The 114,541-nt window shown below is 36.1% G+C and overlaps 3 protein-coding genes across 16 annotated transcripts; 2 read left to right on the top strand and 1 right to left on the bottom strand.

Moving 5' to 3' along the window:
• The first annotated feature begins 30,470 nt into the window (after positions 1–30,470).
• LOC618565 (natural killer cells antigen CD94) lies at positions 30,471–44,461 on the top strand. Of its 5 annotated transcripts, none has more exons than XM_024992645.2 (6): positions 30,475–30,728; positions 32,142–32,206; positions 32,590–32,640; positions 35,574–35,725; positions 37,761–37,864; positions 37,963–44,461. In XM_024992645.2, the coding sequence occupies exons 2-6, from the start codon at positions 32,158–32,160 to the stop codon at positions 38,081–38,083; spliced, it is 477 nt and encodes a 158-aa protein (XP_024848413.1). In that variant the 5' UTR covers positions 30,475–30,728; positions 32,142–32,157; the 3' UTR covers positions 38,084–44,461. The 5 variants fall into 5 exon arrangements, with proteins under 5 accessions (XP_010803847.1, XP_024848413.1, XP_005207144.1 ...); XM_005207087.5 differs by having other exon boundaries at positions 32,142–32,234; XM_059887068.1 differs by having other exon boundaries at positions 30,475–32,206.
• A 5,351-nt stretch (positions 44,462–49,812) lies between these two features.
• On the top strand, positions 49,813–86,799 carry KLRD1 (killer cell lectin-like receptor subfamily D, member 1). 8 transcript variants are annotated; one of them, XR_009494389.1, is made up of 13 exons: positions 49,813–50,012; positions 50,891–50,983; positions 51,118–51,168; positions 52,670–52,714; positions 52,871–53,022; positions 53,777–53,880; positions 54,663–59,585; positions 72,444–72,539; positions 75,114–75,212; positions 75,996–76,067; positions 76,666–76,817; positions 77,720–77,847; positions 86,510–86,799. XR_009494389.1 is itself a non-coding variant. In XM_015471264.3 (8 exons), exons 1-7 carry the CDS (start codon positions 50,006–50,008, stop codon positions 54,152–54,154), a joined length of 555 nt encoding a protein of 184 aa, XP_015326750.1. In that variant the 5' UTR covers positions 49,813–50,005; the 3' UTR covers positions 54,155–54,173; positions 54,663–54,737.
• Positions 86,800–96,604: 9,805 nt separating this feature from the next.
• Positions 96,605–107,254, bottom strand: KLRK1 (killer cell lectin like receptor K1). 3 transcript variants are annotated; one of them, NM_001075139.1, is given in 8 exon segments: positions 96,605–96,766; positions 98,290–98,393; positions 98,692–98,843; positions 99,443–99,478; positions 99,674–99,766; positions 103,540–103,647; positions 107,064–107,104; positions 107,214–107,254. In NM_001075139.1, coding segments are annotated over 6 exon segments (609 nt in total). In that variant the 5' UTR covers positions 103,646–103,647; positions 107,064–107,104; positions 107,214–107,254; the 3' UTR covers positions 96,605–96,648.
• Between the last annotated feature and the right edge of the window lie 7,287 nt (positions 107,255–114,541).

Below are 114,541 nucleotides of genomic sequence, written 5' to 3'. Positions count from 1 at the left end.
AGCGTCTTTTAATTTCATGGCTGTAGTCACCATCTGCAGTGATTTTGGAGCCCAGAAAAATAAAACAATAGACAGGACAAATAGAAAGCACAAAATTATGATATTGATTAAAAAGATAAAATGCTTCTAAAGTAAATGTGGATGCTCTAAATGTCCTGATTAAAAGATAAAAACTATTGTGTAAATTAAAAAAAATTTAAGTGTTATGTGTTATTTACAGAAATCATACCTAGTAGATAAGGATGCACGATGGTTGAAAATAAAAATAAATAATGCAAACACTGATCAAATAAAAGCTCTTGATACCTGACAAAATACACTCTAATGCAAAATATAGTATTTAAGGTGGGTTTTTAATAACAATTAAAAGTTTCAATTCAATAGTAATATAATTTTAATATAATTTTTAAATATAACTTCAAAATGTAGCCAGGATAAATGACATGCATATTCAGAAGGGGAATAAACAACGCATTCAAGATGACTTCCTAGTGCTGCTTTTGGAAATGTATCATTGTTCTTGATCTTCTTCAGTTTTTATTATAATGTGATTTTTATGAACTATTTAACAAAATAGTTTTTATGAACTAATCAAACAAAAGAGAGAACTATTTCTCTCTTTTGTTTGATTAAAGTTAAGTAGGCTTCATAAATCTATGGGTTGGTCTCTCATTATTACTGGGTTGAAAAAGTCTTTGCTATTAATTTTACAGAAGGCACATCTGCCTCTTTCTTCACTCTTTCTAAAATGCTGCTTGCTACATCTTTAATTTATTTTTTCATAATTTCTATCTTTTTGTCTTATGTACTGTATTTTTTTATTTTATTTTTAATCTTTACAATATTGTATTGGTTTTGCCATATATCAACATGAATCTGCCACAGGTATACACGTGTTCCCCATCGTGAACCCTCCTCCCTCCTCCCTCCCTGTACCATCCCTCTGGGTCATCCCAGTGCACCAGCCCCAAGCATCCAGTAGCATGCATCGAACCTGGACTGGCGATTCGTTTCATATATTATGTTACACATGTTTCAATGCCATTCTCCCAAATCATTCCACCCTCTCCCTCTCCCACAGAGTCCAAAAGACTGTTCTATACATCAGTGTCTCTTTTGCTGTCTCGTATACAGGGTTATTGTTGCCATCTTTCTAAATTCCATATATATGTGTTAGTATACTGTATTGGTGTTTTTCTTTCTGGCTTACTTAACTCTGTATAATAGGTTCCAGTTTCATTCACCTCAGTAGAACTGATTCAAATGTATTCTTTTTAATGGCTGAGTAATACTCCATTGTGTATATGTACCACGGCTTTCTTATCCATTCATCTGCTGATGGACATCTAGGTTGCTTCCATGTCCTGGCTATTATAAATAGTGCTGTGATGAACATTGAGGTACACGTGTCTCTTTCAATTCTGGTTTCCTCAGTGTGTATGCCCAGCAGTGGGATTGCTGGGTCGTATGGCAGTTCTATTTCTAGTTTTTTAAGGACTCTCCACACTGTTCTCCATAGTGGCTGTACTAGTTTGTGTTCCCACCAACCGTGTAAGAGGGTTGCCTTTTCTCCACACCCTCTCCAGCATTTTAAACAGTGGCTTCAGAAACATTTTTCAGTTTACTAATTTTCTCCTCATCTGTGTCAAATTAGAGGTAAACTTATCCAATATTCTGTTTTATTAGTAATTCTATTTAGTGTTTTTTCAAATCTTCTTGATCATTTTAAGTTTCTTGTTCTCTAAACACATTGCCCATTTTGTCTTATATTTCTTTGAACACAGTAAATACAATTAATTTATATGTCCCTGATTATTACAGTAATAATTCTGTAAATATTTTCTGCTATTATTTTTATTCCTGCTGCTTCCGTCTAAGGTCCCTTGCTTACTTGTGTGCATAGTTTTTAGTTTGTTTGCTTTTGACTCTGAGATTTTCATTTTTTTCACTAATTTATTTATGAGAGCTTATTAAACTTGATATGAAAGAGTTGTGCTAGAGAATCTTTGCATTTTCTTTTGCTAGGTGACATATTAAGAGAAACATCATTAATTTTGAACACCTTTAAAAGAAAAATCTTGGAGGAGTGATACCACCAAAAGGGAAACATAGATCTTTTCTGATTCCAGTCACCCTCAAAGAAGACAACTAGCAACTATCCACAGATAAGACATGTTGTGAAAATCCTAGAATATGCGGGTGAGGGTGAAATTCTCCCTTGGACTACAGAGACCAAGAAGGACTATGTTTGAAGGGTAAAAGGAATGGCTACATTCTGACCACAGTAGATGTGATAAACCCCATTAATACAATGACAAAAATATTATGATAATCTCAAAAAACACAAGAAAAGATCTGACAAAATTCTTTATCAATTTATGATAAAACTCTAAACAATTTATGTATAGAAAGAACATGTGTATGTGTGCTTAGTCACTTAGTTGTGTCTGACTTTTGGGGACCCCACGGACTGTAGCCCATCAGGCTCCTCTGTTCATGGGATTTTCCAGGCTAGAATACTGGGGCAGGTAGCCATTTCCTTCTGCAGGGTATCTTCCAGACCCAGGGATCAAACATGGGTCTCGTGAATTGCAGGCGCTTCCATGTGAGCCACCAGGGAAGCCCTACCTCAGTATATAAAGGCTTTATATGACAAGCTCACATCATACTCAATGGTGAAAGGCTGAAAAATGTTCTTCTAACCTGAGTAACAAAACAACGATGCTCACTCTTACTACTTATATTCAACATAGTACTGAAAGTCCTAGTTAGGGTGATAAGGCCAGAAAAGGATATAAAAGGCATTGAGCAGCTCATGCAGCTCAATACTAGAAAAATAAATGACACAATAAAAAATGGGCCAAAGAACTAAACAGACATTTCTCCAAAGAAGACATACAGATGGCTAATAAACACATGACAAAATGCTCAACATCTCTCATTATCAGAGAAATGCAAATCAAAATCACAATGAAGTACCATCTCACGCCAGTCAGAATGGCTGCTATCAAAAAGTCTACAAACAATAAATATTGGACAGGGTGTGGAGAAAAGGGAACCCTCTTACGCTGTTGGTGGGAATGCAAACTAGTACAGCCACTGTGGAGAACAATATGGAAATTCTTTAAACTGGAAATAGAACTGTCATATGACCCAGCAATCCCACTGTTGGGCATATACAGTGAGGAAACCAGAATTGAAAGAGACACATGTACCCCAATCTTAATTGCAGCACTATTTACAATAGCTAGGACATAGAAGCAACCAAGACGTCCATCGGCAGGTGAATGGATAAAGAAATAGTGGTACGTATACACAATGGAATGGTACATATATACTCAGCTACAAAAAAGAACACCTTTGAATCAGTTCTAGTGAGATGGATGAAACTAGAGCCTATTATACAGAGTGAAGTAAGCCAGAAAGAGAAACACCAATACAGTATATGAATGCATATATATGGAATTTAGAAAGATGGTAACAATGACCCTATATGCAAGACAGCCAAAGAGACACAGATTTAAAGAACAGACTTTTGGACTATGGGGGAGAAGGCGAGGGTGGGACGATATGAGAGAATGGCATTGAAACATGTATATTCAGTTCAGTTCAGTTCAGTCACTCAGTTGTGTCCAACTCTTTGCAACCCCATGAATCGTAGCACGCCAGGCCTCCCTGTCCATCACCAACCCCCTGAGTTTACTCAAACTCACGTCCATCCAGTTGGTGATGCCATCCAGCCATCTCATCCTCTGTCATCCCCTTCTCCTCCTGCCCCCAATCTCTCCCAGCACCAGGGTCTTTTCCAATGAGTCAACTCTTCATATGAGGTGGCCAAGTGGAGATTCAGCTTTAGCATCAGCCCTTCCAAAGAACACCCAGGACGATTACCATATGTAAAATAGATGACTAGTGCAAGTTCAATGCATGAAGCACAGCACTCAAAGCTGGTGCTCTGGGACAACCCAGAGGGATGGGGTGGGGAAGGAGGTGGGAGGAGGTTCAGGATGGTGGGACACATGTACACCCATGGCTGCTTCATGTTGATGTATGGCAAAACCCACCACAATATTGTATAGTAGCCTCCAATTAAAACAAATTAATTTATTTTTAAAAAGATGTCAGAATTGGAAAGCGAAAGTAAAATGACATAATTTTACAAAAAGAAAATCCTTAAGACTCAACCAAAAACCTACTAGGCCTAATTAATGAATTTAGTAAAGCTGCAGAATACAAAATTAGCATATAAAAATCAATAGCATATAATAGTCCTATTTTTATTTTGAGGAATCTCCATACTGTTTTCCACAGTGGTTGCATCAATTTATTTTCCCAGCACCAATGTACAAGTGTTCCCTTTTCTCCACATCCTCTCCAATATTTGTGACTTGTAGACTTGCTCTTGATGGCCATTCTGACCAGGTGTGAGGTGATATCTTTGTTGTTTTAATTTGCATTTCTCTAATAATTACTGATATTGAGCACCTTTTCATGTACCTGTTAGACATCTGTATGTCTTCTTTGGAAAAGTTTCCATTCAGGTCTTCTGCTTATTTATTGATTGGATTTTTGAGGATATTGAGTTGTATAAAATAATGAAATTCTGCCATTTGCAGCAACATGGATGGATGTAGAGAATATTATGCTTACTAAAGTAAATCAGAGCACTATAATGTATTATATTAATTATATGTAGAATCTAAAATTAATACAACTGAAAGTATATGCAATACAGAAACACTCATAGATATAAAAAACAAACTGTGGTTACCAAAGGGGAGAGGGAAGGGGGAGGGTCAAATTCAGTGTATGGGATTAAGAGTTACAAGCTATTCTATAAAATAGATAAGGAGTAAGGATATATTGTATAAAACAGTGAATTGTAGCCATTATCTTTAATAACTCTCAATGGAATATAATCTGCAAAAATACTGAATCACTATATTGTACACCTGAAATTAATATTACATTGTAAATCAAGTATAATTTAAAAATACAAAGAATAAGTAATATAAATTTATTAAAAGACACTAAGAATTGAAGTGAGATTAGAGATCCTGATGCAAATTAGCATCAGATAGTTTGACTCCCTACATGAGATATATGCAACTCAATGCAGAAAGAAAGAAGATGAAATTTAATCAGTTGAATGGAACAGTTAATTAGGTATATGCTCTGGAAAAATAAGAAGTTAGTGGCAATGAAATCATTCACCATAAGGTGTGATTAAATCATGGCAGAAGTGATGACTAAGGAAAAAAGTAAAGGTCCAGAGATAAGTGCCTTAATGATATTCCAGAAGAAATTCAGTGGGATGAATAAAGTTAATAGAACAGATAATGTTATCCTCACAGATTTTTTTGATATTTAACGTTCCAAAAATGGAGTTGCTTCTGATTTTCTGTCTCAAATTTATAGACCCCTTGAGACTGAGATCATGAAAGTGCTGGACTGGATGAAGCACAAGCTGGAATCAAGATTGCTGGGAGAAATATCAATAACCTCAGATAGGCAGATAACACCCCCCTTATGGCAGAAAGTGAAGAACTAAACAGCCTCTTGATGAAAGTGAAAGAGAAGAGTGAAAAGATTGGCTTAAAGCTCAACATGCAGAAAACTAAGATCATGGCATCTGGTCCCTTCACTTCATGGGAAATAGATGGGGAAATGACGGAAACAATGACAGACTTTATTTTCTTGGGCTCCAAAATCACTGCAGATGTTGACTGCAGTCATAAAATTAAAAGATGCTTGCTTGCTCCTTGGAAAAAAAGTTATGACCAACCTAGACAGAGTGTTAAAAAGCAGAAACATTACTTTGCCAAAAAAGGCCCGTCTAGTCAAAGCTATGGTTTTTCCAATAGTCATGTATGGATGCCAGAGTTGGACTATAAAGAAAGCTGAGGGCTGAAGAATTGATGCTTTTGAACTGTGGTGTTGGAGAAGGCTCTTGAGAGTCCCTTGGACTTCACGGAGATCCAACCAGTCCATCCTAAAGGAAATCAGTCCTGAATATTCATTGGAAGGACTGATGCTGAAGCTGAAACTCCAATACTTTGGCCACCTGATGTGAGAACTGATTCGTTTGTAAAGACCCTGATGTTGAGAAAGATTGAAGGTGGGAGGAGAAGGGGATGACAGAGGATGAGAAGGTTGGATGGTATCACTGACTCAATGAACATGAGTTTGACTAAGCTCCAGGAGTTGGTGATGGACAGGAAGACCTGGTGTGCTGCAGTACATGGGGATGCAAAGAGTCAGACATGACTGAGTGACTGAACTGAACTGAACTGAGGCTGAGATACATTTTTCTGTACTTTTACTCTTAATTCTCATCCTTGTATGGCACATTGAGAACTCTAAAATATGTTCATTGAGTTAGGTTAGGGAAGGGAGGGAAGAAGGAGAGAAAAATAAGCAGAAGTCTTTATATATCCTAATTAATATATTCACTGTTATTTTTATTGCAGGGAAGAGTTCATTATATCAATTGCTATTTTGACTTAGTGCAGTTTAAAAATTAATTTTTAACTCATCTCATTATTATCTTTCAACTTTATGAAATGAAAAGACAGTAAGAAAAGACTGAAAGACAGGAAGAATTGGAAGCTGAATTTTAATTCATAAATTATGAACACAATTTGCCATTAATTTATTATTTGATATTCACCAACAATCTATATAGAAATAATATTTTTTTCACATTTAATTATTGTCTAAAATTAGATTAAAATATTTTATGGGCTGTCTGTGAGAATTAAAAAGTATTTGAGGGACTTTCCTGGTAGTCCAGTGATTAAGAATCCACCTTGCAGTGCAGGGGACATGGGTTTGATTCTGGTCAGGGAACTAAGATCCCACATGCCACAGAGCAACTAAGCCTCTTTGCCACAACTACTGAGCCTGTGGGCTGCAACAGAAGATCTCTTGTGCCAAAACTAAGACCCAACACAGCCAAATAAATATTTTAAAATTATTTGAATATAATTTAACTGTAGAATGTTCTATAAATGTTGTATTAATTACTTGTCCTATGATCTTGCTCTATTTCTTCTGCTTTTTTTTTAATTCATATACTTTGTCTTTTTAGAGTAGCTTTAAGTGATAGAAAAATTGAACAGAAAGTGCAGATAGTTCCCATATATCTCATCTAGACTTCTGAGTTTCAGGAATTATGAATAAAGCTGCTATAAACGTTTATTAGTGGGTTTTTTATGGACATAAGTTATCAAGTCATTTAGATGAGTGAATCAAGGGGTGTAATCATTGTATTATATGCTGAGGTTGCTTAAATTTTAAAAAGCTGTTTAACTGTCTTCTAAAGTACCTTTTTGCATTCCTACCATCTATGAACCAGAGTGCCTGTATTTCCACACCCTCATCAGCACTGGATGCTGTCAGTAATTTGGATTTGAGTCATTCTAATAATCGTGTAATGACTGTTCATTGTTGCTGTTATTTGGAATTTCCAACCCAGAATATTCATTGGAAGAACTGAGGCTAAGGCTGAATCTGTGGTACTTTGGCCACCTGATGTGAAGAGCGGACCCATTGGAAAAGACTCTGATGCTGGAAAAGATTAAGGGCGGGAGGATAAGGGGATGACAGAGGATGAGATGGTTGGATGGCATCACAGACTCAGTGGAGATGAATTTGAGCAAGCTCCAGGAGATAGTGAAGGACAGGGAAGTCTGGCGTGCTGTAGTCCATGGGGTCAAAAGAGTTGGACACGACTGAGGGACTAAACAACAACAAAGACATCTGATGTTGAACACTTTTTATATATATATTTGCCATGTTGTATATCTTTACTCGAGAGGTCAGTTCAGATATTTTGCTCATTTAAAAATTGGATTACGTATTTTCTTATCTTGGGTTTTAAGAGTTCTTTGTATATTTTGAACACAGCTCCTTTACTAAATATGTGCTTTGAAAAATTTTTCTTCCATTCTGTACTTTATCTTTCTCATTCTCTTACATCTTTCACAGTCTAGTTTTTAATAAAGTCCAGCTCATTGATTTTTTTTTGGTGTGTGTGTGTATGTGTGTATTGTGCTTTTGGTGGTGTACCTAAAAATTATTGCCAAATCTGTTATACATTTAGGTCTAGGATTCATTTTGAGGCAATTTTTTGGAAAGGTTTAAAGTCTGTGTTTAGATTTATGTATTTTCATTTGGATGTCCAGTTGTTTCAGCTCCATTTGTTGAAAAGCCTCTTTCCCCTTTGAATGGCCTTTGTTGTTTGGTCAAAGAGCAGCTGTCTCTGTTTGTAGGGGTGCCTCTCTTATGATTCTACCTATGCTTTTGGTTCCCTCTCAGGAGAGTTCTCACCTCTTCTGTGGAGACTTATTTCTGGGGTACTGAGCATCCGGTGCCTTTTTCTGATGTCCATAGCCATTTGGAGTAACATGAATTATCTTCCCCTTCAGACCATTATTTAATTAACAGAATGTGGTAACTAGATACCTTATCAAAAATGTTGTCTTTTGGATAAAGAAGATGTAGTACATATATACAATGAAATATTATTCAGCCAAAAAAGGAAAGAAACTGGATCATTTATAGTGATGTGGATGAACCTAGAATCTGTCATACAGAGTGAAGTAAGTCAAAAAGAGAAAAGCAAACATTGTATTTTAATGCATATATATGGAAAGAATTTGCCTGCAATGCAGGAGACACAGTCAATGCAAGATCCATCCCTGGGTGGGGAAGATTCCTTGGAAAAGGAAATGGCAGCCCTCTCCAGTAATCTTGACTGAGAAACTCATGGACAGATGAGTCTAGTGGGTTAAATTCCATGGGGTCTCAAAGAGTTGGACAGGAGTGAGTGACTAAGTGTGCGTGCATAGAATCTAGAAAAATGGTGCTGATGAATCTATTGACAGGGCAGGAATAGAGGCAAAGAAGTAGAGAATAAACTTGTGGACATGGAGGTGGGGGGAAGGAGGGAGCTCTATGTCAGTGCTCTGTGATGACCAAGAGGAGTGGTATGGGGAGGGGTGGGACAGGGGCTCAAGAGGGAGGGGATGTGCTTATACATATAGCTGATTCATGTTGTACAGCAGAAACTAGCAACATTATAAAGAAATTATACTCCAATTAAAAAAATTTTTTTAAATTTCTCTTCTTTACTTTTTTGATTATTTACTCCCATACAACATAGTATTTTATTCTGCTATTTAGCTTAAAGTACCCTGAGTCAGGTCAATAGACTTCCCTGGTGGCTCAGATGGTAAAGCATCTACCTACAATGCGGGAGACCCAGGTTCAATCCCTGGGTTGGGAAGATCTCCAGGAGAAGGAAATGGCAACCCACTCCGGTATTCTTGCCTGGAAAATCCCATGGATGGAGGAACCTGGTAGGCTATAGTCCATGGGGTTGCAGAGAGTCAGACATGACTGAGCGACTTCACTTTCACCCTGAGTCAGGGCTTCCCAGGTGACACTAGTAGTAAAGAACACACCTGCCAATGCAGGAGACATAACAGACCTGGGCTTGATCCATGGGTCGGGAAGATCCCCTGGAGGAGGGTATGGGAACCCACTCCAGTATTCTTGCCTGGAGAATCCCATGGACAGAGGAGCTTGGGGAGCTACAGTCCATAGGGTCACATAGAGTTGAATGAGACTGAAGCAACTTAGCAGGCAAGCATGCACCCTGGGTGGGGAAAATCCCCTGGAGAAGGGAATGGAAAACTACTCCAGAGTTCTTGCCTGGAGAATCCCATGGACAGAGGAGCGTGATGGCTCCATGGGGTCACACAGAGTCAGACACGATTGAGCGACTAACACTTTCACATGATCTAATTATGATATCTATTTTTGTAGCATAGTCTAAATAAACTTCTCTCACAATTTTGCAAAAAGCAAGCAATGGTTTTATACCTTGATACCTAAAATACAAAGACCTTCATTATTTATATCAACTCTACAAATATAAAGTCTTCCATGGGAAAGGTACTCTAGCATATGTTGTTAAGTCCAACTCTGTGACTCTATGGACTGTAGATATCAGGCTTCTCTGTCTTCCACTATCTTCTGAGTTTGCTCAAATTCATGTCCATTGAATCAGTGATGCCATCCAACCATCTCATCCTCTGTCGTCCCCTTTTCTTCCTGCCTTCAATCTTTCCCAGAATCATGGTCTTTTTAATGAGTCAGTGGCCAAAATATTAGAACTTCAGCTTCTTCAATAGAGCTTCCAATGAATATTAAGGACTAACTTCCTTTAGGATCGATTGGTTTGATCTCCATGCAGTCCAAGGAACTCTCAAGAGTCTTCTCCAGCGCCATAATTTAAAAGTATCTATTCTTCAGCACTTGGCCTTCTTTGTGGTCCAGCTCTCACATCTGTACATGATTACTAGAAAAGCCATAGCTTTGACTATATAGACCTTTGTCAGCAAAGTGATGTATCTGCTTTTTAATATGATGTCTAGCTTTGTCATGGCTTTCCTTCTAAGGAGCAAGTTTGGAGCCCAAGAAAATAAAATCTGTTACTGCTCTCACTTTTTGCCCTCTATTTGCCATGAAATGATGGAACTGGATTCCATGATCTTAGTTTTTTTAGTGTTAAGTTTTAAGCTAGCTTTTTCACTCTCATCAAGTGGCTCTTTAGGTCCTCTTTACTTTCTGCCATTAGGTTGCTCAGTGGTAAAGAATCTGCCTGCCAATGCAGGAGATGCAGGAGACATGAGTTTGATCCCTGGGTCAGGAAGATCCCCTGGAGAAGGAAATGGCAACCTATTCCAGTATTCTTGCCGAGGAAATTATATGGACAGAGGAGCTGGAGGGCTACTGTCTATGGGGTCTCAAAAGAGGTGGACAAGTCTTAGTGACTAAACAACAACAAAAACAGCAACTACCCTATACAATCTTCATTTCCCCTTCATGGATCACAGACTTATTGTGGTGAAGGGGCTTGCATCACTCAATGAAACTCTGATCCATGCCATTCAGGACCATCCTAGATAGACGGGTTATAGTGAAGAGTTTTGACAAAACATGGTCCACGGGAGAAGTAAATGGCAACCCACTCCAGTATTCTTGCCTGAAAACTCCATGGACAGTATGAAAAGGCCAAAAATTTATGTTATAGAAGATATAAATATGAATAAGACATGGTCTTTCCATGAAGTATCTTATGTTCTAATTTAATAGATACTTTAGTGTAACTAACCTAACTATAAATTAACAACATAGAAGTAGATTTCTATTAAAGATGCCTATATAATTCCACAGTTTTTAAGAGACTAAAATAAATGATCCCTACAGAAATCTGTGATTTAAGGGGAAATATAAATAAATGTTTTAATTTCTAATTCATAATGTAATCATAACTTGCCTTTTTAAATGTAATGTTACTAAAATGATTTTAAAAAAGCATTTCTGTTTCTAGAATTGGGTTCCCCTGTTGGCTCAGTCGCTTGGGAATCTTTTTAAGGCAGTGATGAAAAATTTTGTCCAGAACCTCACTGTCATTCTTGTAAAAGGTATTGATTTTGGTCAGTGTTTTGTTTCTGGTTACTTAGGACCTCCTCTGGCAGCTCTGTTTCCAGGGCCATATTTCTAGCTGTGATGACTTCATCTCTGCCATCTTTATGGATTTCAATTGATTTTTCCACTGCAGTGGCATTTGCCCTGGTTTGGTACAGGAGGAAATCTTAACATTCTGGATCTCTTTACAAGTTAAAGAGTCATAGAAAACCAGATCTTATCAGCAGAATTTGACAGTGAGACTCTGGAAATAGAGCAGAAAGGTGGAGGAAGGTAAGAGAATTAAAGCAATAAACTGAATATGTGAAGGACTATGTGAATGGTCCTCAGTCAATAAGGTGTTCCACAGAAAGAGAACTAGAGATACAAGTAGAGTGGCAAAGGCAAGATGTTTACATGGCTATTTTGTTGATTCTTTTGCAACTGACTTTGTACTTCTCTGGTAAACCTGAATGGGCTTATGTTAGAAAATTTAAATTTAAATTAAAGGAGCTCAGGTAGAAGTTTATGGAGGCAGAGAGTGCTTTTCAGTATTAATTATTCTTAAGAATTTCCAAAATTCAGATTCTCATGTTCTACTAGAGAAACTGTGAATCAACGTCTGGGCTGAAACTAAGGAATCTGGAGTAGAAGCAAGTATAGTAGGTGATATTGAGGTGGGCGTTTGCTGATTACTCTTTAAGAAAGACTGGAAAACTGGTCATCCAAAGTTGAATACAAAATTGTTAACTTGCTCTTTTGGTGACTCTGTGATACACAGTTCTTTGGTTTACATATATTGAGAAAATGTTGTATAATCCTAGTCTAATTACATAGTTCACACTAATTGGATATTTTTGTACTCAAGACCATATTTCTCTAACCACCTCCTTTGCTCTGTCAATGGTAATTTGAATCCAGATCACAAGAAATCGTGCCAAGCACTTCTTAGCCACCATACAGTCTTTTAGCTTTAATAGAAATGTAATTCGACTATCAAAATATGCTTTACAAAACTATTCAGTTCTATGCCTTTAGGCTCCCATTTCTGTGCCTATTGTTGTTTGTTGTTGTTGTTTAGCCTCTAAGTTGTGCCTGCTCTTTTGCAACACCATGTACCATAGCCTGCCCGGCTCCTCTGTCTGTGGGATTCTCCAAGCAAGCATAGTGGAGTGGGTTGCCATACTTTTTCAGGAGATCTTCCTGACCCAGGGATCAAACCGGCATCTCCTACATTGGCAGGCAGATTCTTTATTACTGAGTCACCTGGGAAGGGCAGGCCTACTCTTACATAACTTCTTTTTTTATATAATTAATGCAAATCTAAACATTTTCTGCCCAATTTATAATACTAATTAAGTAAATTTGTATTCATGCTAAAACCAAAATCAAATAAAAATAAAAACTAGAAAAAAATAAGTAAATGAAATATTACAAAACTCACATGTCTATGTATAGCAAATACTGTAGCAAATACCTACTTGCTGTGGATTCCTGCATGTATTAAAAATCTTAATATTCAAATATTTGTAGTCCCTTTAAAATCATTGGCTTTAGTTTGGTAGATACAACAGCAAGTATCTCTAAGTACACCAATTGTCTCCACAAGCATAACCTGTCAAATTTTCAGCTTTCCAGAACATTTGCAATCTGATGCTGGTGCACATTATATTGAATGAAAAACCATTCAAAGTGGCTAATATTTAAAGAATATGATGGATCTCCACGCGTCCAACCACACCTAGGTGCCTGGTATTGTTGGCCTTTGGTATGACCGCCTCAAAAATACACAAAAGAAATGTTTGACCCTACCTTTCTCACTTCCTCTTGTTCCATTCAACATGTACTTAAGAATAATTCCTGAACTGGTGCTGTCTTGATTCCTTTTTATTTTCTTGTAGTTACTCTCTTGTGTATCCCATATAGGCTATTCCATGAATTTAAACCCCACCTAGTAATATTTACAAAATAATTCCTTAGCTTTAAACTATATTCTTCCTGAAACTGCCACTTAAGGGTACAGTTTCTGCCACTGATTGCCAAAAGTAAATTACTTTTTCCAATACATTCTGTAAATCATGGCTGTTTAATTTACTTATAATTTCAGGAATTATTTTATCATGGTTTAGCTCTCTGTTTCTATAATATGAATGCCTGAATATGTTTTCTTAAAATGTTCTTTCACCTCATCCCATTTTATTTTTTTCAGAAGTTCAAAATTGCAAAATATTTAGTTTTGCATAAACAGTATGACAGGTTTTTATATATGCATTTAGTTGCCCAATATTTCTCTTTACAAACTATGTTACCTTAATATACCTAATTGAGAAGAAATCTCCAAGAAGTACACATTTAGAACATGACTGTAACATTTACATAGTCATACTTGCATTTGTGTTACTTCATTTCTCCCTGCTTCCTCTTCAAAAGAAAATTTAGTCTTAATTCTAAAGCCATTGTTGCTAACTGTGATGATGCATGTCCAATGAATAACAGTACTAATGTGACAGTTAAAGTGACAGTTATCCCCATGTCCAAGTTTGTAAATTTCCATTCTGATTTGCTTCTCTACCTTTAAGCTAAATACACTGCTTCTTGGCCAATTTCATAGATCCTTACAGCTTTTCCTTTCAATATCTTCTGCAGTAGAATCTTACTTTTTTCCAGAAATTTCTTTCTCCTTTCCCTAAAGCCCTTTTAGACTACCCAAGAAGCAATACAGTAACATCAAGAGTGGTTGAGGTGTTAAAAGCCCTGGCAAGTGCTGGTCACGCTGTGGTTGGAAAATTCTGTTCAGAGGAGTGTACAGTGAGTGAACATGTTAGCGACACCTTTATATATTTAGAGTGTGTTGACCAGATGTGTGACACTTAAATTAAAAATAACCACAGAAAAAAATCCAGTAATCTTTCAGAAAAAAAAAAATACATGTGTCATATCAGAATGCAGATGGTTTATTTATTTAATAATTACATAGCAAATTTTTTTAGCAGTCAATAGAAAAAAAGACTTCCAGAGAGCACTTTATCAGAACTCAGTTTTTATGTCTTAAAAATTTATATTTAAAATGTTTATTTGTTTATTTTTGGCGGCGCTGAGCGTTTGTTGCTCTGCGGGCTTTTCTCTAATGGCGGCGAGCGGGGACTACTCTTCGTTGCAGCGTTCAGGCTTCTCATCGCGGTGGCTTCTCTTGTTGCGGAGCACAGGCTCTAGGGCAGGCGGGCTTCAGAAGTTGTGGCTCTGGGTTCTAGAGCACAGGCTCAGCAGTTCTGGCGCATGGCCTTTGTCGTTTCTAGGCATGTAGGATCTTCCTGGATTAGGGTTTTACTTGTGTCTCCTGCGTTGGCCGGCAGATTCTTTCCTACTGAGCCACCAGGGAAGTCCCTTTATGTCTTAATGAATAAATTTTTTAAGCTATCTATATCCTAGGTAACACTGTGTAGAGTAGCAGGATATGATCCACATTGTGTTCCACTGTTAATGGTCAGAAAATACCAAGCATTTAAAGGGACAGATTGTACGCATTGCTGGGACTTATCCATCAAGAAGGAAAATATTAAATAATTTGTCTGTTTTTTTCCCTCTCACCTTCTGATTTCTTGGTAATATCTTCCAAGAGCTTAAACCAGCCAGAAACCAGAAGGCAAGAAAGCCTGAATGATGTAATTTTTAGACTTTAGCTTCCAGGGGCACAGAGTCCAGCAAAGATGCTTGGAAATGGATGTGGAAGGGGTGTTCTGAAAAAAGATGTTAGAACCGTAGCTTCTGGTGGCAGAATACTAGAAGTTTCATGGGGAAGATTTTGTGTGCCTTGCAATACTGGTCAGGGTCTAGGCAGATAAACAAAGCCCAGGCCAGATCATTCAATAGAGTGAACTTAATGCAGAGAAATAGTTACAAAGCAGTTGCAGGGTTGAAAGACAAACAGGAGAAAGACAGTCCAGAGATGAGTAAAACAGAAAGATGGGACCATTCCCAGGGCTGAAGGAGCCAAGGGAGCACGTGGGCCCCCAGAGCCACTTGAGGAGACCTGAGACCACAGTGGACACTATCTGGTGGGAAGCTGTTGCTGTTTGCAGGAGTTAAAGCCACATGACAGGTGTAGCCACTGCAGGAGATGTAGCCTGAAGCAAAGAGAGAAAAGCAAAAACACCAGGCTTCTCCCCCACTTCTCACCTTCCAAATATCAAGCCAATTCCTCCCATTGATTGAACTGGAAGCTGGTTCACATGGAAACCGTGAAATGTATGTTGCAAGAATCAGCACCTGAGTTAGGAGCAAAGCATGGGGAAGGCTAAGGAGGATGAAAGGGATAGTGACTGATGCAGGATAAAAGAAACCAGGTCTTCCGAGGACATAGGACCAGAGTGTTTTGCAAGAGATGCTTCTTATACCCAAATGGAAGTATGACTTAACAGAGATTCACTGAACCTGTCTTGTCTAATCTATATGTCAGCTTCTTTACTGTAAATGTGGGTAAGGTCACTCGGATTAATTATCAATACGGAACCATGTGTAGAAGGGTTCAATAATTAGGAGGTGGGTTTGCAAACATGTCTTGTAAAGAAAGAATTGGGAATAATTTATTCAGTATACTGACATGAGAGATACAAGTCTCTAATCACTTATCTACAATGTGTGCATGTTAAGTTGCTTCAGTCATGTCTGACTCTGTGTGACCCTATGGACTGTAACCCACCAGGCTCCTCTGTCCATGGGATTCTCCAGGCAAGAATACTGGAGTGGGCTGCCATGCCCTCCTCCAGAGGATCTTCCTGACTCAGGGATCAAACCTGTGTCTCCTGCTTTGCAGGCAGATTCTTTACCACTGAGCCACCAGGGAAGCCCTCTGCAATGCTTAAAACCAACATATTTATAAAGCAAAATATTTTTATAAGTTTGGTGCCAAAATATGAACTAAATATGTTTTTTGTTTGATGCATTTTTCTGAGGAAATATTGATGTGCTTGGTTATAAGGTGAACCACCAAATTCCATTGGCACTGTTAATTTGTATATGTATATGTACATACTATATTTTAAAGTGCAAAACTGTGAATCTTAAATTATACTTCTCCCCAAGGATTTTGGATACAAAATTAGAGACTATATTTATATCTTAAACAGCATTTAATTTTCCATTTTAACTCTTTAAAGAAATGGCAAGAAAACACCATATAAAAGAACAATCTCTCATGTGTTCTGCTTGATTTTCCTGTCTCTGTCTATCTTTTTCTCTCTTTGGTTTCTATTGGTGTCACCTGCTTAACCATACTGGTGATATTTAATGTTAACCTGGATTAGAATAACATTTCTTTATTTTTAAAAGCACCTTACTGTTATTTGTAAAATAAGTTTTCACTTCAGATTGTGTTCCTGCTAAAACTGACATTTAAGTACAGTATAGTCTTGCTAAGAATAGGTGGCTTTTAAATCATGACTGTTTGATTCACATTTTCTTCTGGAATTATTTTTGCCACATCCCTGCTTTTTTTTCCTCTCATGTGAATTGGCTGTCTTGAAGACTTTCTGTTCTCCTCACTGTTCTGTCATAATACTAGTTCAGGAGGAAGTTCATTTTAGTTCAGTCACTTAGTCGGGTCTGATTGTTTGTGACCCCATGGACCGCAGCATGCCAGGCCTCTTTGTCCATCACCAACTCCTGGAACTTACTCAAACTCATGGCCATCGAGTTGGTGATGGCATCCAACCATCTCATCCTCTGTCACCCCTTCTCCTCCTGCCTTCAATCTTTCCCAGCATCAGGGTCTTTTCAAATGAGTCAGTTCTTCTCATCAGATGGCCAAAATATTGGAGTTTCAGCTTCAGCATCCAGTCCTTCCAATGAATATTCAGGACTGATTTCCTTTAGGATTGACTGGTTGGATCTCCTTGCAGTCCAAGGGACTCTCAGGAGTCTTCTCCAATACCACAGTTCAAAAGCATCAATTCTTCAGCACTCAGCTTTCTTTATAGTCCAACTCACATCCATACATGACTACTGGAAAAACTATAGCCTTGACTAGACGGACCTTTGTTGACAAAGTAATGTCTCTGCTTTTTAATATGCTGTCTAGGTTGGGCATAACTTTCCTTCCAAGGAGTAAGTGTCTTTTAATTTCATGGCTGCAATCACCATCTGCAGTGATTTTGGAGCCCCTAAAAATAAAGTCTGACACTGTTTCCACTGTTTTCCCATCTATTTGCCATGAAGTGACGGGACTGGATGCCATGATGTTAGTTTTCTGAATGTTGAGCTTTAAGCCAACTTTTTCACTCTCCTCTTTCACATTCATCATAAGGCTCTTTAGTTCTTCATCACTTGGAGGAAGTTAGGGAGAAACAATTCCTTTTACAAAGTTGTGTATAAACAGGACCCCCAATTATGTCTGTACGGTATTAACACCTTTGCCCATAAGCAGCTTCAGAGTTATTCTTTTGTGTCTTCACTTGTTCATTATTTCCATCTACAAAATACTTTTATACACTCTATCAGAAGAAAATTCAGGTTAAAAGTTTTTATGTAAAATGCAAGTCTAGTATTTACACTCTAATCAATTGATGCTTTATGATCCTCATGTTTGTGTGTGTGTGTGTGTGTGTGTGTGTTTGGCTCTTACCTCCTCCTCTCTTAGTGGGTAAATGCTGTTATGATTCTGAACTCAGTGCTATTTCCTGTGGTCATATTTGTCCGAATGATAGTGACGCAGTTCAAGTGATAACGATCACCACATCTAGGCTTGTAAACCTCACTTTTGTTCTCTTCTCCTCCTTATGCCTTATAGTCTGTTCCTTGACCAGATGAACTGCTTCAATTCCCACTATTTTTAATAGTAGCTTCTTATTTTTTTCTTAACAGATAAGCTCCACATCCACTCGTCTCATCACCAGGACTGTATGATCATATCATGCCTACTGTAGGTGTTAATTGCAATGTCGAGCATCGGCAAGTCTGAGCTTGGAAATATTCTGTACTGTCCAGGACACCTGTATACACATGGAGCACACTGAGCTGATGACTGAGGTCTGACCAAGAGGGCAGGGTCATGTCAGAATCCAGACAGCATTTCTAAAAAACTACTTATAATTATGTTTCACCTTTTCAGATGATGGAAATGAATATTAAAGGGGTTTTGTAACCTACTCAAGTTTACAAATCTAACAAGAAACAGAATCAGACACTTGAGGCTACTGACTTAAAAAAAAATTCTTCTCAAAAAATTCACATTTTAATGAGATTATTTTGATTCATTGGTTTATTTATGGCCGTCCTGGGCTTTCATTGCTGTGTGCAGGCTTTTCTCAAGTTGCAGCAAGTGTGGGCTTCTCTCCAGTTGCAGTTCATAGACTTTTCACTGTGGTGGCTTCTGATGTTTCAGGGTATGGGCTCTGGGATGGGCAGGCTTAGTAGTCGTGGCTCAAGGGTTAGTTGTCCTGAGGCATGTGGACTCTTCCCAACCCAGGGATCAAACCCTTGTTGCCTTCACTGGCAGGTGGAATCTTCACCATTGGCCCACCAGAGAATTCCAAAGCTACTGACTTTTGACACCTCATATTTAGCACCTTGAAGAAGGGCAGAGAAGAATCATCTGATGAGTATCAGTTAGAAATTAGTTTTGAAGGCAAAACAATCTACATTTGTATTATCCTCTAATTTAACTCTGTGCTGCTATTTTTCTATATTCTGTATGTCTTGTTCTCATTAGATATTCTCACTGATCCAGTTTCCATGCTACTAAGACAGGTGTGTCGATTCTGACCTGTTAGTTAAGAGACGTTCAATTTTTTATAAATCTAATTATTGCCTGATTCTATGTATATATTTAGACAACATATAAATGTAAAAACTGAAGATGAACATCTGCTGTTGCTCTTCAACGAGGGAGGTGCAGAGCTAATAAAACATAGCCCAACCGTGATGTCCATAATGTTATGAATTCTGATTCTCTGTAAGATTTAATTCAACTGAAAATGATTTTTTTCCCACTAGATTGGTTTGATTCAGGAAAAAAAGCAAAATCTTGGAATAAGAAGATAGTTCAAATATATCTGCTAAATTGTAAATATTGAAAGTCATAAATTTTGAGTGTTAGAACAGTCTTGGTTGCTGAAGGTTGGAGTGACTGTGGCTATTCCTTAAAATAAGACAGCAGTGAAATTTGCCACATCAATTGACTCTTCCTTTCACAAACAATTTCTCTGTAGCATGCAATGGTATTTGATAGCCTCTTACCCATAGTGGGACTCCTTTCAAAATTGGAGTCAATCTCCCCTAAACCTTCAGCTGCTTTATAAACGAAGCTTATATAGCGTTCTAAATCCTTTGTTGTCATCTCAACAATCTTCACTGCACCTTAACCAGGAGTAGCTGTGATCTCAAGAAAATATTTTCTTTGCTCATCCATAAGAAGCAACTAATCATCCACTCAAGTTTTATTCTGAGATTGCAGCCATTCAGTTACATCCCCATGTTCTACTTCTAATTCTAGGTCTCTTGATATTTTCACCACATCTGCCATTACTTCCTCCACTGAAGTCTTGAACCAAAGTCATCCATGAATATTGGAACCAGTTTCTTTTAAGTTCCTATTAATGTTGATATTTTTATCTCTTTTGGCTAATCATGAATGTTCTTAATGGCATCTAAAATAGTGAATCCTTTCCAGAAGGTTTTTAATTTACCTTGCTCAGCTCTATCAAGAGGAGTCACTATTTATGGCAGCCATAGCCTTATGAAATATATTTCTTAAATACTGACTTGAAAGTCAAAATTATTTCTTGAACTCTGGGCTGCAGAATGGATGTTGTGTATGTTTTCAGGCATGAAAACATTAATCTCATTGTACATCTTCATCAGACTCTTGCACAACTCAGGTGACTTGACAATGAGCAGTAGTATTTTGAAAGGATTCTTGTTTTTTGAGCAGTAGTCTCAAAAGTGGGCTTAAAATAAACCATGTTGTAAACAGATATGCTGTCATCCAGGCTTTGCTGTCCCACTTATAAAGCACAGGCAGAGTAGAATCAGCATAATTCTAAAGGGCCCTAGAATTTTCAGAATGATAGATTAGCACTGGCTTCTACTTCAAGTCATCAGCTGCATTAGCCCCTAACAAGAGAGTGAGCCTATCCTTTGAAACTTTGAAACCAGGCATTGACTTCTCTCCAGCTATAAATGGCACCTTTTCTAATATAAGTTTGCTTCATCTACTTTGAAAATCTGTTTTTTAATGTAGTCACCTTATTAATCATCTTAGCTAGATCTTCTGAAAAACTTGCCTCGTTTCTACATCAGCACTTGTTGCTTCACTTGGCTGTGAAGAAAGGGAAAGTGAAAGTTGCTCGGTCTTTGCAACCCCATGGTCTGTAGCCTGCCAGACTCTTCTGTCCATGGAAATCTCCAGGCAAGAATCCTGGAGAGAGTTGCCATTCTCTTCTCCAGGGGATCTTCCCAACCTAGGGATTGAACCAGGTCTCCCTCATTGCAGACGGATTTTTTACTGTCTGAGCCACTAGGGAAGCCCTCCTTCACTTGGTACTCATGTGTTATAGAGAGAGCTTCTTTCCTTAAACCTCAATTAATCCTCTATAAGTGGGACAACAAAGCCTGGATGACAGCGTATCTGTTTACAACATGGTTTATTTTAAGCCCACTTTTGAGACTACTGCTCAAACCTCAACCTAAATTAATCTCTACTAGTTTAAAATTTTTTTCTGCAACTTCCTCATCCTTTTCAGTGTTCTTGGAATTGAAAGATTTAGAGCCTTACTCTGGACTAGGCTTTGACTTAAGGGAATATTGTGGTTGGTCTGTAACAAAACAAAACAAAGCAAAAAACCCAAAATCTCACAATATCTGTGAAGTGCAATGAAGCAAAATGAAACTATAGGAGGTACATGTGTAAATAAAATACAGGCCATTTCTGTTCTTTTTTTTTTAGTTTTCAATTCTCTGAAGGAGTCTATAACCAAGAAAAAATAATATTAAATAAGTACATTATAGAACTTTATATATTTGATATAAATTTTTTGACTATCCTAAGGGAACAGGATACAAATTCCTTAATATAATAAAGTTTTGCTCAACGAAGTCATAAGTCATATTTTCTACTTTATGTCATGAAGCAGACTTATAGTACCTAATTCTTATATTTACCTTTCTGATGTTGTTGATAAAATGTGCTATAAGTCTCTAACCTTTCTAGTAAACAAAGATCTTAAAATATATATTCACATCATTCTACCCCTAATGCCTGTTGAAATGCTGTAGACATCCACATGTAGTGAACAGGAAATATTCTATAACTGCTACAGTCAAATTATAAAGCTTACTTCTATCTTTGCATTTACACCATTTTGGTCAAAGATTTTTCACCTCTCTTACAACATATACACCCACACCCATGCTCACATATAAACACACAAACACACAAATAGTAGAAGGAGGGAACAAGGTAAAATCTCTTTTCCCCCCATGGAATCTAACTTCAGAGAAATACAGATAAATTCTAAAAAGGACCATCCATCTTGGTGCAAATATCCTCTTCAAGTGAATTTATTTTATGTATGAAATTATCATGAAATTCACATATATAGACAGATATTTCTAAAAATTGAATTGTGTTTCCTAGGCAGAAGGCATGAAAATAGAGAAACCAGGAGACAAAGCATATAACTAAAAGCTTCCTGAGACTTTAAAAACTACTCTTAGGTTGTACAAAAATTATCATAATAGCCTGGTTTAATTATTTGTCCAAATCTGGGTTTTACCTCCATGAGAACAATCAGATATTTCATAGTCAAGGATGCATGTAGTGTATATACTGTATAAGTATGCAAATATAGAATTACAATGTAATTACTATGTAATATTAATTACTATGTATTTACATACTTGCATATGTAGTAGTATCCAAAACATCTGTGGTTATTTATGTATCTAAAATCAAATAAAGGCTCAAAATTACCAGGGTAACTGAAGCAAAATAGCATATATTCTCCTATTAGTATGCAAAGTGACTCTCCACGTTTTATCTATTACAGATCGACAGAACTTACTGAGACTCGGCTCAGCCATTGCTAGTTAGTTGACTTGGAGCTTATTTCTTTGATAATACTATGTCTTCAGCTATGAAATTTAAGAAATAATACTAATAATAACAGGGTAAATGAAGATTATAAAGGTAAATTATGCAAAATATCTCACATGAAGCTGGCATAAACACCAAAATAGCTTACTATCTTACAGATAATTATTAAGTATGTTAACTATAATAAATTATAGACCACCTGTCAACTAAAGAATTAAGGAATAAATTATAAAATTTTAACAATAATCTTTTATGTGAATCCTTTTTTCCCAAGATTCATTGCAGGCTAGTGGCGCTTGGTAATGTATAAATTGATCATCACTGCTGGTTGAGTGCTTTGCATAAAAGTTAAAAGTTGAATTCTTGAAACTGACAGATTTTTATTGATGAATCATCTCATGTTTGGGTACTGATACATCTTATTATTCTTAGAAAATCCTTTTATTTCCCCTTTCTTTTTCTTTATGCCCATTTCATCAACAGATTCTGACTGTAGAGCTTTTCAGTGTAGAAAAGCTTGGCCTAAAGGCTGAGAAAGAGGTTCAGTGCCATTTTCATGATACTTAGTAAAAAATACTTGAGCTTTCCATCTCAAAAAGTGACCAGTTTGTTTAGTGAGAACCCAAAGGCTCTCCAACAGCTCACCACAGAGGCACTGTTTTCAGCTGCGTGGGGGGCAACAAGCCACAGCTGCAGCCAAAAAGCAAGCTCTCTGCAGCTCTTTTGTGAAGCTTTTACACTTTGCTTAAGTCTCAGGTGATGGAATTTATCAATTAGAAGAGACAAACATCAAGACAGAGGTCCCCAATCTTGTTGGCACCAGTTACTGGTTTCATGGAAGACAGCTTTTCCACAGACTGAGTTGGGGGAGATGGTTTGGGGATGATTCCAGCTCATTGCATTCATTGTGCATTTTATTTAAATCAGCTATACCAGGCATTAGATCCCAGAGGCTGGGGATCCCTGCTTTAAGGGCTGATGTTAAGAAATTTTGAAACAAATTGTATGTTCTCATCATTCTGGTTTTATAAACCTCTCTTAACTCCACACAATCAGAGAGTGCCAATGTTTTATCCAAAATATATGTTAGCTGTTAGATCATTATTATTTGAATGCTTTTTTTCTCTGTCGACATCTCACTTTATAAAATGGCTATCAGGCAGAGTCAAGTGCTGAGAAAGATCTAGATATGTCCAAAATTTTCACATTGTTTTATTTCTTTTTTGAGTCTAAGTTATACCTGAACCAGATGCAGAATTGGTTGCTGCTGTGGTTTTCTTGTTCGTTTGTCCTTTTTATGTCTTTTGATGGGAAGCAGTACTCTTGCTAGGGCTTCCCTGGTGGGTGCAGTGGTAAAGAAGCCACCCGTCAATGCAGAAGATGCAAGGGACGTGAGTTCAATCCCTGGGTTGCAAAGGTCACCTGGAGGAGGAAACGGCAGCTCACTGCAGTATTCTTCACGGAAAATTCCATGGACAGAGGAGTGTGGCGGGACACAGTCTATGGAGTCTCAAAGAACTGAACAGGGCTGAGCACCACCAGTACCCCTGCTACTTTTAACTTCATGCAAAAAGGGACATTTACTTGTGTAATATGTCTGGTCAATATTTATGATTATATTTGTAACTGTCAGGTAAAATTGCAAATGTAAAATGATACCATACTTGTAAAAATAACTATGCGGTATCCAAAACCAATAATATAAAGATAGTGGGTAACATGTCAGAGATCAAATTAAAATAATATGTTGAATAAAATCTGAAAATCATATTCTCACCAATATCAAATATTTCTCACTTGATTGAAGCCCCGAGGTGATCATCTCTACTTCTTAGAGAAAGCCAGAGTAAGACCTGTTAAAAAACAACCCCAATTAATTCTTACAAAACTTTCTTCAGTGGAACTGAATGACCAGTAAGAGGCCAGCTACTCAATTTTAAATGATGTCAGGATCTTTAACTGTAATGAAGTCACTCAGTCATGTCTGAGTCTTTGCGAACCCCTGGACTGTAGCCTATCAGCCTCCTCCCTCCATGGGATTCTCCACGCAAGAGTACTGGAGTGGGTTGCCATTTCCTTCTCCAGGGGATCTTCCTGACCCAGGGATTGAACCCGGGTCTCCTGCGTTGCAGGCAGATGCTTTACCCTCTGAGCCACCAGGGAAGCCCTATTCAGAGGTGCTGCTGCTAAGTCGCTTCAGTCGTGTCCAACTCTGTGCGACCCCATAGATGGCAGCCCACCAGGCTCCCCCATCCCTGGGATTCTCCAGGCAAGAACACTGGAGTGGGTTGCCATTTCCTTCTCCAATGCATGAAAGTGAAAAGTGAAAGTGAAGTCGCTCAGTTGTATCCAACTCCTAGCGACTCCATGGACTGCAGCCCACCAGGCTCCAATGCCCATGGGATTTTCCAGGCAAGAGTACTGGAGTGGGGTGCCATTGCCTTCTCCGATACAGAGGTGGGAGAAGTTTAAATGATTTCCTATTTCTAGGTATACTTGTGTGATCTTCACCCTAAAGAAGGTATTTCATACAGAATTTCTAGTGTATTAATAAATTTCTTCATCAGTAAACTTGTGAAATACCAAAATACTTCCCTAGGATTAAATATAATCTATCTACTTAAGCTATATAAAACATACATACTCAACACTACAGTAAGTATGTTATGTGTGCTCAGTAAGTGTTAACATTCTCCCATACTAAACCAGTTCATTAAAATGAAAATTGATAAACAAGGTTTCAGTTATTTATCTTGCCTTTAATAATATCACTTCAGAGTAATAAAATAATTGGTGATAATTATTTTATAGAATACAAAAACAGATTATGTGATGGTGCTTACATGAATTTACATATGTGATAAAATCATATAAAACTAAATGCACATATGGGGCTTCCCAGGTGGCTCAGTGGTAAAGAATCTGCCTACTGGAGATGCAGGAGATGTGTGTTTAATCCCTGGATGGGAAGATCCCCTGGAGAAGGAAATGGCAACCCACCTCAGTATTCTTGCCAGAAAAATCCCGTGGACAGAGGATCCTGGTGGGCTACAATCCATAGGGTTACAAAGAGTTGGACATGACTTAGTGACTGAGCACACACATATATTTGTATATATATGGATATATATATATATATATATATATACACACACACACACACATATGCATGTGAAACCTAAATAAGAGCTATCGATTGAACTAATGTTAGTATCTTGGTTTTGATGTTGTGCTCTAGTTATGTAAATTATTACAAGGGAGATCCCAGTACTGTGTATTTTTCCTGTCAATTTATGTTAATTTCAAAATAAAAAGTGAAAAAAAAGAGAGTTAACAGAAGTCAGTATGCTTATTCTCTTTGTGTTAACACTAACTATTCTCACTTTCCTGTCCTCCTTATATCTCAGCTACACTACTATTAATAACTCTTTCACTAAAGCAAATTCTGCTATATTCTTAACAAGAGGTTCATTCCGCATCAGAAACAGTAAATTCAGAGATGGTGGATGCACTCAATGTTTACAGATCAAAGCTCAGGCAACTCACTGTGCCTCTATTATAAACATTCTTTCTTGCTGAATTTAGACTTGAAGATTTCTAAACACAACCCCCCTAAATATGTACTTTAGTTGACTACAATAGGTACACAAAAAGATTATTCTCATCTTTTCATTGTGCTTCAAAGTAAACTTGTACATGTAGATCAGTGGAAGATTCATTCAGAAAGAGTAAACTTGAGAAAATAGCAAAACAAAGCAAAGACAAACATGAAACATTATTGATAGGCATCACTACTTTCCTAAAGGTCATTCTAGAGGTTCAGCATTTTAAAATTTCCTATAGATCATCATTGCTAGCCATTTTGTTTTGGGTAGAGTTGACTCCACCTCAGCATCCAAGTGGATACAGTATCACAACTGGGCCCCCATGGATTTCAGTCAATCCATGTGTCTTATCTGTGGGCCACAGTAGTAATTTGCATCTAGCTTGCAAGCATGAATGCTTAGTAACTTCAGCTGTTAACTGAACTTCAGCTGACTCTTAGCGACCCTATGGACTGTAGCTGGCCAGGCTCCTCTGTCCATGGGATTCTCCAGGCAAGAATACTGGAGTGTGTTACCATTCTCTTTTCCAGGGGATCTTCCCTACCCAGGGAGCAAATCTGTGTCTCTTAAGTCTCCTGCATTGGCACACAGGTTCTTTACCATAAGCACCACTTGGGAAGCCCTCACTGACATTGAAGGTGGGAGGAGAAGGGGATGACAGAGGATGAGATAGTTGGAGGGCATCACTGACTCAATGGACATGAGTTTGAGTAAACTCTGGGAGTTGGTGGTGGACAGGAAGGCCTGGCATGCTACAGTCCATGGGATTGCAAAGAGTCGGACACAACTGAGTGGCTGAACTGAACTGAACTGAAACATCTAGCTTGTGCTGTGCTATGTTTAATCACTCAGTCATGTCTAACTCTTTGTGACCCCAAGGGCTGTAGCCCACCAGGCTCCTCTGTCCATGGGGATTCTCTAGGCAAGCATGCTGGAGTGGGTTGCCATGCCCTCCTCCAGGGGATCTTCCTAACCCAGGAATCAAAACCAGGTCTCCTGCATGCAAGCAGATTCTTTACCCTCTGAGCCACCAGGGAAGTCCGAGAATACTGAAGTGAGTAGCCTATCCCTTCTCCAGAGGATCTTCCCAACCCAGGAATAAAATTGGGGTCTCCTGCATTGCAGGCAGATTCTTTACCAGCATAGCTACCAGAGAAGCCCTCCTGCTGCTGCTGCTAAGTCGCTTCAGTCGTGTCCGACTCTGTGCGACCCCGTAGACGGCAGCCTACCAGGCTCCCCCATCCTTGGGATTCTCCAGGCAAGAATACTGGAGTGGGTTGCCATTTCTTCCTCCAATCCAAAGAAGCCCAAGCATCTAGTTTAGTTAGGGCCAATAAGACGGAGAGGAATTCTTGGATCACTCTCACAAGGATGTGACCAAAATAAACTAGACACCAAAATTTTTATATTATTCTGGTTATACACATTTTAAAAACAAGAAAAACTAAATTACAGTGTTAGAGGTCAAGGTGGTAGAGATATTTGGAAGGAGAAAGGGGGTAGGAATTAGAAAGCTAAATGAGCAAAACATCCTGGAAATGTTCTATTTCTTGACTGATGTGGTAGTTACAAGGGTATTACCTCTAATATGTAATAAACATGATTTTATTACTTTTCAGTATGAATATTATCTTTTATTTTAAAAAGATGAGAAAATATGTTGAAATCTTTTCTGTCTTATTGATATGAAGCAGTTCTATTAACTATTTCTCACTTTATAGTAACCACACTTCCACATTTCCAAGTCTATTCTATTTATCCTACAAGACTACTCAAATTTTAATCTTATTATGATTTCTTTCTTCATTTCCTTCTGACGTTGTCAATTCCTCCTCTGTGAAATAGTTCTGTTCCAGAGTGGGTTGGGAAGATTCAGGTGTTATCTTATCTGCAGATCGTCAGAATTCCCATGTATTTCAGTTAGAAAGTAGATATGAATCAATATTTTCTCAAGGCAGGTATCACATCACTTTCTTTGATAGACATTGAGATATTCTACACAATTAAGTTGAACACTTAATCTGATTGTTAGACATTGAATGGAATTTTAAGCGAATTATCTGGTTATTGCTTATACTCTCAAATATTCATTATAGGAATTTCCCTGGTGGTCCAGTGAGTAAGACTCCAAGTTCCAATGCAGAGTGCCCAGGTTCAGTACTTAATCAGGGAACTAGATCACATATGCACCAATGAAGATGGAAGACCCCACATACTACAATCTCACAAACTACAAGTAAGATCAGTTGCAGCCAAATTAATAGATAAATATTTAAATAACTAAAATGCTCATCATAAAACTGAAATAAGGTGACTTAAAAAACTATACAAATAACATAAAAGCTAAGTTTTCAGAAAAAGTGTATAAAACTCTTAGGACAACATTGTAAAACAATTATTCTGCAAACAAAAATTAAAGAAAAAAGCTCTTAGGAAAATTTACAATGAATAAAACTATCTCACTATGAAACATTAAAATAAAGACACCCATATATCTGTGAAAATGAAATGATCATAATCATGACTAAAATGCATGTATTTAATATTTTTACCTGGTGATATGTCAAAAACAGATTGGGTTCATGTTTTGCACTTTAGGTGATTAAAGATAAAAGAGGCAATCATACAGATAAAAAAAGGCAATCATAATTCTAATGTCTATACAGTCCATGGAATTCTCTAGGCCAGAATACTGGAGTGGGTATCCTTTCTCTTCCCCGGGGGATCTTCCCAACCCCGGGATTGAACTCAGGTCTCCTACATTGCAGGCAGATTCTTTATCAGTTGAGCCACAAGGGAAGCCCATATCTAGCTTTAATATAGGGTAAAATTTCAATCTTGTCCATTGCTGATTTAACAACTTAAGCTGAATTGTAATAATTTTAACTCTTTTCTATTGTCCATTTAAAAATGATATAGTTATTTTCACATCTCTGAAATAACATATAGAATTATCTTAGAGTCAATAATTTTAAGAGTAAAGATCTTTCTATGGGTACATTCAAAACCTGTACTGACTCTACACTATTGGACTCAGTGCTTTATCCACAAAGTTTCATTGAATTCAGACATCTTGAGATGATACTGCTAGTAATTTGAGAAGGAAGCGTTGCCTTAAGCATTTATGTTCTGACAGCTCAAGCTCTATGATGAATGCAGTTTGATGGTAATTCAAACTCTATAAATGAATAGGCAAAAAAACAGAGGAGTCATGTGATTATTCTCTTACCATAAAATAAAATTGTTTTGGAGCCTGAGGTTGAATGCTGACTCTGACATCATGTATTCAAAATGCAAGGTGCCCAAAGTTGCATAAACAAAAATAAATATATGAATTTTTGTGTCATGGGGCTGCAGGGACTGGGATTCATTTTATGTAATATACTAATATTACAATGCTTAAAAATAAACTACATAAATAACAAAAAAAATTTGAGAATTTATTTTCTATGTGGATGAATGGTTGATTATATTTCCAGACACTTAACTGTAGATCAAGGTCTCTGTTATTGGCTCTTAATCTTCCTATCTGCCCCCATCTGAAATTCCTACTATTAAGGTTATGCTTCTGAGCACAAAAATATGGGACTTGAATTATCAGTCTCTTATCTGAATTAGATACACAATAAATGGTTATAATAATTAATATATTAGTAAAAATAAAGAGTCTGTTATTAAAAGAAATTTTCAATGCTAGTATCAAGGGAAGTCTTCTGATTCTATCTTTTATATCTTTGCCTTCCATACTTGGGTTAAAGTGGCAGAGATCAAAAGCACAAAATGAGAGATGAAAAGTTCTAATCACTCTGTATTAAAAATAATAAATGAAAATCAACACAACTTATAGACCCAGAGAGATAGGCTTGATTTAAAATACAGGTCATGCGTGCTATAGAGAAAGACTACCAGGGTTTCAAACATAAGCAAACTTGGTTTAGTACTTTAGCTTTACTGTACCTTACTTTTCTCATTGGTAAAACAAGCATATTTATTTATCTTTATTATTAAGTCATATCCAGGGATAAAAATAAGCTAATATATCCCTCTTGATTTAATCTATATTTGACACAAAGCAAATAATAAATATTTCTCCTTATTAAAAAAGGAAAATTCAGTGTCAGCTTTTTTACACTAAGTAAATTTACCTTTGGTTTGTCCATATATTCCATTTTCCAAGTAATTTTTTAGATCACTTTGATGTTCAAACATTAGACAAATTTTTTTCCTCTCACTTTATTTTGTGATAGTCAAAGGGTCTGCATTATGCAAGTTCAGTGAGAATTTCCTGTATTGTGGTTCCTGAAGCATTTTAGAAGACAATGATTTTACTGCCTCTTTTCATACTACACATCCATGTCTCATCGGCAGAAGATTTAAACACACTTTGATACACAGTTGTTGTTATTTTTTTTATTTTTTTTTTATTTTAAAGGATTTCTTTATAACTTTCGGGTTCCTTAGCTTCCAGCTTAGCTTCTAGATCTAATCTCATTTCTCGGAATCAGCATCCATCGTGTCTTACCTTCATTGACATTGGACAGCATCTCACATGGCAGGTATGTGCATCCCAAGTCATAACATGAAAAAAATGAAAACAGCCAGGAAAGATATCTCATGAGCATGGCTGATTTCAGGGAAGGCTTTAATAAAAAGGATGCAGTTTTCGGCTTCCCATGTTTCAGCACTTTTTACTTCAATTTCACTTTTGTGATTCTTCATTCTGTAACTTAGCAATGACTTTGTGAAGTTTTGTCAACAGATTTAAGGAGTCGATTCTGACAAGGATAGCTCTAAATTCTGATTGCGATCCGAATTTACAAGGAAAAAATGTAAACAGTATAATTCTAGCTTGAACTTAAACAGAAAATGCTAAATGTTAACAACTCAATGCTTGAAAGTGCTTTTTAAAATTTACCATTTGTGTTATGGCACCCCAGAATCATCCAGATTAACATTTTGACACATTGCACTGTTATTCAAGACACCGCACTTTGGGGTGCACTCATGTTAATGCAGAATCTCCTGATGCTAGATTATTTTAGGGGGAAGGTCTTGTAAGCAAGCATTTTTTGGCATGAGAAAATGTAGTATATATGAAAAATGGTTCCCGTAAAAATGAATGCTATGTGTCATAAATTAACGTATTGTGGAAATAAAGTCAAGTGCTCAAGGTATTTATTACCTGTACGTTGATTGTGGAGCCTCTCACTACACCAGGTCCAGAGTACTCCCATGTCTTCTCTTCCTAGTACAGCCTCTACAAAGCTATCAGCAGCTTGACATTTCTTAGAGCAGTGAATATGTTGAGATTAGCAGAAGGGCATGCTCCCAAGGGAAGCCTGGCATGCTGCAATCTATGGGGTCTCAAAGACTCAGACAACCGAGCGACTGAACTGAACTGAACTGAACACTCCCAAGTATTGTAATAGTTTTGTGACAATGATAGAATATATTAAATGAAAGACTCTGGGTTGAGAAAAGCTTTCATCTGAATTCTGACTTGGGTACTTAATAGCTTTGAACCTTGAGAAAAATAACCTTATTAATGGACAGTAAGTTTTCTGATCTACTTAATGGGAGTCATACATTCTATCTTGTGATTTTGTTGCTGTTGTTTCTGTGAAAATAAATTCGTTATATCAGCCCATTAACCAGAACTTGGTGCCTGTTGATCTCTTGTTACTACAGATCTTTAAGCTTCTTTGCCAAATTAAAAAATTAAAGGTAAATACTGAAATAGGATAAAGAGGAAATGTATGGATAATCTCACTGAAGAATAAAGTACATTATATAAAAATGTTGGTAACAAGTGGAGTTCTGAATGGAATATCTTCATTTTCCAGCATTTTTCTGGCAAAATGATTGGATTATCAAGCCAAAGCACTTTTTGGATCCTCTCACTGTTTTCTGCTTTTAAGAATTCCCGTGTTTGTTCTTTAAATCATTACCCTATCTTTCTTTCTTTACAGGTTTTCAGACCACTCCATGGAGGTTGATTTCTGGGGTTTTAGGAGTAATATGCCTTTTGTTGATGGTAACTTTGGGAGTTTTGTTGAAAAATTGTAAGTTTTTATAGTCAAGGCTATATAAAAAAAATCAAAATTGTGATGAAGCTATCTTATAAGAAAAGTTTCATTTTGATAACATGTAAACGATTCTGATGCTGGAAAAGACTGAAGGCAAAAGGAGAAGGGGGTGGCAGAGGATGAGACGGTTAGAGAGCATCACTGAATCAGTGGACATGAATTTGAGCAGAGTCCCAGAGAGAGTGGAGGACAGAGGAGCCTGGTGTGCTGTAGTCCATGGGGTCGCAAAGAATCAGACAGGGACAATGTGCTGATTTGGTACTGAACAAAAATATTTTGTTATTTCATAAATGTTTATCTGACAAAGTAAATTTCTTATCATTTCTTACAGCACTTACTATACAAAGTGTTCAGCTTGGACCCTCCACAGACCTCAGTGAAGGTTGGTTTCACACTTTGGAAAATTTTTGTGTTGGTAGAGAAGGAAATGGAGAAGGCAATGGCACCCCACTCCAGTACTCTTGCCTGGAAAATCCCATGGACGGAGGAGCCTGGTTGGCTGCAGTCCATGGGGTCGCTAAGAGTCGGACACGACTGAGCGGCTTCACTTTCACTTTTCACTTTCATGCATTGGAGAAGGAAATGGCAACCCACTCCAGTGTTCTTGCCTGGAGAATCCCAGGGACCGGGGAGCCTGGTGGGCTGCCATCTATGGGATTGCACCGAGTCGGACACGACTGAAGTGACTTGGCAGCAGAGAAGGAAATAAATGGTTTCTTGGTTTTCTCACACATAAGCTTGATGGAATATTACACAGTCATATCGATTGATATAGTAATTGTAGGATAGTCCCATTTCATTGTTCATTTAAGAATGTATTAAATACATGTATTAAATGTATTTAATAAGAATGTATTAAATACATTATATACTATTTATGTAATTAAATAATTACATATTTATGTAATTAAATAATTATATAAGAAAATTATTATATTGAAATGACATATTTTTCAATGTGAGTGATCATGTAAAAATAAACACAAAAATTACAGTAAATACTATAACAAAAATAAATTGCAAATAAAAAATGGCAAAAAATAAGTTGCAGTAAATATTCTAGCTAATTCTAATTACCTGCTTGTGTTTGTTGATAGCCTATACTTCTGTATCTCTTTACCTTTACCTCTGCTTCTTCCATAATTTAGAAAGTAACATGGAGATTAATGCAATTCTAAACCCTACTTAATCAGTGAAAGTCAGCTCAAAGTCCTAGTTTTTTTTTGTTTTTGGAACTAGAAGATCTTTTATTTACTCTTCAACCCATTGTACTCTTGTTTCTCACTCTATCACCCAACAAAAGTCCTAGTTTCTAAATGTAATTTTATACTCAAATGCTCTCCAAGTTGTCTTCTGTGTTCATATATCTCTTCACTTGTATCATTTTTTCCCCTGAGCATTTTTCCAACTTTATTGAGATACAATTGATAAAGGATGCTGCATAAATTTAATGTGTGGGGATTCCCCGATGGCTCAGCAGTAAAGAATTCCCCCTACAATGTTGGAGACATGGGTTCAATTCCTGGGTGGGGAAGATGTCCTGGAGAAGGAAATGGCAACCCACTCCAGTATTCTTGCCTGGGAAATCCAGTGGTCAGAGGAACCTGGCCACTACACTCCATGGGGTCACAAAAGAGTCAGACACAACTTAGCAACAAGTTTTGTGTACAATGTGCTGATTTGGTACGCTTATTATTACAATATTATTATCCCAAAGCATTCACTAACAGCACCATTATGTCACACAACTATCATTGCTATTCATGGTGAGAACATTCAAGAACTACTCCTGTGGCAACTCACAAGTAAGTAATACGGTATTGTTAACCTTAGTTACAATGGTGCATAGTAGATTCCCAGAACTTATTCATTTTCTAACTGGAGAAGTATATACCTTTTTTTTTTTTTTTGCATTGGCCACAAAAGGTGGCTTGTGGGATCATAGTTTCTTGACCAGGAATTGAACCAGAGTCCAGACAGAGAAAGTTTGGAATCTTAACCACTGGATCACCAAGGAATTCCCATGAACCTTTCAACAAATCCATTTATCCCACATCCCATCCCCTGGTAATCACCATTCTACTCTAAAATTTCAGCACCATTCATTTGACAAAGATTTGAGTGTTGTTGAAGACATTATCACTAGTAAACTGAATGGTCCAATATCAAGCTAATTATTCTTTTATTTTCATTTTGAAAATAAAGTATCCAGAATTATTTTTTTAAAATCTTCTGACTGCATCATGCGGCATATGGCATCGTAGTTTCCCATCCAGCGATCAGAAACGTTGCATTTAAAGCACAAAGTCTTAAACACTATACCACCAAGGAAGTCCTCAGAATTCTTTTGTGACTCAGGAAATGTGCTAAAATTGTTTCCTTCTTTACATATCTTTTTCATCTAATTTACTTTCTCTCTCTCTTTTTTTTTATACCAAAAATTTGCTTTCATTTTGCTGTGATTTATATAAATGTTGCCTTTGATCATAAGCAATACTCACCCTGAGGCATAAGAGCAGTCACAATTTTAGCATAGATGCAAAAGACAAATGGACAAAGAAAATGACAAAACAGAATGCCAGCATAGTCTACTTTTAATTACACAGCAGAGATCAACTTTGGGTAGCTTTCGCAAAAAAGGTTCTTATCACTGCCCCCCATCCTACCACCTGCTACACTGTATTTGAACATACTGAATTTCTTTGTATACTTACCCAAATTATCACTAAATATAGTTCATAAATGAAGGCAATTTATATAATTCTACCCCTATCTCTAGAATATAATTTCTATGAGGAAAAAGGGTCATGTCTGAGTTGTTCAAATTAATATTCCTTGAACTGTGGTGTATGCAGTAAATTCTCAAAGAATATTTATGGAAAAGATTAATAAGTAACAAATGATTTTTTTTGGTTGCTGATTTATTTTAAAATTTTTATTTATTTATATTTTTTGGCCACACCATAAGAGACATGTAGGAATCATTTTTTTTTTAATTTATTTATTTTAATTGGAGGCTAATTACTTTACAATATTGTAGTGTTTTTTTGCCATACATTCACACGAATCAGTCATGAGTGTACATGTGTTCCCCATCCTGAACCCCCCCCACCTCCCTCCCCATCCCATCCTTCAGGGTCCTCCCAGTGCACTGGCCCTGAGGGCCCTGTCTCATGCATCGAACCTGGACTGGTGATCTATTTTACATATGGTAATATACATGAATAACAAATGATTTTTGAAAAAGTAAATAACACTGAAAAAAAAAAATTGAACCTCCAATGTCATCCAGTCATGTTTTATCATTTCTTCTAGAATCTTGCTGCTATTCTTGCCAAGAAAAATGGATTGGCTACCAATGCAACTGTTATTTCATCTCTAATGAAGTAAAAGCATGGGAAGACAGTAGGGATTTTTGTGTTTCTCATAATTCCAGTCTACTTCAGATACAAAACAGAAATGAACTGGCAAGTATTTAATTTTGATTTTCTACATTTTTTTCGACTTAGGAAATATATTATCTAAGTAAGCTCAATACTTTGATTCAAGTCTTTAATCAGATAACAAGTAGATGATTATATTTGAACTAATATCCTATACTTTGAAACCATTACAAAATCAACCCAAAATTTCTCAAAGATTTACATTATAGGAGTGTTGACAGATAAAGTACAGATAAAGTTTTAAAGATAATTCAAAGTAGAAATAAAAATAACCTAATTTAGCTAAAAATAACCTATTTTTAGATCTTTAATTGAATTTCTAATTTATTTTGTAATTATATAGTTTTTGTTATCACTCTTGGGTGTAATATGAAATTTATATGTAAAATATTATAAAACAATTAGTTCTTTAGTAAAAGTTCTCTAGCTCCCTGTAGAACCTGTGCTAAGATCTATCCCTCAATGTGCTATTGGGATCAGATTTGACTGATGGTCCCCTATGAAGGAAGTGTTCCATAAAAACTCTAACACCCATTATGACATTTTTCATTCCTTTAAGAAGTGAGACTCTGTGGTATTTTTTCCTCCAGAAAAGGACTTGATGAATGAGAAACAAGAGGCAAGTGACTGACTACACCTCCTAAATTAGAAGTTAAAAATGATTTTAGTTTGTATTAGTTTGGTGCAAAAGTAATTGTGGTTTTGCTTGGTTGAAAATTGCTGTTGGATATTGGAAAACATTCTTAAATAAATGTGATTATGTTATATACCGTTTATTATGCATTTCTCACTTTATGTTTTTTTGCTAATGACATCACTTGCTGTTTATTTTATATTTATTTTAGGCTATAGAAACTATGTTAGACAAAAAGCAAATTTAAGCAATTTTTAAATTCAAGTTCAAAATGGGTTATAAAGCAGTGGAGACAACTTGCAACGTCAATAATGCATTTGGCCCCGGAACTGTTAACAAAAGTACAGTGCAGTGGTGATTCAAGAAGTTTTGTAAAGGAGACAAGCACCTTGAAGATGAAGAGTGCCGTGGCCGACCATCAGAAGTTGACAACGGCCAATTGAGCGGGTCATCAAAGCTGATCCTCTTACAACCACACAAGGAGTTTTCCAAGAACTCAGCATTAACCATTCTGTGATCATTTGGCATTTGAAGCAAATTAGAAATGTGTAAAAGTTCTAAAAGTGGGTGTCTCAGGAACTGACAGCAAATTTAAAAAAATCATTAGTTTGAAGTGTCTTCTTCTCTTATTCTATTCAACAGCAAACCATTTCTCAAGTGGATAGTGATGTGTGACGAAAAGTGGATTTTATACAACTGGTGATGACTAGCTCAGTGGCTGGACAGAGAAGAAGCTCCAAAGCATTTCCCAAAGCCAAACTTGGACCAAAAAAAGGTCATGGTCACTGTTTGGTGGTTTGCTGCTGGTCGGATCCACTACAGCTTTCTGAATCCCAGTGAAACCATTACATCTGAGAAGTCTGCACAGCAAATTAATAAGATGTGCCAAAAACTGTAATGCCTGCAGCTGGCATAGATCAACAGATAGGACCCAATTCTTTTCCATGAAAATGCCTGGCTGCAGGTTGCAAAACAAACACTTCAAAAGTTGAAAAAATTGGGCTACAAAGTTTTGCCTCATCTGCCATATTCACTTGATTTCTTGCCAATCAACTACCACTTCTTCAAGCATCTCCATGAATTTTTGCAGGGAAAATGCTTCCACAAACAACAGGAGGCAGAAAATGCTTTCCAAGAGTTTGTCAAATCCCTAAGTATGGACTTTTACACTACAGGAATAAAAAGTTGATTATCGATGGCAAAAACGTGTTAATTGTCATGGTTCCTATTTTGGTTAAGAAAGATGTGTTTGAGCTTAGTTATAACGATTTAACATTTATGGTCTGAAACCACAATTACTTTTTTGTAACAATCTGATAGAATTGAAAAACTGAATCTGATACTGGAAACTGGGCTTCTTAAAAGTACATGTTTCCTAGAGAAGATTTGAAATAGGTTAATACGTTGGTCTCTGTTTCCAAGCAGGATTTTATGAAGTTCAGTTCCAGTTTTTACTGGATTGGACTCTCTTACAGTGAAGAACATCATGCCTGGTTGTGGGAGGACAATTCTACTCTCTCCCAAGATCTGTAAGTTTCTGGCATCAAAACTTTTTCTGTTCTTTTTGTTTATCCTTGGATTTGATCATTCCTTTTCCCATATACTAATAATTTCTTCTTCATTACAGACTTCCTTTATTTCACACTGTAAATCCAAAGAACTGCATAATATATAACCCAAGCAGAGGTGCATTGAATGAAGACTGTGAAAGAACAAATACTTACATCTGTAAGCAACAGTTTATTTAGATGTTTCTTGGGGCAGAAGTATTCTGCAATGAAGATTTAGACTTACTTAGAATGCCAATGTATTATTACTATTTCTGGGATCTGTAAAATGTTTCAAATTGTGTCTTATCAACCATATAATTTTCATATATTTGAAAACATATGCTTAAATTTTTTATCAATACATAATTGATATATAAATTATATTGGTTTTAGATATACAACATAGCAATAACTAGACAGTAAGTCTAATTAACATTCATCATTGTTATAGTTATATTTTTTTACATGTTACATAATTTTTAAATTTTGTGATATTTAAAATTGATGAAACTTGTATACCTACACTGAAATTATAGAGTCAAGATAAATAATTTAATGTATACAGTCAATAGTGAATTTCATAATTTATACATCTATTCTTAGAAATTCTCTCTGCTGAAATTTAAATAAAACCTAGTTCCTACCAAATAATATATATCAAAATCATATCTGTCCTTTGAATGGCATCAGTTCAATTCAGCTCTGTCGCTTAGTCATGTTTGACTCTTTGTGACACCATGAATTGCAGCATGCCAGGCCTCCCTGTCCATCACCAACTCCTGGAGTTCACTCAAACTCATGTCCATCGAGCCAGTGATGCCATCCAGCCATCTCATCCTCTGTCATCCCCTTCTCCTCCTGCCCCCAATCCCTCCTAGCATCAGAGTCTTTTCCAATGAGTCAACTCTTCGCATGAGGTGGCCAAAGTATTGGAGTTTTAGCTTTAGCATTAGTCCTTCCAATGAACACCCAGGACTGATCTACTTTAGGATGGACTGGTTGGTTCTCCTTGCAGTCTAAGGAGTCTTCAAGTCTCAAGAGTCTTCTCCAACACCACAGTTCAAAAGCATCAATTCTTTGGCACTCAGCTTTCTTCACAGTCCAACTCTCACATCCATACATGACCACTGGAAAAACCATAGCCTTGACTAGACATACCTTTGTTGGCAAAGTAAAGTCTCTGCTTTTGAATATGCTATCTAGGTTGGTCATAATTTTCCTTCCAAGGAGTAAGCGTCTTTTAATTTCATGGCTGCAGTCACCATCTGCAGTGATTTTGGAGCCCAGAAAAATAAAGTCTGACACTCCAGATGCCATGATCTTCGTTTTCTGAATGTTGAGCTTTAAGCCAACTTTTTCACTCTCTACTTTCACTTTCATCAAGAGGCTTTTGAGTTCCTCTTCACTTTCTGCCATAAGGGTGGTGTCATCTGCATATCTGAGGTTATTGATATTTCTCCTGGCAATCTTGATTCCAGCTTGTGCTTCTTCCAGCCCTGCATTTCTCATGATGTACTCTGCATGTAAGTTAAATAAGCAGGGTGACAATATACAGCCTTGAGGTACTCCTTTTCCTATTTGGAACCAGTCTGTTGTTCCATGTCCAGTTCTAACTGTTGCTTCCTGACCTGCATACAGATTTCTCAAGAGGCAGGTCAGCTGGTCTGGTATTCCCATCTCTTTCAGAATTTTCCACAGTTTATGGTGATACACACAGTCAAAGGCTTTGGCATAGTCAATAAAGCAGAAATAGATGTTTTTCTGGAACTCTCTTGCTTTTTCGATGATTCAGCGGATATTGGCCATTTGCTCTCTGGTTCCTCTGCCTTTTCTAAAACCAGCGTGGGTATACCTGTGGCGGATTCATTTCGATATTTGGCAAAACTAATACAATATTGTAAAGTTTAAAAATAAAATAAAATCTAAAAAAGTAAAATAAATAAATAAATAAATAAAACCAGCTTGAACATGTGGAAGTTCACGGTTCATGTATGCTGAAGCCTGGCTTGGAGAATTTTGAGCATTACTTTACTGTATGTGAGATGAGTGCAATTGTGCAGTAGTTTGAGCATTCTTTGGCATTGCCATTCTTTGGAATTGGAATGAAAACTGACCTTTTCCAGTCCTGTGGCCACTGCTGAGTTTTCCAAATGTGCTGGCATATTGAGTGCAGCACTCTCACAGCATCATCTTTCAGGATTTGAAATAGCTCAACCGGACTAGGTTGAAAATTCCCATCCTGTTCTCTTTTTTCTGGAAGCAAAAATAGCTTTATTGCTATTTTTAAATTCTTTCTGGATACCTATGCATCTATATCTTCTAATTTAGACCTGCAGGTGCCATATAATACTTTCTTCATGTTCATCACAGAGTTCAGAGGGTTTCACATTTGTGTGTCTTCCCTTGATGCTACAGAGTTCCGCATAAGAATTGCAAGTCCTTGCCCAAGTATGTAGTCTCACAGATTACTTTCATATTTTGGAAAAGGAAAGGTAATCTAAGCCCTGATCGCATAAATATACAGTCTTATTTTATTTTACTCCATAGATCTTTCTCGCCTCATGCTTATCTATCAGTTAAAAAAAAACCAAAAAAGCCATTCTTACATGTGCTTTGAAGATTTTAATCTCTCATCAATCCCCAAAATCCTTTCCTAAAAATTATGTAATAAATACTGAACAATTACACTTTTGAGGGGTACAGGGAGCAGTTCGTTTTATTGAGGGGTTTTTGAATAGGTCAAAGAAGGATTGAGATCATAATGAGTTCTGATGCCTGTGACCTGAATGGGATTTTCCTAAACTCAGAGATATCAAAACCCAAGTCTCCCCCTTTTTTATAACTGTTCCATATAATTGACCCAGTTTCAAACCCTGGGTTGGGAAGACCCCTTGGAAAAGGGAATGGCTACCTGCTGCAGTACTCTTGCTTGGAGAATTCCATGGACATCAGGCTCTTGCCTGATGGACTATAGTCCATGGAGGGTCACAAAGAGTCAGACAGGACTGAGCAACTAACACTTTCACTTTTATACATCTTAAGAAATTTGTTTTGACATCTCTATTTGCTTTGTGATTTTATATTTTAATTAAGTGGTAATGATTAAGAACACAAAGTTGATTTTAAAATTACTGAGTCAAGATGAGGAAAGAACCTCTTATGTTTTATTTCTCAAAATATAATAGTACTACAACTTGAACTCTGCACATTTTTGTATGAAGGTTGACTTAGGAAAACTGCACTTGTTATATTATGAAAGATACAAGATAGACTATAGCATTCTTCAAATGCTTAACATGGACTAAGCAAACATGCCTTGCACTTTATAGATACTTGAAATGTTTTGCCTTTGCTGCCCATGTGATTTTCATAACAATAATTTAGTTTTAATTGAATATAAAATGAAAATTATAAACAAATTTACACACACACACACATGCACCATCTTTTTTTTTTTTTATCACTTCCAGAATGCAGGAAAAAGGAAATTTTAAAAAATCAAAACTATCATATTTGTAACAGCTTATTTAGCTGTTTTCTTAGAAAAAATTCAAATCTCATCTGACTAAATATGGAACCTCCTTCATTTTAATAAATCATGCTCATTTCTCTATCTCTAGACTACTAAATGTATCCATGTCTATTTTATCTCTTTTAATAAATATTCACTAATTGTGTCAAACTCTTGTGTCCCCATGACTGTAGCCCACCAACCCAGGCTGCTCTGTCTATGGGATTTCCTATGCAAAAATACTGGAGTGGTAGCCATTTCTTTCTGCAGGGGATCTTCCTGACCCAGGGATACAACCTGGGTCTCTTGCATTGCAGGCAGATCTGAATGTGCATCTGAGCCATCAGGGAAGCTTCAATATGTACTACACAAAAACATTTGAAACCACTTATATTGTTGTTGATAAAATGTATGTGTTTCTACTTAAAATATAAAGATTAAGAAAATTATTTTTAAATTTCCTAATTTTATTGTGTTTTGTTAAACTTAATTTGAGTCTTCTGCTTTGAAGCCCTGGTTCATGTGATTGCCTCCCAATTTTTCTCGAAATAAAAATAATTTATGTTCTGCTCTCTTAAAATTCAGCAATTTTTGTTTTTCTTGGGTGTTTTTGTTCATCCTTCTCAAAAGAGGAGTCATTCACATCTCTTTCTTCCCATGATCATTCTGTTAAACCATTTCCCTAAGTATCAAATATCATATACTGTAAAACTCACTTTTGTGATAATGTTACACATATATCTTTCGAAACCTGCATTGATATTCTTCAGTTCAGTTCAGTCGCACAGTTGTGTCTGACTCTTTGCGACCTGATGAACTGCAGAACGCCAGGCCTCCCTGTCCATCAAAAACTCCCGGAGTTTACCCAAACTCACGTGCATTGAGTCAGTGATGCGATCCAACCATCTTATCCTCTGTCGTCCCCTTCTCCTCCTGCCCCCAATCCTTCCCAGCATTAGGGTCTTTTCCAATGAGTCAGCTCTTTGCATCAGGTGGCCAAAGTATTGGAGTTTCATTTTCAACATCAGTCCTTCCAATGAACACCCAGGACTGATTTCCTTTAGAATGGACTGGTTGAATCTTGCTGTCCAAGGGACTCTCAAGAGTCTTCTCCAACACCACAGTTCAAAAGCATCAATTCTTTGGCTCTCAGCTTTCTTTATAGTCCAACTCTCACATCCATACATGACTACTGGAAAAACCATAGCCTTGACTAGACGGACCTTTGTTGACAAAGTAATGTCTCTGTTTTCTAATATGCTGTCTAGGTTGGTCATAACTTTCCTTCCAAGGAGTAAGTGTCTTTTAATTTCATGGCTTCAGTCACCATCTGCAGTGATTTTGGAGCCCAAAAAATAAAGTCAGCCAGTTTCCACTGTTTCCCCATCTATTTGCCAGGAAGTGATGGGACTGGATGCCATGATCTTAGTTTTTTGAATGCTGAGCTTGAAGCCAACTTTTTCACTCTCCTCTTTCACTTTTACCAAGAGGCTCTTTAGTTCTTCACTTTCTGCCATAACGGTGGTGTCATTTGCCTATGTGAGGTTATTGATGTTTCTCCTGGCAATCTTGATTCCAGCTTGTGCTTCTTCCAGCCCAGTGTTTTTCATGATGTACACTGCATATAAGTTAAATAAACAGGGTGACAATAAACAGTCTTGACGTACTCCTTTTCCTGTTTGGAACCCGTCTGTTGTTTCATGTCCCATTCTAACTGTTGCTTCCTGACCTCCATACAGATTTCTCAAGAGGCAAATTAGGTGGTCTAGTATTCCCATCTCTTTCAGAATTTTCCACACTTTATGGTGATCCACACAGTCAAAGGCTTTGGCATAGTCAATAAAGCAGAAATCGATGTTTTTCTGGAACTCTCTTACCTTTTCTATGATCCAGAAGATGTTGGCAATTTGATCTCTGGTTCCTCTGCCTTTTCTAAAACCAGCTTGAACATCAGGAAGTTCACGGTTCATGTATTGCTGAAGCCTGGCTTGGAGAATTTTGAGCATTACTTTACTAGTGTGTGAGATGATTGCAATTGTGCGGTAGTTTGAGCATTCTTTGGCATTGCCTTTCTTTGGGATTGGAATGAAAACTGGCCTTTTCCAGTCCTGTGGCCACTGCTGAGTTTTCCAGATTTGCTGGCATATTGAGTGCAGCACTTTCACAGCATCATCTCTTAGGATTTGAAATTGCTCAACTGGAATTCCATCACCTCCACTAGCTTTGTTTATAGTGATGCTTCCCAAGGCCCACTTGTCCTCACATTCCAGGATGTCTGGCTCTGGGTGAGTAGTCACACCATCGTGATTATCTGGGTCATGAACATCTTTTTTGTACACTTCTTCTGTGTATTCCCGCCACCTCTTTTTATTTTTTTATTTTTTAAATATAAATTTATTTATTTTAACCACCACCTCTTTTAAATATCTTCTGCTTCTGTTAGGTCCATACCATTTCTTTCCTTTATTGAGCCCATCTTTGCATGAAATGTTCCCTTGGTATCTCTAATTTTCTTGAAGAGATCTCTAGTCTTTCCCTTTCTATTGATATTCTTAGGTTGTATCTAATTGTATATTTCAAGCACTAATAACACAGTTGAGAGTATATGATTTAATTCCACCATTTCATCATACAGTATGCCTATGTAAAGAAACCTTTTCATTTATTTTTTGTTGACAATGTGACTGTCACACCAAAGCCATTTTTACTCTTGAATAAAGTGAGAATTAGAAGAAATAAACTTAAGTCATACTATGATAGATGCAGGCTTCCCCAGTGGCTCATACAGTAAAGAATCTGCCTGCAATGAGGGAGACCTTGGTTCGATCCCTGGGTTGGGAAGATGCTCTGGAGGAGGGCATGACATTGCACTCCAGAATTCTTGCCTGGAGAATCCCTGTGGAAGGAGGAGCTTGGCTGGCTACAGTCCATGGGGTCACAAGAGTCAGACATGACTGAGTAACTAAGCACACATGATAGATATATATTAATAAGTGCCATCTTTCAAAACTTTTGAAACTTAAAGTTAGGAATCGTTTCTTGGAGACTTAAATTTTTTCTTTTGTGTATTATTTTGCAGAAGCAGAGCGTGGACATGCTTTAAAATTCCACAGTACAGAAGAGTGTATTAGGAAAGTCAGTAATTCTTTTCCCTATTTGTCATTACACTGATCCTGCTCCAGGGGCAAACTAATTATTATTCTGTTTTTTCTACTTTTATTAGCTCTCTGTATAAAAGTAGGGAGAAGTATTTTTTACATTTATAGCCCAGGATGAATCTTGGAATCTAGCAAAATCAGGGTTTGAAATATTTTTTAATTTACCATTAGGAGAGTCCATTCTGTTTTATTATTGTTGTTGTTTTTGTTGAGGGCTTATGAGGCTTATTGGATGTTACAAGAAATAAGGGTGTTAAATAGGATGGATCCTATCTCTTTCAAAGGCAAATTATCTCCAAATAATAATAAGATGAATAGTTAGAATATGGCTTAGGAGGAGGAAATGCACAATACCCTCCCATACAGAGAGTGAGTCATCGTCAGGAGTTTCCCCATTTTCTATAATGATTCAAGAAACTGATGAAAAGTGCTGACTCAGGTGGCAAATGAGTATCATGACCAGTGCATCCTCTCTACTCCCAGCACACTGTTTCCCACAAATAGTACTTAGTCTTGCCCCTTCGACCTTTTTTTATCTGCCTCCAATCCCCACTGTATCATTAGCTTATTCTCCTTTTCCTCTGGTCAGGAGAAAGTGGAGTCATTGGATTATTTTCTTATTATAAGAAAAAATAACTTTGGACCATGAGATTGAATGACTGATTGTGACATCACTTTATTAAAATGTAGGGTGCCCAGAATTGCAGAAGTAAATATACAATTTTTTTTGGTCCCTGGAGGCACAGGGACTGGGCATCATATTATGTGCTTGACTGTTTCCAACTGCAGCTTTTCTGAACTCCATACCTTTTTCCTGGCTCAGATGCTCAACTAGCTCCTGCTTGTGGGAAGGCGGCTCTTCTCTTTGCTACAGTTTGTTAAGTGTCTGGTATTTCTGGTGCTATTCTGCTTCTTTTGGTAAGTCTGCCTTAAGATCTGACCAAGATAATTCATATTTCATAAAACTGCACTGAAGGCAACGTCTCAAGGTGTGAAATTTGAGACAAGAAAAGAAGAAAAACAGGATAGTAATCCATCTCTACCTAGTTTATCCAGAAAGTTCAAACAATGTTGCTGTGCCCATACATATTTTAGATTTATATTCATTTTTTGTATGCTAGTATGTGCATTCATACAAACACACACATACCATCTCTTTTTAATCATCCTCTAGAGTGTACGGAGAAGGAAATTTTTAAAAAAATGAAACTACTGTATTTGTAATAAACAGCTTGTGTAACTGTTTTCATAGCAAGAATTTGAATCTCATATGATTAAAAATGGAACTTCTTATATTTTAATAAATCATGGACATTTCTCTGCCTCTAGAAGACAGTGAAGTGTATTCATCTCTATTTTATCTTCTTGTAATAAAGATTATATAAATACATTTGAAACTACTTATACTGTTGATAAAAATTTGTGTCTCTACTTAATAAAGATAAAGAAAAATTATTTTTTACATGTCCCAATCCTATTGCGTTTTGTTTATTTGAGCCTCCTGTTTTGAAGACATGGTTCACACAGTGATTGCCTCTCAATTTTTCTCAAAATAAAATTAATTTACCTTCTGGTCACTTTAATTCAGCACTTTTTACATTTCTTTGCTGTTTTTATGTTTATCCTTCTTCAGTAAAGGAGTTCTTCACTTCTCCTTTTCTTCCCTGGTCAATCCAGTAAAAACTTTCCCAAAGTATCATGTCATACACTATAAAACTCACTTTTATAATAATGTTACATATATATCTTCAGAAACCTGGATCACTATTCTTATTTTGCTCTAAGTGTTTATTTCAAGCACTGATAACACAATTGGGGAGTATATGATTTGATTTCACCATTTCACCATACAGTGTGCTAATGCAAAGATTTTATTAGTTCAGAATCTTTCTTTTTTTCTTTTCCCAGGGAATTCTTCCTCTCTCTGAAAAAGAAAATAATTTGCAACTTGATGCTAGCAAATTTCTTTCCACCCAGAGAATGCACCCATTTTCCAAGTGGTGAGGTCAAAACAAATTTCTCATTTGGGACCCTTGAAATATATCAGATCAGATCAGATCAGATCAGTCTCTCAGTCATGTCCAACTCTTTGCAACCCCATGAATCGAAGCACGCCAGGCCTCCCTGTCCATCACCAACTCCCAGAGTTCATTCAAACTCACTTCCATCGAGTCAGTGATGCCATCCAGCCATCTCATCCTCTGTCATCCCCTTCTCCTCTTGCCCCCAATCCCTCCCAGCATCAGAGTCTTTTCCAATGAATCAACTCTTCACATGAAGTAGCCAAAGTACTGGAGTTTCAGCTTTAGCATCATTCCTTCCAAAGAAATCCCAGGGCTGATCTCCTTCAGAGTGGACTGGTTGGATCTCCTTGCAGTCTAAGGGACTCTCAAGAGTCTTCTCCAACACCACAGTTCAAAAGCATCAATTCTTCGGCGTTCAGCCTTCTTCACAGTCCAACTTTCACATCCATACATGACCAGAGGAAAAACCATAGCCTTGACTAGACGAACCTTTGTTGGCAAAGTAATGTCTGCTTTTGAATATGCTATCTAGGTTGGTCATAATTTTCCTTCCAAGGAGTAAGTGTCTTTTAATTTCATGGCTGCAGTCACCATCTGCAGTGATTTTGGAGCCCAGAAAAATAAAGTCTGACACTGTTTCCACTGTTTCCCCATCTATTTCCCATGAAGTGATGGGACCGGATGCCATGATCTTCGTTTTCTGAATGTTGAGCTTTAAGCCAACTTTTTCACTCTCTACTTTCACTTTCATCAAGAGGCTTTTTAATTCCTCTTCACTTTCTGCCATAAGGGTGGTGTCATCTGCATATCTGAGGTTATTGATATTTCTCCCGGCAATCTTGATTCCAGCTTGTGTTTCTTCCAGTCCAGCGTTTCTCATGATGTACTCTGCATATAGGTTAAATAAACAGGGTGACAATATACAGCCTTGATGTACTCCTTTTCCTATTTGGAATCAGTCTGTTGTTCCATGTCCAGTTCTAACTGTTACTTCCTATATTCTGGAACATTGATAAGCAAGGAAGAGACTTCATAATTACATGGACATTCATTTATTTTCTCCAACTCTTGGTTCAGGTTTGAATGGTCTTTTAGTTACTGAAGTCAACATGGGCACTGATCAAGGGCATGAGTAAACTACAGGGAAGAAAATTTGTAGTTCTGTAAGTGAAGAATCTCCTCCCCTACTTGGGGAGAGGAGATTCTGCTGAGAGACCTGCATTTTCTGCAAGGAGAAACAAACACTTAAGTGAAGCTGACATTTCAGTGGAGCTTCAGTTTGGGTTCTTTCTGGATCAGACCCCTCCTGATAAAGGTTTGAGTGAAAAGCATATTTGGAATGTGTGTGGATAAAGGAGGAAGTGTTAATTCAGGAAAGAGAATGTAGAACACAATAAAGGTCACTCTCTTAATCCAGATACTAGAGGAGGAGACTGGAGGCTAACACTGTTGAGTGAATCTGGTGAATGGGGAAAAATATAATGTTCAAAAACTGCCTCACATTCAAGTCACAGTTGCTGAATTAGAGCAAATACTGAGACTCATTGGTTAGGGCCATCCCGGTGAGAATTCCTCAGCACTTCTGGACTGCCAGGCGGGAGCAGCAAAACTTTCAGCAGTTCTAAGAGGGAAAATTTGCACTTGCTGATTTACCATAGTTTACAAATATTCCAAGGGATATGGGAAGGGGGAAGTGATAACATTTGCTTCAAGTGGAGATGAATGGTAGGGAAATTGGTACAAAAACAATTCAACTGCCCTTGTGCAAAAAGGGATCAATCAACCAGTGCTGACAGCACAGAGAAAATTAGAGGATTTTATACTTATATATAATGTACACATATATGCATATAAAGTCCTCTTTAATCACCTGACTTCCCTGGTGGCTCAGCAGTAAAGAATCCATGTACAGTGTAGCAGATGCTGGAGACATGAGTTCAATCCCTGGGTCAGGAAGATACCCTGGAGGAGGAAGTGGCAACCCACTCCAGTATTCTTGCCTAGAGAATTTCAGGGCAGAGGAGTCTGGCGGGCTACAGTCCATGGAGTCACACAGGGTTAGATACGAATGAGCAACTGAGCACACATACGTATATAAAATATACACATATATGAATGCTGCTACTGCTAAGTCACTTCAGTCGTGTCTGACTCTGTGTGACCCCATAGACGTCAGCCCATCAGGCTCTCCTGCCCTGGGATTCTCCAGGCAAGAACACTGGAGTGGGTTGGCATTTCCTTCTCCAATGCATGAAAGTGAAAGTGAAGTCGATCAGTCGTGTCCGACTCTTAGCGACCCCATGGACTGCAGCCCACCAGGCTCCCCTATCCATGGGATTTTCCAGGCAAGAGGGCTGGAGTGGGGTGCCATTGCCTTCTCCAACATATATGTATACACATGTAGATATGTCTACCTATCTGTATCCATCTTCTACGCTATCCATCTATCTGTTTATCTATCTATATCTTTTGTGTGTATATGCATGAGTGCATTCAGTTATCTTATTTGTGTCTTGACATTTACATTGTTGGACTGGACCAATCTTTGATGGATTTTTACCACGGAGTTAGAGAATTAAATGAGGGAGAGAGAAAGAGTGAGAGAAGAAGAAGGAGACGAGGGGAGACGTCCCTCTGATTCCACCGTTTTTATTTTGCCTTCCATACTTGGGTTAATAAGGCAAGAATGAGAAGTACAGCATGAGAGCTGAAAAGTTCCAACCACTCTGTACTAAAGGAAATAAATGAAAATTAAGAAAACATAGATGGAGAGAGAGGCTTAATTTGAAATTCATCTCATGTGTGCTCTAGAGAAAGACTACCAGCGTTTCAGACATGTGACCTAGCTTTACTATACCTTACCTTACTTTTCTCATTGGTAAAATAAGCATATTTATCTATCTTTATTGTTAAGTCACATTCAGGGGAAAAATAAGCTAACATATTTCATGTGCTTCATGTTTGACACGAGGTAAATAATAAACATTTTTTACGAATAAAAATGGAAAATTCTGTGCAAATTTTTTTGTACTAAGTAAATTTTCCTTTGGTTTGCCCATATATTCCATTTTCCAAGTAACTCTTTAGATGACTTTGATGTTTGAACATTAAAAAAAAACTTTCCTCTGACCTTATTTTGTGATAGTCAAATGGTCTGCATTATGAGGTTCAGTGAGAATTTCCTGTATTGCGGTTCCAGAAGCATTTTAGAAGATAGCGATTTTACTGCTTCTTGTTCATACTACACATCCTTGTCTCGTCAGCAGAAGATACAAGCACATGTTGATTCACAGTTCTTCTTTTTTAAAATTTCTTCACAACTTTTGGGGTTTTGGTAGCCTCCAGCTTAGCTCCATGGACTAACCTCACTATCCTTGAACAAGCATCCACAGTGCCTTATCTGCGTCGACATTAGACAACATCTCACATGGCAGGTATGTGCAGCCCAAGTCATAAAGTGAAAAAATAAAAATAACCAAAAATATATCTCATGGGTATGGCTAATTTTGGGCAACATGTTAAGAAAAAATGTGTACAGTTTTAAGTTTCTCATATATTAGCACTTTTTAATTTCATTTTTCTGATTCTTCACTCTGTCACTTAGAGATGATTTTGTGAAGTATTCTCAAAACAGATTTAAAGAGTGGATTTTGACCAGGATAGCTCTAAATTCTGATTGAGATATAAATTTACCAGGAAAATTATCCTAGGTTTTCCTACCTACCTAATGGGAATCATGTGCTCCACCTTGTGATGCTTATGTTGTTGTTACTAATATAAGTTTGTTATCAATATATCAGGGTTATCCTGGTGGCTCAGACAGTAAAGAGTCTGCCTACAATGAGGGAAACCCATGTTCAATCCCTGGGTTGGGAAGATCCCCTGGAAAAGGGAATGGCACCCACTCCAGTGTTCTTACCTGGATAATTCCATGGACTGAGAAAACAAGTGAGCCACAGTCCGTGGAGTCGCAAAGAGTTGAGTCCATAAAATGGAACTTAGTGCCTGTTTGTCTCTTTTTACTACAGATCTCTAAGCTTCTTTTCAAATTAAAAAGTAAATGGTAAATACATTGTACTGAGACAGAACTGATAAAGAAGAAAAGGTACTGAAAATCTCAATGAAGAACAAAGTACATCATATTGAAATATTGGTATTGGATAGACTTCTCAATGGACTGTCTTCATTTTCAAACATTTTACTGGCAAAATGGGTTATCAAACCAAAGAACCTTTTGGATTCTCTCACTGGTTTCTGCCTTTAAGAACTCCTGTATTTGATCTTTAAATTATTATCCCATCTTTCTTTATAGCTTTTCGGACCACTGCATGGAGGTTGATCTCTGGGGTCTTAGGAGTAATATGCCTTGTGTTGATGGCTGCTTTGGGAGTTCTGTTAAAAAATTGTAAGTTTTCCTAGTCAAGATCAAAATTGTCATGAAACTATCTTATAATAAAAGTTTGATTTTTCTAATGTGGAGTATTTTGTTATTTCATAAAACAGTGTCTGATAAAGTAAATTTCTAATAATTTCTTCCAGCACTTACTAAACGAAGTGTTCAGCCTGGACCCTCTGCAGATCTTCAGGAAGGTAGAGCTCCTACTTTGGAAATCTTTCTTGTTGATAAAGAATAAAATAAGAAGTTTCCTGTTTTTCTCATACAGAAGCTTGATGGAATATTATAGTCATCAAAACTTGCCTGCTTGTTGTAGGATAGTCTTCTTTCATTGTTCACATAAGAATTTATTAGATTTCATCAAATAAGTATTATTTGTATATTTAAATAATAAGGAAAATATTACCCTGAAAAAAATTTTTTCAATGTGAAGTGTTCATGTTTAAGTAGCAAATAAAAAATACATTATATTTTTATATTTATATTATATATATACAGGATACTTACATTAAAGTAAATATTATAGCCAATCCTAATTACCTTATTGTGTTTGTTTATAACCCATACATTTATATCTCTTTACCTTTACCTCTGCTTCTTCCATAACTCAGAAAGCAGCATGGAGATTTTTGCAGTTCTAAACCCTACTTAACACTTAACCTGTGAAAGTCAGCTCAAAGACCTAGCTGTTGTTTTTTTTTTGTCTCAAACACTCTCCAAGTTGTTTTACTGTCTTCTTTGTTCGTATAGCATCTTCATTCATATTTTTTTTTCCTGAGCATTTTCCTGGCTTTATTAAGATACAATTAAGATAGCAATTGACAAATGATGTTGTATAAGTTTAATGTCTGCAATGTGTTGATTTGATGTACTTATTACTATAATATTATTACCACTGTAGCACTAGCTACTGCCTCCATCATGTCACACAACTATCATTTCTGTTTGTGGTAAAAACATTTAAGAACTACTCCTGCAGCAATTCACGAGTATTTATACCACAATACTGTTAGCTCTAGTTATAATGGTGCACAGTAGATTCCCAGAATGAATTCATCTTCTAACTGAAAGCTTCTATTTTTTTTTTTTTAATTGTTTTTGGCCTCACCTCACAGCTTTTGGGATTTTAGTTCCACTATCACAGATTGGACCCAGGTACTCAGCAGTGAAAGCACTGAGTTTTAACCACTGGACCACCAGGAAATTTCCATGTACCTTTTGACCAACATCTCACTATTTCCCCCATATCTCAGCCCTTGTTAACCACCATTCTACTCTACACCCTCAAAATTGTTTATTTGACAAAGATTTGAGTGCCTGCCATGTCATAGAACTTTTATCACCAAGGATGGTCAATACTGAAGACACCATCACTAATATATTTGGTGGTCAGACTTCTGGCTAATCATATTATTTATCATCATTTTGAAAATAAAATATGCAGAATTTTTCTCTCAGAAAATATGCTATAATTCTTTTTTCATTTTAATACTTCTTTCATCTAGTTTACTTTTAATTACATAGAAAAAATCAGCTTTGGATCACTGCCTTAAAAAGGGTTCTTCTAATCACCTCACATCCTACAATCTGCTATACTGTTTATTTGAACACAGTGAATTTCTTGTGTATACTTACCCAGATTAGCATTAAAAATAGTTCATAAAGACTAAAATGTATGCAATTCTCTCTCTCTAGAATATAATCTCCATGAAGAAGAAGAGTCATGTCTGGGTTGTTTAGGTAAATATCTGCTGATGTGTAGTGTATGCAGTAAATTCTCAAAGAATATTTGTAGACACAATTAATAAATAACAAATGCTTTTTGAATGAGAAAGTAGCACTGAAAAGAAACTGGATCTCCAATGTCATCAAGTCATGTTTTATTTTTTCTCTTAGGATCTGGCTGTTATTCTTGCCAAGAAAAGTGGATTGGCTACCAATGCAACTGTTATTTCATTTCTAATGAATTAAAAACATGGAAAGACGGTAGGGATTTTTGTGTTTCTCATAATTCCAGTCTACTTCAGATACAAACCAGAAATGAACCGGTAAGTATTTAATTCTTATTTTCTACATTTTATTTGACCCAGAAAAATATATTATCTATACTTTGATTCAAGTCTTTAATCAGATAGTAAATGGATGATTATATTTGAACTAATTTCCTATACTTTGAAACCACCATAAAATTGAGCCAAACTTTCTTTAAGGTTTACATTATAGGAGTGCTGACAGATAAAATATAAGAAAGTGTTTAGAGAGTATTCAAAGAAGAGATAATAGGTCATTAGTTTTATTCCAAAAACTTTAAACTTTTAGTTCAAGTGAATTTATAACTGATTTTGTAATTATACAACATTTGCTATCACTCAGGTATAATGTGAAATGAATATGTAGAATATTATAAAATAATAACCCAACTCTTAATAAAAAGTTCTGTAGCTTCCTGAAGAAACTGTGGTAAAGATTTATCCCTCCAGACGCGGTTGATTTGGGATCAGATTTGATTATTGATCCCATTTGAAGGAAGTGTTCCATGAAAACTCTCATACCTTTTATGACATCTTTCATTCCTTCAAGAAGTGAGATTTTTGTGGGGTTTTTTTTCCCTCCATAAATGAATGCGCTTGATGAATGAGAAATAGTAGGCATGTGACTGACTCCTTTTCCCAAATTAGAAGTTAAAAATTATTTTAGTGGGTATAATTGAAAAACTGATGTGGACACTGGCCCCCTTAAAAGTACGTGATTCCTAGAGTAGATTCAAAATAGATTAATATGTTGGTCTCTGTTTCCATGCAGGCTTTTATGAAGTTCAGTACCAGTTTTTACTGGATTGGGCTTTCTTATGATGAAGAACATCATGCCTGGTTGTGGGAGGACAATTCTACTCTCTCCCAAGATCTGTAAGTTTCTGGTACCAAAACCTTTTTTCCTGTTCTTTTTGAGTTTATCCTTAGATCTGATCAGAGAATTGAATATCCAGAACCATTATAACTAAGGTATCCTATTTTGGGCATGAAACTATAAAAAAGAGAATAGATACAACATAATAAAATTTTTAACCACATCCACAGCATCCAAGTGTTTGCTCAAGAGCTTTCGACATATGGTTTTGTTTCCTGCCTTGGTACAAGTACTTGGATATGTATGCATATGTACAGAATCTCACATGTATGAAAGCAGTCCGGAGAAAACAGTATGTCCATTATTTTTCTTATTCTGGTGGAGACTGATATTCTCAGCATTGACCCATGTTTCAAATATTCTGGGTTTATTTCCTGTATATTTATAAGCTTCAAATCTCATTTTCATTCTTAAATATGAGATTTAACAGCATCATACATTGAGAAATTTTATAATCTGATTTTTTCTTGGACTAGACTTAGTTAATACATCTTTAATTAACATAGAAGCAAAGAATAACACATATCAAAATTATTAAAAACAACAACAAAATCAAAAAATCCCATCTCAATGCTATTGATTATTGAGCATACTGTGTTTTGGTAACATTGTACTCTGAAATTGTGAAAAATGACTTGAATGAAGAAGATAATGACTCAAGATGTAATATCTCATTCAAATGCTTTTAAATGTTCCCTAATTCTATCATTTAGCAAGAACAGCATCCTTGAACCTTTTCATTTCCTGTTCTTGTATATTAAAATTTTCTTCTTCATTGCAGACTTCCTTTCCTTAAATCTGTAAATCCAAAGAACTGCATTATGTATACCCCAAGAGGAAGGATTTTGGATGCACACTGTGAAAAGAAGTTTCGTTATATCTGTAAACAACAGCTTATTTAGATGTTTCTTGGGGGCAGAAGTGTTGTGCAATGGAAATTCAGTATTACTTAGAATGGTTACAAATTGTATTACCTACCTCTGGGATCTTTGAAATTTCCCAAATTGTGTTTTATCAATCATATACTTTTCATGTATTTGAAAATATATATTTAAATTTTTTATCACTATACAATTGGTATATAACATTATGTTAGTTTTAGGTATACAACATAACAATAACTAAGACAGTATGCCTAATTCATCAACATATATAGTTACAATTTAAAATTTTGCCCTGTGTTTTAAAATTGATGAAATTTGTGTACCTACACCTGAAATTATAGAGTTAAGATAAATAATTTAATGAATGTTCAATGTATATGGTATGGATTTAACAATTTATGCATCTATTTTTGGAAATTATCTCTGCTGAAATTTAAATAAAACTTAATTCAGGCCAAACAATATATATTAACATCATATTAGTTCTTTGTATGGTGTGCTAAATTGGAAAGTCCCATCCTCATCTTTTTTCCTCTGAAAGTAAAAATAATTTTAGTGTTTGTTTTAAGTTTTTGGTGAATATCTATTCATCTATAAATTCTAATTTAGACCTGAACGTGCCATATAATAATTTCTTCATATGTATCACAAGGGTTAAGTAACACATTTGTGTGTCTTATCTTGATGCTACCAAGTTCTGCAGAACAATTGGAAAGTTATATCCAAGTATGTGATCTTACAAGATTGCCTTCACATTTTCCAAGGGGAAGGGGAACCCAAGCTCTGATCACATGAATATACAGTCTTATTTTTTGTTTTTTCAAGTATCTTTCTTGCCTTATGCTTCAGATCAGATCAGATCAGTCGCTCAGTCATGTCCGACTCTTTTCGACCCCATGAATCGCAGCACGCCAGGCCTCCCTGTCCATCACCAACTCCCAGAGTTCACTCATACTCACGTCCATTGAGTCAGTGATGCCATCCAGCCATCTCATCCTCTGTCGTCCCCTTCTCCTCTTACCCCCAATCCCTCCCAGCATCTGACAGTAGAAAAAGCCACTCTTACATGTGCATTTAAGATTTCAATTTCTGATCAATCCCCAAGATCTTTTCCTAAATGGCATGTGGTAAAACACTGGACATTTAGTATTTAAGAGGACAGGGAGCAAGCAGGCTTTTTTATTGAGGGGTTTCTGAGTGGGTCAGTGAAGGGAAGGGAACATGATGAGTTGTGATGCTTGTGACCTGAATAGGTTTTTTCCGACCTCAGAAATATCAAAACCCAATTCCCTCTTTTAAAAAATAACTGTTGAATATACATCTAAAGAAATTTGTACTGACATCTCTATTTGTGCTCTTCTTTTGTATTTCAATTAAATGATTATAATTAAGAGCTCAAGGTTGATTTTCAAAATACAAAGAGTCAGGAAGAGATAAGAACCTCTCATGTTTTATTTCTCAAAATACAATTATAATAGTAATACAACTTGAAACCTTTGTTCTTGTATGAAGATTGACTTAGGAAAAAGCACTTAGGTTATACTATGAAAAACACAGGATAGCTGTAACATCTTTCAGGTATTTAACTTGGACGTGCATTGCACTTTCTACATATTTAAAATGTTTTGCCTTTGCTGTCTGTGTCATTTTTGTAACAATATAGTTTTAAAATTGCATTTATAAAGATCAGTATAGACAAGCTTATTAAGAAAACAGTTTTCTGTTCCAATTGTCCAATCAATCTGTCCTCTTCCTACACAAAAAAATTTCCTCTGAGTATTTTGCTTGTTTGTTTGTTTTTCCTAAGGAGAAAAAATGTAGGAAATATATTTCTGCATAGGATATGCATAGATCTAAGTTTATTTTCTATGCAGGAAATAATAGAATTTTCATAATTTTTGTCAAGGATGAATATCAACTGTGTTCTTATAGCTACATTCAGGCATAGGTTGAAATTGCTATTCTAACATCATCACTCTATGAATTTTACATAGTTCAATCGCTTTTTTTTTACTGAGAACTCATGAAAATTTATTACAATATCACAAGAGCAATGAGGAAACAGAAGGTGTTAAATGTTACAGATTATATCTAATTTCAAAGAATAATCTATTTCAAAGTTGTCTTCACTGAGAAAGGAAAATTCCTGTTGCCTTCTAAAGATAGCTGAGAGGTTTTCTTCAGCTCCCATATCATATCCATATCATCCCATATCATATCCATATCATCAGCTCCTATATCCCATATCATTTCAGCTCCCATATCATTTCAGACTGGGAGCTAACTGAGGTTCAGATAATGAAATACTTATTGCAAAATTCAGACTTAAATTGAAAAAAGTAGGGAAAACCACTAAACCATTAAGGCATGATCTAAATCAAATCCCTTACAATTATACAGTGGAAGTTAGAAATAGATTCAAGGGATTAGATCTGATAGAAAGAGTGCCTGAAGAACTGTGGATGGAGGTTCGTGATATTGTATAGGAGGCAGTGATCAAGACCATCTACAAGAAAAAGAAATGCAAAAAAGCAAAATGGCTGTCTGAGGAGGCCTTACAAAGAACTGTGGAGGGAAGAAAAGCTAAAGGCAAAAGAGAAAATGGAAGATATACCCATTTGAATGCAGATTTTCAAAGGATGGAGAGATAAGAAAACCTTCTTCAGTGATCAATGCAAAGAAATAGAGCAAAACAATAGAATGGGAAAGATGAGAGATTGCTTCAAGAAAATTAGAGATACTAAGGGAACATTTTGTGCTTAGATGGGCTCAATAAAGGACAGAAATTGAATGGACCTAACAGAAGGAGAAGATATTAAGAAGAGGTGGCAAGAATACACAGATGAACTGTACAAAAAAGATCATCATGAGCCAGATAATCACAATGGTGTGATCACTCACCTAGAGCCAGATATCCTGGAATGCAAAGTCAATTGGGCCTTAGGAAGTATCACTACAAAGCTAGTGCAGTTGATGGAATTCTAGTTGAGCTATTTCAAATCCTAAAAGACGATGTTGTGAAAGTGCTGCACTCAAATGCCAGGAAACTTGGAAAACTCAGCAGTGGCCACAGGACTGGAAAAGGTTAGTTTTCATTTCAATCCCAAAGAAAGGCAATGCCAAATAATGTTCAAACTACCACACGATTGCACTCATCTCACATACTACAAAGTAATGCTCAAAATGCTCCGAGCCAGACTTCAACAGTACATGAACCATGAACTTCCAGATGTTCAAACTGGATTTAGAAAGGCAGAGGAACCAGAGATCAAATTGCCAACATCCGTTGGACCATCGATAAAGCACAAGATTTCCAGAAAAACATTTAATTCTGTTTTACTGACTGTGCCAAAGCCTTTGACTGTGTGGATCACAACAAACTATGGAAAATTCTTAAAGAGATGGGAATACCAGACCATCTGACCTGCCTCCTGAGAAACCTGTATGCAGGTCAAGAAGCAACAGTTAGAACGGAACATGGAACAACAGACTGGTTCCAAATTGGGAAAGGAGTATGTCAGGCTGTATATTGTCACCCTAATTATTTAACTTATATTCAAAGTACATCATGAGAAATGCTGGACTGGATGAAGCACAAGCTGGAAACAAGATTTCTGGGAGAAATATCAATAACCTCAGATATGCAGAAGACACCATGCTTATGGCAGAAAGTGAAGAACTAAAGAGCCTCTTGATGAAAGTGAAAGAGGGGAGTGAAAAAGCTGACTTAAAACTCAGCTTTTTCAGAAAAAATTCAGAAAACTAAGATCATGGCATCCAGTCCCATCATTTCATGGCAAATAGATAGGGAAATAATGGAAACAGTGACAGATTTCATTTTGCGGGGCTCCAAAATCACTGCAGATGGTGACTGCAGCCATAAAATTAAAAGATGCTTGCTCCTTGAAAGAAAATCTATGACCAAGCTAGACAGCATATTAAAAAGCAGAGACATTACTTTGCCAGCAAATGTCCATCTAGTCAAAGCTATGGTTTTTCCAGTAGTCATGTATGGATATGAGAGTTGGACTATAAAGAAAGCTGAGTGCTGAAGAATTGATGCTTTTGAACTGTGGTGTGGAGAAGACTCTTGAGAGTCCCTTGGACTGCAAGGAGATCTAACCAGCCCATCCTAAAGGAAATCAGTCCTGAATATTCATTGGAAGGACTGATGCTGAAGCTGAAACTCCAATACTTTGGTCACCTGATACGAAGAGATGACTCATTGGAAATGACCTTGATGCTGGGAAAGGTGGAAGGAGAAGGGGACAACAGAGGATGAGATGGTTGAATGGCATCACTGACTTGATGGACATGAGTTTGAGCAAACTCCAGGAGTTGGTGATGAACGGGAGGCCTGGCTGCTGCAACCCCTGCGGTCACAAAGAGTCAGATGTGACTGAATGACTGAACTGAACTGAACTGATAATTTCAGGGCATTATCATGTAAAGTGCTAGCTTAAAGAAATGTTACTAGTCATCCATGGCAAAGTGTCCTTCTTACTATTGGCCTCATCATATTAATTATAGTCAATCCAGGACCATCTGACTCATTTCATTGTTATTAATTTTTTCTCCCACTCTTACCTGAATTATGTTTCCTTCATCCTGAAAATCTCTTTGTACTCCTTGGGATGGGAACAATTCCTTTTATAGAAAGGTTTTGCACAAAAATTTTGTTTCTTTCTGATATGATGTTTCTGATATATTCTCTGTAGGAGTCACTTACTTTTATTTTGATTTCTGCTTTTTGCTCTGAAATGGGCTGATTTGGAAGGATCGAGGTGAATGACTATCTCACTGTTGGATATAAAGCAAAGGTAAGAGGGTAATGAAATGTGTGAAAAACACACACTATAACAAAACTGTATTTCCATAAGTCATTTCAGTCTTTCTTCATTTAATTCTGTCACTCAGAATATGTTACTCATTACCCTGAATGCATGCAATATGGGTTATGTATTGATGGCTAACAAATTATACGTAGAAACCTAAAACCACACATGTTTATTATCTCTCACTATCTGTGGATCTGGAACTGGACACAGCTTAACTATAGCCTTTGTTCAGGGTCTCACTAGATTGAAACCAAGTTCTTGGCCAGGTGGTATTCTCACCTAAAACTCAAGAGTCCTCTTTCAAGCTCAATCAAGCTTTTGAAAAAAATTTGTTCTGTATGTTTGTAAGACTAATACCCATAGCTTACAAAGGACTCCTCTCTGCATAGATAGTCACACCAGGGTTACTTTCTTCTTCAGGACAAGGAATAGCACCCCTGACTCCTCTCTTTATCATGTCTATGTCTCTTTTGGGCTTCCCTGGAGGCTCAGATGGTAAAGAATCTGCCTGCAATGCGGGATACCTGGGTTGGATCCCTGGGTTGGGAAGATCCCCTGTAGGAGGGCATGGCAACCCACTCCAGTATTCTTGCCTGGGGAATCCCCACAGACAGAGATGCGTGGTGGGCTACAGCCCATGGAGTCGCAAAGAGTTGGACATGACTAAGTGACTAAGCACAGCACTCTTTTAATTGTTTCCCTTATGAGGTCAGGTGTCCCCATAATAATCTGTCTTTTGGTTACCTGAGAGTTGACTAATTTGGAACTTTAATTACATCTGAAAAACAGCTTTATTTTGGCCATTTAATGGAATCTAATTACAGCAGCATCCCATCATATTCACAAATCCCCCCTGTAATTTAGTTGGAAGGGATTATATAGGTGCACACCAGGGAGTGAATACTCTGAGGGTCATTTTAGAGCTCTGTTACCACAACAATTTATCCCCCAAAACTATGCTGTAACTGCTACTCCATTGTTTATTGAATTTATATACTGCCCTTTGATTCCTCATAACTAAGAATTTAGTTCAAATGTGTCATGATAAGTAATCTTTTCAATTGCAATATATTACCTCTAAGTTTTTCTATTGTTGTTGTTGAGTCCCTAAATCGTCTGACTCTTTTTCAACCCCATAGACTGTAGCCAGTCAGGCTCCTTTGTCCGTGGGATTTCCCAGGTAAGAATACTGGAGTGGGTTGCCATTTCCTTCTCCAAGGGATCTTCCCAACGTAGGTATTGAACCCACATCTCTTACATTGGCAGATCAATTCTTTACCACTGAGCTGCCATGGAAGTGACACCTAAATCTGCTTAATGAAATACAGTTATTTTACAGCTGGACTCTTTGCTTACCTCCAGAAAGACTTGAGAATTGTTTATTGGCTGTTGGCCATGATAAGGGCAATTAGTTAACCAACCAAGTAACTAATTAACTCATGACTAATGATGAATTTTTTAAAGCTCAGAATTCCTGAGTGGAATGTATGACCAATTTGTTTATTGATAACGTAAGCTTGAAGTACAGAGAAGGCAATGTCACCCCACTCCAGTACTCTTGCCTGGAAAATCCCATGGACGGAGGAGCAGGGTAGGCTACAGTCCATGGGGTCACTAAGAGTCGGACACAACTGAGCGACTTCACTTTCACTTTTCACTTTCATGCATTGGAGAAGGAAATGGCAACCCACTCCAGTGTTCTTGCCTGGAGGATCCCAGGGATGGGGGAGCCTGGTGGGCTGCCGTCTCTGGGGTCGCACAGAGTTGGACACGACTGAAGCGACTTAGCAGCTTAGCAAGCTTGAAGTAATGAATTAGATATTTAATCTTCACTATGTGAACAGTCTCAGCAGAAAACTGCCTGAGCTGTCCTGTAACCAAGTTTCCACACACATCCATCAGCATAAATACTAGCAGTTTCATCCAGAGAGATGATGAATCATATCTTCAGACAAATAAGAACATTGGGTAGCTTGTTTCTGGATGTTTCTTTGAATTATCTTTCTCCTGTTGTCTTATATTCACTGCCTTTATTAAAAGCTTTACATGAGTATTCTCATTGGAGCCTTCAATTTGTTTCAATTATCTAAACCTGGAAATCTTTGGAACATTTAAACCAACTTTTTCATTTCCATAATTTTGGAACTTTTGAAACATCTTTTATCCTAGTGTAGGGGTTGGAAAACTTTCCCTAAAGAACTGGATAGTAAATATTTTCAACATTGTAAGTTAGTCTCTGTTGAAACTTCTCAACTCTGTGATTTGTAGTGCAAAAGAATACATAAATTAATAGTTTGACTGCATTACAAAAGCACTTTATTTTCAAAGACAAATGATTGGACAAATGTTCACCAACCCCTGTCAAAATGTGTAAAAGAAGACTATATGGACATCAGTGCTACTCTGCACTTCGCTTTATCCTTTTCCTGGTTGTATCTTACCAGTTGTAAATGTACTTACAAATTTTGCTGTATAAAATCAGTTGTATCTTATTAATATCAGTCTGTACTACCTATTATAAAACCTGCATTATAAAATCCAATGTGACAATCTTCCTCTGTATGTTTTTACTTTATTGAGCACAATAAAATGGTTAGACTTGCATTTTTTCCAGCCATTAAAAGCTCCTTTTGTTTGTTAAAACAATAAATAATAACACAGTGAGAACACAGTGAGGCTATAAGAAAGCAAATGCATACATGGAGAACATAGCTGCCTCAGGTTATCATGTTAGATGCTCATTCACTGCGAACTCATGAATCTTCCATACAGGCTTTTAGAGGTTATGAGTGTGGAATAAATTTGAAGTAAAGATCTGAAAGAAAGAGTACTGTAGTAAATACTACCAAATCCTCAGTTTTATATAGCAAAGATGGTTGCTTGATTCCAAATATCCCTCGAACTTCCTTCTCATTTGTAAAAGCAATAAAGGAAACAAATAAAATGATAAAAGATCCATGTTCTTTCATCATCTTCATAGACGGAGCACCACAACCAACAAATTATCTCTAGGTAGAAATACAGCAATATTAAGGAGTTCTTGCTCCAGTCTACCACTGAATGCTTATGGTGCTGGTTAGGGAAATTAGTCCTTAAAATTGTCTATGAGAAAGTGAAAATAGAGAACATAGCTTAAGTGTAGACACAATGAACCTATAAAGATAAACCTGCAACAGTAAGTTCCAAAATACTTAACAAAGGTTGAGACTCGGTAGTTTATAAAACTGGAAAAAGGTTTGAAATGGAAGACAAGAAGTGAGAAACTTGGGAAAGCATTTTTTTTCCTTAGTATTTTTTTTTCCTATTATCTGAGAAACAGGTAATACACATAGGGTGATATCTCATAGAGCTGTGAGTACAAAAGCAAAGATTTAATTTGGAGGATTTAAGACTACTGAGGAAATGAAAGACAAGAAAGACATCCCTTTGGCCTCCCTACTTCTATCGCAATATACCATCCAGGAAGGAAACTGTCAAGAATAGGGCAGAACTGACAGAAGAGGGAGCTCTCTAACTAGGAACCTTAACCATTAAGTAAATGCACTTGTGCTCAGTCTCTCAGCATTGCCCTACTCTTTGCAAGCCTAAGAACAGTAGCCCTCCAGACTCCTCAGTCCATGAAATTTTCTAGGCAAGAATACTGAGGCGGGTAGCCAATTCACTATTCCAGGGGATCTTCCCAATTCAGGGATCCAGCCTGCATCTCTTGAGTCTCCTGTATTGGCAGGCAGATTCTTTACCACTGCTGCCACTTGGGAAGTTCTATTAGATAAATAGGAGTAGAAAAAACAGATTTCATCTATATAGGCCACTTTAAAAAATCAAGAATGTGAAATATAATATTTTTACCTACAAAAAGTCATCCACCTAAAAAAAGGAAACAACCATAAGGCTAAAGAAGACTATATATGTCCCACAAATTAAATTAGATATTTTCATACAGTCATGAAAAGAAATGCACACACACACAAATATTGAAATAAAGCAGAAGTTAATGATGCTCAGGAAAGCAATAGAGAGCTAAAAGCTAAGAGATGAATTAAGATTTATAAGGTAAAAGGAAGTGAAAAAAAGCAATGGATGAAATTCTGATACTATGTACCTATGAGAATTAAATGACAAAGAAAGACATTTTATAATGATAAAAGCCAAATGCTACCGTGAAGATTAAATAATACTGAATTCATCTAGGAAATAACAGTGAGTATATAATATAAAAATTCTAGGAAATGAAAGAAGAAATACATAGTAATGTGTTCACAAAAAGTGACTTAACAGGTCACTCTGAATATAAAACAGAAAGTTTGGACAAAAAATAAGCTATATTACAGATGATGTAAATGATATAGTCAATGTGGTAGATATTCTGGACACAAACTGACCACTATACACTGATAATATAAAATATACCTTCCTTCTAAATGTACCTGAAACATCTGCAAAAATTGAATATATAGAACTCTTGAAAAAAGTAAAAAGGTATAGATACTTCCTTAACTCGATAAAATACATATACACACTTATGTGTGTGTATGTGTGTCTGTGTATTCTAAAGTTAGAATTTTACTTGTAGAAATCTAATGAAAAAAGTGTAAAAATTTCCTGAAACACAAAAAAATAGGCTTCAAAAATATAAAGCTATTTTCTGGTTTAGGTTAAGACCTTTTATTAAGTTAATTTATAAATTTGAAGTGATACCAATAAAAATCCAATGACAGATGGACCAAGTTGACACTGAAGTTCATATGGGAAACTTAGCACATAATATACAGTCAATATGACTGTAAAAGTATAGTTATGAGGAAGTACTAAACCTACTAATTATTAAAACATACCTCAAAAGCCTCCAGGTAAAACAGTGTCCTTGGTAATGACACACAAATAGGCAGACCAAAGAAATAGAACAGAAAGGCCAGAAATAGTGTCAATTTATCAATACATATAGAAATTTAGATTACAATAAAGGTGGTGTCCTCAAATCATAGACTTTTAAATAGATACTATTATTTGGAAAACTAGGTAGGCATTTGTAAAAGATTAAAATTAGATATATGTGCAGCTAGAATTACTCAAGAGTACAACCTTCAACTACATTAAGAGAAAGATAACTTTCCAAAAAGGATTTTGTTAGTGACAGTGATAAAGTAATGGAGGTTTAAAGTCTCTAGAGGCTTAGACAAAGTTTAATTTGAATTCTCAGTCAAATTCTGACTATATTTGATGTTTCAAGCAAATAATTTTATTATCAGAGCCTCAATTTTTAATGTACACAGTGGGACTATCTACCTGTGGATTTGCTGAGAAATTAAAAAAAAAACACCTGAAAAGTAAGCATACAAAACAGAAGTGAGAACATAGTTGATGCTCAGTTAAGATCCGCTGGAGGAGGAAATGGCAAACCCCTCCAGTATTCTTGCCTGAAACATTCCATGGACAGAGGTACCTGGTGGGTGACAGTCCATGGGGTCGCAAAGAGTTGAACACGACTGAGCGATGAGCAACTACGCACACAGCTGTTTTCTTGCTCTGGATTTTCTAGGCTCCTTTGCCATGTTGCTATCTTCCAGAAGTGGGAGAGAGGTGCTAACAGAGATAGAGAAGAAAATGTAAGAATAATCTCACTGAAGAATAAAGTACTCCACTTAAAAATCATGGAGTTAGGGGCTTGAAAAGAACATCTTCCTTTTCCAATGTTTTGTTGCACAAACGACTACATATCAAATACATGACCTAAAGGCTAAGAGATACATTTAAATATTTACTACAAGGATCCTTTTGAATCCTCCCTTGATAGTTCCCACTTTTAAGATCTCCCTCCCTTGACTTTGTGGATCACAACAAACAATGGAAAATTGTTAAAGAGATGGGAATACCAGACCACTGACCTGCCTCCTGAGAAATCTGTATGCGGGTCAAGAAGCAACAGTTAGAACCAGACATGGAACAACAGACTAGTTCGAAATCGGGAAAGGAGTATGTCAAGGCTGTATATTGTCACCCTGCTTATTTAACTTATATGCAGAATACATCATGAGAAATGCTGGAATGGATGAAGCACAAGCTGCAATCAAGATTTCCAGGAGAAATATCAATAACCTCAGATATGCAGAAGACACCCCACTTATGTGTCTTCTGTGAAGAACTAAAGTGAAGAACTAAAGAGCCTCTTGATGAAAGTCAAAGAGAAGAGTGAAAAAGCTGGCTTAAAACTAAACATTCAGAAAACTAAGATCATGGCAATCTGGTCCTATCACTTTATGGCAAATAGATGGGGTAACAATGGAAACAGTGGGAGACATTTTTTGGGTTCCGAAATCACTGCAGATGGTGACTGCAGCCATAAAATTAAAAGATGCTTGCTCCTTGGAAGAAAAGCTATGACTAACCTAGATAGCATATTAAAAAACAGAGACATTACTTTGCAAACAAAGGTCTGTCTAGTCAAGGCTATGGTTTTTCCAGTAGTCATGTATGGATGTGAGAGTTGGACTATAAGGAAAGCTGAGGGCCAAAGAATTGATGCTTTTGAATTGTGGTGTTGGAGAAGACTCTTGAGCACCCCTGGATTGCAAGAAGATCCAACCAGCCCATCCTAAAGGAAATAAGTCCTGAATATTCATTGGAAGGACTGGATGCTGAAGCTGAACCTCCAATACTTTGGCCACCTGATGCAAAGAACTGACACATTGGAAAAGACCCTGATGCTGGGAAAGATTGAAGGCAGGAGAAGAAGGGGACAACAGAGGATGAGATGGTTGGATGGCATCACCGACTCAATGGACGTGAGTTTGAGTGATCTCCTGGAGTTGGTGATGGACAGGGAGGCCTGGTGTGCTGCAGTCCATGGGGTCCAACAAAGAGTTAGACATGGCTGAGCAACTGAACTGAACTGAATTGAACTGAGCTCCCTTGACTCTTCTCTCCATTGCTTCCTCTGCATTTTTTCAGCCTTCTCCATTAAGGCTTATTTCCAAGACTTTAGAAGTCTTGCACCTTGTATTGAATTTTGGTGTGAATCTTGTTTTAAAATGATTAAGCATTTCTAATGAAGTTTTTATGAGACTCCAAGCTTTTCAGAAGTATTTTCACTATAAATGTTTTATTTTGCCAATACATAACATTTTAAACATTTCATGTACTTCCTGAAACCTGAACCTAATCTCATAAATATCTAATGCCTTCTTACAACATTTTTCTAAACACAGTTTTCAGGTAAATTCTCTCCAGAAACCACCATAATCTTTCAGGTTCTAATATCTGTAAATATTATGAACCAATCCCAGTGGCTGGTTTAATCTGAAAATAGAGGATTTCAGTATTTCCCCATTCAGGAGTATGAGAGAATGCAACAGTAAGAGTCTCCCTTTCTCCATTGTAGGGTGGTCCAATTCCAATGTTCACTGATGTAAGGATGATAGTAAATGTTTCACATCTCTGTGTTAATGAATAATGGAAATATGAGCTTGATATGCAAGCTTGTTTCCTCTCTGAGTACATATGATTACATAAAAGATTACAAACAAATCACAGTGAACTCTGATTACCTGCCTGGGATTGCTCAGAGCCCTTGCTGTGTTTCTCTTTTCCTTTGCTCCTTTGCTCCTGCTGTTAACTACATGACTCAGGAAATAATTCAAAATTGAAGCATTTCTAACTCCTTCTTATCCTGTATCCATCTCAAAATCCAATTGCCAACATGAATTCCTTCTTTTTTTGAGTGATTCCTAAAACTTTTTATCACTTTTCTGTGATAATGTAGCCTTTCTTTCATGACTCACTTCCACGATTTCAGTGTTGTGCATGTGGCAACATTTGAATTATTACCATAAACTGTGATTTGTGAGTATTAATGAGAGAAAAGTAAATAAGACATTATCGCTAGGATAGCATGTAACCAGATTTTCAGCTAATATTTTTTAAGTTTAGCAACCTTTGGAGAAAAATAAAAACACTTCCTGAACATCTATCGAAATTCCACAACTAAACTACCTAATTAAGGTGCAAATACTTTTTTTCCCCAATTTACTTTTGGCTAAAAAATTTAGTCAATATACAAGGTTCTTTCCTGGCCCAGTAAATGTGAAAATGCTATTAATAAGTTATTGGTAATATTAGTTATAATAACATAATAAGAATAACTTATTGTTAAACTTATTGAACAACTTGTAATTAATAAATTATTGTAATTAATTGTAATTAATAAATAACCCTTTATAATATGGTGTAAAGCATTATTTCTGACTTATTTAGTCATATCCCTGTGCACTTCACACTTCAGTGAATATAGTAGTTTCTTAATTAATTTTGACTCATCAGTTTAGTTCAGTTCAGTCGCTCAGTCATGTCTGACTCTTTGCAACCCCATGAATCACAGCACGCCAGGCCTCCCTGTCCATCACCAACTCCCGGAGTCCACCCAAACCCATGTCCATCAAGTCGGTGATGCCATCCAGCCATCTCATCCTCTGTTGTCCCCTTCTTCTCCTGCCCCCAATCCTTCCCAGCATCAGAGTCTTTTCCACTGAGTCAATTCTTCACATCAGGTCGCCAAAGTACTGGAGTTTCAGCTTTAGCATCAGTCTTTCCAATGGATATTCAAGACTGATTTCTTTTTGGATGGACCTGTTAGATCTCTTTGCTGTCCAAGGGACTCTCAAGAGTCTTCTCCAACACCACAATTCAAAAGCATCAATTCTTCAGTGCTCAGCTTTCTTCATAGTCCAACTCTCACATCCATACATGACTACTGGAATAACTATAGCCTTGACTAGACGGATCTTTGTTGGCAAAGTAATGTCTCCACTTTTTAGTATGCTGTCTAGCTTGGTCATAGCTTTTCTTCTGGAGTGAGCGTCTTTTAATTTCATGGCTGCAGTCACCATCTGCAGTGATTTTGGAGCCCCAAAAAATAAAGTCTGACACTGTTTCCACTGTTTCCCCATCTATTTCCCATGAAGTGATGGGACCGGATGCCATGATCTTAGTTATATGAATGTTGAACTTTAAGGCAACTTTTTCACTCTCCTCCTTCACTTTCACCAAGAGTCTTTTTAGTTCCTCTTCACTTTCTGACATAATGGTGGTGTCGTCTGGATATCTGAAGTTATTGATATTTCCCACAGCAATTTTGATTCCCGCTTGTTTGCTCATAGAAATGAAAAAAAAAAAAAAAAAAGGATGTTTTTTGATTGAATAAATACTAGTAAAAAATGTTGAAAATTCAAACATTAATTATGTTTTATATTCCACCCTTAGACTCTGGCTTCTGTGCTTGTCCAGAAAGTAGATTGAATACAGATGTAACTGTTAGTTCTTTCAGTTTAGTTCAGTCACTCAGTCGTGTCCAACTCTTTGCGACCCCATGAATTGCAGCACGCCGGGCCTCCCTGTCCATCACCAACTCCCGGAGTTCACTCAGACTCATGTCCATCGCGTTGGTGATGCCATCCAGCCATCTCATCCTCTGTCGTCCCCTTCTCCTCCTGCCCCCAATCCCTCCCAGCATCAGAGTGTTTTCCAATGAGTCACTTCTTTGCATGAGGTGGCCAAAGTACTGGAGTTTCAGCTTTAGCATCACTCTTTCCAAAGAACACCCAGGACTGATCTGATTCCAGCTGTGCTTCTTCCAGAGCAGCGTTTCTCATGATGTACTCTGCATATAAGTTAAATAAGCAGGGTAACAATATACAAGATTGCTGGGAGAAATATCAATAACCTCAGATATGCAGATGACACCACCCTTATGGCAGAAAGTGAAGAGGAACTAAAAAGCCTCATGATGAAAGTGAAAGTGGAGAGTGAAAAAGTTGGCTTAAAGCTCAACATTCAGAAAACTAAGATCATGGCATCTGGTCCCATCACTTCATGGGAAATAGATGGGCAAACAGTGGAAACTGTCAGTCTTTGTTTTTTGGGGGCTCCAAAATCACTGCAGATGGTGACTGCAGCCATGAAATTAAAAGACGCTTACTCCTTGGAAGGAAAGCTATGGCCAATCTAGATAGCATATTGAAAAGCAAAGATATTACTTTGCCAACAAAGGTACATCTAGTCAAGGCTATGGTTTTTCCAGTGGTCATGTATGGATGTGAGAGTTGGACTGTGAAGAAGGCTGAGCACTGAAGAATTGATGCTTTGGAACTGTGGTGTTGGAGAAGACTCTTGAGAGTCCCTTAGACTGCAAGGAGATCCAACCAGTCCATTCTGAAGGAGATCAGCCCTGGGATTTCTTTGGAAGGAATGATGCTAAAGCTGAAAGTCCAGTGCTTTGGCCACTTCATGTGAAGAGTTGACTCATTGGAAAAGACTCTGGTGCTGGGAAGGATTGGGGGCAGGAGGAGAAGGGGACGACAGAGGATGAGATGGCTGGATGGCATCATTGACTCGACGGACGTGAGTTTGAATGAACTCTGGGAGTTGGTGATGGACAGGGAGGCCTGGCGTGCTGCTATTCATGGGGTCACAAAGAGTTGGACACGACTTAGTGACTGAACTGAATTGAAGCTAAAATAATGCTAGAATTGTCAAAATGTTTTAAGTGTTTTCTATTCCACCAAGAGTTAAATTATTTTGGGAAAATGAATTTTATTTAAATGTGAATAATTCATTGATTAGTATTTGTAGTTTTGTTTTTTAGTGACTATAGCAGATTTAAATTATTTGGGAATTAATTACCCACTAATAATAAATGCTGAGAACTGTGAAAATTTGCATGCACCATCTAATGATGAAAAATAGTACTTACCTTAGAACAGAAAGAGTTGATAAAGAGACATGACAAGTGTCTATAAATAATAGTTCCAAAATAGCATGTAAAATGTAAATATAAAATGAATGTAAAATGTAATAAAGTCCACTGGAAATAATTAAAAGCACTTGAAGCTATCTTTAAAAAAAAAAACAATAAATGATGTATTCAAGTATGTCTGTGACAAAGCATGGGTTGAGTAAAACTGGTCTTTAGTGAAAATATGTTAGGTATCTTGTGTAATTTAAGGTAAGATTGATGACATGCCCAATCTAGAGATGATACAGAGCTAAACTGAGCAGCAGTAAAACAGTTTCCTGTGTGGCTACATCCAGAGCACTCTTATTCTTGAATTCTGCTCTCACCTGTCAGAGTCTCTCATATGACAGGCAAAGGCATTATTAGCCTGTGTATTTCTTTTCTTGGCTTACTTTCTGGGCTCTTGATGATCAAAATTCTTAAATTCAAACTGCTGTGATAAAAGATAAGATTGCTTCTTCCGAGGATATAGACACACACTCAAGTTCAGACGCTGTCTTCTAAAAATCAGGTATTTGTTAATTTCCCAGATTTCTATTGTTTCTCAACGTGTATTTTTGGAATTTTGAGTGAATTTGGATCAAATAAACTGAAGTTATAGATGCAAAGACAAACTTGTATATCAATATGTAGATATGTTTTAAAAATAATAATATAATTTTATATGATTATATATAATTTTCAATCATATATATATATACATTTATATATCTCTATAAATATCACTTGGGAGAAAAGGAAATAAAAGTATTATTATCACTGATACTATTTAATTTGACATTTTATGATACCTTGACATTATTAACTGGAATAAATTTGAGGTTTAAAGAAAATAAATGAGGAAATATAAAATTCCAAAAGGGTAAAGCATAATTAGACATAATTAAACTATGCATAAATTGGATATATTATCCTTTAGTAATAGCATAAAAATTTTTCACAATGATTCCTATCAAATTTTCTAAAATGTTTAATCATGAAAAGTATTTTTCAAATTATTTCAGATTAATGTTTAATACACAAACTGTTACTTTTTATACTTCATATAGAAAGCTAATGAACAATTAAAGCAATAACAAAGGTTAATAAGATGTATTAAGAAATTCACAATACATTGGGGACACGTTAATGAAAGATAAGATAAGGTAAAAGGAGATAACTAATTGGATGGTGATAAACGAAAAATAATGAGAAAAATTGGAAAAAGAGATTAATTGTTATTGGAGGATCTGGAAATTTTATTAAAGGTGGTAGAATTTGATCTACAGAATCATTATGAGCAAATAGAGGAGGAAAATGTACTTGAGAAGGAAGAATTTGAGCAAAACACTGAAATTGGAGAAGTGCTTGTGGTATGTTGAGAAAGAACAAATGTGTCAGTGGAATTATGGGGAAAATGAAAATAAATTGAGTTGAAAGATAAGACTAGAAAGAAAGCAGGAACAGGTGAAATTGTGAAAGAATGGAAGTGCCAAGCTATAAGGATAAATTTCAGTCGAAAGAATTCAGTAAAGCCATCAGATCATCTTTTGCGTTTTTACTTATAAATAAATGATATTAACAGATTTGCAATTGTGAGTAGATAATATTTAAAAGGCCAAAAGTAATATACTATAGCAACTACTTTGCGTGTGTGCTCAGTCGCTCAGCTGTGTCCATCTCTTTGTGACCCCATGGACTACAGCCCCCCAGGATCCTCTGTCCAGGGAATTTTCCCCCATGAATGCTGTAGTGGGTTGCCATTTCATCCTCCAAAGGATCTTCCTGACCCAGGGATTAGACCTGCTTCTCCTGCATTGGCAGGTGGATTCTTTACCACTGAGCCACTTGAGAAGTCCTACGAACTCATTAAGTAACAGTTAAAAATTAATATTTCTTCATTCTTAAAATATTTTCATATTTGTAATTGTATTCTAACCAATTAGAATTCACTAGTTATTCAAATTCAATCCCAATATCATTTTATTCAATACCAATTTTACTTATGGATTTCACAATTTACATGAATTTAAAATGAATTTTTTTGTTCATTTTCTTGTATCTCTGCCTTTCAGTAATGAGTGAAGAAGTTGTAACTTACTCCGATTTGCTATTTCAACCATCATCTCAGCCACAGAGGGGACAAAGACTTGAAACTACCAAGAGAAAAGGTCTTTCATGTTTTCTACTTAAAAAATACGCAGAAATTATTCATTATCATGCTTATATGCACACACACATGATCTAAATGTTTTTTCTCTTACTAAACAAAGAAAATAAGTGCTTTTGAGGGAAGATTATATTTTTCCCCATGAGAGTCATCACTGTAACTATGTTGTAAACATAATATCAGCATTTTTAGACTGAATGAAATGTTTGAGGATCGAGATATGCTGTTTATCATTTTCTATCATTTAAGATATCAACACTATATAGTAGGATATTTGGAAAATAGAGAAGTGAGAAAATGAAGAGATAATTTCATTATTCTAACGCAGTTGCTGTGAATTAGGGACTATTTTTCTTGTTTTCCTGGTTTGTGTATTTGCTGGCATAGTGTGTTCAAAGTGTACTTTTTCAAGTGCCGTGCTTCTTGATACACAAACGCCAATGTTATTAATTTACTGGTGCGTATGATTCTATGGATCCAATGATATATCTTCCTATCATTTAAAATTTGCTTTCATTTGTACTTTTCCTGTTGCTAATTTGCAATCCTCATATGTTTTAAATCAATAAGTAGAATGATTAGAAGTGAACTGTGTATCAGTGTCCTAGTTCTATTTTGTCTTACATCAAATGGATATTCAATACTTTGGCTAAGATGTATTATTTTAATGGGAACCTCAATTGATTACTTTCCAAATTTTTAGATTGTTAATTATTACAATACAGTTTATGATATACAGATTCACCATGAGGTTAATGAAGAAGTATTTTTAAATTTTGCTTAATATATTGTTAACAAATTTTTAAAGATCCTTTAATACCTAATACACTCTGCTTGTTATAGATTCAGAAATTGTTTTCTTTTTAAAATTCTGATGAACAATTCATCTTACCAGTGTCTGTACTTCTTATCAATGCAGTTACTAATAGATTTGTATGGGAAAATCTACTGGTTTGGGAAAACTTTATTAATGATATTATTAATTGTATGTATGTGCATATGTATGTATAAAATGACATACTTCACCAGAGTTCATATTTTACCATGGATCAAACAGAATAACTTAGAGTCATTATCCTGTCTTTTAAGTTTATTTTTACCTAACAAAGCTTCTTAGATTTTCACTGTCTATAAAGTTCTTTCACAGATGGAAATCAATTAGCAAAAAACCCCACAAGGTAAGTTTCATGCTTATACCCAATGTAAAAATATAAACAGAGACATGATAGTTAAATGTTCTAGAGATTAGAGTGTGTAATTGATGGAAATCAATTTTTAGCTGAAAAGACCCGAACTGTTTCTTCTTCTGATGACAACAGGTGGATTTTCTGTCCCTTCCTTTGTGGCATGTATCCTGTATTGGTGGATTTTGTGTGTGAGCAAGTTTCTTCTCTCTGCCGCAGCTAAGGTCCTCTACTTTGTACAATTTCAGGATATTGGGAAGAAGCTGGTTTTCTGTCTCTTCTCTAGAAGCAGATGGCTTTTGCCTACTGTCAATGCGGGGTACAGGGTGGACTTGTTGTTGTTTTTTAGTCACTAAATTGTGTCTGATCCTTCATGACCCCATGGGCTTCAGCTCTCCTGGCTTCCCTGTGCTTCACTACCTTTTGGAGCTTGCTCAGACTCATGTCTATTGAGTTGGTGATGCCATCCAACCATCTCATTCTCTGTCGTACCCTTCTCCTCCTGCCTTTAGTCTTTCCCAGCATCAGGGTCTTTTCCAGTGCATCTGCTCTTTGCATCAGGTGGCCAAAGAATTGAAACTTCAGCTTTGATCATCAGTCCTTCCAGTGAATATTCAGTGTTGATTTCCTTTAGAATTGATTGGTTTGATTGCCTTGCTGTCCAAGGGACTCTCAAAAGTCTTCTCCATCACCACAATTTGAAAGCATCAATTCTTTGTCCTTCAGCTTTCTTTGTGGTCCAACTCACATATCTATACATGACTACTGGAAAAACCATAGCTTTGACTAGATGGACCTTTGTCGGCAAAGTAATGCCTCTGCTTTTTAATACACTGTCTAGGTTTGTCATAGCTTTACAGGTTTCTCAGGAGGTTGGGAAGGTGATCTGGTATTCCTATCTCTTTAAGAATTTTCTACAGTTCGTTTTGATTCATACAGTCAAAGGCTTTAGTGTAGTCAATGAAGCAGAAGTAGATGTTTTTCTGGAACACCTTTGCTTTTTCTATGATACAACAGATATTGTCAGTTTGATCTCTGATACCTCTGCCTTGAAGTCTGCTTTTAGCCTTGAAGATTTGTTGAAATACTTTACTCTAATATGGCTTCCACTTTTCTTCCTATGCTTTGCCAAAGGTGAAGTAGAGTCTGCGTGCTGTCTTTCCATAGAGTCGGGGCTTTATCTCTTTAGAATTCAGATTACCTGATCACTTTATCAATTCAACTGCCTCATTCCCTCAATATGTTATGATTTTGTAGATTGCCTTCCTTTTCTCTATTTTTAGGATGTGAGCTACATTGCTATAGAGTTTACTGCACCTTAAACAGAAGCAGAACTCTGAATAAACATTTAGAGTTGATGTTACAAGATGTATTCATCTCTCTATATATAGATCACCCTACTCCACTTTCTTCATGGAAATATGTTGCTGTGTTTCTGTGGATCATTTGCCTGGGGCTTCTTCTGTCTGTTGGATACTTGGTCATTGAGTGTAAGTCAAAATATGAAATAGAAGTTTACTTTTCCGTTATTCACATAGTGAAATGTGTTGAAGATAATACATCATTTTGATCAGTTCTATTTTTTAAAGAAGTAAATATTCTCTGCACAAAACTTAACTTAATAGAGACATATAAAAATGTTGTCTATTTTTAAGCATATCAAGAATATTACATACTGCCTTACTATTTGTTCTCATGTTTCCTTTACCAGATATAACTTTAAAATTTTTTTCTCTGTGATGGACTCTGTAGGAGAGGGAGGGAGGGGATGATTTGGGAGAATGGCATTAAAACATATATAATATCATGTAAGAAATGAATTGCCAGTCCAGGTTCGATGCTGGATACAGGAAGCTTGGGGCTGGTGCACTGGGATGACCCAGAGGGATGGTATGGGGAGAGAGGTGGGAGGGGGGTTCAGGATGGGGAACACGTGTACACATGGTGGATGCATGTTGATGTATGGCAAAACCAATACAATATTGTAAAGTAAAATAATAATAATAATAATAAAATAAAAAAAAAGAAAAAGCTTTCTTATACTGTTATCAGAACAATATTTCTTTCTTCTTTGATTTATGGCTGTGTAAACTTGTATATGTACTATAATTTGATTTTCATGATTATGACTTTATTACATTTAAGTTCTTTGAAGTAAATGATGCTTCATTCATCATTTTTGTAGCTCTGAATTCAGCACAATGTTTTACCTATAGAAATGTGTCATATTTTTCTTTTTGAGTTTAAAACTGACCTTTCTGTGTTCTCTTCAGTGAATAAAAAGCCATTTCACCCAGAAGGATGTCCAAGAAATAGCTCCTCCAACACGGAAGCAAATAAAACAGGTAATTTTGGATGAGTCCCTGAGTCATAATTTTATTTGCAGGAGATAAGAGACAATTAACTGTTTTGTTTAATGTATGTAACTGGATATGTGTAAATATATATATGTCAAATCTATTAAGACTCAAATGATGATGGCACTATTAAATGACAACCTGAAGTTAAATAAAATATTTCCACAAGGCATCATAATTTTGGGGCTTATCTATATGATTTCATTTATGTATTTCTTATTGTCTTATTTTTGAAACTTACAGCTTTTTAAAGATAATTATATACATATTTTATTTTCATGTGAAAACAAAGAAAGAATATTATGTTGATAATTTTAACAGTCATATACACTGAATAGTTTTCCTGACACATTTCTAATTTTGTCATTAAAAATTATTTCCTAGTATACAGCTTATGAATCTAAATGTTTTCAATGAATTGAGTTATTAACTTAAGAAAAATTTAACACTAAATTTAAGTGCACACAGCCTATAATGTAAAAATAAAAAAGTGTTTTTGTTTGTAGATAGTAGATTTGCTATGTCAACTTACAGATGTAATTTGCACTGATGGAAATCATTCAGTTATATTTTAAATTTTTAATAGTTTGGAAATACCCTACTTGTTCAAACAACTGGCATCAGTATGGAGAAAACTGCTACCATTTTTCAAGAAACAGTGTTCCTTGGAAGGAATGTCACCATTATTGCACCAATTTACATTCTGAATTTCTTAAGTTGAATACTGAAGAAGAGATGGTAAGGACGAGATTTTGTTTTATAAATTTTGGTATCAGAAGATTTTAGGATGACAGCAATCACTCGGGTTTTGTATTCTTCTGAATTACTTTCCATAGTGTAGTCACCAAAATCTCTGCAATTTGTAATTTTGAATGTGTACTTCAATAAAACCTGAGTGGTTTTCCTCTAGCACTTGGGGTAAAGTCTAAGTAAAATGTAGATAAGATCACTTGTAGTCTGATTTCTGCCTATTTCTCTGTCTTCTTCTGTTGTTAGGGACTCTCCATCACACTGTTCTAAGGAAAGTGTGCCATGGTCTCCAACTGTATTGAAGTTATTTACATTGATCACGGTCCGCTTATGCTCTTTTATGTCCTTGTTCTGTTTACCTGTGACAAATTTTATTTCCTCTACCTCCTATCCCAAACATCATCTCTCAGTTAATACATCTTGTTTTAAGATTTTAGCTTACTAGACGATCCACTTGGAAAACGTCCTTAGTTCACTAAAATCTGTTAAAATTCCCTGTTAATTATTTCTCTCCTTCAATCCTGTATTTCTGTTCTTGTACCATGTGTCAATACTACTTATTACGTAAGTCAATGAATACTATTCATTTTTTCAGTGCCTAATTTGAGCAACTACAGTTTTAAAATTTCATGCTTACTTTTAAAACCCATAACTTAAGAAAATGACTAGAATGATATATGTACCAAAAAATTTACTCAGTGAATAAATGAGTTATTAGCTCTGAGCATCCAGCCTATGGCTGAAGAATTTAGGGTTAATCCCTCCAGATTCTTTCAATATAAAGAACAGAGAATCCAAAGAGAAGTAAAATATGCATATTTAAACTATTATATTCCTCTTTTGCAAGAAAAATTCCACTTTTTGATTTACTTTCCTCTTCCTCTCTGCAGAATTTTATAATAAAATTGTCAAAAATGCAATGCGGTTTGCAAAAAGAAAAGTTTTCAATTAGTTTATACTACAGCAATAAACAACTGAACTGGGTTTGGCTAGATGATACAAAACTTATCCTGAACAAGTAAGTCTCTTGCTGTTTTAAAATTTCAGTACAGAACAATATTATTTTCTTCCATATAGAAATATTTAATGTGGATCTGGATAGCATTTATAATAGATGCACCTGTAAGAAATCAATAAGTAAAAGATAGGAAAGATGGAAAGCAAGGAATAAAATACTTAGTAACATACCAAATACTATATTAAGTTAAATATGTTCCTTTCAAAGCTCATTGAAATTGCTTATGAAGTATAATTATTTTGCATTTTAGTAAAAGGTAATTGAATAAATAAACTTGCATAAGATTACAAAGTGAGTAAGCTTCAGATTTGTCATTTTAATTTCAGTGTAGTTTGTCTGACTGTAAGACATGTGCATGTATTGAAATTTTCTTAAAATGTGCTCTCTAATTCTCCAGGACTCACCTAGTGTACTTTGTATAGTTTGCTGTCATAAAAAAATCACTACAAACTGGGTGCTTAACACAACAGAACTGTATTCTCTCAAGCAGAGGGAACAGAGGTTTTTTTTTTTTTTAATTTTATTTTATTTTTAAATTTTACATAATTGTATTAGTTTTGCCAAATATCAAAATGAATCCACCACAGGTATACATGTGTTCCCCATCCTGAACCCTCCTCCCTCCTCCCTCCCCATACCATCCCTCTGGGTCGTCCCAGTGCTCTAGCCCCAAGCATCCAGTATCGTGCATCGAACCTGGACTGGCATCTCGTTTCATACATGATATTTTACATGTTTCAATGCCATTCTTCCAAATCTTCCCACCCTCTCCCTCTCCCACAGAGTGCATAAGACTGTTCTATACAGAGGTTTGAAATCAAGATCTTGGTAGAGTTGGTTCTTTACTGGAAAGATCCTTTGTCTGAAGGAGCTTGCTAAACTTTTCCAGAGAGAACGCTAACTGTTGTTGATGATGAAAAACAATTTTTGTTCTGTAAATACTGTGGAACTTGTTTATAAAAATGTTACTGTATAAAGGAAATATAGTAAACTTCCATGAAAATACAAAATATTTGTATATTTTTACAATCCTTGGCATCATTTAAAGAAAATACAAAATATTTGTATATTTTTACAATCCTTGGCATCATTTAAAGACAAGTCAGTCCTCTGTATCTGCGGGTTCTGAATTCTCAAGTTCAACCAACCATGTAGACACAGAGGACTGCCTGGGATTTGAGCATCTGTGGACTATGTTATCTTGGGGATCCTAGAAGAATCTCCCCACTCCCCACATCCTGGGTACAAAGAGACAGCTGTCTATACCTCCAACTTCCTTTGCACCTTCTCTGCATCTCTCTGTGTATGTTGCTCTCCCATAAGGATATTCTTATTGGATTTAGGGTATAATCCAATATGGTTTCATCATGACAGTAGTCTTTTTTTTTTCAATTTTCAATTTATTTATTAAATTTTTTTAAATTTTGTTTATTTTTAATTGAAGGATAATTGCTTTACAGAATTTTTCTGTTTTCTGTCAAACCTCAACATGAATCAGCCATAAGTATACGTGTATCCTCTACCTCTTGAAGCTCCCTCCCATCACCCTGCCCATCCCACCGCTCTAGGTTGATACAGAGACCCTGTTTGAGTTCCCTGAGACATACAGCAAATTCCCATGGGCTATCTGTTTTCCATACGGTAATGTAAGTTTCCATGCTACTCTTTCCATACATATCACCCTCTCCTCCACTCTCCCCATGTCCATAAGTCTGTTCTTTATGTCTGTTTCTCCATTGCTGCCCTGCAAATAAATTCTTCAGTACTATCTTTCCAGATTCTGTATATATGTGTTAGTATAAAATATTTATCTTTCTCTTTCTGGCTTACTACGCTCTGTATAATAGGCTCTAGGTTTGTCCACCTCATCAGAATGGACTCAAATGTAATTCTTTATGGCTGAGTAATATACCATTGTGTATATGTACCACTACTTCTTTATCCATTCATCTGTTGATGGACGTCTAAGTTGCTTCCTTATTCTAGCTATTGTAAATAGTGCTGCAGTGGACATCGGGGTACATGTGTCTTTTTCAATTTTGGTTTCCTCAGGGTATATGCCTAGGAGTGGGAAGGCAGGGTCATATAGTGGTTTTATATCTAGTTTTTAAAGCATTCTCCATACCACCTTCCATAATGGCTGTATGAATTTACATTCCCACCAACAGGGCAAAGAGTTTTCCTTTTCTTCACACCCTCTCCAACATTTATTGTTTGTAGACTTTTTGATGATGGCCATTCTGACCAGTGTGAGGTGGAATCTCATTGTAGTTTTGATTTACATTTCTCTAATAATAAGTGATGTTGAGCATCTTTTCATGTGTTTGTTAGCCATCTCTATGTCTTCTAGGAGAAATGTCTATTTAGGTCTTTTCCCCACTCTTTGATTGGGTTGTTTGTTTTTCTGGTATTGAGTTATAGGCATTGCTTGTATACTTTGGAAATTAATCATTTGTCAATTGTTCTATTTGCTATTATTTTCTCCAATTTTGAGGGTTATCTTTTCACCTTGTGTATAATTTCCTTTTGCTGTGCAAATCTTTTAAGTTTAATCAGGTTCCACTTGTTTACTTTTATTTTTGTTTCCATTATTCTAGAAGGTGAATCATAGAGGATTTTGCTTTGATTTATGTCATCAAGTGTTCTGCCTATGTTTTCCTCTAACAGTTTTATAGTTTTGGGTCTTACATTTAGTCCTTTAATCCATTTTTAAGATGCAAAAATCATCAAGAAAATTCTAGCAAACAGAATCCAACAACACATTAAAAAGATCACACACTGTGAGCAAGTTGGGTTTTTTTCAGGGATGCAAGGATTCTTCAATATACACAAATTAATCGATGTGATACACCATACTGATAAATTAAAAAATAAAAACCATGTAATAATCTCAATCAGTTCAGTTCAGTCACTCAGGCGTGTCCGACTCTTTGTTGACCCCATGAGTCGCAGCACGCCAGGTCTCCTTGTCCATCACCAACTCCCGGAGTCCACCCAAACCCATGTCCATCGAGTTGGTGATGCCATACAGCCATCTCATCCTCTGTCGTCCCCTTTTCCTCCTGCCCCCAATCCCTCCCAGCATCAGAGTCTTTTCCAATGAGTTAACTCTTCGCATGAGGTGGCCAATAATCTCAGATGCAGAAAAAGGCTTTGACAAAATTCAACACCCATTTATGATTAAAACTCTTCAAAAGATAGGTGTAGAAGGAAGCTACCTCAATGTAGTAAAGACCATATATGATAAGCTCACATAAAACATTACTCTCAATGGTGAAAAACTGTAAGCATTCCCCCTAAGATCAGGAATAAGACAAGGATGTCCACTCTCACCACTATTATTCAACTTAGTTTTGGAAGTCCTAGCTATAGCAATCAGAGAAGAAAAAGAAATAAAAGGAATCCAGATCAGAAAAGAAGAAGCAAAGCTCTCAGTTTGCAGATGACATGATACTATACATAGAAAACCCTAAAGATACTATCAGAAAATTACTAGAGCTAATCAGTGAATTTAGAAAAGTCACAGGATAAAAAATCAATACACAGAAATCACTTGTATTCCTATATACTAACAATAAAAGTCAGAAAAAGAAATTAAGGAATCAATCCCATTCACCATTGCAACAAAAAGAATTAAATATCTAGGAATAAACCTACCCAAGGATGGACAGGGAGGCCTGGCATGCTGTGGTTCATGTCTGACAAAGAGTCGGACACAACTGAGCAACTGAACTGAACTGAACTGAAGGAAACAAAAGAACTGTATACATAAAATTATGACACTGATGAATTAAATCAGGAGATATATTCCATGTTCCTGGGTAGGAAGAATCAATATTGTTGATCTCTATAAAATTACCAATGGTATTTTTCACAGAACTAGAACAAAAAATTTCACAATTCATACAGAAACACAAAAGACCCCAAATAGCCAAAGCGGTCTTGAGAAAGAAGAATGAAGCTGGAGGAATCAACCTTCCTGACTTCAGATTATACTACAAAGCTACAGTCATCAAAACAGTATAATACAGGCACAAAAACAGAACATAGGCCAATGGAACAAGATAGAAAGCCCAGAAATAAATCCATGCACCTATGGGTACCTTATTTTTGACAAAGGAGGCAAGAATATACAATAGGGCAAAGATGGCCTTTTCAATAAGTGATGCTAGGAAAACTGGATACCTACATGTAAAAGAATGAAATTATAACACTTCTGAACACCATACACAGTAACCCCAGATATGCAGATGACACCACCGAAAGTGAAGAGGAACTAAAAAGCCTCTGGATGAAAGTGAAAGAGGAGAGTAAAAAAGTTGGCTTAAAGCTCAACATTCAGAAAACTAAGATCATGGCATCAGTCACTCAGTTGTGTCTGACTTTTTGCAACCCCATGAACCACAGCACGCCGGCCTCCCTGTCCATCACCAACTCCTGGAGTCCACCCAAACCCATGTCCATCGAGTCAGTGATGCCATCCAACCATCTCATCCTCTGTCGTCCCCTTCTCTTCCTGCTCTCAATCTTTCCCAGCATCAGGGTCTTTTCCAATGAGTCAGCTCTTCACATCAGGTAGCCAAAGTATCGGACTTTCAGCTTCAACATCAGTCCTTCCAATGAACACCCAGGACTGATCTCCTTTAGAATGGACTGGTTGGATCTCCTTGCAGTCCAAGGGACTCTCAAGAGTTTTCTCCAACACCACAGTTCAAAAGCATCAATTCTGCGCTCAGCTTTCTTTATAGTCCAACTCTCACATCCATACATGACCACTGGAAAAACCATAGCATTGATTAGATGGACCTATGTTGGCAAAGTAATGTCTCTGCTTTTTAATATGCTGTCTAAGTTGGTCATAACTTTCCTTCCAAAGAGTAAGCGTCTTTTAGTTTCATGGCTGCAATCACCATCTGCAGTGATTTTGGAGCCCAGAAATATAAAGTCAGCCACCGTTTCCACTATTTCCCCATCTATTTGCCATGAAGTGATGGGACAGGATGCCATGATCTTAGTTTTCTGAATGTTGAGCTTGAAGCCAACTTTTTAACTCTCCGCTTTCACTTTCATCAAGAGACTCTTTAGTTCCTCATTTTCTGCCATAAGGATGGTATCATCTGCATATCTGATATTATTGATATTTCTCCTGGCAATCTTGATTCCAGCTGTGCTTTCTCAAGCTCAGCATTTCTCATGATGTACTCTGCATATAAGTTAAATAAGTAGGGTGACAATATACAGCCTTGAGGTACTACTTTTCCTTTTTGGAACCAGTCTGTTTTTCCATGTCCAGTACTAATAGTTGTTTCCTGACCTGCATACAGCTTTCTCAGGAGGCAGGTCAGGTGGTCTCGTATTCCCATCTTTTGAAGAATTTTCCACAGTTTATTGTGATCAACACAGTCAAAGGCTTTGGCATAGTCAATAAAGCAGAAATAGATGCTTTTCTGGAACTCTCTTGCTTTTTCGATGATCCAGTGGATGTTGGAAATTTGATCTCTGGTTCCTCTGCCTTTTCTAAAACCAGCTTGAACATCTGGAAGTTCACGGTTCACGTATTGCTGAAGCCTGGCTTGGAGAATTTTGAGCATTACTTTACTAGTGTGTGAGATGATTGCAATTGTGTGGTAGTTTGAGCATTCTTTGGCATTGCCTTTCTTTGGGGTTGGAATAAAAACTGACCTTTTCCAGTCCTGTGGCCACTGCTGAGTTTTCCAAATTTGCTGGCATATTGAGTGTAGCACTTTCACAGCATCATCTTTCAGGATTTGAAATAGCTCAGCTGGAATTCCATCACCTCCCCTAGCTTTGTTCATAGTGATGCTTTCTAAGGCCCATTTGACTTCACATTCCAGGATGTCTGGCTTTAGATGAGTGATCTCACCATCATGATTATCTGGGTGTTGAAGGTCTTTTTTTACAGTTCTTCTGTGTATTCTTGTCACATCTTCTTAATATCTTCTGCTTCTGTTAGGTCCCTACCGTTTCTATCCTTTATCGAGTCCATCTTTGCAGGAAAGATGTACCCTTGTACCCTTGGTATCTCTAATTTTCTGGAAGAGATCTCTAGTCTTTCCCATTCTATTGTTTTCCTCTATTTCTTTGCATTGATCCCTGAAGAAGGTTTCTTATCTCTTCTTGCTATTATTTGGAACTCTGCATTCAAATAGGTATATCTTTCCTTTTGCCCTTTGCTTTTCACTTCTCTTCTTTTCACAGCTATTTGTAAGGCCTCCTCAGACAGCCATTTTGCTTTTTTGCATTTCTTTCTCTTGGGATGTTCTTGATTCTTGTCTCCTATACAATGTCATGAGTAGTTACATGTAAAAGAATGAAATTAGAACACTTCCTAACACCATACACAAAGATAAACTCAAAATGGATTAAAGACCTAAATGTAGATGTATTTATTTTTTAATTGAAGGGGATTTGCTTTACAGAATTGTGTTGGTTTCTGCCAAACATCAACATGTATCAGTCATAGGTACACAAATGTCCCCTCCCTTTTGAACCTCCCTTCCATCTCCCTCCCCATCCCATACCTCTATATATTTACAGAACCCCAGTTTGTGTTCCCTGAGTCATACTTCAAATTCCCACTGGCTATCTATTTTAAATATGGTAGTGTAAGTTTCCATGTTACTCTCTCCATACATCCTACTCTCTCCTTTCTCCCTGTCTCCCCGTGTCCATAAGTCTGTTCTCTATGTCTATGACCTCATGACATTAATCTCAATTGCATCTACAAAGAAGCTATTTCCAATTAAGGACACATTTTGAAGTTCTGGGTGGAGCTTGGATTTTATCCATGAATTCTATTCAACCTTTGACTTGGATGGTGGCTCAGATGGTAAAGAATCTTCCTGCAATGCAGGAGACCTGGATTCAGTTCCTGGGTCTGGAAGGTCCCCTGGAGAAGGAAATGGCAAATGACTCCAGTATTCTTGCTTGGAGAATCCCATGGCCAGAGTAGCCTAGAAGGCTACAGTCCATGGGGCCACAAAGAGTCAGACATGACTGAATGACTAATATTTATTCAACCTACTTCCTACATTCAAAAAAGGATTTATAGGCCTCAATTCCCATGATTTTTATTAGGGTATCTGGAACTGGAGGTATAAAATATATACTAGTGCACATGGGCAGAGGAGGCTGGTAGGCTGCAGTCCATGGGGTCTCGAAGAGTCAGACACGACTGAGTGACTTCACTTTCACTTTTCACTTTCATGCATTGGAGAAGGAAATGGCAACCCACTCCAGAGTTATTGCCTGGAGAATCCCAGGGACAGGGGAGCCTGGTGGGCCGCCGTCTATGGGGTTGCACAGAGTCGGACACGACTGAAGTGACTCAGCAGCAGCAGCAGCAGTGCACATACACAATTGTATAAAAACCAGTTTAGCAAAACCATGGGAAATACTGAACTACCAATACTCAGTCCCCAGTTTTAAGCTCCACAGTTTAAAATATAGTAAGTAATTGATAGCGCAGGCTCTTAAGTGTCTTGGATTTACATCTTGGCTCTGCCATTAGGATCAGAGTTTTTTATCCAAACATTCTGTTTTGGTTTCTATTGCATTTTCTATAAGATGTGATGAATAATAGAACCCACTTCATAGCGTAGTTGTGAAAATACCATAATTGATAAATTAAGCATGTGAAAAATGTATGGTTCTTCAAGAAAATAAAGTTATCTCTTCTCCCTCCTCCTCTTTCCTCTCCTACCCCAGGTCTTAACAGTAAATTAATGTCAAATAAATTTTTTTTTAGATGAATCTAATTTAAAAATGTGATTTCAGAACTTCCCTGGTGGTCCAGTGGTTAAGACTGTGCTTCCACTGCAGGGCATATGGGTTTGATCCCTGGTTGGGGAACTAACCTGTGTGCCATGTAGCTTGCCTAAAATTAATAATAATAATATAAAAGTAAATAACATAAAATCTAAATTAAAATAGTATTTCTACCATAAAATATTATGACTAAAATATGCAAGATTTCTTCCAATATATCCATTCTTAACAGACATGATTTTCTAACATAATTTGTGTTAAATTAAAATTTTGGATTTACTTAAAATTATGAGTGATTATGTATTCATTTCTAATTGCTGTACTTTTAGTAAATGCATGCCCCTTCTCAGGAATTATATGATATATGTCTTTAAATGTTTATAAATTGCTCTGATTCTCATTGACATATCCAAATATTTAATCTGTTAAAACTATTTTCTAGACTTATTAGTAAAGAGGAATCTGATGTTTACTCTGGGGTAAAATTTCCCAGGACAGAATGACTTGTCATTAACAATTCATGACAATTTTTTTTTTACTGTATATATAATAAAATGTTTATCAAAACACTAATGTATAAACAAAATATAGTAGACCCCTGTGAAGATGGAGGATACTTTGAAATCATCTGAGGTCAAGAGATGCAAGTCAGAATTGAAGGCATTATTTATATCCCAATTCTAGAATTAATATTAAATTTCAGATGACAAAATATTCATTATTTTATTATTAGAGAACTGGGAAAATGATGTTTCTACTTTTTTATAATATTATGCATTTAAAAAGTACAATTTTATAATATTATGCATTTAAAAAGTACAATTGATACATAAAACAATTTCAGAACTTAATGGAAAGTATTTTTTTTTTCTAGGCTTCAACTTCCAGGACATGAGAATGCTAATAATAAATGTGCACACATAAAATACGGCCGAATAATTGCTGAAGATTGCCATAGTAGTGGTTATTGTATCTGTAAGAAGACAATACATTAGATTAGATAAAATGCCTGAGATTTTCCAGTGAGATGAAAACTCACTATGAAACTATGTAAAAACGTGTTTAGCTAAAAATAGATGTCATTAAACATTGAAGTCTATGTTATTCTTTAACTTTAATCCATAATTTGTAGCAGGATTGATACAATAAACAGTATTTTAGTGACATTGGATAATTGTTGTTTAATTGCTAAGTTGTGTTTGACTCTTTTGTGACCCCATGGACTGTGGCCTGCCAGGCTCCTCTGTCCATGGGAATTTCCAGGCAAGAATACTGGAATGGGCTGCCATTTCCTTCTCCAGAGATCTTCCTGACCCACAAATCAGACTCACGTCTCCTGCATTCCAAGCACATTCTTTACCACTGAGCCACAGGGAAAGCTCAACATTGGATAGTATAGAGAAAATAAAGAATATGAGGGAACATTATTGAGATAGAAGTAAGAAGGAAATTCCTCTATTTCTGTGACTGCTGCTGCTAAGTTGCTTCAGTTGTGTCTGACTCTGTGTGACCCCATAGATGGCAGCCCATCAAGCTCCACCATCCCTGGGATTCTCCAGGCAAGAACACTGGAGTGGGTTGCCATTTCCTTCTCCAATGCATGAAAGTGAAAAGTGAAAGTGAAGTCGCTCAGTCATGTCTGACTCTTAGCGACCCCATGGACTGCAGCCTACCAGGCTCCTCCATCCATGGGATTTTCCAGGCAAGAGTACTGGAGTGGGTGCCATTGCCTTCTCCGATTTCTGGGACAGAGGTACGAAATAAATCAAGTTTTATTCAGGTCTTCCAGAACTTTCAAAATAAATTTTATCACTTTAGCCTCATGCTTTTGTTTAATTTTATATAAAACATAATTTTTTGCCTTATTATGGTCATCTATCAAAGAAATAAATAGTTAAGTAAGAAGACCCTGATGCTGGGAAAAATTGAAGGTAGGAGGAGAAAGGGACAACAGAGGATGAGATGGATGAGATGGACAACAGAGGTTGGATGGCATCACTGACTCAATGGACATGGGTTTAGGTGGACTCCGGGAGTTGGTGATGGACAGGGAGGCTTGGCATGCTGCGGTTCATGGGGTCTCAAAGAGTTGGACACGACTGAGTGACTGAACTGAACTGAAGAAAATAAAATTGTCTCATAAAATGAATCTCAAAGAAAAATTGCATTTTTGATAAGCTAGAAAATAATGGTTTAAAAGTGGTTATAGAGAATCAGGAGATGTTAAAAGTTTGTTAGCCACAAAAATTATCAATACAATGAATGAAAATGGGTAGTCTCAGTTGGAGTGGAATCAATAGTATTTATTTCATTCAAAAATAAGAATTTTTTTCCTGTCACTGGTCAGGCACTGAGTTTTAAGGACTGGAGATCCACATTTGTACAAATCAAAGAACTATGTCTACTTTCATAGAGCTTTCAAACTAAATGAGAAGACAGACATTAGTAAAATAATCACATTGGTAGATGCATAATATAAATAAAATAAGTTCTTAGAAAGGGGGAAAAGATAGTAAAAAAGGGAAAAAGTAGTTATCAGATTATAACAAAGAACTTGATCTAGACTGAGAATTTAGTGAAGAACTTCCTGATATGGAGAGCTGAGAAATTAATAATTTTATTAAAAGAAAAGAAAAGGGATCCGGGAGTTAAGAGTATTTCAGAGACAAAAAAGAAACAACCAAACAGCAGGCGGAATGAAGATCAGGGTACTGAATGCCAGAGATGGAAGGGGAAAACAATTTGATGTAATCCTGGAGGAGGAAAAAACAAAAAAAAACAACAACAGAAAACACAAATCTTTGAAAACTGTGAGAAAGTCTTGATTTTTTCAGGGTATTTTCAATCTTTAAACTCACGCAAGATTTGAGAGCCTACTGTATAGCGCAAGGAACTCTATTCAATGCTCTGTGGTAACCTAAATGGGAAGGAAGTCCAAAAAAGAGGGGATATATATTTATGTTTAGCTGAATCACTTTGCTGTACAGAGGAAACCAACATTGTAAGCAACTATACTCCAATAAAAATTGATTTTTTAAAAAAGATAGAACAGAGAATCCAAATTCATACACAATCACAAACAAGGTTGCTAAAACCGCCAGATGACATGCTGCCACAGACAAAAATTATTAGATACCTAAGGAGCACAATTCCTCTAAAAAATATAGCAAAATAAAATTTCTAGTTCATACAAATATAGTGGCACAAATTTAATAATAATTTTAAAATGGTTATTCTAGGAAAGCCTCAATGAAATGAAGGAGGATGAAAGTGAAAGTGAAGTCACTCAGTCGTGTCCGACTCTTTGCGACCCCATGGACACCAGGCTCCTCTGTCCATGGGATTTTCTAGGCAAGAGTACGGGAGTGGGTTGTCATTTCCTTCTCCAGAGAATCTTCCCGACCCAGGGATCGAACCCAGGTCTCCTGAATTGTAGACAGATGCTTTACTGTCTGAGACACCAGGGAAGCCTCAGTGAAATGAAGGAGGATATGGTAATATAAAACAGACACTCAAAACACACATTTCTGCTTCCAGATATAATGTAGACAAAAAAAAGTCAAAACAGGAAAAGAAATACTCTTTAAAAAATTTTTTAAATACATTTTTAAGACATTAAAGGTCTACAGAAGGATTACTGTGCTTAAGTCACTCAGTTTGTCCCACTCTTTGCAACCCCATGGACTGTAGCCCACCAGGTTCTTTTGTCTATGGGGATTTTCCAGGAAAGAATACTAGAGTGGGTTGCCATGCCCTCCTCCAGGGGATCTTCCTAACACAGGGATGGAACCCAGATCTCCCACATTAAATTAGTTTAAATTCCAGAATAGGGAGCATTAGTTATCAGTTTGCCATTGTTGCTACTGTTTTTGTGTGTGTGGTTCAGATCTTGGCCAAAGCAGATAGCCTACGACCGAAGAAAGAGAATCTGAAAAGCTTTCAGTGGTTACATAGACTAAAATGACAATATTAGAGATTTGAAGATCCTCAAATTGTCACCTTTCCCACAAGCCATTTGTTAAAGTCTGAGATAAAACTGAGAGAAGACTTTGAAACAAAGTCAAAAGATTCTGAGGGGAAAAAAAAAGAGAAACCTCCCAAAGTTTTCCTAGCAAAGACTAATGAGAAGAAAGAGTTATAAACAAACAAAAAACAGTATATAGAAGCCATGGATGGAGCAGTGAACCAAGATTGGAGATTGGCACCAAGGTCACACCTGTGGCAATGAGTCTGGGAATAGCTAAAAAACAAGTTAAAAAGCAATTTTGTCCTTTAGTAGAAGGAAGGCATAGCTTCAGAACAAAAACAAAAAAAAAAAAAAGAATTGGAGATTTTACTGTTTAAAAGTCGGGGTGGGATGACAAAGCTGAAGAATAGTAGACTCTTAAACATTTATTTTATTTTCTATTTTTGGTTGTACTGAGTCTTCACTGATGCACACAGGCTTTCTCTAGTTTCAGAGAGTGGGGCCTATTGTCTAGTTGCAGAGCACCGACTTCTCACTGTGGTAGCTTCTCTTGTGGTGGAGCACAGACTTTAGGCACACAAGCTTCAGTAGTTGTGGCTTGCAGGCTCTAGCACGTGGGCTCAATAGTTGTAGTACACAGACTCAGCTGCTCCATAGCATGTGGAATCTTCTTGGACAAGGGATCAAACCCGTGTCCCCTGCATTGGCAGGTGGATTCCTATCCACTGTACCACCAGGGAAGTCCAAGAATAGTAGGATCTTACATACATGATTGGTAAGACGTCTCCTCAAGATATCTGCCAAAATTTGATGCTGTGTGTAGTTAGATGGTAAGTAATTAAAATGAAAATAAGTCAAGAGAAAAACTGACTTTCTCATAGGTTACAGAGATAAAATAACTGTGAAAATGAAAGTGTTAGTCACTTAGTCATATCTGACTCTATGGGACCCAATGGACTGTAGCCCACCAGGTTCCTCTGTCCATGGGATTCTCCAGGCAAGAATACTGGAGTGGGTTGCCATTCTCTTCTTTAGGGCATCTTCCCAACACAGGGATTGAACCAGGTTTTGCAGGCAGATTCTTTACCACCTGAGCCACCAGGGAAGCCCACAACTACAGTGTTACTCAAACTTAATCCCTCTAATTCTCTAATTAAAGTGACACATTCCCACCCTATCCACTTTAAAGAAAATTAAAATATGAATCACTTTATGGTGAAAGATAATGTCATCTGAACCAATGTGGTTCTTTTATACATGGTATTTGACATACAATCAAAAAATCATAAGACTTCCAAAAAGGCAGGAAAATATCAATAATCAAGAACAATCTATACACCCACACCCACACACACACACACAAGTCAGATACACAAATAGTTCATAAGTGATGTTACCAGACTAGAACTTTAAATAATTCTATACTGTGATAGTAGCCAGTAGCCAAGTCACTCAGTCATGCACAGTCCATGGAATTCCCCAGGCCAGAATACTGGAGTGGTTAGCCATTCCCTTCTCCAGGGGATCTTCCCAATCCAGGGATTAAACCCAGGTCCCCACATTGCAAGTGGATTCTTTACCAGCTGAGCCAGAAGGGAAGCCCATACTATGATAAATGTGTTTAAAATTATAAAAAAAAAAAACCACAGACAAGAATAGATGTAATTAAGATGTGTTAAGAACATCACCAGAAATTTTTTTTCGTCTCCAAAAACAACATAATGGACATTCTAAAGCTGTAACATCTGAAAGTAAAAACTCAGGGGATAAATTAAATATCAGTTTGAAATGGAAAATACAGTATTTTTGAACTCAAAGACTGGTCAATATAAAAATACACAAACTCAAGCACAGAGACAAAATGAAGTAGAAAAAGAAAAACAGGTCTATGGAAGAACAAAATATGTCACATACTCAACAAAACAAATTTATATAGAACTAGAGTCGTGAGGCAGGAATAGAAAAAGAATGGAACCAGTAGCACCGCCCTTGCCCCACATCGTCCCAACAAAACAAAACGTAGCACACTCAGGTCAGTGTAAACAAAAGCAAAACCATACCAAGGCACACGTGCTAAGTTCTTCAGCCATGTCTGACTCTTTGTGACCATGGACTGCTCCCCACCAACCTGTCCATGGGATTCTCCAGGCAAGAATACTGGAGTGGTTGCAATGCCCTCCTCCAGGGGATTTTCTGGACCCAGGGATGGAACCTATGTTTCTTGCGACTCCTTCATTGCAGGCTGATTACCCCTGACCACCAGGGAAGCCCATATTATAGTCAAAATGCTGACAACAAAGATGAAGAGAAAAATACCAATAATAGCCAAAGAAAGAGAACATCAGTAATCCAAGCAGATAACAGATATAATGGAAGGCAGAATTTAATGCTATTTCACTTTGAAAATGACAAAAAAAAAACTACCAAAAATAATATTCCATATCCAGTAAAAATATCTTTCAAAGATTAAGGTAAAATAAAAATATTTAAGTAAAATCAATTTTTGGCAATTCATCAATAGCAGCAGGTCTGATAATAATGGAGGTGATAAGAAATGAAGGCTGATGTATATATGAGCAGTGTTCAGATTTACTGATATATTAGTTGTGTTATGAAAGAGAAAGAGGGACTTCAAGGATGACTGCAGGGGTTTTTCGTTTGTTTCTTTTAGCTTTGCATTTTGACACACAAAAAAACTGAAAAAGTATATGCACACACTTACATATATGTCCTTTATCCACACTACTTCTATGTTAAAATATTATCATATTTGTTCTCTCTCTTCCCCTCTTAGATCATTCCCCACTCCCCCTCCTCAATATTTGTCTTTGTCCAAGAAATCTGGATGATTATTTTTCAAAATTTTTTGATAAGTGGATTTGAAGCTGCTTTCTTTTGGAAGGTATTAGTGTTGTTAGTAGGTAGACCATTATTCACCTTGACCACTTTAAATACATTTTTGAATACAACACTCTTGGGCTTCGCTGTCAGGCAGGCTTTGGGCTATAAACTAAAAAAGAGGGCTGATGTGTGATTAGAAATGCTCAATGGAGATTTTTACTTTCTCTTTTCATCAGAGGTCAAGACTAGTGCAGGGAAGACAAAACTTGCCTCTATCCATCTTAGGTTTTCATGTGGGTCTCTTGAATCAAACACTGACTAACAAACATGTATACCTGTGGCGGATTCATTTTGATATTTGGCAAAACTAATACAATTTTGTAAAGTTTTAAAAAAAAAAAGTACAAAAGAAAAAAAAAAAGTTTGCTAACACATGCAGTGCACATCACTTGGGGGAAACCTAAATGGAAGAGTAGTTCAAAGTGAGGACTTAGAAGTGCAGGTTATGTAGCATCACAAAGGACAATAAATTTGTAGAGAGATATTAGAACAAAGATAAACAATTTTAAGCTCCCCAGGGCAGCAAACTGTGGGAAGGTAAATATCTGGGAGGAAAGTAATGAAATAAGATTTAAGATTTGTCTGGAGCTGTCAGTGGGCGAAAGGGTCTGTTTCCAGTCAAATGAGAGTTTATAGCCTGACTTGATATGGAAAAAAGGAGGAGAGAGACCTTGTTTTCTGTATTTGCTGTTTCTCTTTGTTTTTTGCTTTGTTTAGGTGATAAAAGGAAACCACCAACAGTTTTTTTTTTTTTCCTCTCACAGGTTTTATTGAGATATAATTGACACATAATATTGTATACATTTAAGGTGTACAATGTGATGCTTTACACACATATATTATGACATGAGTACTACAATAAGCTTAGTTAACACATGTATCACTCCATATAATCATCATTTTTTTTTGTTATGGTGTGAAAATATTTCAGATTTACTCTCTTAGCAACCAACTTGTATAGCAAATCCCCAGAACTTATTCATCTTATATATTTTTTTATTTTACTTTTTAAAATTAATTTTATTAGAGTATAGTTGCTTTACAATGTTATGTTAGTTTCTACTGGAGAGTAAAAGGAACCAGCCACAGATATACATAAATCCCCTTCCTTTTAGACTTCTTTCCCATTCAGGTCACCACGATGTATTAAGTAGAGTTCCCTGTGCTATACAGTATATCTGTTTTATACATATTCACCTTATAATTGGAAATTTGTACTTGTGACCAACATCTTCCCATTTTTCCTCCCCCTAGGCCTTGGAAGCCATGATTCAACTCTTTGTTTCTATGAATATGGCTTTTTTAGATTCTACATAGAACTGAGATCATACAGAGTTTGTCTGTGTCTGGCTTATTCCAGGTCCATTGATGTTGTTGCAAATGACAAGATTTCCTTTCTCTATGTACCTGAATAGTATTCCTTTGTTTATGTATCACACTTTCTTTGTGCACTCATTTGTTTGATGGTTGACAGACACTTGGGTCGTATCCATGTCTTGGTTTTTCAAATAACCATGCTATGAAAATAGGGTGCAGATATATTTGAGGTAGTGATTTCAAGTTCCTTCTTAATTATTTTTAGCTCAAAATGGTTTTCATGTCAAAGAGGCATATTTTGGGGTGACATATTCTGATTTGCTTCACTAGCAAGGGTCCTTGTTACTGTTTCCTGAAATACAAGTTTTATTTCTTATTCAGTATATGAGATTGGGCTTCCCTGGTGATTCGTGGTAAAGAACCTGCCTGCCAATGCAGGAGATATAAGAAACGTGGGTTTGATCCTGGGTCTGAAAGATCCCCTGAGAAGGAAATGGCAACCCATTCCAGTATTCTTGCTTGAGAAATCCCGTGGACAGAGCATGGCAGGCTATTGTCCATGGGGTTGCAAAAGAGTTGGAAATGATTTATTGACTAAACAACAATATGAGATTGCAGCCTTTGAAGGTTCCAGGTTTAGAAAGAAAACTTGTATTTAATCCTTTAGTTAGGTGGCCCCTGAACTTTATGGCTTGTTCCACAACCATTAAAACAGAAACTAAGGTTCCCCAAGATTACTAAAAACCCTCAGAATGAAAGCTAGTTTCTGTGGTTGCTTTGCTCTTAGGGTTTTCATTTTCACTAAATTCTGAGTTTCCACAGTGTTTTTACCATTGTTCGTTTAGCAGTGCTTTCTCTAAACCGTATACACTATATCATAAAACTTCTTTGTTGTTAGTTTCAGTGAAACTTAATAATGTCCCTTCCTTAGTTCCAGAAACAGAAGCCAAGCCCAATTTAAATTTCTTAATTTCTCCAAAGCTAACATATGTGCTTTTTTGCATGCTTTTTATGACTTAAAAATTTAATAATAAAATCTTAAGGCAAACATGACTGATTGTTGGTGGTGGCTTAGTCACTAAGTTGTGTCCAACTCTTGCGACCCCATGGACTGTAGCTAGCCAGGCTCCTTTGCCCACGGGATTCTCCAGGCAAGAATACTGGAGTGGGTTGCCATTTCCTTAATTCTGGGTGGTGCCTATTATGCAAATTCAGGCAATGATTTAAAAACTTAAGTTGATCTAAGACATTCCTCAGCCCTTGATTGGCTATGTAGAAAATAAATAGTTTTCTCCATGGTATTTTGTACTAATTTCCACCTAAAATGCTGTTCAACCCACTTCTTAATGCCCTTCACAAAACAAAGAGTAATTACCCTGAGAATAGAGAATAAAATAAAAAGTTATTACTAGTTATTACTCTGCTTCTCTCTCCACCACATCTTATATTCCTCGTTTTCTCTATCATTCTGCTTCCACCAAACCGGCTTTCCCTAGTCACAGACTCTTCTAACATCTACATGTTTGTATGTAGCATTTCATTTGCCAAGAATTCTGGTACCCTAAATGATTTGCCCAGACAACTTCTAGTCATTCTACAGATTTCAGCTCAGGCGTAGAGTTCTTTTTCCCTAGAAGCCTTGTAAGTCTCCTTCAAATTCAACTTTATTTTCTAAGTTTTGTAGCAATTAGTGCCATATTCTTTTTGCAGGAAATAATTCAACTTCTGCCAAACATGTCATATGCTTTATTAAATTTGTAGAGGAATTTTTAAGATTTGAGGGTGTATTTATTGATTTTTCAACTTTCACTTTGAAAATTTCAAATATAGAAAATTAAATGAAATCTCATATTCCCTCCACCAAGCTTTAATTTTTAAAACAAATTTTTTAAATATAAATTTATTTATTTTAATTGGAGATTAATTACTTTACAATATTGCATTGGTTTTGCCATACATCAACATGAATCTGCCACAGGTATCCACGTGTTCCCCATCCTAAACCCCCCTCCCTCCTCCCTCCCGGTACCATTCCTCTGGGTCATCTCAGTGCACCAACCCCAAGCATCCAGTATCATGCATTGAACCCGGACTGGTGATTCATTTCATATATCATATTATACGTGTTTCAATGCCATTCTCCCAAATCATGGAAAATTTAAAACATATACAAAACTGGAAGAAATAGTATAGTAAAACCCCATGGAGTCACCAATTAGCTGGAAAAATTATCAACACATGGTCAATCACATCTCATTTATATCATTCTTTTGTCCCCTTCCCATTTTTTTTAACCAGTAGATTCTTGTTGGTTATTTATTTTAAATATAGCAGTGTGTACATGTTAATCCCAAGGTCCCTAAGTATCCTTACACTCCCAGGTAACCATAAATTCATTTTCTAGGTCTGTAATTCTGTTTCTAGTCTGTAGATAAGTTCATTTATATAATTTATTTTTTAGATTCCAAAAATAAGCTATTTCATACAATAATTTTCTTTCTCTGTCTTCATTCAGTATGACAATCTCTAGGCACATCTATATTGCCACAAATGGTATTATTTTGTTCTTTTTTTAATGGCTGAGTATTACTCCATTGTATATGTATACCTTTTTGTCTTTATCTATTAGTTTCTATTCCCTGCAAAAAAATTTTTATATGCTATACATGGAAAAATTAAGTAACTATATGGAATTTTCTTCTTAAGTTTTCTTCAAGAATTGTGTATGTTCTTCTTGAACACAAGAAGAACTGTTCTTGTTGTGAGCATTCTCTGAGAACACGGCTCTCGAGTCTTTGAATACTTCATATTTTATTAACTATAAGCTTTTACACAATTCTCTGCATGCAGATGTATGTGTTTGGAGTTAAGCAATTTTCTGTATAAGCTTTAAAACTTGAGCCATAGACTGCACAGGTTCCATTCTGCATTTCAACCATTGTTAGTCTAGATTAGAGAGAAGGATAGATTATATTCACAGCTTTATTAATGCAGAAATACAAACATGAAATAATATTTAAATATAGACACTGAAATAATATCATTTCAGGAGATTTTAGGACCATGTGTGTTCTTTCTTAATTCATAGATATGCAAAATACAGCCAACTAAGATAATAACAGTAAAAATTGCATTCTATTATAAATTATATCACTATCTTTTGTACATTGGAAATTAGTCAATTGGAAAAGTCTGAAATCTTTTCATCTATGTATGTGAGTCAAAATGAAAGCAAAAAAATTAAAACAAATACTTAGAAATGAATTCAGAATTCAATTTAGAAGTTGGTAGATGTCTCATTGTGTGCAAAACTAACAATCTTCTTCAGATATATGCAATTTTACTTGGTAAAAATATAAAAATAAACTGTGAAATCCTCTAATATACATATACAAGTGTGTGTGCATGCATGCTAAGTCATATTAGTCCTCTCTGACTCTTTACAAGCCCATGAACTATAGCCCTCCAGGCTCCTCTGTCCATGAGATTCTCTAGGCAAGAATACTGGAGTGGGTTGCCGTGCTGTCCTGCGGATCGTCCCAACTCAGGGATGAGTCTCTTAAATCTCCTGAATTGGCAGGCAGTTTTTTTTACCAGTAGTGCTACCTGAGAAGCCTGGTAGTCCATGTAGAGATTGCTGTATCTGTGTATCTATTTTGTCCCAGCTTGAATATTTTGTAGTTATATAATTAATGTAATAAATGGTTTGTTTTCTACTAGGAACCAGCAGGAAATTGAAAGTTGAAGAAAGAGTAATAATGCTACATTAGTGTGAAATTGAGAAAATGAAAAGTACAAGGTTTGATAGTATATGTATTTAAAAAGACAAAAGAACAAACTTTGTTAATATAGCAAAAACTAGCCATTGTAGGGAAAAAATCAAGAGGTTTTTTAGTAACTGCTCTTAGTTGGTCTCAATCTATGTACATTAAAGCCTCAATTTTTCTCACTTTTTTTCATATGCTTCTTCAATTTCTGAGTTTGTTTTCCCAACCTACTCTCATCACATTTCACAAAGGTATTGATTACACTGGATTACACTTTATTTATTTATAACTATATCTCTGAAGTGTGAAGCTTTTGAAGACTCTAAGCCCTACTAATCTCTAGTTATTTCTGCGTAGTTCCTGGAAACTGAGTCACACTCAACAAATATTAATAATATGCAGAAACAGAACTTGGGTATGCTAGTTGTTTTGCTTTTAGCAAAAATGAAATTTTGCACTTGCAGCCTGAAAAATATTGAAATGAGATGATATAAGATCTTAGTATTTCCAGAGAGTAAAATCTTTTTTGTTAAAAGTAAAACCTTGGGTAACACAGAAATGAGGCCATCCCAGATCAATTCTAAGATGTACAAGGGGCTTCAAATTCCAAGTATATAATGAAGTCGGAAGATAGGTAGTCCTTGTTGCAATATTACACTAAATACAATATTACATTTCCTTCCAATTGGTAAGGAAACTTACAGGTTGGGCAAGAGAATGGAGCCATCTTCCCATTGCCAGGAACCATTTGTGGAAACTTGTACTAGTCCCATCCAATGATATGACTTCACCAATTTAAGGAAATCCTGTTTGAAACCGCAAATAAAATCAGAGATCAGAATTTCATAAATGCAAGGCCATAGTCATTTAACCATTTCCCCCCACACTTGGGGGAATGCATTCTCTCCACTAGCATAATTCTGACTTAAACACCACATACAAAATACCTGGAATTTCTGTGCTTTCTTATTTCTAATGCAAAAAGATTTGGGTTTGTTATATCTGAGTCTTAGTGCCTCTCTAATGTTTCACATTCACATTCCAGTGAGTCAGTTCATATGTTAAGACTAAATATAGAAAGGGGATTTAAAACAAATACTCAACCTGGTCATCTTTGCTGTATATCTTCAGGAGACTGGAATTTTGAGACATACAAGAAGCTTGGCTCTGGTGCCAGCTTTTGCTCTCATTAAAAAATTGGTAGCAGTTATTTCTATAACATATCCAGTTTTTAGGACATGGACCACAGTAATTTTCTAGAAAGGTAGAATACATTGTTAATTCTGCATGTCTGAACATTATGTGTGTGTGCATGCTCAGTTTCTTCAGTTGTTTCTGACTCTTTGTGACTCCATGGACTGTAGCCTGTCAGGCTCCTCTTTCCATGGGATTCTCTAGGCAAGAATACTAGAGTGAGTTGCCATGCCCTCCTCCAGGGATCTTCCCACCCCAGGGATCTAACCTGCATCTCTCTTATGTCTCCTACATTGGCAGGTGGGTTCTTTACCACTAGCGCCACCTGGGTAAAGAAGCCGGTCTGAACATAAGAGCAGATTTTATCTGGACAGGTTAAATACCTTTTTTATTTCAACTCTAGAATTCAAGTTAGTTAACTCAATATGGTCCTGCCCAAGAACGTATCTCTACAGATTTATATAGGGAGGGATGCCGAAATGATGTGCTTTACTTTTTGCAAGTACCTCCTCATTATAAATAAACATATCTACAGTGAATTATAGAGAAGAATTAATCATTTCCGTATTCTCTTTCTTGTTCATGCCATTAGATGTGTGCCTATAACCATGTATAGATGTATGCAGTTTGTGCATCAAAATATCAGAAAATTTTCACTTACCTTTCAAAGAAATTGGAGCTTCTTGGTTGAATAATGCTATTAAAATAATCATAGTTATTGAAAGAGTTTATATTGTTAGTAACTGATAGTCTAAGCAAAAGTATAAGCTCAATAAAAAATATACTCAATATTACTAGTTTATATTTCTGTGCCTCTGAATACTAGTTAAATTAATGCACTACAATGGTTAGATAAATATTGCTGCTAATTACTTTCTCTATTATCACTTACAAGTTATGATCATGGCACTGCATATTATTAACATTCCAATGAAACGAATCCCCATGGCTATAGCAATGGATCTGGCAAGGACAAATGGAGATGCTGTCAAAGACAAAAAAAAAAAAAAAAAGAGTGAGAAATATGAGAAAAGGTTCTGTTACCTTTCTGTTTAACTTAAATATTAGAAATGTTTTTATTTGAGGGGGGAGGGTTGATATCAGTTCCCTGTGAGTATTTTTCTCAGTAAAAGGTAAAACAAGTATTTTGTAAATTATTTAAAAATAAGGGTATAAAAATGTAATATCCATTCTTACTCCTTTTTTCAAGTTCCCTAGTCCCATTCTTCCATTAGAATAAATCTCAGTTATCATTTTAAAAATTTAAAAATTTTCACACAGATATAATAAGAAATACAGACAGTTTCCTTCAACTTTCTTTTTTTTTTAATTTTATTTTATTTTTAAACTTTACATAATTGTATTAGTTTTGCCAAATATCAAAATGAATCCGCCACAGGTATACATGTGTTCCCATGTTTAAGGAAGTACACAAAATATTCCGGAAACATTAAAAAAATATCCTGGTGATTACTCCATATTATGTCTTACAAATTTGTCAATTTTTTAAAAATTAGCTTCTTTTTTAAAAAAATTTATTATTATTATTTTGTTTTACTTTACGATATTGTATTGGTTTTGCTTCTTGCATTGTGTTTCATCAGTATATGGGAAAAATCTAATTATTGGCAGATGTTTATTTTTTTTCCAGTACATACTTAAATGATTTCTTAGTTTTTGCTTTTAGGTATAACAATATGAGTAATATTTCATATATATCTGTGCATGTTTTTTGAGTACCTGTCTAGGAGAAATTAATCAAAGGGAACATACTTTTTCAATTTTTGTAATGATTGAAAGTTTCAGTCCAAAGAAGCCACGCCAATTTATGTAGCACCAAAAATAAATTCAAAAGCCTGTTTCCTCACACATTCCTTCACACCAAATATTTTTATTTCTCTACATTTTAAGTGTATATATATATATATATATATATATATATATATCTGATACACAGTATTATTTTTAAAATCTAACTTTCTTTTTCCTGTTATGAATAAGATTAAACATTTTTTCATGAGGTTAAACAATGTTTTTTTTTTTTTTTTTAATTTCTCTGCGACGTCTATGTCTGGTCTGTTTCTTTTCAGGTTAAAATTATTAGTTCACTTCATGCCACATGCTTTGCAAATACATGTCCCAGATACCATTTTGTTTTAACTTTACATATGATACTTTTGAGATATCAAAATGGGTAATAGTTGACTTAATCAAACATTTCTTTATGGCTTATGCTTTTTCTGATATGAATAAAAGTATCTTCATTATTCTGAGTTTGTAAAATATGTTATGCCCATGTTCATTTGTGATATCTTGTGGTTTCCTTTTGTATTTGGTGTATTTGGTAGGGCTGTGTGTGTGCGTGTGTGTGTGTATCTGTTTACTAAGTTATGTAGGAGCTAAACTTATAAAAAATTTATTTTCCAAGTGGACTTTTTCTAACATTTGCTCAATAAATCAATGTGTTCTCATTGATATGAAACCCTACCTTTAGCATATAATATATTCCAATTTGTACCTGCATTTATTTCTATACTTTTTAGTCTATGTTTCCATTTAAACAATATGTAAACTTTTCTAATATGTAAAATACTTGAGTATTTGTTAGTGCATACAATATAATATTATATTTCATTTTCCAGATGATTTTCCCTATCATTACATTTCATATGTGCCTTGTGCTTAGTCTCTCAGTCGTGTCAGACTCTGCAACCCCATGAACTGTAGCACATCATGCTCCTCAGACTGTGGGAATTCTCCAGGCAAGAATACTGGATTGAGTTGACATGCTCTCCTCCAGGAAATCTTCCCAACCCAGGGAGCGAACCCAGGTCTTCCACGTTAACAGGCTGATTCTTTACTGTCTGAGCCACTAGGGAAGACCTATATGTGCCTTAAGACTTTTAATATCAGCTTTCCAAGAACCTGTCAGTTTAAAAATATGATACAATGCTTTTTCCTTAGAATTACACTAATTGTATAAATTCAGTTCAGTTCATTCGCTCAGTCGTGTCTGTTTGTGATCCCATGGACTACATGCAGCATGCCAGGCTTCCCTGTCCATCACCAACACCCGGAGCTTGCTCAAACTCAAGTCCATCCAGTCAGTGATGCCATCCAACCATCTCATCCTCTGTCATCCCTTTCTCCTTTAATATGGAGAGATAAGTTACATTTTTAAACTATCTTTTATCCTTGAATAGTTTCTATTTATATTACATGTCTTATTTTATGTTCATCGGAACAATTTTAAAAGAGTAAGTTTATTTCTAGGTTTTTCAATTTAAAAGTGTGCTGCCAGTCTTTTCTGATATTGTTCTATGCATATGGCATTTGTTTTTCATCACATTTTCCTTGTTTTTGTAGTTAGTAAGGCAATTGATTTTTGTCTTATTTTCAATCAAGTCCACTTACTTGCTTGCTTCCTTGCTTGCTAAGTTGCTTCAGTCGTGTCCGACTCTGTGCGACCCCATAGAGGGCAGCCCACCAGGCTCCCCCGTCCCTGGGATTCTCCAGGCAAGAACACTGGAGTGGGTTGCCATTTCCCTCTCCACCACTTACTAGATACCCTTATTGTTTGTAATATTTTAGGTGAAGGCTTAAAAAATATTTTAAATCACATATTTTTTCAAATAATATTAATTTTGCCTTTTAACTCCAATTTTATACCACTTACCTCTTCCTTTTCTTGTTAATTCATGTTAACACTGCAAAACAATCAATGTTACTCAACTAATAATAATGAAAATTCTTCTCTTTTTCTAACTACAATGAAAATGCTGCTGCCATTTAGCAATAAGCATAATGGTAGCTTTTGAAAAAATATATTAAAAGCAGTACTTATATTTTAGAGGTTTCTAAAATTAAGTTCTTTGTAATTAAGATTTCATATTGATTTTCATCTGAAACCTTTTCAGCATTATGTATATGATCATACAATCTTTCCACTTTGATTATTACATAGTGCACAGTTTCATTCCTATAATTAATAATTGTAAAATGATGTTATTTGATAACATTTAATCAAAATTTATAGGTGAGAGTAACCTGTTGTTTTTCCTTTTGTGTAAGCTATCTCAGGCTTTATTTTTCACCATATTCCAGATTGGTTAAGAGGAGAGCATAATTTATTCACCATCCAGGAACATTTCTGTGAATAGCAGTCAAGTCATCTCCTCCATAATGTTTAAGGACATAACTGAACTGAAGGAAATTTGATATTTCCCTTCTGTTTTCCATTTCTATTTACTTCTCCTTAAGGCTAGTTTTTCATGGCTTCCTAGGTGACTCAGTGATAAAGAATCTGTCTGCCAATGCAGGAGACCCAGGTTTGATCCCTGGCTTAGGAAGATCCCCTGGACCCCTGGAGCAACCCACTCCAGTATTCTTCCCTGGAAAATTCCATGGACACAGGTTCCTGGCAGGCTGCAGTCCATGGGGTTGCAAAGAGTACCTGAACACACACACACAAGTCTAGTTGTTCAGCAATCCCTTAGAAATTACTGTCTTCATTATTATGATGATTTCATCATTTTTAGGGCATGAAAAGATTCTAAACACAACAGTTTCTGCTAAATTTTATTATATATTCCAGTAGCATATGAGCTACCAGGCAAGATCATATAGCATATGAAAGAGAATCTCATTTCTGCTTTCTTCATGAAGGTAAAATAAACTGAATGCTCATCATCAATTTAGTCACAGTTTCTAAGATTCACCTCAGTACACTGAGAGACAAATGGAACATATAGGACTTACGGTTTTCTCCACGTTGGCTTGTGGTTAATGTACATGTTCTCTTTTGCCATTGTCTAGAAGCACAAGACTTTACTCGTTCACTGGCATAAGTATGAGATTCACTCATCTCTGGAGAAAAACAGTTCAAGCCATTATGTCACCGGCTTTCTGCCACTCAGCTCATAAATGTTTAAAATTTAAGTTGTCAATTCCATTCATATCCTTTTTAAAGCATAACATAAAATTACTTTTATTTTGTATTACCTTATGATTTTTATACTTTGTGATATAAACAAATGCTGGGCTGAATGAAGCACAAGCTGGACTCAAGATTGCCAGGAGAAATATCAATAACCTTAAGATGACACCACTCTTAAAGCAGAAAGTGAAGAAGAACTAAAGAGCTTCTTGATGAAAGTGAAAGAGGAGAGTGAAAACGTTAGCTTAAAGCTCAACATTCAGAAAACAAAGAACATGGCATCTGGTCCCATCACTTTATGGCAAATAGTTGGAGAAGCAGTGAAAACAGTGGCAGACTTTAATTTTAGGGGCTTCAAAATCATTGCAGATGGTGACTGCAGCCATGAAATTAAAAGACATTTACTCCTTGGAAGAAAAGTTATGACCATTCTAGACAGCATATTAAAAAGCAGAGACATTATTTTGCCAACAAAGTTCTGTCTAGTCAAGGTTATGGTTTTTCCAGTAGTCATGTATGGATGTGAGAGTTGGACTATAAGGAGAGCTGAGGGCCAAAGAATTGATGCTTTTGAACTATGCTTTTGAACTATGATGTTTGAGAGGACTCTTGAGAGTCCCTTGGACTGCAAGGAGATCCAACCAGTCCATCCTAAAGGAAATCAGTCCTGAATATTCATTGGAAAGACTGATGCTGAAACTGAAACTCCAATGCTTTGGCCACCTGATGAGAATAGCTGACTCATTGGAAAAGACCCTGATGCTGGGAAAGATTGAAGTCAGGAAGAGAAGGGGACACCAGAGGATGAGATGGTTGGATGGCATCACCAACTCAGTGGGCATGAGTTTGAGTAAACTCTGGAAGTTGGTGATGGACAGGGAGGTTTGGCATGCTGCAGTCCATGGAGTCACAAAGAGTCTGACCCAACTGAGCAGCTGAACTGAACTAAACTGATAAACAAAGTATATTTATACTATGGCAAAATATCTCTAGCAAGATCCTATGTACTATTAAAGTACTAGTGTTGTAATGAAATATAACATTAAAATAAAGACAGTGTATCATGAAAAAGACTGGTTTCTATGGAGTTAGATATTTGTTTAATTCACAGAGCCACATTTACTAAGTTAATAACTTCACAAATTGCAAGAAGAAAGAAAGAGAAAGAAAAGGGGAGGGGTTTGGATGAAGGAAAACAAGGAATATTAACACAGTCTGATGTGGATCATTTAAAAAGTGAAAGTAAATAATATACATCTAGTGTCAATAATGTAAATCAGGTAGTAAAGAGTATATACTAGTGTATCTAATATTCTTTATAGTAAAGGACTTACAAAGAATAAAATAGGGTCTAAAATTTTAGGATAAAGATAAGCAAAGACTCTTACCTCTGAACAAAGTAAGTGAAAAATAATTTTTTCTTTCTTTTTGAATAGTAATCATTACTGAATATATAAAAGCCTCTTTATAAATGAAATGCTAATATGAATTACCTTTTACACCTAAAATTAAATTAAAACATTATTTTCTCAAATGGTAAAGAATCTGCCTGCAATGAGGGAGACCTGGGTTTGATCCCTGAGTCAGGAAGACCCCCCTGGAGAAGAAAATGGCAACCTGCCTGGAGAACTCCGTGGACAGAGGATTCTGGTGGGCTACAGTCCATAGGATCACAAAGAGTCAGACACAAATGAATGACAAAGACTTTCACATAATATGTAACATAGCAAACTTTATTATTAAATGTGTGAATAAGGTAAGAGTATTTTATGGTTGAAGAAATTAAATCTTAGAGGTGGCCAAAGTCATACTGCTTACTTAATATAATGCTACCACTTATAAGTAATTTATAATACTTTTAGTTTAAGAAGCATTTTCAAATTTATGTCACTTCAGTTGAATCACAGAGATCCACTAAGGTAAATATGACATATTTTTTGTCTCTATTTACTAGAAAAGGAAACTTAAGTCCATAGAAGCTGTGGAGTGTCCCAGATCTCAAAGCTAGAGACTAGTAAAAGCTTGATTAAAATTCCATTCTAACTCCAAATCCTAAAGCTATTATTATTTTAGGCTGCCTTAGATTGTGAGATACATTACTTTGTTAGTTAATGAAGGGGGAAAAAGCTTTCAAGTTTTTGAAGCCTTGATTTAAAATATAAAATGAACATAAGTGATTCAAAGTAAATTGCTTTTCTGTGACTTGTATGTTAGTATCAAATTCTGGATATTTTAAAATTATACAGAAAGAGTAAGCTCCATTTATATGGAAAGTACATACCTATGCCATGATAAGCCCACCTATCTCAGACCAATCTCACTGTATAATTATGACTGCTTATCTATATCAAAGATGAATTCAGAGCCTTCATTTTTTAGAAAGGGTTCCTGAATAAAATAAAAATGGGATTTTTTTTCTAGTTTTCTCTCCTTGTGGTAAGTTGATATATTTACATTAGAAAAGTGAGAAATACAGAAAAGGTTCATGCATGCAGATATTAAAAAAAGGGAAGAATGGAAGTGAGACTTCATATAAAATCAAGTAAATTAACCTTTAAATTTTCCCTTACTAGAAAATAAAAAGTAATCATTTCAAACTGTTAAAAAATGTAATAGTTGCTTTTAATTCACCTACACTAGGATACAGCAGTAACTGCATTCTTTGCAAGGTAAATCTGGGTAGGATATATAAACTTTTATTGAATGATTTTTCCTAGTATGCTTTTTTTGAGCTTCTGTCCATATCATTGCCATCACTTACAAGTTATCACCATCATCATCATTAACAAAACTAATCTCACATTTGTTTATATATTAATATCTTAACATTGTCTAGCACAGCTCTCAGACAAAATGTGTTGAATAAATATGTATAATGCTTAGATTTTTGAAAAAGTTGTTTTATATTTGATCATGGTTGTTGGAAACAATGAAAATAATTTGTTTCATTTTTGCAAGTAATGTTGTATGTCACATAGGGTAAGTGACTCGCACAAGAGTAGAAAACTCATGTGTGAAATTTTAAATTGAAATTCAGTTCTCTAGTCCCATAAAGATTTATTCTTTTAGCTTTATTTGAAGACTTCATCTTATAGAAACATCATAACTTCTGATTCTTCAATAAGTGTATCCTACTTATCCATCATTAAATAAAGTGAAAAAGAATATACCCCAGAAGTAATAAGTATTCCTTGCCTTCAGTAAGTCAATTCAAACACTTAAGAAACAACTAGAATTACCTTACAGCATAAATATTTTTAGAAACTTTCTTGAGGTTAAAACCTCAAGAGTTCTTATATCTTGAACAATAGCTGTTAGTAACACACAGAGAGACACAGACACACACCTGATCAGAGAAAGATCCTGATTCTTGTGGATAAGAGCCTCCTGAAAAAAAAAAATAAGACATGTCCTGAGTTTCCCATTTAGAAATGACACTAGCGATTTCCAGTCAATTTTGATCCCTGAAGAAAGATATGATAGATGTTTTGCTCACCTCATCTTTCTGTTGAAAAAGCACCTCACAAACCACAGTACTTCCGCTTCTCATTGCACAGAATATTTCCCTTTTTGATGGAATAAATGTTAGGTTCTAACATCATCTTATGACTTAAAAAATGGTAAATTCAGTGATAACAAATGGCCAGAGCTTTAAGAAACAAATGATGGGATAACAGAATCACTTTCTGAATTTTTTCCAAAAGTGAATAATTTGTTATAAAATATGGTTGTAAGTAGTGGGTAGAAGAAAAAAAAGGAGAAAAAATAAAACTTCTTAATCATTTCATTTGAGTGGACTTAATTGTGCTGTATCATATAAACTGAAACCACAGAGAGATAGCTTTCATATATATACTATTAATACATACATACATATATAGGTATATATCTAAACACATACGTGTATATATACATATGTGTGTACATGTTGTTAGTGTTGTTCAGTCCCTGACTTATGTCTGACTCTTTGCAACCCCATGAACTGCAGCACACCACTCTCTTCTGTCCTCCACTATCCGCCAAGTTTGCTTAAATTCATGTCAATTGAGTCGATGATGCTATCGAACCATCTCATTGTCTGCCACCCAATTCTTTCGCCTTCCATCTTTCCCAGCATCAGATTCTTTTCCAATGAGTCAGTTCTTCACATCAGGTGTCCGAAGTGTTGGAGTTTTAGCTTCAGTATCAGTCCTTCCAATGGATATTCAGGACTTTTTTTTTTTTTTTTTGAATGGACTGGTTAGATCTCCTTGCTGTCCAAGGGGCTCTCAAGAGTCTTCTCCAACACCACAATTCAAAAGCATCAATTCTTCAGTGCTCAGCTTTCTTCATAGTCCAACTCTCACATCCATACACGACTACTGGAAAAGCTATAGCCTTGACTATATGGACATTTGTTGGCAAAGTAATGTCTCTGCTTTTTAATATGCTGTCTAGCTTGGTCATAGCTTTTCTTCTGGAGCAAGCGTCTTTTAATTTTATGGCTGCGGTCACCATCTGCAGTGATTTTGGAGCCCAAAAATGTAAAGTCTGTCACTGTTTTCATTGTTTCCCCATCTATCTGCCATGAAGTGATAGGACTGGATGCCATGATCTTACTTTTCTAAATGTTGAGTTTTAAGCCGGCTTTTTTTATTCTCCTCTTTCACATTCATTGAGAGGCTCTTCGGTTTTTCTTTGCTTTCTGCCATAAGGGTGGTGTCATCTGCATATCTAAGGTTATTGATATTTCTCCCAGCAATCTTGATTCCAGCTTGTGCTTCATCCAGTCTAGCATTTCTCATGATGCACTCTGCATATAAATTAAATAAGCAGGGTGACAATGTATAGTGTTGACATAATTCTTTCCCAATTTGGAACCAGTCTGTTGTCTCACTGAACATGTGCTTGTAAAAACAGAACTTCAACCAGTAAATCCACAGTCTATTCAATAAATAAGAAATAATTATCAGGAGATAATTTTTAGTTAACTGTAACTATTTGCTATGTACAAAATGAGTGAGATAAAATTAACATAGGTAAAAGTAAGTTCTGCAAAATTTGATAAAGCTATAGCTATTTTTATGAAATCAATATATGATTTTAAAATTTTCTGTATGGATAGCACAAATGTCAAATAGTTTTATAGGAGAGAGAAATTAACTTTCAAGGACTTTCATTATAAATTATAGAAAGTTTTCTAAACTATAGGGGGAAAAGGAGTTGTTGCTATTTTTTTCACTACAACTAGAGTTACCTTGATTTCCAAATTAGATGAAAATGTGTTAACAGGAAAAGGAAAAGTTAATCTTATTTATGAACATTGTTACAAGATTGTAAAACAGTCCCAAGTCATATCAAACACTGTATAAAACTGCTTAGCATATAGATGATCAAATTTAGTTCATTTCAGGATTGTAATAATTCTCTTTCAGAAGAATGTTAAATAAAATGCTACAAACAATAAATTACAGAAATAAAAGAACATGATTGCATCAAGATGAAATGCATACTTATTATAATTCAACAACTTTTTGTGATAAACAATCTTTAGTATATATACCAGAATCTATATAAACATTCTTTTTTTTTTTTCAAAGTTTAAGCTTTTATTTTATATTGGAGTATGGCCAATTAACAATGGTGTGGTAAGTGAACAGCAAAGGGACTCAATCATACATATACATGCACCCATTTTCTCCCACACCACCCCTCCTATCCAGGCTGGCAAAAAACATTGAGTAGAGTTTCATGTAATATACAATAGGTCATTGTTGGTTATCCATTTTGAATATAGTAGTGTGTATGATGATCTCTCCAAACTCCCTAACTATCCCTTCCCCCTGGCAGCCCTGAATTTGATAAACATCATTCTTAACCTCAATGTATTAGTAGATTTTTAGAAAATCATTACGACAAAATGATGATAATACCACTTCTTTTCAATATCATTGAGGAGATTCTCCAGCACACTTAAGACCACCACAGAAAATTAAAAAGATAAGGACTTAAAAATTTTTTTGCTGATGATATAGTTATCAACATAGAATATAAAAATAATTTAATGACTAGTTAATAGAAATAATATTAGTATAACTGAATATAACATTAATTTGTAAATTCTCTCATACTAAAGGTCAATAATAAACAGAAACAATTAACAGCCACAATAGAAACATTGTTAGATACTTATGAGCAAATTTAACAGAAATAGATGAGATCTATATAGAACTTATTCTATAATTTTATATAAATATTTTCAAACACAGCTAAATTTTAATAGGACCAGTGGATCTAATAAATATGCCAATTAATCCTAAAATATTTTAGGGGCTAAATTCACTTCCAATTAATATCCTCTGTTATGCTATGTTCATTAAAGAAAAATCCAAGAGTAGACCTATCACTATTGAAGAAGAAAAAAAAAATAGTGTTCTTTTTCTACTAAATATCAAGACTTTTGCTAAAGCTATGTTCAACAAAGTTTTGTTACAACAAAATGACATGAGAACATAAATCAGGCCAACTGAAAGAGAAAAGATACAAACAAGAAGAAGTCATGTGTATCAGTGAAAAAATAGATTATGTAGCATTGTAGATAAAGTAGAAAATGAGGTACTATTAATTACTGCTGTGAATTTTTAAACCAGTATAAAAACCCAAATGTGGGTATATACATTCTGCCATATATACATCATATGGAGAATTATGAACTTAAATCATAACCTGGTGTGCATAAAAATAAGTAAGTACATGAAGATAGATATCAATTCATAAGCTTGATTCAGTATACATAATATATATTATATTATTGTACTATAATAAATAAATATATATTTATTTTCATTTATTTGAAACACTGAGATAAAATATAAAATAAGATAAGATAATAAAACACTGTAAAATTATAAGGAAATGAAAGGTTATCAAATTCAAAATTTTTAACAATATACTGAGAAAAGAAGGAAAGCAAGTTTGGTAGTGTGTTTCAACTTGAACAATAAACAATTTTATTCAATATATATATATATATTTTTAGTGACAACTACTTGCTAGATGCTTTTCTAAACCTTGAGAATGTTAAATAATCTAGGCAAAATTTCTTGCCTTGTAATAGATATTGCGTTTTAGTGTAGTTGATAGAAAAATGGAAAAGAAAGTGTGAAATAATTTCAAGAATAAACAAAACAAGTGACTGTAAAACACGTAGAGGGAAACAAATAGTTATCTTCTGATAGTCTTTGACCAATATTCTTTTCAGCTAATCCACATTTTCCATTGCCAATGCTACAGAATAAAGCTAGACCTTGACATAAGAAATACAGGCAGACATTTTCTTAAAACCACATTTAAAAATAATATTTGGTCTATAAAAGGAAATGAATGTGGGTTTTTTTATGGGGAAATCTAAATCACACTTACTTGAAGGGTTATTTTTTATGTTAGCAGCTTTAGGTTTAACCGATGTGTCTTTTAAATAAAAGACCAAGAAAAAGATAAAAATAAAGTAGAAACAGAACATCTGAATAGTCTACTCATTTTATTTATTTCAAAGAAGAACTTAGAGTCCTGTGGAAAACTCACAAAAACATATTTACAAGAACAGTTTCTGGAAAGAGACAAAGTAAGCATGAAGAGTATTGTGTCATATGTAAAGCTCCCTCTGTAAACTGAGAGTGAGAAAAGGAGTCTTTTTTTCTTTAAGATAGAGGGCAAACAATTTTTCATTAATTTATTAATTAAGGTTTGATTAGCATATAACATTATATTAGTTTCAAATGCATGATTCAATATTCACATATATTGCAAAATGATTACCACAAAAGTCCAGTCAACATCTGTCTTTAAGGATTCTTAAAGAGATATGCTGTGAGTCAGGAATGTGAGCTAAAAAAATGAAAAGGCGGGGGAGACATTTAAAAACTTACTTGTGTAAAAAGATAGTATATATAATGAAATTCCAATATCTTTGTCAATGCTCAGCATACATTAATGCTGCACCAGTCACCATGGATCATTTATTGATGATGTGCTGAACAGTAGTGATATTTCAGTGACATGTGAAATTGCAGAAGTACATGACATTGCTTTCAGAAGACATACTTTCTAATAAATGGTATTTTATTGGACCAACAAAATTAATTTATGCAGATGGAGTAATTTGACTACAAAAATACATGTATAGGTTTTATAGGGACATATTTATCTGACATTTTAAAACTACTGGAGATAGAAATTTACAATGCTTTGCAAACAACCTGTGTTCAAGTCATCTGAGAATAACCACTGCCACCTCAACAAGCCCTTCAAAATTAAATTTGTTAAGTGAGAATAACCAGGGCAGCTAATCAACAGGTCTTCTTGGCCAGTAAGGTGCAGTCTGGCTTACATGACTGAGCCTGTGTTAAGCTCTTCCTGTGTACAATAAGGGGCGGAGGTGGTGAGGCCACAGTGCAACTTTGTGGTGGGAAGCTGTCCTTGGGGCAGGATACTCATCTCAAGCTGTGATACTAAAAGTGGATGTGGTCAGGGGTGTTTGCAGGACAGTTGCCTGGAAATGCAAGCATAAGCTGTATGACCATGACCAACAGAAACTTTTCTAGTCTTGACTTTTCCATAAATGTGTTTGAATCGAAGAGACAGGGCAAGAAGATTCTAAAATTCATAACTAGAGCAATGAAGTAAATAAATCTGACTGGAAGAAACAGAGTTGAATCTGGATACTCATGGGCATGTTGGCCCAGAAGTGAAATGCCCAGTGACAAAGTGAAAGATTGGCAAACAAACTTGAAGAAATGATTATTCAGAACTTAATACAAATTCAGAACACAGCTAGGTGTTACATACTTGGCAAGGCACATATAAAGTCAACCAGTATATTGTAGTAGAATGAACACAAGGCAGGGATTTCATAAATCTTGAATGTATACTTCAGCAGGAAGAGGAAGAGACTAGATCACCAACTTGGCAAATACTATTGATTGGCATGGTTTCCTGAGTTAGTAACAGATAAATAATTCCTTAGCCCCATCTTAGCTGAAGCATTCTGTAATTTAAAAAATAAACAATTCTACTGAGGGATCATTTCTTCAACAAAGAAGTGTTTTCATTACATTAACTTAGCCCATGCTAGAAGATTTCATATTTGTTTTGTTTAATATCAATCTATTTGATGTAGTGAAACATAAGAGCTTTCCCCTGCTGTAGTATTAACTTATAATTTGTGAATAAATGGCCATGTAAATAGTAACTCTTTTCAAAATCACTCTGAAGTGAAAAATATGCATGACTTACAAGTTCAGTTCAGTTCAGTCGCTCAGTCGTGTCCGACTCTTCGCGACCCCATAAATTGCAGCATGCCAGGCCTCCCTGTCCATCACAAACTCCCAGAGTTCACTCAGATTCACGTCCATTGAGTCAGTGATGCCATCCAGCCATCTCATCCTCTGTCATCCCCTTCTCTTCCTGTCCCCAATCCCTCCCAGCATCAGAGTCTTTTCCAATGAGTCAACTCTTCGCATGAGGTGGCCAAAGTACTGGAGTTTCAGCTTCAGCATCATTCCCTCCAAAGAAATCCCAGGAAAGATCTCCTTCAGAATGGACTGGTTGGATCTCCTTGCAGTCCAAGGGACTCTCAAGAGTCTTCTCCAATACCACAGTTCAAAAGCATCAATTCTTCTGTGCTCAGCCTTCTACACAGTCCAACTCTCACATCCATACATGACCACAGGAAAAAACCATAGCCTTGACTAGACAGATCTTAGTTGGCAAAGTAATGTCTCTGCTTTTGAATATGCTATCTAGGTTGGTCATAATTTTCCTTCCAAGGAGTAAGCATCTTCTAATTTCTGCATGGATGCAGTCACCATCTGCAGTGATTTTGGAGCCCAGAAAAATAAAGTCTGACACTGTTTCCACTGTTTCCCCACCTGTTTCCCATGAAGTGATGGGACCGGATGCCATGATCTTCGTTTTCTGAATGTTGAGCTTTAAGCTAACTTTTTCACTCTCCACTTTCACTTTCATCAAGGGGCTTTTTAGTTCCTCTTCACTTTGTGCCATAAGGGTAGTGTCATCTGCATATCTGAGGTTATTGATATTTCTCCCAGCAATCTTGATTCCAGCTTGTGTTTCTTCCAGTCCAGTGTTTCTCATGATGTACTCTGCATATAAGTTAAATAAGCAGGGTGATAATATACAGCCTTGACGTACTCCTTTTCCTATTTGGAACCAGTCTGTTGTTCTGTTCCAGAAAAACATCTATTTCTGCTTTATTGACTATGCCAAAGCCTTTGATAGTGTGGATCACAATAAACTGTTGAAAATTCTGAAAGAGATGGGAATACCAGACCACCGGACCTGCCTCTTGAGAAATCTGTATGCAGGTCAGGAAGCAACAGTTAGAACTGGACATGGAACAACAGATTTACAAGTTAGATGTCTTCAAATTACTATTAGCATTCTAGTTATTTTCCTTATTTGTTTGCTTTTTTGTTTGGCATTTAATCTTAACTTTTATGCCACAATGGTAATATCCACATTCATGGAAAAAAAGAAATACGCCATTTACAACTTCTGCATTTTGAATCCAAATGCAGTTTCAATATCAAAGAATACTAGGATTTTGTCAGTATCATGAAATGTGGATATTACTTACCCCAGGTACACAAAGAAATAGATCTAGGAATAAGGCAGCACTTTTTCCAAGGAAAATGGGTCATTAGTTGCAGATGTAGGTAGAATCAAAGTCTCTCAAATCACTTTTTAAGTGTAACTAATAGCAGTCTGTCAAATTCTAATTTATTTATTGTCTCTTCATTTATTGTTAGTAGATTCATTTACATA

The sequence above is a fragment of the Bos taurus genome, chromosome 5, assembly GCF_002263795.3.
Source record: "Bos taurus isolate L1 Dominette 01449 registration number 42190680 breed Hereford chromosome 5, ARS-UCD2.0, whole genome shotgun sequence".
Taxonomy (NCBI): domain Eukaryota; kingdom Metazoa; phylum Chordata; class Mammalia; order Artiodactyla; family Bovidae; genus Bos; species Bos taurus.
Note: the sequence above shows the minus strand (reverse complement) of the source record. Positions and strands in the feature narration are given on the sequence as shown.

What these genes read in the sequence shown, in the direction of transcription:
- KLRD1 (XM_059886145.1), top strand. Translation starts at nt 72,446, where the DNA reads ATGAGTGAAGAAGTTGTAACTTACTCCGATTTGCTATTTCAACCATCA. An exon ending in TGAAACTACCAAGAGAAAAG is followed by an intron (nt 72,540 to 75,113) that starts GTCTTTCATGTT and finishes CTCTATATATAG; the next exon opens with ATCACCCTACTCCACTTTCT. An exon ending in TGAATACTGAAGAAGAGATG is followed by an intron (nt 76,818 to 77,719) that starts GTAAGGACGAGA and finishes TCCTCTCTGCAG; the next exon opens with AATTTTATAATAAAATTGTC.
- KLRK1 (XM_059886139.1), bottom strand. Translation starts at nt 103,645, where the DNA reads ATGAGTGAATCTCATACTTATGCCAGTGAACGAGTAAAGTCTTGTGCT. An exon ending in AAGCCAACGTGGAGAAAACC is followed by an intron (nt 99,767 to 103,539) that starts GTAAGTCCTATA and finishes TGTCTTTGACAG; the next exon opens with CATCTCCATTTGTCCTTGCC. An exon ending in TATACAGCAAAGATGACCAG is followed by an intron (nt 98,394 to 98,691) that starts GTTGAGTATTTG and finishes GGTTTCAAACAG; the next exon opens with GATTTCCTTAAATTGGTGAA.
- LOC618565 (XM_010805545.4), top strand. Translation starts at nt 32,475, where the DNA reads ATGGGGTCGCAAAGAATCAGACAGGGACAATGTGCTGATTTGGTACTG. An exon ending in CTCCACAGACCTCAGTGAAG is followed by an intron (nt 32,641 to 35,573) that starts GTTGGTTTCACA and finishes CATTTCTTCTAG; the next exon opens with AATCTTGCTGCTATTCTTGC. An exon ending in TCTACTCTCTCCCAAGATCT is followed by an intron (nt 37,865 to 37,962) that starts GTAAGTTTCTGG and finishes TCTTCATTACAG; the next exon opens with ACTTCCTTTATTTCACACTG.